Consider the following 144,179-nt stretch of genomic DNA (forward strand, 5'->3'; position numbering starts at 1 on the left):
ATTAAATAAAAACGACTTACGATAAACACTTTTAAAAGAAGCAGCGGAGAAACAATAAATATTAAAACTCAATCAACTCCTAAGAAAAAAATTTAGTTTAAAGAGCGGGAGATATCGTTTTCAAGTAACATTGTAAATACTCGTTTCAAGCCTGACACAACCAAAACATACTCAAACATAGTACGGAAAAGATTAAAGTAGTGAAACATAGTTCAAAAAAAACATAGCAGCGGAAATAAGGTTTAAAGAGAGTCAAGGATAACGCCTATGTATGAAGACACAACGCATCCTAAGGCCAACTCAACATCCTCCACAACATCCTGCTCAACCTGCACATAAGAAAAATAATATGCAGGGCTGAGTACTTGTTGTACTCAATGGGCTCATGCCGAAAACATTTTATATTAGTTATGTCATCCATATCAGTGATCTCGAGTTTTATATGTAGTAAGAAATATCACGAGAACACAAAAACATTTCAAGACTGGCCAGACAATTTATCTCCCCACTTTTCACATCATTCCATCAATCACAATCATCATATCACAGTGCGACGAAAGTGTGGCCACACTATTCGCCCACAAGACCGACCAACTAGCAAGGACGGCTCACGATCCCACCAGTGTACACAGCCTGATAGGGTTTGCCGCCCTACTCAGACCCGAATTCGTTTCACAACACAGCCCTATAGCCTAACGGAGCAAGCTCAGACGAACTAGGCATCATGCAACAGTCTCACAAACAAAAACATGGCATGACATAACAGTTAAACCACCCTTATAACACCACGTAATATTTTAGGAAAATAAAGAGGTTTGAAAAGAAAGCCCACCTCGATTGCTTAACAACACAATTCCAACTTATGCAACTCTCGTTCCTCGAGCTCACGTATACTCAATCACCCTTGCCGACGACAACACAATCAGCTTTCAATAAGCTTATGTTATCATGCATGTCCTATTGTTCCTTTTTATCGTTTCCCTTAAATTACCCATCCCATCATTCATCGACATAAGGAAAAACATGCCATAATATTTCTCAACGTGTCACACATAATCACGTCATAGGATACGTTCCCAAATCATACATGCATCATATAGTTCATCAAACTTAGCAACAAGTGATATATTCACATAACAACAAAACTGGCAGAACTGCGCGGTTGGTTTGTAAAAATCACCAAACATTCATCCGACCTCATATGAAGCTAGAATTTGGTCACAACACATTAGACACGTTCAAGTTCATTCAGTTAAAGTTTCACACTCAAATCATGGCATTTGGTCAGTCAAAACATTTATACAACTCTCTGGTCGGAACATAAAAATTCTGGCAGCATTGCGCAGTTTATTTGAATAATTCACCATAAATTCATACGATGTCCAATGAGGCTGAACTTTTTACACGACTCAGAAGACACTTTATATGTTCATTTAGTTCAAGAATCACATCAAACGGAGGTCATTTGGTCGGTCAAAAAGAATACGAAACTTTCTGGGCGAGAACTCAAGTTTCTGGCAGAAATGCGCAGTCAACTTCAAACATTTAGTAAAATTCCATTTTTGACAAAAAGGGCTTAAATTCACACGAGACACAGAAAACACCTTGAAATTTACTCAGTAAAACTTTCACATCAAAATTTGATCGTTTGATAGGTCATTTACACATCAGAAACTGCTGTTCGAACGTCACAGATTTCAGGCTCACAAATTCGAAATTAGGGTTTCTTCCTCAATCATCCAAATACAATTTTTCATGCTTATAACACAAAATCATGCTCAAAAAGGTTCTCACAATCATGTTTGCACATAAACTCACATCATTCACCGGAGATTCAAATCAAACTTCACATAAACTCAATCAAAATCGCATAATTATCAATGTTCTCATGCAAACACACTTTGCCACCGATTAATTTTGCGATCTATCATTCCTACACTCACTATATGCACGTAGGGTTCAAGAACAAGGATTATATGAAAAGATTGAGGGAAAGTGAATCAAATATACCTTTCTTGATGAAAATGAATCGGTAGAGACAAGAATTGATGCGATTCGTCGGAGACTCTTGAAAATTAACTTCAACGGATGCAAGAACAAGGATTGAATGGATGATTTTTGGAGAGAATGTGTGTGGGAGAGGAGAGGCGTGTGAGAGAGAGAGGGAGAGAGAAGAGTAGCGAAAATTTTGAGGGAATGGGGGCTAGGGTTTAGTTTAGGTGATTATATAGTCCTAGGTTTAATCCCACAAAATTAATTAATTGTGGAGGAATATAATAGTCAACAAATTTTTGGGATGTTACATCCTTCCCCTCTTAACAGAAATTTCGTCCCGAAATTTGATTGTCTCACATAAACAACTCGGGGAACTTTTCTTTCAATTTATCTTCTAACTCCCACGTGGCTTCCTCGGGACCATGGTGTTTCCACAACACCTTCACGGATGCTATTGACTTGTTTCGTAACTCTTGTACCTTCCGATCTAGGATTGCCTCTGGCCTTTCCTCGTAGCTCGTGTCGGGGGTTAGGATCACTTCGTCTTGATGAATCACATGCTTGGGGTCGAACACGTACTTGCGTAACTGTGACACATGGAACACGTTGTGCACGTTCCCAAAGCTGGGAGGTAACGCCAAGCGGTAAGCTACAGGACCTACTTCATCGATAATCTCGTACGGTCCTACAAAACGCGGTTTCAGCTTGCCTTTCACTCCAAACCTCACAACTCCTCTCGTCGGGGATACTTTTAAGAACACTTTGTCACCAACATCGAATTTGATTTCCGTTCGACGCACGTCAGCATACGACTTCTGCCTATCTTGAGCTTCCTTGATCCTTGCGCGGATTTGATGCACAATTTTGGTCATCTCATTTATAACGTCGGATCCTAACATCTTCTCTCGCCAACTTCATCCTAATAGAGTGGGGATTGACACTTCCTGTCATACAAGGCTTCATACGGAGCCATATCGATCGTCGCTTGGTAGCTATTGTTGTAGGCGAATTCAACCAACGGTAGAACAGTTTCATAACTTTCCCCTCGATCTAAGACCACGGCTCGCAGCATATCCTCAAGCAGTTGAATCGTCCTCTCTGATTGTCCGTCTGATTGCGGGCGATAAGCAGTGCTGAAGTTCAGTTGTGTGCCCAATTCACGTTGCAAACTCATCCAAAACTTTGATGTGAACTTCGTATCGCGGTCGGACACAATGGTCTTTGGCACTCCATGCAAACGCACAATCTCATTCACGTAGAGTTTTGCTAATTTGTCCGTGCCATAAGTAATTCGAATTGGTAAAAAGTACGTGCTTTTAGTTAGTCTTTGGCACTCCATGCAAACGCACAATCTCATTAAGTAAATCGCAGTGTTTCCCTTCTGTGACTTTGGCAAACCCGTCACGAAATCCATAGCTAGATGCTCCCACTTCCATTCGGGGATTTCGAGTGGTTGCAACTTCCCATATGGCCGTTGGTGTAAGGCCTTCACTTGTTGGCATGCTAGACATCGTTCCACATATGACGCTACGTCTCCTTTCATTCCATTCCACCAAAAATGTTGCTTCAAATCTCGATACATCTCCGTGCTTCCGGGGTGTGCAGTGTAAGGCGTGTCGTGCGCTTCACTCAAAATCTCATCTTTTAGCGTCTCATCGCTCGACACACACAATCGCCCATCGTACGTCAAAGCATTATCTGCCTCCTCACGGTAATGATCAAGCTTCTCGGCTCTCACCTTCACACGTAATTCTTCCAACTTCTCATCATGTCGTTGGGCTTCTATGAGCTTGGTTCTCAAATCTGGCTCAGTCACTAGCGTCGCTATTCGTCCTTCTACTGGCTCGGGCACTTTTACTATTTCCAATCTCATTCTGTCGAATTCGCGAATCAACGCTTCCTCTTGCGTTAGAAAATAAGCCAATTGAGGTTGGTTCTTCCTACTCAAAGCATCGACTACTACGTTTGCCTTGCCCGGATGATAGTGAATACCACAGTCATAATCTTTCACGATCTCCAACCAACGTCGCTGTCGCATGTTCAGCTCCTTCTGCTCGAAGAAGTACTTGAGACTCTTGTGATCCGTATAGATCTCGCATCTCACTCCATAGAGATGGTGTCTCCAAATTTCTAGTGCATGCACCACTGCTGCTAACTCCAAATCATGAGTCGAAAAATTCAATTCATTCGGTCTCAACTGTCGGGAAGCGTATGCTATCACTTTTCCATCTTGCATTAACACACATCCTAGTCCTACTTTCGACGCATCTGTATAGACGGCGAAGTCCTTGTCGGCTTCGGTACTGCTAGGACTGGTGCTGTAGTCAATTTCTCTTTCAACAGTTGGAAACTCGCCTCGCACTCCGGCGTCCAAACCACTTTGATTCCTTTCTTCAACAGTTGTGTCATGGGTCTCGCGATTTTAGAGAATCCTTCAATGAAACGTCGATAGTATCCCACCAATCCCAAGAAACTGCAGATTTCACTCGGCGTTTTCGGCGATTTCCAATTCTGCACGGCCTCGACCTTTGCTGGGTCTACTTGGATTCCATTTGCCGTCACAATATGACCAAGAAAGTTCACTCGTGTCAACCAAAACTCGCACTTACTAAACTTGGCATAAAGCTTCTCCTTTCGCAACGTTTCTAACACTGTTTGTAGATGACATCCATGTTCCTCCTCGTTCTTCGAGTACACTAAAACATCGTCGATGAAGACTAACATGAACTTGTCGAGATACTCATGGAAAACTCGGTTCATCAAGTCCATGAAGACAGCCGGGGCATTGGTCAGCCCAAATGGCATCACGACGAATTCATAATGGCCATAACTAGTGCGAAAAGCAGTCTTAGGCACATCCTCTCGTCGGACCTTTAGTTGATGATATCCCGACCTCAAGTCCATTTTTGAAAATACGCCCGCTCCTCGAAGTTGGTCAAACAAATCATCAATCCTCGGCAGTAGGTACTTGTTCTTCAAGGTCATCTTGTTGAGCTCACGATAGTCGATGCACATCCTCATCGTTCCATCCTTCTTCTTAACGAACAACACTGGTGCTCCCCACGGTGACACACTGGGTCGAATAAAACCCAAGTCTAACAGCTCTTGCAACTGTATCTTCAACTCGGCCAATTCCTTAGGGGCCATTCGGTATGGCACCTTCGATACTGGCGCAGACCCTGGTTCCAAAACAATAGTGAACTCTAATTGTCTGTCGGGTGGCGGTCCAGATAAAGCTTCGGGAAACACATCGGGAAAATCTCGTACTACTGCCACGTCTTCCACTCTCAAATCCTTCTTTCCCTCTCCGTTCAAGTACACAAGATACGTCGGACGCCCTTTTCTTATCATCGTGGTTGCTTGTAAAGCAGAGATTATGGGGGGTTTCGTCGGTTCATGGAAATTCCATACAAGATAGTCGGCTCTTTGCTAGAGGCTCGAAAAGAAATTTGCCTCTTCTTGCAAGGTTGCATCAAAAACTCAGAATATGTATCAAGAACGTGAACTTTAATCAAACGGTCTTAACTTGGATATGAACCAATTTTGAAATATAACAATTGGTTATGATCATCCCCACGGAGCATGAAAGAACATAAGATAGGTCATGAATATGGGATGAAATCAAATAAATATCAATTCTCATAGTTGGCTACCAAAAAGATAATTAAGTTGTCCGACCAAATTTGATAATGACTTAAAGGGTTGAGGGAAAAGAAATGATCAGTTGCATCAGGATTGAGAAACGTAGGCATTTGTCACAAGGCGGTACTGATCATGGTTCAATGAAGATCATAATATGGATTGATAGAATAACATCTATGGGTTCATAAGTTTGTGAAGGCAACCAAAGTCAAACGAGCTTTTTGAAAAAAAATCAAGTGGATTAAGTTTGTTAAGGCAAGGTATAAATGTAGGCCTTAACTTCGTTTTGTAGAAAGGAAGGTTCTATTATGAAAAAGATACATATAGTGGAACTGAACCAAAAAGAATTTTACTCTGTAAGAAAGAACTTGACACAGACATGGTTACAAAATGAAAAACTGAACAAAAGTTCAAGGAAGAATATCCCATAGAAAAAAAATGTCTATTGAAGGACATAACTGCAAGCAGCTTTAGGAATGAAGTTCAATAGCAAAGGCTCACAAAGTCAAAATATTGTGCGTATAAATAATAAGTCATAGAATACTACAATCAATCCAAGTGTCCAAAGTTATGAAGGCAACACCACTTTCCAAGAACTGAAAGTGAGTTAAGACTCAATGGAGGAAAAGAAATAATATGCATCACTTGCAAGAGGTGAACGAAACCAGTTGTCAAGTAGACAAGGGTCCACAGTTATTTCAAAGGTCCTGAAAAATAACTTCTTAGAATCCAAGGAAGAGCTGTTGATTAAAATAGTTTGTTCTAGCTATTAAAGTCGCACTCCCTCGTTCATCTTTCGCAAGCCAAGACAGGTAACATCGCTCTAAGAACTGTGGATTCCACGCTGGGATTCTTCGTGTCATCGCCACTAATAATGATAGTCGTAATCCACATAATCGAGGATGGTTGCGCCGGCACCAGCATCCCGCTACCCAACGTCACTGCCAAGATCCTCTCGAAGGTGATCGAAGCGTTCCACGCTGAGTTCGTCAAAGAAAATCAAGGAATACTCTTGGACCTCATCATGGTACCTCCTTTTCCCTTTTCATCCCTCTTAATTCTCATTCTCCATATTCATTTCATTTTTGCCCAAATTGAAATTAGCTGGAGTTGCTTTTACCCTCAAACTTAGGTGGTCTTCTTCAGATAATTATATTCATGCTATTTTAGTGTTACAATTGGAGATTTCTGTATAGTCATCTATCTCATTAGATATATGAATTGTTGGCTATTTCTGCCTACTTTCTTTTGTTCATTCAAATGTCATATCAATCTAATAAAATGTGCATAGGAAGTTTAGTTATTAGAATAGTGGATTAAGTCAGTTATGTTGTTACGTGTAGTTTAGAGCATCTCCAATGCCCGGATGTCCCACTCGGACATCCACTAGGACTTCCCAAAAACACCTCCTGCCACGTCACTAGGACTTCCCATCCCACTGCCACGTCACTAGGACTTCCCCTGCACAATCCGCCATTCCCATCGCCTTTCCCACTAGGACTTCCCGCAATAAAAAAAATCACAAATTCACAAATAAAACAATTTACGTTTACGGAAATAAAATTTCAACACGAATACGAACGGGAAAAATTAACAACATCATTAAAAAAAACATACATGATTCGAAAAAAATTACATAGTAATAAAACAAAAAAAATTAATCACATCAACGTCAACCCCTCCGCGTCCAAACCTCTTCGATAATATCGTGCTGATTCAACGAGCCGTATATATAGAGTTTAAAAAAAAATTAATACCGGACGTCCGACCCACGCCACAATGGCGGACTTCCACCCGCCCGTCGCCCGCACGTCCGAGGACATCCGACGTCCTTACGGGACGTCCGTATCCGACTTGCCATGCCACAATGGCGGACGTCCCGGTCGCCCATCGCGGATGTCCGACCGGACGTCCGACATTGGAGATGCTCTTACTATTTATATTTTATACCACATAGTGAGTTATGAATTAAAAGTTTAACCTGGCAAGTGCCGTGGAGAAAAGCGTGGATCCCTTTGTACTACTTCCGGTCACAATAGGAGTAAACATTTAATTCGGTACGGATTTTATGAAATGAAAAAGAAAATAGATTTAAAAAATTAGTGGGGCATGAGTCTCACATTTATATGTAGTACTCCATTCGTCCCCGAAAATTGGTCACTTATTTATTTTTTCGTCAGTCCCTAAAAATTTGTCACCTTTTACTTTTACCATTTTTTGTATTAGATCTCATATTCCACTAACTCATTCTCACTCATTCTCATATGCTACTAACTTTTTTGACTCACTTTCTATTACATTTCTTAAAACTCGTGTCGGGTCAAATGGTGCCAAATTTTAAGGGACAAAAGGAGTATTAATTTTAGAGTAAATGCCAAATGTGAACCTAAACATATAGCGATTTTACGATTTTGGTCCTAAACATTACGTTTTAAATTATTGCATCTTACACATTTAAACTCAGGCCAAACTCAGTCCAATATAGATGGAGCCGTTAAATATTGATTCTGACCCAATTAAGCATTTTGATTAGAATTTTTTATTATTTCGAAAATAATTAAAAATTATTTGGAGCATTGCGCTTAGCCCGATCGGAGAGGAGAGGAGAGGTGTGACTAGAGAGCCGCCGGCGAGGCGGTAGCCGTCGGAGAGGAGCGACACCACTTTGCTGCGCTTCAGCATTACGAAGTGGTATTGGTCCATTTTTTAGTGGAGATGAGAGAAAGAGCAGAGTGATGGTTTGCGGTGGTTTTATGGAGCAGAAAAGGAGGTCATAAAAGTACTGGTTAATGGGGCTGGGTATTCGGGTCTGCACTGACAAGTTAGCATTCTCACTGAGCTGACGATGCAGTTGATGCGCTCCACCCTCGCCACCAGGCTGACGATTCAGTTGCCGAACTAATTCCCCGGCACCGGCGGATCAGTTCGCCCCCTGGCGTCTGCGGGTATGACGAAAAGCTGAGTCTGATTTATTTCCGGATTTCACCATACAGCTCTAGACGATGCCGTTATTGCGACCAACGACGACACCGGCGTTGCGGCGGCGGATTTCAGCTTCTCGATGTCGGATCTGCGGAGGAGGAATGTGGATCTGACTTTGTTCATAGGTAGCGGGAAGGACGCCGTTTTTAGAGGTATGATTTGACTTAATTTCCAGAAAATAGCATCGATTTTGTTCGAATCGTTGATAAATGATCGATCGAAAATCGGAAGGGGGAGAGAATCACTGTGATTGGAGAGAAATCCTTCATATCCTCCTATTCCGTTGATTTCACCCCATGCGGAGATGAATTTAACGATAGTTCTGGCGTCGCCAAGTCAGTGGTGTTGGAGAAACCGATGCAGATTCCTTCGCCGGGGAAACATAGTCACCTGAATCGCGAAAATGTTGATTAATTTCTAACCGAATTCCTCTTCAATCGGAGGAATCCGCTGCAGGACAGCAGAGAACCATTTATTTTCTAATGTTGATTAATTATTTTAAAAATAATTAAAAAAAATTAATTTAAAAGTTTAATCAAAATCAGATTAAAAGTCGTTGACTGTTAATATTTAAAGGCTCCATCCATTTTGGACTGAGTTTGGCCCGAGTTTAAATGTGTGAGATGCAATAATTTAAAACATAATCTTTATGACAAAAATCGTAAAACCACTATATGTTTAGGACCACATTTGACCTTTAGTCTTAATTTTTTAATGAAATGAGTAGAATGCGTTAGTGGAATGTGGGGCATACGGAAAAGTTGACTTTTATTATGGAGTGAAGGTAGTATTGCTTATCGATTCCTTTTATCTATTCTTCTCTTTATTTGAGATCTCCACTTGAATTCTTTGTTATCACCTTTACTCCTTAAAAAATGTGTTATAACTGTTGATAGTCCTCATACTAGTTTAGTTTCTTAGCTACATGAGTAGATTCTTTTTTTGAAATTAGATAGAGTTGTTGGTTCAGCAGGTGCAGGGCAATTCTTGAAGTTGTGTTGATTTATCTTCCTCTATAATTTGTAGGCTGCGAACTACTTAGACATCAAGATCCTTCTCGAGCTCACGTGCCAAACTGTAGCGGATATGATCAAGGGAAAGACTCCTGAGGAAATCCGCAAGACTTTAACATAAAGAACGACTATACCGTTGAGGAGGAAGAGGCAGTTCGTTGTGAGAATGTTTGGGCCTTCGGGGAAATGCCTATGCCCCATGATGTCTATAAGTGGCGGATCTAGCTTATAAGTCTCATCACTACTTCACCCTTATGCATTTACATACTTCAACTAATTTGATATATGTTGTGCGAAAAAATAATTTAAATCAAGAAAGTTATATGCGTTTTAAAGTTGTGTAATATTTTTCGAAAGTTAGTTACAACTAATTTGTTATAAATTGACCTTAAAACCCTTATTGACGGGGCTGATGATATAGGCCCTTGATTTGAATATCTAAGGGCTATTATTTAATTGTAGTTAGCAATTAAGTATTGAGTTTTTTTTTTTTTTTATTAAAATTAACTTCATATATTTATATCATATATATGAAGGAGGAAATTACAAATCAACTCCTATAACAAGGAGGAAAGACAAATTACGCCACCTAGGGTTCGAACTCGAGACCTCCAAGATAGACGCGATATCCAGCACCCTTTACCGCTAGGCCAAGGGGCTTGGATCAATTAAGTATTGAGTTAGCAATTTTGTATTTACAATATTGCATTTTTCGTGCCACATGGCAACACATGATTGGATGTACATTAGCACTTGACAAACACGGATTTTGAATGTTTTTAAGGGCTAAGTTTGACTAGTTTTAAATGTCAATCATGCAAATTATGTTCTTAAATTGCATATATTATACATTTGGTATTTTGAATGTGTTTGTTGATAAATGATAGAATGTAGCAGCCACTGTTCGAGCTCATTCTGCCAACAAGTTTGAAGTCCAATCAGTGCTTACTACATGTCATTCTCTTCGTCTTCGAAAGAGCTTCGCGTGGATACCTTAAACGTCCTTCTCATCTTCTGCCGACGGTGGTTGCTCAGAACGAGAGTCGATCAGAGCACACTGTAAGGCTTTCAGAAACCTTTCATGTCACCATCCATCCCCTTATTTCATGGTTCATACCACGTAAACCGACTGGTCGTTGCTTCCACCCAAGAGTTCCAACTCTCGGACATCAACTCGACTAGTCTCCTTATGCCACCATAGGACGACGCATGGTACCCGCAGACTTCTCGCCACAGGGTTTCGAAATGGGGACGACCTCTCTTAAGGGTTTTCTTTCGTCCCTCTCGTAGTGGCGGTAATCATCTATTGCTTGTCGCATTCTGGCACTATACTGACTGCTCTTAAGCGCGATTCGTTTCGTTTGTGCCATCTACGTGAAAACGAAAGTTTCTTTTTAAAACATATTTTATCTCATTGTTTGTTTGTGATGTTTCCTAAGTTCGTCACGTAGTTCGAAGTTTAATATTATCTTAAGGCTTCATATCTTCACATGTTAATGTCGTGGTATTTTCGCACATATAACACATACTTAGTCATCATACTGATCTTGCTCATGCTCCATATAATCACACCACAACAAATACATAATCAACATACAACATGTGCTTAGATCATCTTGTCAATCGTGTTCATACTCAAGTCCTCAAAAGAAGTGACTGTAATCAAGCTTTCTGGAAAGAAAGGTTTATTGCAGGCTTACCTAAACTTTTTGGTGAAAGAATAATACAAAAAATCAAAGATGATATTAATTCTGAGAATATTCCTTTTGAAAATATAACTTTTGGTCAACTATTTGCTTTTGTTAAGAAAGAAGGTTTAGCCTTATGCATGGAAATAAAGATCCAAAATAAATATAGAAAGGATAAACAAAAAGAGAAAAATGAATTAGGTTGTTTCTGTGAAATGTTTGGAATAGAGAAATTTGAAGCCCCTTCTTCTAAGATCAAAAAGAAAAATAGGAAGTTTAAAAAGGATTCTCAAAAGACTGACAATTATAAAACTTACAGAAACAATTTTAGGCGAACAAAACCTAAAAGAAAATTTAAACCAACAGATAATAAGAATAAAAATGACATAAGATGTTGGTACTGTAAAAAATCAGGTCACACTGAAGACCAATGCTGGAAGAAAAAGAAAAGGAATATTAGGACATTCTATAAACAAATTAATAATCTTTTGAAAGAAAAGGCCCTTTCTAGCTCAGAAAGTGAGTCTGAAGTCGAAGAAATTCAAAATACCTCCGAAGATAGCGACTATCATAGTAGCATAGAACATGAAAAGGATATCTGTAAAAACTGCATTCAAGTAATCTCTAAAGAAAAGAAAGAAGTTATTTTTGATCTTATCCAAGAAATCCCTGATGCGGAAACTAGAGATGAATATCTTATTAAACTCAAAGACTTAATTCTTGAAGAACCATCCACTTCTAAGAAAATTAATATTAATGAACAATTTAGTCTAAATAAGTTATGGGAAAAATATCCTTACCAACGCTTATCCAAGCAAATAACAACAAGAGATCTCCAAAGTGAAATTAATAATCTTAAAAAACAAATTAATAAAGAATTCTTTGAATTAAAAGAAAAAGACTTTGATATCGAGACAAGACTGTCTATTATTGAAAACAATAAAGAAATTAATAATTGGAACAACCCTGATAAGCATCAAGAAACCAATTCTATTAAAGTAATCCAAGAAATTAATTATCAAAAATGGCATGTCAATATTACTCTTGTTATTAATAATTTCAAAACTAGTATAATGGCATTGATCGACTCAGGAGCTGACCATAATATTATTAGAGAAGGGATTGTCCCTACTAAATATTGTGATAAAACCAAAGAGAAACTTTATACGGCCAATAATAACCCCTTAAAAATTAAGTACAAACTCTCCAAAGCACATATTTGTAATAATGGATACTGTTTCATGAATATTTTTACAATTGTTGAGGATATTACTTATAATATGATCCTAGGAACACCCTTCCTAACTCAAATCTATCCCTTTCATGTTAACGACAAAGGTATCACCACTAGGATCCATGGAAGAGAAATTATATTTGAATTCATATCCCCGGTTAAGAAGCAAGAAATCCTTAATCTTCAAAGAAACACAATTTTTAGTCAAATTAATAGTATTGCCCAAAAACAAAGCCAAATAAGATTCTTGAAAGAAGAATTACCTTTCCAAAGAATTGAAGAACAACTCAAAACCCCTAGATATATTTCTAAAATCAAGGAAATAGAAAATAATTTTGTCAAAAGGGTCTATAATGATGTCCCCAATGCCTTTTAAAGCAAAAAATAAAATGAAGGCCGTGAGGTTTATAACGGATTTATGAGAAATCATTGATTTTAATAAAGATATATTAAAATAAAAATATTGAGTAGAGAATGAATATAATAAAATGAAGGATAAAGTGGAAATAACGATATTTCCATTTTAGAAAATGTAATAATTAGAATAAGATATTAAAAATATGCACTATTGTCGAATAAAGGGAGTATATACTCCACCGTCCTATAAAAATATGTGCAATTTCCATTTTCGTCCGTCCCATAAAAAAAGTGTATATACTCCCTCTGTCCCATAAAAATTTATGCACTTTCCATTTTCTTTTGGCCCACAAAATATGTGCATTCCATTTTTGGAAAGTTATCCCAATTATTACCTTCATACATCAACTTATTTACAATTTGTACCACTATTAAACACTACTAATAATATGGATCTCCCTATCCACTAACAATACTTTAATTAACATTTTCCTCCTCTCTATTATTTTACCAATTTTGCATTAATTCCTGTGCCACGTCAATTTGCTCATATTTTTATGGGATGGGGGAGTAACACTTTATTAGATACTGATAATATGGAAATAAATGACAGTTTTGGTTAACAAAGCCTAAAATTAAGGTAGTTAATGCGTGAGGTTATTAGTTACTCATATGTGCACTTCCTAATTTAGTCCATCCCTTAAAAATATGGATAGTTTCCTTTTATGGAAAGTTGTTCCTAACTCAATACCCATATATATCAATTTATTTACAACTTATACAACTATGACGCATCATTACAAATCATTAAACACTAATCCTCCCATGCTTACCAATTATGCATTAATTTCTGTGTTATAATTTCATTAAGTACTTCATTCTTTAAAAAATAAATTAGTTTCATTGATAAACAATGTAGTTTTAATCCAAGATAAATATAACTTCACGGAACACTATATATGTTGCATCTTCTAATAAATTTTTGATGGACAACCTTTTTTAGAAACCTATTCGACCACAATACCTAGGTAAAAGCAGTAAAGTTTTGAACTTTAAATAAACAAACTTCCTCGTCAACTCCCACTCACAAAGAAATCAAGATAAAAAACTTAACCATTACGCCCTACGCCACTCAACCTCTCAACCCCTCTCGAAACCTCAAATAATTGAAGAAACTATAATTGTAACAGATTTCCAACAACTCCTTTAATTGTGACACCTGATAAATTTTTAGAAGTCTGTAAAAAAGAAATTAAAGACTTATTAGAAAAGAAACTAATAAGACCTTCAAATTCCCCTTGGAGCTGTTCAGCTTTTATGTGATGAAACAAGCTGAACTTGAGAGAGGAACACCTAGGCTTGTCATTAATTATAAACCTCTCAATAAAGTTTTGCAGTGAATCAGACATCCAATTCCGAATAAAAGGGATCTCATCAATAGACTTTATAATGCCAAAATATTTTCTATGTTTGATCTCAAATCAGGTTTCTGGCAGATTCAAATAGCCGAAAAAGATAGGTACAAAACTGCCTTTACTGTTCCCTTTGGACATTACGAATGGAATGTAATGCCCTTCGGTCTCAAAAATACTCCTTCAGAATTTCAAAAAATCATGAATGACATTCTAAATCCTTATAGTCAATTTAGCATTGTTTATATAAATGATGTCTTAATCTTTTCCCAGGATCTAGACCAACATATAAAACATTTAGGAATTTTTTTTAAACCATTGAGAAAAATGGATTAGTTATCTCTACACCTAAAATGAAACTCTTCCAAATTAATATTAGGTTTCTAGGTCATGAGATTGACAAAGGAAGTTTCAGACCCATTAGTAGGTCTATATCTTTCACAGATAAATTTTTCGACGAAATCAAAGATAAAACCCAATTACAAAGATTTCTAGGATGTCTGAATTACATTTCAGATTTCTTTCCTAATCTTAGAGAAACTTGTAAGCCTCTATATCAAAGACTTAGGAAAAACCCTTCAAATTGGACAGAAGAACATACTAATGTTGTTAAAACCATAAAGCAACAGATCAAAACTCTCCCTTGCTTAGGTATTCCTAATCCTAAAGCCTTCATGATTGTTGAAACTGATGCTTCAAACATAGGTTATGGAGGAATATTAAAACAGAAATTGGATTCAAAAGAACAATTAATAAGGTATCATTCTGGTATCTGGAATAATGCACAAATAAATTATTCCGTTATTAAAAAAGAAATTTTATCCATAGTTTTATGCATTCAAAAATTCCAAGATGACCTTTATAACAAAAAAATTTTAATTAGAATTGATTGCAAATTTGCAAAAGAAGTCCTTACAAAAGATGTTCAAAATATTGTTTCAAAACAAATATTTGCCAGATGGCAAGCCATTTTATCTGTCTTTGATTTTGAAATTGAGTTTATTAAAGGAGAAAACAATTCTCTACCTGATTTTCTAACTAGAGAATTCTTACAAGGGCACAGTGATGAACTCTAAGACAACAAAGTGTGAAAGACTATGAAGTCTTCTCTTCAAAATCAACTTCAAAAGCCCTGGTTTCATCCTTGACTCCAACAACTCCTCAAAGACCCAATCAAAGACACCTTTCCAATCAAATTGTTCCTAATAGGTTCTCTCCAATTCAAAACATTCCATAAATCCCTTATAATACTGTCCTGACCTCAAACCTTCCAAAACCCACAAATGTCCAAATCCCGAATATGCCTGAAATTCATAAATATATTGCCAAAGATGAACATGAAGATTGTGGAATGACCACTTTCACGGAATTTCCAGCAAATTTCTCTCAAAAAGATTATATCAGAAATCGTTTCCCAAATCCATTTCAACTCTGGGAATCGGATGATTTTCAAAAAGATCAAAAGTATTATGAGTTAATTTTAATTGATTCTGATTCTGTTGAAATAACTCATAATTATAACAAATCCAAAGAGGTGGAATTTTCTAAATGTATTATCAAAAGGATTCACACTCCAACCACCTTTGGTTCCAAAATGAATTCAAAATTTTCCCTATTAACCACCCGACTCAGGGGTATCATTACATAGATTACAAAAATGCTTGGTTTAGAGCCTTTTTGCTCAGACCTTTCAACCATTCTTGGTTTTTCTCATTTCATCATAATTGTGATAAAAATCCTCCAATCTGGTTTATAGATTGGTGGAAAAAGATGGGTTCTTCAATCCAAATTCTTCCCTCCCAGGTCAAGAAAGGATTTGAAGTATTTGCTGAATTTTCAACTCTCAAAAATTACCAAAAATTCATCATATTTCATGCAGAATTTAAAGTTTCTTAGATTATGGCATGAGACTTTAATTTTGAAAAAATGTATCCAGACCCCGTTCCTTTCTCTTTGACAAGAGTTTTTAGAATTAAATGGTGGGGCCGGTTTCAAGAAAATATTGCTTCTGAGACAACAGTCAGACAGTTCCTAACCACAGGAGAAAAGGTGATTTATCAAAGGGACAAAGGAAAAGGAAAAGTTGAAGCATCCAAAGGAATTAATGCTTCAGAACCAAAAGTTGACAATTACATGGATAGTCTCCCTGATAATATCAAAAATGAGTTCTTTGAATACCTTGCTCAAAAGTCTGTCTCCTCAAAATCAAAATCTGATGAGTCTGTCTCTTCTGATCCTATTGGGGGTCAAGACCCCTTTGATTTCTGATGACAGGATTCTTTAGAAAAAAGAGCACCGAAGCATATTCTAGATTTCTCATTGATGAAATCAGAATTCAAACCAATATTGTTGAATCTCTCTATGGAATAGCAAAAAAAGCTCTGGAATTCCATCCGGAAGAAGTAGATTGTCCGTACCTTTTGGAAATAATTGATAGAATTCATCATAGAAACCTTAGAATCAAGCAAATGAAAAGAAATCTCAAAATAATTTTCACTATTACTGCAGCTTGATTGTGATCATCATTCAGGATGCATCCTCTTTCTCATTTTAATTTTGGCAAAGAAATCATAAGATTAGAACAAGCAATCAAAAACGAAGAAGAAAGTCTCCAGGTTTACTATGAAGTAAGTTATCGAAGAAATCACCATTTTGATTATTATTATGATGATGAAGAGTTCAGACATGCTCAGTATATCAAGAGATGCAAGAATAAAATCCTAAGGCTCCACCATATCATGGCAGCATGATATGGTCCATTTTCAAAAGAATGTTCAAAGGTCAAGAATGACGGCCATCTTCTTCAAAAGATACACTACGTTTCCACCAATAATGTAATTTACTGTTTGTAATAGTTGTTTGCCACTGTATAAATCATTGTGGTTTACGTCATTGCTGACGCTTATGTAAATTATTAAGCTCCTATGTAGCCAGGGATGTTGGCTATAAATAAGAGGTTTTCAAAGGAGAGAAGCACCCTGGTCTTTGAGTTTTCGGACCATTGCTCTTCTCCCTCCTTCCCTCTGTAACCTTGAAGTTTAATCCAAAGTTAGTTTTCAAAATCTCTTTTCTTTCAAACTGTTTTCTTACATTATGCAAACTGTTTTCAATATGTCTTTTATACTCCACATGCTGTTAAATAACGGAATAATTTATCATAACATTTTAATCACAAACAATACGGTTCTGACCAATACGTTATTACACAACAAGGCTTTTGCCAATACGCGTTCTAACAACAAGGTTTTAACCAACAAGTTTGGTGATTCAAAGCTATCAAGAAAGATATATTAAAATAAAAATATTGAGTAGAGAATGAATATAATAAAATGAAGGATAAAGTGGAAATAACGATATTTCCATTTTAGAAAATGTAATAATTAGAATAAGATATTAAAAATATGCACTATTGTCGAATAAAGGGAGTATATACTCCACCGTCCTATAAAAATATGTGCAATTTCCATTTTCGTCCGTCCCATAAAAAAAGTGTATATACTCCCTCTGTCCCATAAAAATTTATGCACTTTCCATTTTCTTTTGGCCCACAAAAATATGTGCATTCCATTTTTGGAAAGTTATCCCAATTATTACCTTCATACATCAACTTATTTACAATTTGTACCAATATTAAACACTACTAATAATATGGATCTCCCTATCCACTAACAATACTTTAATTAACATTTTCCTCCTCTCTATTATTTTACCAATTCTGCATTAATTTCTGTGCCACATCAATTTGCTCAAATTTTTATGGGATGGGGGAGTAACACTTTATTAGATACTGATAATATGGAAATAAATGACAGTTTTGGTTAACAAAGCCTAAAATAAAGGTAGTTAATGCGTGAGGTTATTAGTCACTCATATGTGCACTTCTCAATTTAGTCCATCCCTTGAAAATATGGATAGTTTCCTTTTATGGAAAGTTGTTCCTAACTCAATACCCATATATATCAATTTATTTACAACTTATACCACTATGACGCATCATTACAAATCATTAAACACTAATCCTCCCATGCTTACCAATTGTGCATTAATTTCTGTGTTATAATTTCACTGATACTATAAGTACTTCATTCTTTAAAAAATAAATTAGTTTCATTGATAAACAATCCAGTTTTAATCGAAGATAAATATAATTTCACTGAAATACTATATATGTTGCATCTTCCAATAAAATTTTGATGGACAACTTTTTTAGAAACCTATTCGACCACAGTACCTAGGTAAAAGCAGTAAAGTTTTGAACTTTAAATAAACATACTTCCTCGTCAACTCCCACACACAAAGAAATCAAGAGAAAAAACTTAACCATTACCACCTACGCCACTCAACCTCTCAACCCCTCTCGAAACCTCAAATAATTGAAGAAACTATAATTGTAACATATTTCCAACAACTCATTTAATTGTGACACCTGATAAATTTTTACTCCTAAATTTTGTCATATTGTCCCACAAAATTTGTCACTTTTTACTATTTTTATAATCCGGTTGATTGGAATATAATTTTTTTTACCTAATTAAATAGTACTATATGTACTGTCATGACTTTGATTAAATAATTAAATAAATATTATAGGAGTATAATATTTGCTATGTTGGTGATCACGCCAGGCCGTTTATTCTTTAGCCACACACCATTTTCTAAAATAAAATACGTCACTTTGTATTACTCCTATATTTGACATGTCATACAAATTCTCGAGGTTTCAGGAATTGGCGGCGGGATGTCCCACGAAAAAGGTAGACGAATTTGATCGAATTTGTCTTCTGTGTGCTGATATTCTTTGATTTCTTGTCAAGAATTTTCTATTTTTAAAGCAAAAAATAAAATGAAGGCCGTGAGGTTTATAACGGATTTATGAGAAATCATTGATTTTAATAAAGATATATTAAAATAAAAATATTGAGTAGAGAATGAATATAATAAAATAAAGGATAAAGTGGAAATAACGATATTTCCATTTTAGAAAATGTAATAATTAGAATAAGATATTAAAAATATGCACTATTGTCGAATAAAGGGAGTATATACTCCACCGTCCTATAAAAATATGTGCAATTTCCATTTTCGTCCGTCCCATAAAAAAGTGTATATACTCCCTCTGTCCCATAAAAATTTATGCACTTTCCATTTTCTTTTGGCCCACAAAAATATGTGCATTCCATTTTTGGAAAGTTATCCCAATTATTACCTTCATACATCAACTTATTTACAATTTGTACCACTATTAAACACTACTAATAATATGGATCTCCCTATCCACTAACAATATTTTAATTAACATTTTCCTCCTCTCTATTATTTTACCAATTTTGCATTAATTTCTGTGCCACATCAATTTGCTCATATTTTTATGGGATGGGGGAGTAACACTTTATTAGATACTGATAATATGGAAATAAATGACAGTTTTGGTTAGTCACTCATAAGTGCACTTCCCAATTTAGTCCATCCCTTAAAAATATGGATAGTTTCCTTTTATGGAAAGTTGTTCCTAACTCAATACCCATATATATCAATTTATTTACAACTTATACAACTATGACACATCATTACAAATCATTAAACACTAATCCTCCCATGCTTACCAATTATGCATTAATTTCTGTGTTATAATTTCATTAAGTACTTCATTCTTTAAAAAATAAATTAGTTTCATTGATAAACAATGTAGTTTTAATCCAAGATAAATATAACTTCACGGAACACTATATATGTTGCATCTTCTAATAAATTTTTGATGGACAACCTTTTTTAGAAACCTATTCGACCACAATACCTAGGTAAAAGCAGTAAAGTTTTGAACTTTAAATAAACAAACTTCCTCGTCAACTCCCACACACAAAGAAATCAAGATAAAAAACTTAACCATTACGCCCTACGCCACTCAACCTCTCAACCCCTCTCGAAACCTCAAATAATTGAAGAAACTATAATTGTAACAGATTTCCAACAACTCCTTTAATTGTGACACCTAATAAATTTTTACTCCAACGGACCCTTACATTTTGTCATATTGTCCCACAAAATTTGTCACTTTTTACTATTTTTATAATCTGGTTGATTGGAATACAATTTTTTTACCTAATTAAATAGTACTATATGTACTGTCATGACTTTGATTAAATAATTAAATAAATATTATAGGAGTATAATATTTGCTATGTTGGCGATCACGTCAGGCCGTTTATTCTTTAGCCACACACTAATTTCTAAAATAAAATACGTTACTTTGTATTACTCCTATATTTGACATGTCATACAATTTCTTATATAAGTGTGAATATAGATTTTTTCAGATTTACAAATTCATGTATATAGATTTGGTTGCCTACTAGTTCAACAATAATCCTTCAATTTTGTTTTTTTTTTGGCCTAGAAAACTTCCTACTTTGTTATTGAATTCATCAAGTTAAATAAGATGTAAATAAGTAAATAAATTGGTATATATAGATAATGAGTTGGAGAGAATTTTCTATAAACGAAAATGAGATATTTTTATATGTGTCTGGATAAAGAAAAAGGTATCTTTATTTTTATGGGATTGGTGAAATATTAAATATTTTAGTTGAATATATATAAGATGAAAATTAAAAAATTACATATTTGTGTTCTCATTTAGCTTACAAAAAGAAGTATTGTAATGAAGAATAAATGTTCAATTGAACAAATTAAGCTCTTTAGCATAATTCTAATTTTGACTCAAATAAAATGCAAAGTAATAATATATAAGGATAATCTGATCGTCTCAATTTCAAGTATTAAGACAGTTGAATTTATAGGTCTAATAATATCCATTACCGCCATTAAAATGGCTCTGATACCATCTTGTCCCAGATTTATTTTGAAGTTTAGTTTGAACATGAACATTATGATTATAACCTTGTTGTTAGAACACGTATTGGCCGTGGCCGTGTTGTGTAATAACGTATTGGTTAACATCATATTGTTTATGATGGAGTTATTATGAATTATTCTGTTATTGGAAGTCATTTGATTAAGAAAACACAGGTGAAAACACATTTGAAAAGGAAAATACAGATTAAAACTTGTATGAAGATAAATTGCAGTATGAAGATATGAAATTGAAAACTCACTTTGGATTAAAACTTGAAAAGGTAGCAGAGGGAAGGAGGGAGAAGAGCAATGAGTCTGAGATCAGAACTCGGTGTGCTTTTCTACATTCCAGACCTCTTATTTATAGCCAACAACCCTGGCTACATAGGAGTACAGTATCTTACAAATACGTAAGCAGTGACGAAAATCACACTAATTTACATAGTACTATTACAAAAGTCACTATTCACTATTCACTATTCACACGATTTTTACATAACTATAATAGAAAGTAGCCGTCATTCCTGACTTTTGAGAAGCTTTTGAAAATATCTTTTGAAGGATGGCCGTAACTTTTGACATTTGAGAAGAGAGCTTTTGAAGAGGGTGACCCATGAAGCAATTATGCTGCCAATATGATATTGATTAGCCGAATCCTGTTTTTGCAACGTTTGATGTATTGACAACGTCTCCATTCTTCATCATCATAGTAGAAATCCATATGATGACTTCTTTTGAAGCGGTACTTATACATTTCTTCAAGACATCTTTCTTCATTAATAATCGCCGCCTGGAGCCATCTGAGCTCTGATCTAAAATCGAACCGTTGGAAGGGATGCATCGTTCAGGCTGCAGTCATAATGGAGATAATTTTGAGAGTTCTTTTCATCCTTTTGATCCTATTGACTCTATGGAAAATGTCATCAATGGTTTCTCTAATAAAAGGAAAATCCACTTCTTCAGGAGGGGCTTCGAGAACAATTTTTACTATTTCTGAGAGAGAGGTAACCATATCGGTATCAATTTTGATATTGTCAACAAGAAACCTAGAATAGGCTTCAGTATTCTTTCTTCTAAAGTAACCTGTCATCAGAAATCAAAGGGGTCTTGACCCCCAATAGGGTCAGAAGAGACTGATTCTTCAGACCTGGACTTTGAAGAGACAGACTTTTGAGCCAAAAATTCAAAGAAATCCCTTTTGAGATGTTCTGGGAGATTATCCATGAAACTTCCAGGTTTTGATTCTGTTTTGCTGAATTTTTCTGGTTTTTCTGCTTTGTCTTTTCCTTTTTGATCTCTTTGGAAAACCACCTTTTCTCCAGTGGTAAAGAATTTTTTGACAGCCGGTTCAGTTCCAATATGATTTTGAAACCTAGCCCACCATTTGATTCTGAAGACTCTTGTTAAAGAGTAAGGAGAAGGATCCGGATAGATTTTCTCAAAGTTAAAATCCCAAGAAAAGATCCAAGGTACTTTGAACTCAGCATGGAACATGATAAATTTTTGAAAATTTTTGAGGGTAGAGTATTCCGCAAAGGCGTGAAAACCCTTTTGAACTTCAGTAGGAAGAATTTGGATGGAAGATCCTATTTTCCTCCACCAATCAGAAAACCAAATTGGAAATTGTTTCTCACAGTTATGGTGAAAGGACATGAACCAGGAGTGGTTATAATATCTTAATAAGAAAGCTCTGAACCAAGCATTCTTATAGTCGATATAATTATACCCCTGAGCTGGGTGATTGAAGGTTTTGAATTCACTAAGGCCACCAAAGGTGGTTGTGGTATGGACTTTTTTGATAATGCATTTTGAATACTCAATCTCTTTGGATCTGTTGTAATTATGAGTTATTTCCACTGAATCAGAATCAACAAGAATAAACTCATAATACTTTTGGTCCTTTAGGCAATCATCTGATTCCCAGAGTTGGGAAGGATTTGGAAAACGGTTTCTAATGAAATCAGTTTGAGAGAGTTTGGCTGGAAAATCAGTGAAAGGGGTCATCCCACAATCTTCATGCCACTCTTTTGGAAAATATTTGAATTCTTCAGGAGCATTAGGGATTTGAATATTAGCGGCCTTTGGAATATTTGAGGTAAGGACAGTATTATAAGGGATTTCGGGAGTATTTTGAAGTGGGGAAAATCTGTTTGAAATAATTTGATTTGAAAGGTGTCTTTGATTGGGTTTTTGAGGAGTGAGGGGAGCCGAGGATGAAACCAAGGCCTTTGAGGTTTTGTTTGAGGGGAAGATTTCATAATCTTTGACACTTTGTTTCTTGGACATCCTAGAGTCCGTCATTGCGACCTTGTAAAAATTCTTTGGTTAGGAAATCAGGTAGAGAATTATTTTCTCCTTTTATGAACTCAATTTCAAAATCAAAGACAGATAAAATGGCTTGCCATCTGGCAAATATTTGTTTTGAGACAATATTTTGAACATCTTTTGTGAGGACTTCTTTTGCAGATTTGCAATCAATTCTGATTAAAAATCTTTTGTTATAAAGGCCGTCTTGAAATTTTTGAATGCATAAAACTATGGACAAAATTTCTTTTTTGATAACAGAATAATTCATTTGCGCATTATTCCAGATACCAGAATGGTATCTTACCAGTTGCTCTTTTGAATCCAGCTTTTGTTTTAATATCCCCCCATAGCCTATGTTTGAAGCATCTGTTTCAATAATCATGAAGGCTTTTGGATTAGGAATACCTAAACAAGGTAGAGTTTTGACCTGCTGTTTTATGATTTTAACCACATTGGTATGTTCTTCTGTCCAATTTGAAGGATTTTTCCTAAGTCTTTGATAGAGAGGTTTACAAGTCTCCCTAAGGTTGGGAAAGAAATCTGAGATGTAATTTAAACATCCTAAAAATCTTTGTAATTGATTCTTCTCTTTTATCTCATCAGGAAATTTGTCTGTAAAGGATATGGATCTACTGATGGGTCTAAAAGCTCCCTTTTCAATCTCATGACCTAAGAATCTTATATTAGTTTGGAAAAGTTTCATTTTTGGAGTAGAAATAACTAATCCATTTCTTTCAATGGTTCTTAAGAAGATTCCTAAATGTTTTATATGTTGATCAAGATCTTGGGAAAAGATCAAAACATCATCTATGTAGACAATGCTAAATTGACTATGAGGATTTAAGATATCATTCATAATTTTTTGAAATTCCGAAGGAGCATTTTTGAGACCGAAAGGCATTACATTCCATTCGTAATGTCCAAAGGGAACTGTGAAGGCAGTTTTATATCTATCCTTCTCAGCGATTTGAATTTGCCAAAACCCGGATTTAAGATCGAATTTGGAAAAGATTTTTGCATTATAAAGCCTGTTTATCAGATCTCTTTTATTAGGAATTGGATGCCTAATCCATTGTAAAACATTATTGAGAGGCTTATAATTAATAACAAGTCGGGGAGTTCCCCTTTCTAATTCTGCTTGTTTCATGACATAGAAAGCAGAACAGCTCCAAGGAGAATTTGAGGGTCTAATAAGTTTTTTATCAAGTAAGTCTTTAACTTCTTTTTTACACACTTCAAGAAGTTCTTGATTCATTTGAATGGGTCTTGACTTCGTAGGGATTTTACTTTCGTGGAAATCTTCTTCATAAGGTAAATTAATTACATGATGCTTTCTTTCCCAGAAAGCATTGGGGACTTCATTACAAACCCTTTTGATAAAACTATTTTCTATTTCTTTGATTTTTGAAACAAATCTAGGATTTTTGAGTTGTTCTTCAATTTTTTGGAAAGGAATTTCTTCTTTAAGGTAACTTATTTGTTTTTGTTTTTGGGTTATCTTATTGATTTGTTTGAAGATAGAACTTCTTTGAAGGTTAAGGATTTCTTGTTTCAAAATGGGGGAGATGAAATTAAATTTTAATTCTCTTCCTTGGATATTGGTGGTAATGCCACTATCATCAACACTAAAAGGATAGATTTGAGTTAAGAAAGGTGTTCCCAGAATCATATTGTAGGTGATATCTTCAACAATTGTAAAAATATTCCTGAAACAATAACCATTATTGCAGATATGAGCTTTGGAAAGTTTGTATCTGATTCTTAAAGGGTTATTATTGGCTGTGTAAAGTTTCTCTTTTGTTTTGTCACAATATTTAGTAGGAACAACTCCTTCTCTAATAATATTCTGGTCAGCACCCGAATCGACTAACGCCATTATGTTGGTTTTGAAGTTGCCGATAACCAGAGTTACATTAACATGCCATTTTTGATAATTCATCTCTTGGATGACTTTTATGGAATTATTTTCTGAATTCTGTTCCGGATTTTCCCAGTTGTTAACTTCTGTATTATTTTCCATGATAGAAAGTCTTGTTTCTAATTCAAAATCCTTTTCTTTAAGTCTATAAAATTCTTCATTAATTTGTTTTTTAAGATTATTAATTTCACTCTGAAGGTCTTTTGTAGTTATTTGTTTTGATATACTTTGATAAGGATATTTATCCCATAGTTTGTTTAGGCTGAAATCTTCTTTTATATTAACCTTCTTAGAAGTAGATGGCTCTTCAAGAATTAAGTCTTTTAACTTGTTAAGATAATCATCCCTAGTTTCAGTGTCAGGGATTTGGTGAAGGAGATCAAGAATAACTTCCTTCTTTTCTTTGGAAATGGTATTGATGCAAATTTTGCAAATATCTTTTTCATTTTCATTACTACTATGGTAATTACTACTTCCAGAGGTGTTTTGAATTTCTTCAATTTCTGACTCACTTTCAGAATTGGAGGAACTATTTTCTTCTCTTAGAAGGTTATTAATCTGTTTACTTAGTAGTCTAATGTTTTTATTTCTTTTCTTCCAACATCGTTCTTCGGTGTGACCCATCTTTTTGCAATATTCACATTTTATCTTATCCCCGTCCTTTTCTCTAGTTGGTTTGAATTTTCTTTTTGGTCTTGTAAACTTACTTCGTGACGTTCTATAATAATCATGCTTTTGAGTATCTTTCTTGAATTTTCTGATTTTTCTTTTGCTTTTAGACGAAGGAGCCTCAATTTTTTCTATTCCAAACATTTCACAGAAACACCCTAATTCGTTTTTGGCATTTTGTTTGTCCTTCCTATATTTGTTTTGTATTTTTATTTCCATACAAAGGGCTAATCCTTCTTTTTTGATAAAAGCAAATAATTGACCAAAAGTTATATTTTCAAAAGGGATATTTTCAGAATCAATATCATCTTTAAGTTTTTGTATTATTCTTTCACTAAACAATTTGGGTAATCCTGCTATGAATCTTTCTTTCCAAAAGGCTTGATTACAATCATTTCTTTTGAGGACATGAGTTATGAAGACATCTTTATACCATCTGTAATCGGATAAGGAAGGGCATCTTAGGTTATTTAAAACCATAGAGGAGCTATTATATTCTTCCCTAGGGTTTCCGACAAAATACATGGAGATGGTAATAATAAGGAAATCACAAGCATCGCTTGTTTCATGTATTTCACCATCTTGATCTTCGGCATTAACAATATGATTAAGAATTTCTTCCTTGCTTTCTAGGCTTAACGCATTATCCCACCAATTTTTAAGTTGGCCCGTAAAACCATTAGCAAGGAGGACACAAGCTTCTTTTTCAGAAATACCAGCATATCTAAATGCCATTTTTGCCATTCCCATTTCTTGTAAAGTATTGAGAATTTCATATTCAGGTTTTCCATCAATATTCCATTCAGTAATTGAGGTTCCATCATAACTGGACCTATGAAATTGACCTCTTTCTTCATACAGCAGATCTGCTGGCGAAGGCCTACTATAATAAGGTTTATTACTGTTAAATTTTTTCCCTTTGAAAATTTTGTTTATTTTAAGAGGGGAGTTACTAGACTCTTGAAAACATCTTCTAGTCTTTCAACAAAATTATCTTCCTCTTCAGAGGAAGAGTGACTTGACTGTTCAGTACTAGACTCGTGGAAATGTTGAATAACATTCGTAGTTGACTTGCTTGGCCCAGCAAGATTTCCAGAGATCTTGTTAAGAATTTCCTCTGTTTTTGAATTGAAGGAAATATTCTTATTTTTCAAATTATCATTGCTTTTGAAAAAAGGTTTGGAAGTATCGTTAAGGATGCTTTGTTTATTAACAGTAAATAACTTTGATGAAATAGTATCTAGTTGTTCTGCAATGGTACCAAGGATTTGGTTTGAAAAATTACTTTGTTGGATAATTTTTCGGAACTCTCTGTTTTCCTCAGGGTCAGTAACATTAGTTCGTTTGAAAGGGTCAGCAATAATCTCTCCTTTAGCAGTTTGAATTTTCAGAGCTTGAAGAGGGGGATGGACAGCTGAAATAACTATATCTTTTTCAGAAGAATACCATCTTTTCATAAGGCTTGAACCAACTTCTATGGCGGGTTTTTTGAAACAATTATACCATCCTTCCGAGGATAGATGAATTGCTATGAAATCATAAAAAAGGAAATTTGATTTGATCTTTTTCATTTCTCTCATCCATTTCTCTTTTATTTCACTCTTAATTCTATCATTTAATTCATTGAACCATCTTTCTTTTTCTTTGTAGATGGGATTGCTTAATTCCTTCTTAAGATAATCCATGTCAGGTTCAAATTCTTTATTAGTAATTATGACCATGGTACTTCTGGTAGGTGAGTAAGAGTCATCCATGTTTTGTTCCGTAGGGGAATTTGGTCGAGGTATGTGAGTTTTGAAGGTCCAATTTCTTTCAGATGTGCTAGGCATGTCAGAACAGGAGGCTCTACTACTTTCGTAGTTGAAACTCCTATTGTTTCTAAAGGTTGAGAAAGAATTTGTTCTATCAAATTTGACAGTTATAGTGCCATTTGGTTCTTCAATGATCTGAGAAGGTTCCGTTTTTTCTAAGTTTCTAGGAGCCTGAGGTTCCATTATAGTAAACTGGCTTGGGATAGTAATTTCATCCCATTTTAATCTTTTAGGAGTATAGGTTGAGGATTGCTCCGCATCAACCTGAAGAAGGATAGTTTCTCCTTTTGAAAAGGGATTCTTGCTGAATTTGGGATTCAGATTGGACGTCATTAGTCTAAGATAGACCCTAAACATGACAGCAAAGTTTTTACATACATGAAACTTATCCCCTTGAATTTGAACATCAAGGATGAGAGATTCAAGGATCATGGGGTCAGTGAGATCGACAGAGAAATTTGGACAGCAGTTGAAGTAGATGGGACCATTACATATGTTTGTTTGAACCATGGCTAAAATAGAAGTTTTGTAATCAAGCCTTTTGGAAAGAAAGATTCATAGGAGGATTACCCAAATTGTTTAGTGAAAGAGAATTTTCTATAAACGAAAATGAGATATTTTTATATGTGTCTGGATAAAGAAAAAGGTATCTTTATTTTTATGGGATTGGTGAAATATTAAATATTTTAGTTGAATATATATAAGATGAAAATTAAAAAATTACATATTTGTGTTCTCATTTAGCTTACAAAAAGAAGTATTGTAATGAAGAATAAATGTTCAGTTGAACAAATTAAGCTCTTTAGCATAATTCTAATTTTGACTCAAATAAAATGCAAAGTAATAATATATAAATTTAATTACAAAGAAGAATTTAAATTGAAATATATTTATACAAAGTCAAATAAAAAATAGTCCAGATTAAAACCTAATTTTTAAAACATAAATATAATGAGATAGCCATTTATACAAAGTCAAATAAAAAATAGTTCAGATTAAAACTTAATTTTTAAAACATAAATACAATGAGATAGCCATACCACCCAATTTAGAACTCTAATATATATTTTATAAATGCTTCCAAATCATAAAATCGAACACAATTACAAAACAAATAAAGCCCAATTTACATTCCTTAAACTAAAATTTCAATACAAATAAACCCAAATAAGAGTAGTACTCCATAAATTAAAATTGCCTAGAAACCCTAAATTAAATAAAAAATATCCCTCTCCATCTCCCTTCCCAACGGCATCTCCATCTCCATATCTCAATTTGCAGAATTGACTCGTGTTTTCCCCACACCAAGAGTCATAGCCCTCGCAGATTTCACGCCGCCGGCCTGCTTGCCCGGAGAAGAAAGCCGAGGACTTGGCTGTCTCGGAGTTTGGTCCCTGCCGCGGCTGCTACTCGCCAACATCAGACGCCGTCGTCTCCTGCAGCAGGTCGCTGGTCCGGATTCGTGGGCAGCGTCGCGTGGCTGCTGACTCGCGGCCTTGCCGCCGCTGCCAACTGCGCGAACCCGTCGCCGTCCGCCCTCCCATCGTGGGTCTTTTCTCCTTCTTCTCCTTTTTCTTCTCATCTTTCTCCCTAATTGAATTGTAAATTGAATTGAAGTATCGTGATTTGTTTCTGTGTTGGTATATATAGGGTTTTTTTCTAGTTTGGAAGAGTGTCTACATATTTAGGTATTGCTTTTATTAATGACTAGATTCCTAGGTTAATTTATCCATCATGATTTTGTTCACTCTAAGGCTCATTTCCCATGGAGGGCATGCTACATCTAAAATTTCTTTTAGCGGTTATGAACAACTTGTATTTGTTGAACTTGTTGTTATATGTGTATACTCTAGAATATACTTAAATGATGGAAAGAATGTCTTTGGACTCAAATCTGTTCCAAGTTGTTGTCTGTCAAGGCAAGGCAATCATTGTAAACTGTTGGGATGATTTATATATTCATAAACTTGAAGGGAAAGATCATTAATGACTTCATTGTTCCTTTCCTTTTTGGTTATGGTAATTAGTTTTTAATGCCCACAGGTTTGATCCAGCTGAGCAAAGTGGGGACTTATCAAGATCCATGGGCATCCCAACTTTCAATCGGTATTCAAACTTTTATGTACTGAATTACTAATTGTCTATAATCAACACCACTATCCAAACTGATTTGCTATTTTTCCTGAACCCATTATCTCTTAATAATTTATAGATGTGTTAACTTTCTACTAATTTATGTTGTTTTTCTCTCATGGAGAACTATGGCCTTCCTGAAATCCACAAAGATAGACTACAATGCCACGGGCTTATACTGGTGTTGGGAAATGAAGCTTTGGAAATCATAGAATATGCTTTTTCAAAAGATAGGTATGTCCTTGAAATATCTGCTCAGATTTGTTCATTGATGCTTCTGAAAAACGTTGTCCAAAGAACCGAATAGTGTGATAATTTCTGAATATTATTGTGAATCGGTAGTCTTCGAATCACATCTTAATCTAGGAGTTTGACATAGTGAAAGATGCTGATAGACTAGTTTCATGCCTGACGAATAAGGCAATTGTTTTGCTTTTTTTGACATACCTCTTCGGCATTGTTTCCATGAGATCCTCACAATTGTTATCATTTCTAGCAGGTTGTGAAGACTTTTGACTTCAGCATCACTGGTGCCTCTTCAAGATCTTGTAAATATGTCCTGAATACTATGATGCAGGTAACTAATCTGACCTTTTAACTAATAACGCCTAAAATTGAGGTCTGAAGTTGTTATTGCTTTTGTTGCAGACTTTTAAGAACAAGAGGCTTGCTTATGCAGTTAAGGAGAGTACTCTTGATAGTCTCATCATGGAACTATTGCTCCGGCTTTTGGATGATAGTAATCCCCAATGGATGATAGAAGTCAACTTTTAAGAGCTTTGAATGTTCCGATGTTAAAGATTCTGGTAACTATCACTGTAAACTTATAAGGCAAGCATTGCTAGCTTTTCTCCTTTTTTCTTGCCTATATAATTGCCGTTGGGTGGCTGGATTGCACGTGCAGGATAACGTAGAATGTATTTCATCATTTCCTGTGCTTATATATCTGTCAAGACCTGGATCCATCAAGATGGCCATCTCCATCAAATGATCTCTTGAAATCAGAAACCAGAAGTTCTCTGATTTGGTTGTTAAATGTTTGATCATGCTCACAAAGGTATTATATCTTGATCTGTTTTATCTTGTTTTATCTTTTTTTTAATTATGCAGTGTTTTTATCATATTGTGATGTCGTGGATCTTCCTTTTGTATGAATGTTATGTTGCATAGTTTGATGACCACTATTTGCATAGTCTCACATAGTCGATTTGATAGTTATTGTTTTAACTGTTGGAGATCTATGCAGGTGCTTCAGTCTTAGTTCAGTCTGATTCTATACGACACTATGTTCTTTCGGTTTAATGTCTCAATATTTATGCAACTTGTGGATGCTGATCTTCTATGCTATAGTTGTTATTTGACACATGCAGCTCTCAGTCTCTATTTATAATGCAATATGTATAAATTAAATTTTGTTATGACTGAGATCAATATATCTTGCATATTCCATTTGGCGGGTCTGAGCAGGTTAAGGAGCCAAAACCAGAAGCTGTTCCTTAGGCTGTGGTTCAGTACCCACTTAAGAGTGTAGCTGATGGTATGTGTACTCTGCTTAAGTCTTTGTTTGGCATTTGAACAATGTTTCTGGCCAATGCTGTCAACTCCCCATGTAGCCTAGGATCGGGCCAATTTAATGCTGTCACTTACTTTTGCAGAATCTGTCCACCCCTTAGCCTAGCCCAATCCTTGATTAGGTTCTAGGCTTTGCGTTAACTGCAATTTTATGTGCAGCACTGCTCTGGCCCAACCATCTTAAGCTTTAATAAATTGGAGATGGCTTTGTAAATGATACTGCTATTAAACCTTCGTGTTGTTTTACCTTGAGGCTTAGATTTATGGCTGTCTTTTACGAGTCTAAGATATCTTCCCTATCAGCACCTCATGACCTTATCTATCCAGTTGATATATTAAAGCCTTTGGAGAAGTCTGGATTTTAGGAAGCGGTGGTAAGTGCCCTATCTTTGTCCTTTACCTATGAAAAATATTCAAAAAATAATTTCGCGTAGCCTTTTATTCATAATTTTTGTATTTTATTTTCAGAAAGCTTCAAAATGGTGGGAGAGGAAAGAGGCTGTTGCTGAACTAGCCGAACTTGCTTCAACCAAAAAGATTTCTCTTGGAGATTTTTCAGAAAGTTTGTCATACATTAAAGAAGGTATGCTATGGGTTTCCTTGACCACAGGTCCACAACTCAATTAAGGTTTATCTTGACTTTTCGCAGAATATATTGTTGGTGTTAATATCGTGAAAATGTAATTGGTGTTATTTGCACAACATTTTTATTTTTGCAGGTTATCACGAATGTAAAGGTTACTGAAGGAAGGAAAAAAAGGAAAAAAAAAAGAAAAAAACACTGTTGTTGCAGCTGAAGCTATTCAAGCGCTGGGCAACCTTCCTAAGGGCATGAGAACCCTTCCTAAAAAAAAGAAAAAAAAAGAAAAAAAGGAAAGAAAATGAAAAAAAGCTAAAAAAGGAAAAAAAATTGCGGATGCATTTAAATCTATTCAAGCACTGGGAAACTTTGCTGGGGATCCGAGAGCCCATTTTTCAGCCAGTTGTCGCTTCTTATTTGCCTGTAAACCGGTCAGTCCAGAACTTTGTAAATGATACTGTTCATGTTGTTTTACCTTAGAGGCTTAGATTTCTGGTTTTCTTTTACTAGTCTAAGATGTCTTCCCTATCAGCACCTCAGGACCTTGTCGATCCAGTTGATATATTAAAGCCTCCTTAGGAGAAGTCTGGATTTAGGGAAGCGGTGGTAAGTGGCCTATCTCTGTCCTTTACCTATGAAAACTATTCAAAAAATAATTTAATGTAGCCTTTGCATTTTATTTTCAGATAGCTTCAAAATGGCGTGAGAGGAAAGAAGCTGTTGCTGAACTAACCGAACTTGCTTCCACCAAAAAGATTTCTCTTGGAGATTTTTTCAGAAAGTTTATCATGCATTAAAGAAGGTATGCTATGGTTTTTCTTGACCACAAGCCCACAACTCAATTAAGGTTTTTCTTGACTTTTCGCAAAATATATTGTTGGTGCTAATATCGTGAAAATGTAAATGGTGGTGTCTGCACAACATTTTGATTTTTGCAGGTTATCAGGAATGTAAATGTTACTGAAGGAAGGAAAAAAAGGAAAAAACATTGTTGTCGCAGCTGAAGCTATTCAAGCGCTGGGCAACCTTCCTAAGGGCCTGAGAACCCTTCTAAAAAAAAGAGAAAAAAGGAAAAAAAGGAAAAAAAACAGAAAAAAAGTAAAAAAAGGGAAAAAGAGAAAAAAAATAATTGCTACTGCGTATAAAGCTATTCAAGCATTGGGCAACGTTGCTAGGTAATTAGTCTGACCTTTTAACTAATAACGCCTAAAATTTAAGAATCATGTCATGATTTTGATTATTTGGGTGTCAATTGAACCTGAAGTGGTTATTGCTTTTGTCACAGACTTTTCAGAACAAGAGCCTTGCTTATGCGGTTAAGGAGTGTACTCTGATAGTCTCATCAATGAACTGTTTCTCTGGCTTTTGGATGATAGGCTTCCGGAGATGGATGATGAACGTCAAATTTTAACTACTTTGAATGTTCTGATGTTAAAGATTCTGGCCAATGTTGTCAAGTCACCACGTAGCCAAAGGTCGAGGTAATACAGTGCTGTCTTTTACTTTTGTAGAATCTGTCTACCCCTTGCCTAACCCATTCCTTGATTAGGTTCTTGGTTTTGTGGGAACCCAATTTATGTGCATCACTGATTCTGACCAACCATCTTAAGCTTTAATGAATTGAAGCTGCCTTTGTAAATGGTATTGATATTATACCTTCGTGTTGTTTTACCTTAGAGGCTTAGATTTCTGGCTGTCTTTTATGAGTCTAAGATATCTTCCCTATCAGCTCCTCAGGACCTTATCGATCCAGTTGATAAATTAAAGCCTTTGGAGAAGTCTGGATATTGGGAAGTGGTGGTAAGTGTCCTATCTTTGTCTTTTACCTATTAAAAATATTCAAAAAATAATTTATTGTAGGCTTTTATTCATAATTTTTGTATTTTATTTTCAGAAAGCTTCAAAATGGTGGGAGAGGGAAGAGGTTGTTGCTGAACTAGCCGAACTTGCTTCAACCATAAAGATTTCTCTTGGAGATTTTTTCAGAAAGTTTGTCATACATTAAATAAGGTATGCTATGGGTTTTCTTGACCACAAGTCCACAACTCAATTAAGGTTTTTCTTGACTTTTCGCAGAATATATTTTTAGTGATAATATTGTGAAAATGTAATTGGTGTTGGCTGCACAACATTTTGATTTTTGCAGGTAATCACGAATGTAAACGTTACAGATGGAAAAAAAAGAAAAAAAACATTGCTGTTGCAGCTGAAACTATTCAAACGCTGGGCAACCTTGGCATGAGAACCCTTCCTAAAAAAAGAAAAAAAAGAAAAAAGGAAAGAAAATGAAAAAAAGCAAAAAAAGGAAAAAAAATTGCGGATGCATTTAAATCTATTCAAGCACTGGGAAACTTTGCTGGGGATCCGAGAGCCCATTTTTCAGCCAGTTGTCGCTTCTTATTTGCCTGTAAACCGGTCAGTCCAGAACTTTGTAAATGATACTATTCATGTTGTTTTACCTTAGAGGCTTAGATTTCTGGTTTTCTTTTACTAGTCTAAGATGTCTTCCCTATCAGCACCTCAGGACCTTGTCGATCCAGTTGATATATTAAAGCCTCCTTAGGAGAAGTCTGGATTTAGGGAAGCGGTGGTAAGTGGCCTATCTCTGTCCTTTACCTATGAAAACTATTCAAAAAATAATTTAATGTAGCCTTTGCATTTTATTTTCAGATAGCTTCAAAATGGCGTGAGATGAAAGAAGCTGTTGCTGAACTAACCGAACTTGCTTCCACCAAAAAGATTTCTCTTGGAGATTTTTTCAGAAAGTTTATCATGCATTAAAGAAGGTATGCTATGGTTTTTCTTGACCACAAGCCCACAACTCAATTAAGGTTTTTCTTGACTTTTCGCAAAATATATTGTTGGTGCTAATATCGTGAAAATGTAAATGGTGGTGTCTGCACAACATTTTGATTTTTGCAGGTTATCAGGAATGTAAATGTTACTGAAGGAAGGAAAAAAAAGGAAAAAACATTGTTGTCGCAGCTGAAGCTATTCAAGCGCTGGGCAACCTTCCTAAGGGCCTGAGAACCCTTCTAAAAAAAAGAGAAAATGGAAAAAAAGGAAAAAAAAGAAAAAAAGTAAAAAAAGGGAAAAAGAGAAAAAAAATAATTGCTACTGCGTATAAAGCTATTCAAGCATTGGGCAACGTTGCTAGGTAATTAGTCTGACCTTTTAACTAATAACGCCTAAAATTTAAGAATCATGTCATGATTTTGATTATTTGGGTGTCAATTGAACCTGAAGTGGTTATTGCTTTTGTCACAGACTTTTCAGAACAAGAGCCTTGCTTATGCGGTTAAGGAGTGTACTCTGATAGTCTCATCAATGAACTGTTTCTCTGGCTTTTGGATGATAGGCTTCCGGAGATGGATGATGAACGTCAAATTTTAACTACTTTGAATGTTCTGATGTTAAAGATTCTGGCCAATGTTGTCAAGTCACCACGTAGCCAAAGGTCGAGGTAATACAGTGCTGTCTTTTACTTTTGTAGAATCTGTCTACCCCTTGCCTAACCCATTCCTTGATTAGGTTCTAGGTTTTGTGGGAACCCAATTTATGTGCATCACTGATTCTGACCAACCATCTTAAGCTTTAATGAATTGAAGCTGCCTTTGTAAATGGTATTGATATTATACCTTCGTGTTGTTTTACCTTAGAGGCTTAGATTTCTGGCTGTCTTTTATGAGTCTAAGATATCTTCCCTATCAACTCCTCAGGACCTTATCGATCCAGTTGATAAATTAAACCCTTTGGAGAAGTCTGGATATTGGGAAGTGGTGGTAAGTCTCCTATCTTTGTCTTTTACCTATTAAAAATATTCAAAAAATAATTTATTGTAGGCTTTTATTCATAATTTTTGTATTTTATTTTCAGAAAGCTTCAAAATGGTGGGAGAGGGAAGAGGTTGTTGCTGAACTAGCCGAACTTGCTTCAACCATAAAGATTTCTCTTGGAGATTTTTTCAGAAAGTTTGGCATACATTAAATAAGGTATGCTATGGGTTTCCTTGACCACAAGTCCACAACTCAATTAAGGTTTTTCTTAACTTTTCGCGGAATATATTTTTGGTGATAATATTGTGAAAATGTAATTGGTGTTGGCTGCACAACATTTTGATTTTTGCAGGTAATCACGAATGTAAACGTTACAGATGGAAAAAAAAGAAAAAAAACATTGTTGTTGCAGCTGAAACTATTCAAACGCTGGGCAACCTTGGCATGAGAACCCTTCCTAAAAAAAGAAAAAAAAAGAAAAAAGGAAAAAAAGGAAAAAAAAATGAAAAAAATAATTGCTGATGTATTTAAAGCTATTCAAGCACTGGGCAACTGTGCTAGGGATCCGAGAGCCCATTTTTCGCCCAGTTGTTGCTTCTTATTTGCCTGTAAACCGGTTAGTCCAGAACTTTGTAAATGATACTACTATTATTCCTTCGTGTTGTTTTACCTTAGAGGCTTAGATTTCTGGTTTTCTTTTACGAGTCTAAGATGTGTTCCCTATCAGCACCTCAGGACCTTGTCGATCCAGTTGATATATTAAAGCCTCCTTAGGAGAAGTCTGGATTTTGGGAAGCGGTGGTAAGTGGCCTATCTCTGTCCTTTACCTATGAAAACTATTCAAAAAATAATTTAATGTAGCCTTTGCATTTTATTTTCAGAAAGCTTCAAAATGGCATGAGAGGAAAGAAGTTGTCGCTGAACTAAAAGGGAAAAATGATTATTGCTGCTGCATATAAAGCTATTCAAGCATTGGGCAACATTACTAGGTAATTAGTCTGACCTTTTAACTAATAATGCCTAAAATTGAAGTGTCATGTCATGATTTTGATTATTTGGGTGTCAATTAAGCCTGAAGTGGTTATTGCTTTTGTCACAGATTTTTCAGAACAAGAGCCTTGCTTATGCAGTTAAGGAGTGTACTCTGATAGTCTCATCAATGAACTGTTTCTCTGGCTTTTGGATGATAGGCTTCCGGAGATGGATGATGGACGTCAAATTTTAACTGCTTTGAATGTTCTGATGTTAAAAATTCTGGTAACTATCACTGTAAACTTATGAGTGGCAAGCATTCTCCTCTCTTGTGAATATAATTGCTATTGTGTGGCCGGATTGCATGTGCAGGATAACGCAGAATATACGTCATCATTTCCTGTGCCTATAAATCTGTTAAGACCTCTGGATCCATCAAGATGTCCATCTTCAGATCAGAAACCTAAAACCTAAAGTTCTCTGATTTGGTTTTTAAATGTTTGATCATGCTCTAAAGGTATTCTATCTTGTTTTTTTATATAAATTTTTGTTATGTAGTGTTCTTATTCTATTGATGTTGTGATACTGTCATTTTCCAATATGAGCTTGTTCTTCAATACAAATTTACAAGTATTACTCTTTCCAGGAATCTGCAACTCCAAAGAAGGTTGTTAAAGTAACTTAACTGGTGGCATAGATGGACTTCCACGTGAAGATATAAGTGAAAAGGTCACCCCCACTTTGTTAAAAGGCTTATAGAGTTCTGATTGGAAGGTTTGTAATATGGAGTATATGTTTGTTAATCATCAAATTTGGTTATGATTTAAGAGGGCATGCCGTCAATCTGACTTTATCTTCTGTCTAGGTCCACTTGGAATCTATTGAAAATGTAACCAAAATTCTGGAAAAGGTCGCCCAGTTGTTGCTTCTTATTTGCCTGTAAACCGGTTAGTCCAGAACTTTGTAAATGATACTACTATTATACCTTCGTGTTGTTTTACCTTAGAGGCTTAGATTTCTCGTTTTCTTTTACGAGTCTAAGATGTCTTCCCTATCAGCACCTCAGGACCTTATCGATCCAGTTGATATATTAAAGCCTCCTTAGGATAAGTCTGGATTTTGGGAAGCGGTGGTAAGTGGCCTATCTCTGTCCTTTACCTATGAAAAATATTCAAAAAATAATTTAATGTGTTTGCATTTTATTTTCAGAAAGCTTCAAAATGGCATGAGAGGAAAGAAGTTGTTGCTGAACTAACCGAACTTGCTTCCACCAAAAAGATTTCTCTTGGAGATTTTTTCAGAAAGTTTGTCATACATTAAAGAAGGTATGCTATGGTTTTTCTTGACCACAAGCCCACAACTCAATTAAGGTTTTTCTTGACTTTTCACAGAATATATTGTTGGTGATAATATTGTGAAAATGTAATTGGTCTTGTCCGCACAACATTTTGATGTTTGCAGGTTATCACGAATGTAAATGTTACTGAAGGAAGGAAAAAAAAGGAAAAAACATTGTTGTTGCAGCTGAAGCTATTCAAGCGCTGGGCAACCTTCCTAAGGGCATGGGAACCTTCTTTAAAAAAAGAGAAAAAATGAAAAAAAGAAAAAAAAGTAAAAAAAGGGTAAAAGGGAAAAATGATATTGCTGCTGCATATAAAGCTATTTAAGCATTGGGCAACGTTACTAGGTAATTAGTCTGACCTTTTAACTAATAATGCCTAAAATTGAAGTGTCATGTCATGATTTTGATTATTTGGGTGTCAATTGAGCCTGAAGTGGTTATTGCTTTTGTCACAGACTTTTCAGAACAAGAGCCTTCTTATGCAGTTAAGGAGTGTACTCTGATAGTCTCATCAATGAACTGTTTCTCTGGCTTTTGGATGATAGGCTTCCGGAGATGGATGATGGACGTCAAATTTTAACTGCTTTGAATGTTCTGATGTTAAAGATTCTGGTAACTATCACTGTAAACTTATGAGAGGCAAGCATTCTCCTCTCTTGTGAATATAATTGCTATTGTGTGGCCGGATTGCACGTGCAGGATAACGCAGAATATACGTCATCATTTCCTGTGCCTATAAATCTGTTAAGACCTCTGGATCCATCAAGATGTCCGTCTTCAGATCAGAAACCTAAAACCTAAAGTTCTCTGATTTGGTTTTTAAATGTTTGATCATGCTCTAAAGGTATTCTATCTTGTTTTTTTATATAAATTTTAGTTATGTAGTGTTCTTATTCTATTGATGTTGTGATACTGTCATTTTCCAATATGAGCTTGTTCTTCAATACAAATTTACAAGTATTACTCTTTCCAGGAATCTGCAACTCCAAAGAAGGTTGTTAAAGTAACTTAACTGGTGGCATAGATGGACTTCCACGTGAAGATATAAGTGAAAAGGTCACCCCCACTTTGTTAAAAGGCTTATAGAGTTCTGATTGGAAGGTTTGTAATATGGAGTATATGTTTGTTAATCATCAAATTTGGTTATGATTTAAGAGGGCATGCCGTCAATCTGACTTTATCTTCTGTCTAGGTCCACTTGGAATCTATTGAAAATGTAACCAAAATTCTGGAAAAGGTCGCCCAGTTGTTGCTTCTTATTTGCCTGTAAACCGGTTAGTCCAGAACTTTGTAAATGATACTACTATTATACCTTCGTGTTGTTTTACCTTAGAGGCTTAGATTTCTCGTTTTCTTTTACGAGTCTAAGATGTCTTCCCTATCAGCACCTCAGGACCTTATCGATCCAGTTGATATATTAAAGCCTCCTTAGGATAAGTCTGGATTTTGGGAAGCGGTGGTAAGTGGCCTATCTCTGTCCTTTACCTATGAAAAATATTCAAAAAATAATTTAATGTGTTTGCATTTTATTTTCAGAAAGCTTCAAAATGGCATGAGAGGAAAGAAGTTGTTGCTGAACTAACCGAACTTGCTTCCACCAAAAAGATTTCTCTTGGAGATTTTTTCAGAAAGTTTGTCATACATTAAAGAAGGTATGCTATGGTTTTTCTTGACCACAAGCCCACAACTCAATTAAGGTTTTTCTTGACTTTTCACAGAATATATTGTTGGTGATAATATTGTGAAAATGTAATTGGTCTTGTCCGCACAACATTTTGATGTTTGCAGGTTATCACGAATGTAAATGTTACTGAAGGAAGGAAAAAAAAGGAAAAAACATTGTTGTTGCAGCTGAAGCTATTCAAGCGCTGGGCAACCTTCCTAAGGGCATGGGAACCTTCTTTAAAAAAAGAGAAAAAATGAAAAAAAGAAAAAAAAGTAAAAAAAGGGTAAAAGGGAAAAATGATTATTGCTGCTGCATATAAAGCTATTCAAGCATTGGGCAACGTTACTAGGTAATTAGTCTGACCTTTTAACTAATAATGCCTAAAATTGAAGTGTCATGTCATGATTTTGATTATTTGGGTGTCAATTGAGCCTGAAGTGGTTATTGCTTTTGTCACAGACTTTTCAGAACAAGAGCCTTCTTATGCAGTTAAGGAGTGTACTCTGATAGTCTCATCAATGAACTGTTTCTCTGGCTTTTGGATGATAGGCTTCCGGAGATGGATGATGGACGTCAAATTTTAACTGCTTTGAATGTTCTGATGTTAAAGATTCTGGTAACTATCACTGTAAACTTATGAGAGGCAAGCATTCTCCTCTCTTGTGAATATAATTGCTATTGTGTGGCCGGATTGCACGTGCAGGATAACGCAGAATATACGTCATCATTTCCTGTGCCTATAAATCTGTTAAGACCTCTGGATCCATCAAGATGTCCGTCTTCAGATCAGAAACCTAAAACCTAAAGTTCTCTGATTTGGTTTTTAAATGTTTGATCATGCTCTAAAGGTATTCTATCTTGTTTTTTTATATAAATTTTAGTTATGTAGTGTTCTTATTCTATTGATGTTGTGATACTGTCATTTTCCAATATGAGCTTGTTCTTCAATACAAATTTACAAGTATTACTCTTTCCAGGAATCTGCAACTCCAAAGAAGGTTGTTAAAGTAACTTAACTGGTGGCATAGATGGACTTCCACGTGAAGATATAAGTGAAAAGGTCACCCCCACTTTGTTAAAAGGCTTATAGAGTTCTGATTGGAAGGTTTGTAATATGGAGTATATGTTTGTTAATCATCAAATTTGGTTATGATTTAAGAGGGCATGCCGTCAATCTGACTTTATCTTCTGTCTAGGTCCACTTGGAATCTATTGAAAATGTAACCAAAATTCTGGAAAAGGTCGCCCAGTTGTTGCTTCTTATTTGCCTGTAAACCGGTTAGTCCAGAACTTTGTAAATGATACTACTATTATACCTTCGTGTTGTTTTACCTTAGAGGCTTAGATTTCTCGTTTTCTTTTACGAGTCTAAGATGTCTTCCCTATCAGCACCTCAGGACCTTATCGATCCAGTTGATATATTAAAGCCTCCTTAGGATAAGTCTGGATTTTGGGAAGCGGTGGTAAGTGGCCTATCTCTGTCCTTTACCTATGAAAAATATTCAAAAAATAATTTAATGTGTTTGCATTTTATTTTCAGAAAGCTTCAAAATGGCATGAGAGGAAAGAAGTTGTTGCTGAACTAACCGAACTTGCTTCCACCAAAAAGATTTCTCTTGGAGATTTTTTCAGAAAGTTTGTCATACATTAAAGAAGGTATGCTATGGTTTTTCTTGACCACAAGCCCACAACTCAATTAAGGTTTTTCTTGACTTTTCACAGAATATATTGTTGGTGATAATATTGTGAAAATGTAATTGGTCTTGTCCGCACAATATTTTGATGTTTGCAGGTTATCACGAATGTAAATGTTACTGAAGGAAGGAAAAAAAAGGAAAAAACATTGTTGTTGCAGCTGAAGCTATTCAAGCGCTGGGCAACCTTCCTAAGGGCATGGGAACCTTCTTTAAAAAAAGAGAAAAAATGAAAAAAAGAAAAAAAAGTAAAAAAAGGGTAAAAGGGAAAAATGATTATTGCTGCTGCATATAAAGCTATTCAAGCATTGGGCAACGTTACTAGGTAATTAGTCTGACCTTTTAACTAATAATGCCTAAAATTGAAGTGTCATGTCATGATTTTGATTATTTGGGTGTCAATTGAGCCTGAAGTGGTTATTGCTTTTGTCACAGACTTTTCAGAACAAGAGCCTTCTTATGCAGTTAAGGAGTGTACTCTGATAGTCTCATCAATGAACTGTTTCTCTGGCTTTTGGATGATAGGCATCCGGAGATGGATGATGGACGTCAAATTTTAACTGCTTTGAATGTTCTGATGTTAAAGATTCTGGTAACTATCACTGTAAACTTATGAGAGGCAAGCATTCTCCTCTCTTGTGAATATAATTGCTATTGTGTGGCCGGATTGCACGTGCAGGATAACGCAGAATATACGTCATCATTTCCTGTGCCTATAAATCTGTTAAGACCTCTGGATCCATCAAGATGTCCGTCTTCAGATCAGAAACCTAAAACCTAAAGTTCTCTGATTTGGTTTTTAAATGTTTGATCATGCTCTAAAGGTATTCTATCTTGTTTTTTTATATAAATTTTAGTTATGTAGTGTTCTTATTCTATTGATGTTGTGATACTGTCATTTTCCAATATGAGCTTGTTCTTCAATACAAATTTACAAGTATTACTCTTTCCAGGAATCTGCAACTCCAAAGAAGGTTGTTAAAGTAACTTAACTGGTGGCATAGATGGACTTCCAGGTGAAGATATAAGTGAAAAGGTCACCCCCACTTTGTTAAAAGGCTTATAGAGTTCTGATTGGAAGGTTTGTAATATGGAGTATATGTTTGTTAATCATCAAATTTTTTTATGATTTAAGAGGGCATGCCGTCAATCTGACTTTATCTTCTGTCTAGGTCCACTTGGAATCTATTGAAAATGTAACCAAAATTCTGGAAGAGGAGAACTGGAACTGGTACGTTCAGTAGAAAATTTGAAATAACTATCAAATTTTGTATATGGAGTATATTATTATCTACATGATGTGCCCTTTTATCTTTCTTGTTTTAGGAGATCTATTTGGAGCTCTATAAGGGTGTCTACACGACAGTTCTAAAATTTGATAATTGCTACTTTGTCCACAATTGGTGCTGTTCGGACTACAATGGGACATCCAGTTGAGAAGTCAAGCTAGGTACTCTTTTATGCTATAGGTTATAGGTTATTAAGATTCACTTGAGCTTACTAACTGAGATTTACAATCTCAATAATAAAAATGCTTGGGATCGTTTATTAAATCCTGAATTCCTCAAAGCCAATAGTTGTATCTTTAAATCCCAATATTGAAACTCTTCTTTCATGTACATAGCTCCTGTGAAGGCTTGATCATTTACACGAATGTAGCTCGTGCAAGGGATTCTTTCAGATTTTTCAGATGTCTTGAAATGCCTTGGTGACAACAAAAAGCATATGCATGAGTGTACATCGAGTACCTTAGATACTTGGCTTGAGTGTACATCTGGCCAATGTTGTCAAGTCACCACGTAGCCAAAGGTCGAGGTAATACAGTGCTGTCTTTTACTTTTGTAGAATCTGTCTACCCCTTGCCTAACCCATTCCTTGATTAGGTTCTAGGTTTTGTGTGAACCCCAATTTATGTGCATCACTGATTCTGACCAACCATCTTAAGCTTTAATGAATTAAAGCTGCCTTTGTAAATGGTACTGATATTTTACCTTCGTGTTGTTTTACCTTAGAGGCTTAGATTTCTGGCTGTCTTTTATGAGTCTAAGATATCTTCCCTATTAGCTCCTCAGGACCTTATCAATCCAGTTGATATATTAAAAGCCTTTGGAGAAGTCTGGATATTGGGAAGCGGTGGTAAGTGGCCTATCTTTGTCTTTTACCTATTAAAAATATTCAAAAAATAATTTATTGTAAGCTTTTATTCATAATTTTTGTATTTTATTTTCAGAAAGCTTCAAAATGGTGGGAGAGGAAAGAGGTTGTTGTTGAACTAGCCGAACTTGCTTCAACCAAAAAGATTTCTCTTGGAGATTTTTTCAGAAAGTTTGTCATACATTAAAGAAGGTATGCTATGGGTTTCCTTGACCACAAATCCACAACTCAATTAAGGTTTTTCTTGACTTTTCGCAGAATATATTTTTGGTGATAATATTGTGAAAATGTAATTGGTGTTGCCTGCACAACATTTTGATTTTTGCAGGTAATCACGAATGTAAATGTTACAACCTTGGCATGAGAACCCTTCCTAAAAAAAGAAAAAAAAAAAGAAAAAAAAGGAAAAAAAGGAAAAATAATGAAAAAAAAATTGCTGATGTATTTAAAGCTATTCAAGCACTGGGCAACTGTGCTAGGGATCCGAGAGCCCATTTTTCGGCCAGTTGTTGCTTCTTATTTGCCTGTAAACCGGTTAGTCCAGAACTTTGTAAATGATACTACTATTATACCTTGGTGTTGTTTTACCTTAGAGGCTTAGATTTCTCGTTTTCTTTTACGAGTCTAAGATGTCTTCCCTATCAGCACCTCAGGACCTTATCGATCCAGTTGATATATTAAAGCCTCCTTAGGATAAGTCTGGATTTTGGGAAGCGGTGGTAAGTGGCCCTATCTCTGTCCTTTACCTATGAAAAATATTCAAAAAATAATTTAATGTAGCCTTTGCATTTTTTTTTCAAAAGCTTCAAAATGGCATGAGAGGAAAGAAGCTGTTGCTGAACTAACCGAACTTGCTTCTACCAAAAAGATTTCTCTTGGAGATTTTTTCTGAAAGTTTGTCAGTACATTAAAGAAGGTATGCTATGGTTTTTCTTGACCACAAGCCTACAACTCATTAGGTTTTTCTTGACTTTTTGCAGAATATATTGTTGGTGATAATATTGTGAAAATGTAATTGGTGTTATCTGCACAACATTTTGATGTTTGCAGGTTATCACGAATGTAAATGTTACTGAAGGAAGGAAAAAAAAGGATAAAACATTGTTGTTGCAGCTGAAGCTATTCAAGCGCTGGGCAACCTTCCTAATGGCCTGGGAACCCTTCTTAAAAAAAAGAGAAAAGATGAAAAAAAGAAAAAAAAAGTAAAAAAAGGGTAAAAGGGAAAAATGATTATTGCTGCTGCGTATAAAGCTATTCAAGCATTGGGCAACGTTACTAGGTAATTAGTCTGATCTTTTAACTAATAATGCCTAAAATTGAAGTGTCATGTCATGATTTTGATTATTTGGGTGTCAATTGAGCCTGAAGTGGTTATTGCTTTTGTCACAGACTTTTCAGAACAAGAGCCTTGCTTATGCAGTTAAGGAGTGTACTCTGATAGTCTCATCAATGAACTGTTTCTCTGGCTTTTCGATGATAGGCTTCCAGAGATGGATGATGGACGTCAAATTTTAAATGCTTTGAATGTTCTGATGTTAAAGATTCTGGTAACTATCACTGTAAACTTATGAGAGGCAAGCATTCTCCTCTCTTGTGAAATTGCTATTGTGTGGCCGGATTGCACGTGCAGGATAACGCAGAATATACGTCATAATTTCCTGTGCCTATAAATCTGTTAAGACCTCTGGATCCATCAAGATGTCCATCTTCAGATCAGAAACCTAAAACCTAAAGTTCTCTGATTTGGTTTTTAAATGTTTGATCATGCTCTAAAGGTATTATATCTTTTTTTTTTATAAATTTTAGTTATGTAGTGTTCTTATTCTATTGATGTTGTGATACTGTCATTTTTCCAATATGAGCATGTTCTTCAATACAAATTTACAAGTATTACTCTTCGCAGGAATCTGCAACTCCGAAGAAGGTTGTTAAAGTAACTTAACTGGTGGCATAGATGGACTTCCACGTGAAGATATAAGTGAAAAGGTCACCCCCACTTTGTTATAAGGCTTATAGAGTTCTGATTGGAAGGTTTGTAATATGGAGTATATGTTTGTTAATCATCAAATTTGTGTATGATTTAAGAGGGCATGCCGTCAATCTGACTTTATCTTCTGTCTAGGTCCACTTGGAATCTATTGAAAATGTAACCAAAATTCTGGAAGAGGAGAACTGGAACTGGTACGTTCAGTAGAAAATTTGAAATAATTATCAAATTTTGTATATGGAGTATATTATTATCTACATGATGTGCCCTTTTATCTTTCTTGTTTTAGGAGATCTATTTGGAGCTCTATAGGGCGTCTACCCGTCAGTTCTAAAATTTGATAATTGCTACTTTGTCCCCAGTTGGTGCTCTTCAGAGTACAATGGGACCTCCAGTTGAGAAGTCAAGCTAGGTACTCTTTTATACTATAGGTTATAGGTTTATTAAGATTCACTTGCGCTTACTAACTGAGATTTACAATCTCAATAATATAAATGCTTGGGATCGTTTATTAAATCCCGAATTCCTCAAAGCCAATAGCTGTATCTTTAAATCCCAATATTGAAACTCTTCTTTCATGTACATAGCTCCTGTGAAGGCTTGATCATTTATACGAATTTGGCTCGTGCAGGGGATTTTTTCAGATTTTTCAAATGTCTTGAAAAGCCTTGGTGACAACAAAAAGCATATGCATGAGTGTACATTGAGTACCTTAGATACTTAGCTTGAGTGTACATCTGGCCAATGTTGTCAAGTCACCACGTAGCCAAAGGTTGAGGTAATACAGTGCTGTCTTTTACTTTTGTAGAATCTGTCTACCCCTTGCCTAACCCATTCCTTGACTAGGTTCTAGGTTTTGTGTGAACTGCAATTTATGTGCATCACTGATTCTGACCAACCATCTTAAGCTTTAATGAATTGAAGCTGCCTTTGTAAATGGTATTGATATTATACCTTCGTGTTGTTTTACCTTAGAGGCTTAGATTTCTGGCTGTCTTTTATGAGTCTTAAGATATCTTCCGTATCAGCACCTCAGGACCTTATCGATCCAGTTGATATATTAAAGCCTTTGGAGAAGTCTGGATTTTGGGAAGCGGTGGTAAGTGGCCTATCTGTGTCTTTTACCTATTAAAAATATTCAAAAAATAATTTATTGTAGGCTTTTATTCTTAATTTTTGTATTTTATTTTTAGAAAGTTTCAAAATGGTGTGAGAGGAAAGTGGCTGTTGCTGAACTAACCGAACATGCATCCACCAAAAAGAATGCTCCTGCGGATTTTTTCAGAAAGTTATCTAACATTGAAGAAGGTATGCTATAGTTTCCTGGACCAAAAGTCCACAACTCAATCCATGTTATTCATGATTTTATGCAGAACATAGTGTTGGTGTTAATATCGTGACCAAATAATGGGTGTTGCTTGTGTGCAACATTTTTGAATTTTGCAGGTTGTCACAATTGTAAACATTTTTTAAGGAAGAAAAAAAAAAGAAAAAACATTGTTGTTGCAGCTGAAGCTATTCAAGCACTAGGCAATCTTGCTAAGGGCCTGATAACCCTTCCTAAAAAAAGGAAAGAAAAGGATAAAAAAGGAAAAAGGAAAAACAAAAATTGAAGAAAAAAAGGAAAAAAAGGGAAAAAAATAAAAAAAAGGAAAAAAAGGAAAAAAATGTTGTTGCATATAAAGCTATTCAAGCACTAGGCAACTTTGCTAGGGATCCGAGAGCCATTTTTTTGGCCAGTTGTTGCATCTTATTGCCTGTAAACCGGGTTAGTCCAAAACTGTGTTCTATTATTTTTAAATTACAATGTCTATAAAAATGATAATAGATGTGTTTTTGAGTAGTTATTTGACTTTTTCATTCAATGGGCTGATCGTTGATGTATAAATTGAACAAATGTCATCTTTATGTTTTGTTTCCTTTTCTAATTCGGATTGGAATAGATCCGACACCCAACAGCCGTTAGAGTTAACTGTGTAAATAAGAGTTTTGATTTTAGTTTGACATAGTGAAAGATGCTGATAGGGTAGTTTCACGCTTGGCGAATAAGACATTGTTATGCTATTTTTGACATACTTCTTCGGCATTTTTTCCGTGAGGTCCTCACAATTGGTATCTTTTCATGCAGGTTGTGAAGACTTTTGACTTCCACCTCACTGGTGCCTTTCAAGATCCTGTAAATATGTCCTGAATACTATGATATAGGTAATTAGTCTGACGTTTTAAGTAATAATGCCTAAAATCACGGAACTGTTACTCTGGCTTTTGGATGACAGGGTTCCGGAGATGGATGATGGAAGTCAAATTTTAACAGCTTTGAATGTTTTGATGTTAAAGCTTCTGGTAACTGTCACCGTAAACTTATGAGGCAAGCTCGGCTTGTTTTTTCTCCTCTCTTCTTGTGCATATAATTGCTGTTGTGTGGCTGGATTGCACATGCAGGATAACACAGAACATACGTCATCAATTCTTGTGCGTATAAATCTATTAGGACCTCTGGATCCATCAAGACGTCCATCTTCAGCATCAAATGATTCTCTTGCGATTAGAAACCCATAAACCTAAAGTTCTCTTATTTGGTTGTTAAAATCTTTGATCAAGCTCCAAAGGTATTATATCTAGTTTTTTTTCTTAAATTTTAATTATGTAGTGCAACTGTCATTTTTCCCAATATAAGCTTGTTCTTCGATTCAAATTTACAAATATTACTCTTTGCAGGCATCTGCAGCTCCAAAGAAGGTTGTAAAAGTAACTTGTTCTACATCATCTGTGGTGACTGGTGGCATGGATGGACTTCCACGTGAAGATACTGTTTAAAAGATCCCCCCACTTTGTTAAAAGGCTTAGTGAGTTCTGATTGGAAGATTTGTAATATGAAGTTTATGTTTGTTAATCATCAAATATGTTTATGATTTAAGAGGGCATGCCGTCAATCTGACTTTATCTTCTGTCTAGGTCCACTTGGAATCTATTAAAAATGTAACCAAATTCTGGAAGAGGTGAACTGGAACTGGTATGTTCAGTGGAAAATTTGAAATAACTATCAAATTTTGTATATGGAGTATATAATTATCTACATGATGTGCCATCTTATCTTTCTTGTTTTAGGAGATCTATTTGGAGCTCTAAAAGGGCGTCTACACGATAGTAACAAAAATTTGATAATTGCTACTTTGTCCACAACTGGTGCTCTTGGGACCACAATGGGACAGCAGAAATTAAGCTAGGTACTCTCTTATACTATTACTTATAGGTTTATTAAGAGTCACATGCGCTAACTAACTGAGATTTACAATCCCAATATTATAAATGCTTGGGATCATTTATTAAATCCAGAATTCCTCAAAGCCAATAGTTATACCTTTAAATCACAATATTGAAACTCTTCTGTCATGTACATAGCTCTTGTGAAGGCTTGATCATTTACATGAATGTGGCTCATGCAGGGCATTCTTTCAGATGTTTTGAAATGCCTTGGCGACAACAGAAAGCATATGCGTGAGTTTACATTGAGTACCTTAGACACATGGCCTTGTGCTGCCCATCCCAATAAAATGGTCTGTAGTCGATTTGTAAAATAGTGTTTTTCGAACTTCTGCTTTGAGTATCCCTGACCTCATCGTTTGTTGTTGTCTTCTGCTACCATATATTTCAGCTATTCTCTCAGGCTAAAGTAGGCGCAGAGGGGCGCAATTTGATTGGCTATCAAGTTAACTTGCTGGATTAGCTGAGTTTCATGATGCAATCAAGCTAATCGAACCCACTACATCTGCTATTACGGTATTTTGTTATTCAAAGTTGTTATTCTTCAAGTAGCTGTTTGTGCCAACTTTATGTCTCAGGATATTTATTGGTTACCTTTCTAGGATAAATCAACAGATGTTCGTAAAGAGGCTGAAGCATGATTTAATGAAATATTGAGGGTTTGTGGACATGAAACGGTATGAACATCCAAAATTTTTATTACTTTATTGAGGTTTGCTAACTCTTTTAGCTGCTAGATAGCACTAGACCTATCTTATATCTCTCGCCTTACAGGTATCCGAAAATTTGAGAGATATACAAGATTATGCTTTAGCTGATATTAGCAAACGACTGAAGCCATATGGAGCTTTTTATGCTACTTTTCATTAAATCACTCATCTCCTAATAAAAAATTTATATTGTTTTTCTACTTTTTCATATCATTATGTTGATTTTTCTCGTGCCACATATCCATTGCAGAATAATTATGAATCTGGAGAATTTGTTTCGTCAAGCATCACGTTGGAAAGCAGCCTAAAGACAGCAAAACCAAATGGAAATGGCGACCGCGAATCTCAACATGGAAGCAGAAATGCACCTTCAGTATGTTTTTTGTGGTTAATATATTTCTTCTAAACCATAATGTATTTGTTAATTGATGTCCTGTTTATTTAGAGAGTTGTGCCTAACAAGGGATTCAGGCAAGAATCTATCTTGTCTTTTCAAGACATCAACATTCAGTAACAACAAGGTTGGTTCACATTTATTTTTTCGGACAACAAAGTGCAATTATTTTGATTACTCTGGACACAATGATGTAGCTTTAAGGCGGCATAGTAGATTATTGACTTAGTGTTACTCTCGCAGGATGACAGAGAAAGAATTATTGTTCGCAGATTCAAACTAGACGAATTGCGTGTAGAGGAAATTCAAGATCTTGAGGTTTCTGCTCTCTTTTAAGATTTTATTTATTAATTTTATGAGATTAGATTTTCCATACCACAGAGGAGGTCTTCATACAAGTTTTTCAAATTTTTATCAGCTTTTGGGTTTGGGTAAATAGTAGCAGACCATCGGTGTTGACTTGTTTTAGCATTTGTGTGGCTTATGTAATATTTATGTATGTGATGATATGCTACATTCTTTATAGATTTTTAGTAAGGGACTATGCTTACTTCAAAAAGAATGATGTCATGAAATACTTTCGAGAGGATCTGCATCGGAGGCTCTTAAGTGCTGACTTCAAAAATCAAGTTGATGGCATTGAGATGTTGCAAAAGGTTATTTCAACATAAATTCTAGTTTTGATTATGTAACTTGCAATTTTCTTTTACCTTCGATTTGTTTATGATATGCAGGCTCTTCCCCCATGGGAAGGGAGGTGATTGAAGTCTTATATATACTCTTAAAGTGGTTTGTGTTGAGGTTTTGTGAATTCAACACATAATGCTTATTAAAGGTGAATAGGATTTTATTAATTTGTTTGTTTTTTTAGTTAGCATGCCCATGTGCTTGGCTGTGTGAATTTATCAAATGATATTTTTGAAAAAGAAATGAGTGGTTGCATATTTTATGAGTGTTCTCAGGACACTTGTTATTAGGACATTTGTTTATTCAGTTTGTTTCTGGAATTGCTAAAATTACAAATTGTTATTGAGTCTCCAATATCTATCTCTATAATGATGTTACAGCCAGTGAATACATATGTCCTTATAATTCTTATCTATCATATTTAAACTATCTCGTTTCCTTTCTTGACTCTTGATCTTCTGTAACTTTGATAAGTACTTGAATTTCTTCCCGAGCTTTTGGATCTTTGGGAAATGAGGGGCTACACTGTTACAAAAGCAGAGACAACCATCGTTCTTCCTTGCTTGGATGAGAAGGTAACTGATGTGTTAACTGTCTATGTGATATGCTTTTCTCTGTTGTTAAGAGTTTTCTGTCTGTAAGTCTATGGCAAAAGATTCTGGTTGTTTTGAATTGGATTGATTTTTTTTTTCTCAAAATGTAATATCTCAAGCAGTAACCAATGTCTTATTATCTTTGACTGCAGTCTGGACATAACATTGAAAAAGTTCGAGAAAATTGCGGGAACTGATGAAACAAGTCATACAAACATATTCTGCTCCCAAATTATGGTAAAGATATATTTTCTAATGGAATGCTTTTTCAAAAGATTAGGTATGTCCTTGAAATATCTGGTCAGATTTTTTCATTGATGCTTTTCAAAAAAAGTTGTCCAAAGAACCAAATAGTGTGATAGTCTATGAATATTGGTTATGGGGAATCAGTAGTGTTCGAATCACATTTAATCTGTTCAAGACATCTTAACTAGCTAACTGTGTAAATATTTTTTTGGATTTTAGTTAGAAAGTTTGTACAAACTAAGGAAGCAAATAGATTGACCTTTTATTTTAAAGATCTAACAAGACTGCATTGCTAAGTGGTTGATGTTGGTTAGTATTGGATTTTAGTTAGAAAGTTTGTACAAACTAAGGAAGCAAATAGATTGACCTTTTATTTTAAAGATCTAACAAGACTGCATTGCTAAGTGGTTGATGTTGGTTAGTGATGTCTAAAATGTTTAAAAAATTGTGTATCTGTTAAGACCTTTGCATAACCTTTACATTTTGTATGTTCACATGATCTCATATAATTATTTGTTCTTCAAAATTGTATAGTACTGTTCTTATTGCTTGAATTGGAACTTTGTTTATCTATTTTTCTAATTTTTCTTCATAATTTTTCTACTGACAATATCATTTCTACATTATTTGGGCAATTATAGCTATCTTTTGATAAACTTATTTTGTTTTTTTGCCAATATGTTGTTGAAGGGATGAAAGTTGTGTGCCATGAATTGGCTTAAGCAACTGCTGACCCCAAGGGCAGCACAATGGAAGAAATACAGAATGATGCTGATTAACTAGTTTCATGCCCGGTGAATAAGGCAATTATTATTTTGACCTAAAAAACTTATAGCGCCTAAAATTGAAGAGTCATGTCATGATTTTTATTATTTGTGTGTTAATTGAGGTCTGAAGTTGGTATTGCTTTTGTTGCAAACTTTTTAGAACAAGAGGCTTGCTTATGGAGATAAGGAGAGTACTAGTCTCATCTTACACGAAACTGTTGCTATGGCTTTTGGATGATAGGGTTCCACGGATGGATGATGGAACTCAACTTTTGAGAGCTTTTAATGCTCTGATGTTAAAGGTTCTGGTAACTATCACTATAAAACTTATGAGGCAAGCATTGCTAGTTTTTCTCCTCTCTTCTTGTGAATATAATTGTTGTTGTGGGGCGGATTGCAGGTGCAGGATAATGCATAGCATAATTGGTCATTTGTTGTGCTTATAAATCTGTTAAGACCTTTGGATCCATTAAGATGGCCTTCTCCAGCATCAAATGAGTCTCTAGCAATCAGAAACCAGAAATTCTGCGATTTGGTTGTTTAATGTTTGATCAAGCTCACTAATGTATTATATCTTGATCTGTTTTATCTTGTTTATTTTTTCTTTTAATTATGTATTGGTCTTATATTATTGATGTAGTGAATCTTCCTTTTGTAAGAATGTTATGTTGCATAGTTTGACGACATTGTTTTGAAAGCATTTGCATAGTCTTACTTAATTGATTGATAGTTGTTTTAACTTTTGGAGATCTATGTAGGTGCTTCACTCTTAGTTTTTGTATGCCCCCCCCCCCAAATTTATGGTTTTGCATCGTGGGTTCATTGTAGCCCACTTTTTTTGTAAGTCAATTGGTGTCTTTTGATCATTTCATAGATGATCATTTTTCAATATAATTTTATCCTTCCTTTGTATTTCTTGAGGAATTATATTCTGGTTAGTTAATATGCTCCTGTTTATGAAATTGTTTGTTTTTCTATTTTCTGGTTAGTTAATATACTTAAATATTTTATAGATTTAGCAACTTAAGTACATGGTAATGTTCTGTCTTAGTTATTATTTGTCCATTATTTACAAATTTATGGAGTCAAGAAATCTGCTTGTTTTGAATTTTTCTTTTGCTTTCAAGATAAATCTTTATCCATTCCTTTGCCATTGTTTGAAGCGAAATAGTATCTAAGTAGTAGATTAATCCTCATATCATGCCTTTTTATTTTTATTTTTATTTTTCTTGATATTCTCTTTGCTTCATCTGGTGAATATTTATATACTCCTTTATTTATTGGTCTTTTCTAAAAATGCTAGATATTACTATTATATACATGTTGTCTTTGGTTCTTTGATGTTAGAGTATTGCGCTTACTGTGATTCTTTTGTATGAATTGCATTGGTAGATGGGGCTTGCTTTTTGAAAATTGTTATCTTGCTACTATGTTTTTTGTTTCAGCTATTGTGTCTTTAAAGACCAGATTGAATAACAAACGAATTTGGATCCATCTGTTGAGATGCTGATCCTTTTACTGTGTTATTCCTGGCTGGAATGAGAAAAATGTTCAGGTGTTGCATCCAGGAATTAACTGCATCTGGTGAACAGGAATTTACCGTTTTTTGCTTTTCTTGAAGATATAAAGGTATTTCTGCATTAAACCTGCTTTACTACGAGGTAAATTCTTTTTGGTGTAAAACTGTCAGTTTTCCCAATATAAGTTTGTTCTTCAATTCAAATTTACAATATTACTCTTTGCAGGCATCTGCACTCCAAAGAAGGTTGTTAAAGTAACTTATTTTACATCATTTGCGGTGACTGGTGGCATGGATTGTCTTCCATGTGAAGATATCAGTGAAAAGATCACCCCCACTTTCTTTTAGAGAGTTCTGATTGGAAGGTTTGTTATATGGAGTATATGTTTGTTAATCATCAAATCTTTGAATGATTTAAGAGGGCATGCCATCAATCTGACTTTATCTTCTTCTAGGTCCGCTTGGAATCTATTGAAAGTGTGACCAAAATTCTGGAAGAGGTGAACAAACGTGTTCTGCTGGCTGGAACTGGTACGTCAGTCAAAAATTTGAAAAAACTAGTCTCAAATTTTGTATATGGAGTACATAATTATCTACATGACGTGCCCTCTTTCTTTCTTGTTTTAGGAGATCTATTTGGAGCTATAAAGGGCGTCTACACGACACTAACGAAAATTTGATTATTGCTACTTTATCCACAATTGGTGCTCTCTTATACTATTAGTTATTGGTTTATTAAGAGTCTCTTGCGCTAACTAACTGAGATTCACAATACCAATATTATAAATACTTGGGATCATTTAACAAATCCCGAATTCCTCAAAGCCAATAGCTGTACATATGCGTGAGTGGTCATTGAGTACCTTAGATACTTGGCTCTGCTCATCCCAATAAATGGTATGTAGTCAATTTGGAAAATAGTGTTTTTCGACTTCTGTTTTGAGTATTGTTGACCTCATCTTTTGTTGTGTCTACCACTACCATGTATTTCAGCTGTTCTCACAGACGCTAGGATAAATCAGCAAATGTTCGTAAAGCGGCTGAAGCATACTTTAATGTATTGAGGGTTGTGGACAAGAAACGGTATGGACATCCATAATTTTTATTACTTGATCGAGGCTTGCTAACTCTTTTAGCTGCTAGATTGCACCACATCTATTTATATCTCTCCCATTATAGGTATCCAAGAATTTGAGAGATATACAAGGTTCTGCTTTAGCTATTATTGGCAAACAACTGAAGCCATATTGAGCTTTTCAAGGTATTATGCTACTTTCCATTAACTCACTTATCTCTTAATAAAAAATATATAAATTTTTTCACTTTTCCATATCATTTTATTGATTTTCTCGTGTCACATATCCATTGCAGATAATTATGAATCTGGTGGATATGTTTTGTTAAGCATCACGGCAGAAATCATCCTAAAGACAGCAAAACCAAATGGTCATGGTGACCGCGAATCTTGGCATGGAAGTAGAAATGCACCTTCGTATGTTTTATGTGGTTAATATCTTTCTTCTGAACCATAATGTATTTTTTAATTGATGTCCTGTGCATTTAGAGAGTTGGCACCTAACAAGGGATTCATGCAAGAATCCATCTTGTCTGTTCAAGACATCGATATTCAGTCATTAGTTTTGATCAGCAAGGTTGGTACAAATTTATTTTTTAGGGCAATAAGGTGTAAATATTTTGGTAGCTGCAGGCTGCAAACAGTGCCCGTATCTTTTATGCCAAAAAAGTAGATTATTAACTTAGTGTTACTCTCGCAGGGATGACAGGGAAATGATTATTGTTTGCAGATTCAAATTCGAAGAATTGCATATAGAGCACATTCAAGATCTTTCGTTTTGAGGTTTCGTTTCTCTTTTAAGATTTCTTTATTAATTTTGTGGGATTAGCTTTTCTATACCACAGAGGAGGCTTCATACAACTTTTTAGAACTTTTTTCAGCTTTTGGGTTTGGGTAAATTGTTAAGACCATTAGTGTTAGACTTGTTTTGGCATCTGTGTGGCTTATATAATTTTTTTGTATGTGATCATATGTTACATTCTCTATAGATGTTAGTAAGTGACTTTGCTTACTTCTCAAACATTATGATATCAAATTGATGGCATTGAGATGTTGCAGAAGGTTCTTTCAACATAAATTCTAGTTTTGATTGTGTAACTTGAAATTTTCTTTTAACCTACGATTTGTTTATGATATACAGGCTCTTCCTCCATGGGAAGGGAGGTGATTGAAGTCTTAGATATACTCTTAATTTGTGTTAAGGTTTTGTGAATCCAACACATCATGCTTATTAATGGTAAATAGGATTTTATTAATCTGTCTGTTTTTTGTGTCGGCATGCCTGTGTGCTTACTCACTGAATTCACTGAATTAAGAGCGTGCCTGTGTGCTTTGCTCACTGAATTAAAGCTCACTGAATTCACTGAAAGGAAATGAGTGGTAGCATATTTGATGAGTATTCTCAATATTAGAACATTTGTTTATTCTGCTTGTTTGTGGAATTGCAAAATTACAAATTTTTATTGATTCTCCAATATCTAGCTCTCTAATGATGTATAGCCGGTGTTGGATATGCCTGTTCTGATAATCTTATCTATCATATTTAAACTATCTCGTATCCTTTCTTAACTTTTGAGCTTCTGTAACTTAGATAAGGTACTTAAATTTCATCCCGGGCTTCTGGATCTGTTGAAAAATGATGGGCTACACTATGACAGAAGCAGAGGCAACCATCTTTCTTCCTTGCTTGGTTGAGAAGGTAACTGTGTTGGTTAACTGTCTATGTGATATGCTTTTATTTCTTGTTAAGAATTTTCGGGCTATATATGTCTATGGCAAGTGATTCTGGTTGTTTTGAATTGGATTGAATTTCTTTTTTTTTTTACAAAATTTAATATCTCAACCTGTATTCAAAATCTTATTAAGCTAAGGAAGTTGTGGTAAGTTAATGCATAGTTATTACTTTGTTTTGAACATTGTCTTCTCCTGATAATTTTGCAATGTAACTTGGAATGTACCTGATACCCTAGCTCTTAGAGATTAGTATAAGATATAATTTATGTCCAGTCACTCCTGATCTTGTAAATGCATCTAAGCTTATTTTTGCTGACGATGTGTAGGAGAAATTGAAGGAGAAGAAACCTACTTCAATGGAAGGCCCTTACCCAAACCCTTCAAGCAATGCACAAGTCTGGATGCTTGAGTCTAACTGACATAGTTGAAGGTATGATCTACCTTATTTTAGTTAAGAACTGTTGTTTAACCTCTAAATCGAATCATATCATTTCCTTGTGCTTAGAAGTATATTGTTTACTTTCTAGCCTTTTAGTCTGCGCTTTCCCATTTTTAAATTTTTTTATTGTCTTCTATCATGTTTCAGGTCTAAAAGCTGGATAAGAACATTCGTTGTACGAACCATAGTAAAGAACAACATCTTTTTGTACCTTGAGTAACTATGCATCTATTGGCTCAAACAAAGGTAAGCCGAATTAGTTGATTTGTAGTAATTACGGAATATATTTCCATGTAGGTAACTGAAATACTAATAGTGAATTATCTGATAATTTATCAGTCATTTTATGATTCCTTAATGATGGAACTAATTCGGGGCATTGGAATAGATCCGACACCCAACAGCTGTTAGAGTTAACTGTGTAAATAAGAGTTTTGATTTTAGTTTGACATAGTGAAAAGATTTGCGGATAGGGTTAGTTTCACGCTTGGCGATAAGGGACATTGTTATGCTATTTGCATACTTTCGCATTTTTCCGTGAGGTCCTCACCAATTTGGTAATCTTTCATGCAGTTGTGAAGACTTTTTGACTTCCAACCTCACTGGTTGCCTTTCAAGATCCTTAAATATGTCCTGAATACTATGATATAGGTAATACGTCTGGACGTTTTTAAGTATAATGCTAAAAATCACGGACACTGTTACTCTGGCTTTGGGATGACAGGGTTCCGGAGATGGATGATGGAAGTCAAATTTTAACAGCTTTGAATGTTTTGACTGTTAAAGCTTCTGGTAACGTCCACCGTAAACTTATGAGGCAGCTCGGCTTGTTTTTTTCTCCTCTCTTCTTGTGCATATATTGCTGTTGTGTGGCTGGATTGCACATGCAGGATAACCACAGAACATACGTCATCAATTCTTGTGCGTATAAATCTAATTAGGACCTTCTGGATCCATCAAGACGTCCATCTTCAGCATCAAATGATTCTCTTGCGATTAGAAACCCCTAAACCTAAAGTTCTTCTTATTTGGTTTGTTAAAATTCTTTGATCAAGCTCCTAAAGGGTATTATATCTAGTTTTTTTTCTTAAATTTTAATTATGTTAGTGCCTGCAACTGGCCATTTTTCCCAATATATAAGCTTGTTCCTTCGATTCAAATTTACAAATATACTCTTTGCAGGCTTCATCTGCAGCTCCAAAGAAGGTGTAAAAGTAACTTGTTCTACATCATCTGTGGTGACTGGTGGCATGATGGACTTCCACGTGAAGATACTGTTTAAAAGATCCCCCACTTTGTAAAAGGCTTAGTGAGTCTGATTGGAAGATTTGTAATATGAAGTTTATGTTTGTTAATCATTCAAATATGTTTATGATTTAAGAGGGCATGCCGTCAATCTGACTTTATCTTCTGTCTAGGTCCACTTGGAATCTATTAAAAATGTAACCAAATTCTGGAAGAGGTGAACTGGAACTGGTATGTTCAGTGGAAAATTTGAAATAACTATCAAAATTTTTGTATATGGAGTAATATAATTATCTACCATGATGTGCCATCTTATCTTCTTCGTATTTAGGAGATCTATTTGGAGCTCTAAAAAAGGGGCGTCTACACGATATGTAACAAAAATTTGATAATAGCTACTGTTGTCCACAATTGGTGCTCTTGGGACCCACAATGGGACACGCAGAAATTACGCTAGGTACTCTCTTATACTATTACTTATAGGTATTATTAAAGAGTACACATGCGCCTAACTAATGAGATTTACAATCCCAAAGATTATAAATGCTTGCAGGATCATTATTAAATCCAGAAGTCCTCAAAGCCCAATAGTATACCCTTTAAATCACAATATTGAAACTCTTCTGTCATGTACATAGCTTCTTGTGGAAGGCTTGTACATATTACATGAATGTGGCTCATGCAGGGCATTCTTTCAGATGTTTTGAAATGCCTTGGCGACAACAGAAAGCATATGCGTGAGTTTACATTGAGTACCTTAGACACATGGCCTTGTGCTGCCCATCCCAATAAAATGGTCTGTAGTCGATTTGTAAAAATAGTGTTTTTCGAACTTCTGCTTTGAGTATCCCTGACCTCATCGTTTGTTGTTGTCTTCTGCTACCATATATTTCAGCTATTCTCTCAGGCTAAAGTAGGCGCAGAGGGGCGCAATTTGATTGGCTATCAAGTTAACTTGCTGGATTAGATGAGTTTCATGATGCAATCAGCTAGTCGAACCCACTACATCGGCCTATTACGGTATTTTGTTATTCAAAGTTGTTATTCTTCAAGTAGCTGTTTGTGCCAACTTTATGTCTCAGGATATTTATTGGTTACCTTTCTAGGATAAATCAACAGATGTTCGTAAAGAGGCTGAAGCATGATTTAATGAAATATTGAGGGTTTGTGGACATGAACGGTATGAACATCCAAAATTTTATATACTTTATTGAGGTTTGCTAACTCTTTTAGCTGCTAGATAGCACTAGACCTATCTTATATCTCTCGCCTTACAGGTATCCGAAAATTTGAGAGATATACAAGATTATGCTTTAGCTGATATTAGCAAACGACTGAAGCCATATGGAGCTTTTTATGTACTTTTCATTAAATCACTCATCTCCTAATAAAAAATTTATATTGTTTTTTTCTACTTTTTCATATCATTATGTTGATTTTTCTCCGTGCCACATATCCATTGCAGAATAATTATGAATCCTGGAGAATTTGTTTCGTCAAGCATCACGTTGGAAAGCAGCCTAAAGACAGCAAAAACCAAATGGAAATGGCGACCGCGAATCTCAACATGGAAGCAGAAATGCACCTTCAGTATGTTTTTGTGGTTAATATATTTCTTCTAAACCATAATGTATTTGTTAATTGATGTCCTGTTTATTTAGAGAGTTGTGCCTAACAAGGGATTCAGGCAAGAATCTATCTTGTCTTTTCAAGACATCAACATTCAGTAACAACAAGGTTGGTTCACATTTATTTTTTCGGACAACAAAGTGCAATTATTTTGATTACTCTGGACACAATGATGTAGCTTTTAAGGCGGCATAGTAGATTATTGACTTAGTGTTACTCTCGCAGGATGACAGAGAAAGAATTATTGTTCGCAGATTCAAACTAGACGAATTGCGTGTAGAGGAAATTCAAGATCTTGAGGTTTCTGCTCTCTTTTAAGATTTTATTTATTAATTTTATGAGATTAGATTTTCCATACCACAGAGGAGGTCTTCATACAAGTTTTTCAAATTTTTAATCAGCTTTTGGGTTTGGGTAAATAGTAGCAGACCATCGGTGTTGACTTGTTTTAGCATTTGTGTGGCTTATGTAATATTTATGTATGTGATGATATGCTAACATTCTTTATAGATTTTTAGTAAGGGACTATGCTTACTTCAAAAAGAATGATGTCATGAATACTTTCGAGAGGATCTGCATCGGAGGCTCTTAAGTGCTGACTTCAAAAATCAAGTTGATGGCATTGAGATGTTGCAAAAGGTTATTTCAACATAAATTCTAGTTTTGATTATGTAACTTGCAATTTTCTTTTACCTTCGATTTGTTTATGATATGCAGGCTCTTCCCCCATGGGAAGGGAGGTGATTGAAGTCTTATATATACTCTTAAAGTGGTTTGTGTTGAGGTTTGTGAATTCAACACATAATGCTTATTAAAGGTGAATAGGATTTTATTAATTTGTTTGTTTTTTTTAGTAGCATGCCCATGTGCTTGGCTGTGTGAATTTATCAAATGATATTTTGAAAAGAAATGAGTGGTTGCATATTTTATGAGTGTTCTCAGGACACTTGTTATTAGGACATTTGTTTATTCAGTTTGTTTCTGGAATTGCTAAAATTACAAATTGTTATTGAGTCTCCAATATCTATCTCTATAATGATGTTACAGCCAGTGAATACATATGTCCTTATAATTCTTATCTATCATATTTAAACTATCTCGTTTTCCTTTCTTGACTCTTGATCTTCTGTAACTTTGATAAGTACTTGAATTTCTTCCCGAGCTTTTGGATCTTTGGGAAATGAGGGGCTACACTGTTACAAAAGCAGAGACAACCATCGTTCTTCCTTGCTTGGATGAGAAGGTAACTGATGTGTTAACTGTCTATGTGATATGCTTTTCTCTGTTGTTAAGAGTTTTCTGTCTGTAAGTCTATGGCAAAAGATTCTGGTTGTTTTGAATTGGATTGATTTTTTTTTCTCAAAATGTAATATCTCAAGCAGTAACCAATGTCTTATTATCTTTGACTGCAGTCTGGACATAACATTGAAAAAGTTCGAGAAAATTGCGGGAACTGATGAAACAAGTCATACAAACATATTCTGCTCCCAAATTATGGTAAAGATATATTTCTAATGGAATGCTTTTCAAAAGATTAGGTATGTCCTTGAAATATCTGGTCAGATTTTTTCATTGATGCTTTTCAAAAAAGTTGTCCAAGAACCAAATAGTGTGATAGTCTATGAATATTGGTTATGGGGAATCAGTAGTGTTCGAATCACATTTAATCTGTTCAAGACATCTTAACTAGCTAACTGTGTAAATATTTTTTTGGATTTTAGTTAGAAAGTTTGTACAAACTAAGGAAGCAAATAGATTGACCTTTTATTTTAAAGATCTAACAAGACTGCATTGCTAAGTGGTTGATGTTGGTTAGTATTGGATTTTAGTTAGAAAGTTTGTACAAACTAAGGAAGCAAATAGATTGACCTTTTATTTTAAAGATCTAACAAGACTGCATTGCTAAGTGGTTGATGTTGGTTAGTGATGTCTAAAAATGTTTAAAAAATTGTGTATCTGTTAAGACCTTTGCATAACCTTTACATTTTGTATGTTCACATGATCTCATATAATTATTTGTTCTTCAAAATTGTATTAGTACTGTTCTTATTGCTTGAATTGGAACTTTGTTTATCTATTTTTCTAATTTTTCTTCATAATTTTTCTACTGACAATATCATTTCTACATTATTTGGGCAATTATAGCTATCTTTGATAAACTTATTTTGTTTTTTTGCCAATATGTTGTTGAAGGGATGAAAGTTGTGTGCCATGAATTGGCTTAAGCAACTGCTGACCCCAAGGGCAGCACAATGGAAGAAATACAGAATGATGCTGATTAACTAGTTTCATGCCCGGTGAATAAGGCAATTATTATTTTGACCTAAAAAACTTATAGCGCCTAAAATTGAAGAGTCATGTCATGATTTTTATTATTTGTGTGTTAATTGAGGTCTGAAGTTGGTATTGCTTTTGTTGCAAACTTTTTAGAACAAGAGGCTTGCTTATGGAGATAAGGAGAGTACTAGTCTCATCTTACACGAAACTGTTGCTATGGCTTTTGGATGATAGGGTTCCACGGATGGATGATGGAACTCAACTTTTGAGAGCTTTTAATGCTCTGATGTTAAAGGTTCTGGTAACTATCACTATAAAACTTATGAGGCAAGCATTGCTAGTTTTTCTCCTCTCTTCTTGTGAATATAATTGTTGTTGTGGGGCGGATTGCAGGTGCAGGATAATGCATAGCATAATTGGTCATTTGTTGTGCTTATAAATCTGTTAAGACCTTTGGATCCATTAAGATGGCCTTCTCCAGCATCAAATGAGTCTCTAGCAATCAGAAACCAGAAATTCTGCGATTTGGTTGTTTAATGTTTGATCAAGCTCACTAATGTATTATATCTTGATCTGTTTTATCTTGTTTATTTTTTCTTTTAATTATGTATTGGTCTTATATTATTGATGTAGTGAATCTTCCTTTTGTAAGAATGTTATGTTGCATAGTTTGACGACATTGTTTGAAAGCATTTGCATAGTCTTACTTAATTGATTGATAGTTGTTTTAACTTTTGGAGATCTATGTAGGTGCTTCACTCTTAGTTTTTGTATGCCCCCCCCCCCAAATTTATGGTTTTGCATCGTGGGTTCATTGTAGCCCACTTTTTTTGTAAGTCAATTGGTGTCTTTTGATCATTTCATAGATGATCATTTTTCAATATAATTTTATCCTTCCTTTGTATTTCTTGAGGAATTATATTCTGGTTAGTTAATATGCTCCTGTTTATGAAATTGTTTGTTTTTCTATTTTCTGGTTAGTTAATATACTTAAATATTTTATAGATTTAGCAACTTAAGTACATGGTAATGTTCTGTCTTAGTTATTATTTGTCCATTATTTACAAATTTATGGAGTCAAGAAATCTGCTTGTTTTGAATTTTTCTTTTGCTTTCAAGATAAATCTTTATCCATTCCTTTGCCATTGTTTGAAGCGAAATAGTATCTAAGTAGTAGATTAATCCTCATATCATGCCTTTTTATTTTTATTTTTATTTTTCTTGATATTCTCTTTGCTTCATCTGGTGAATATTTATATACTCCTTTATTTATTGGTCTTTTCTAAAAATGCTAGATATTACTATTATATACATGTTGTCTTTGGTTCTTTGATGTTAGAGTATTGCGCTTACTGTGATTCTTTTGTATGAATTGCATTGGTAGATGGGGCTGCTTTTTGAAAATTGTTATCTTGCTACTATGTTTTTTGTTTCAGCTATTGTGTCTTTAAAGACCAGATTGAATAACAAACGAATTTGGATCCATCTGTTGAGATGCTGATCCTTTTACTGTGTTATTCCTGGCTGGAATGAGAAAAATGTTCAGGTGTTGCATCCAGGAATTAACTGCATCTGGTGAACAGGAATTTACCGTTTTTTGCTTTTCTTGAAGATATAAAGGTATTTCTGCATTAAACCTGCTTTACTACGAGGTAAATTCTTTTTGGTGTAAAACTGTCAGTTTTCCCAATATAAGTTTGTTCTTCAATTCAAATTTACAAATATTACTCTTTGCAGGCATCTGCACTCCAAAGAAGGTTGTTAAAGTAACTTATTTTACATCATTTGCGGTGACTGGTGGCATGGATTGTCTTCCATGTGAAGATATCAGTGAAAAGATCACCCCCACTTTCTTTTAGAGAGTTCTGATTGGAAGGTTTGTTATATGGAGTATATGTTTGTTAATCATCAAATCTTTGAATGATTTAAGAGGGCATGCCATCAATCTGACTTTATCTTCTTCTAGGTCCGCTTGGAATCTATTGAAAGTGTGACCAAAATTCTGGAAGAGGTGAACAAACGTGTTCTGCTGGCTGGAACTGGTACGTCAGTCAAAAATTTGAAAAAACTAGTCTCAAATTTTGTATATGGAGTACATAATTATCTACATGACGTGCCCTCTTTTCTTTCTTGTTTTAGGAGATCTATTTGGAGCTATAAAAGGGCGTCTACACGACACTAACGAAAATTTGATTATTGCTACTTTATCCACAATTGGTGCTCTCTTATACTATTAGTTATTGGTTTATTAAGAGTCTCTTGCGCTAACTAACTGAGATTCACAATACCAATATTATAAATACTTGGGATCATTTAACAAATCCCGAATTCCTCAAAGCCAATAGCTGTACATATGCGTGAGTGGTCATTGAGTACCTTAGATACTTGGCTCTGCTCATCCCAATAAAATGGTATGTAGTCAATTTGGAAAATAGTGTTTTTCGACTTCTGTTTTGAGTATTGTTGACCTCATCTTTTGTTGTGTCTACCACTACCATGTATTTCAGCTGTTCTCACAGACGCTAGGATAAATCAGCAAATGTTCGTAAAGCGGCTGAAGCATACTTTAATGTATTGAGGGTTTGTGGACAAGAAACGGTATGGACATCCATAATTTTTATTACTTGATCGAGGCTTGCTAACTCTTTTAGCTGCTAGATTGCACCACATCTATTTTATATCTCTCCCATTATAGGTATCCAAGAATTTGAGAGATATACAAGGTTCTGCTTTAGCTATTATTGGCAAACAACTGAAGCCATATTGAGCTTTTCAAGGTATTATGCTACTTTCCATTAACTCACTTATCTCTTAATAAAAAATATATAAATTTTTTTCACTTTTCCATATCATTTTATTGATTTTTCTCGTGTCACATATCCATTGCAGATAATTATGAATCTGGTGGATATGTTTTGTTAAGCATCACGGCAGAAATCATCCTAAAGACAGCAAAACCAAATGGTCATGGTGACCGCGAATCTTGGCATGGAAGTAGAAATGCACCTTCGTATGTTTTATGTGGTTAATATCTTTCTTCTGAACCATAATGTATTTTTTAATTGATGTCCTGTGCATTTAGAGAGTTGGCACCTAACAAGGGATTCATGCAAGAATCCATCTTGTCTGTTCAAGACATCGATATTCAGTCATTAGTTTTGATCAGCAAGGTTGGTACAAATTTATTTTTTAGGGCAATAAGGTGTAAATATTTTGGTAGCTGCAGGCTGCAAACAGTGCCCGTATCTTTTATGCCAAAAAAGTAGATTATTAACTTAGTGTTACTCTCGCAGGATGACAGGGAAATGATTATTGTTTGCAGATTCAAATTCGAAGAATTGCATATAGAGCACATTCAAGATCTTTCGTTTTGAGGTTTCGTTTCTCTTTTAAGATTTCTTTATTAATTTTGTGGGATTAGCTTTTCTATACCACAGAGGAGGCCTTCATACAACTTTTTAGAACTTTTTTCAGCTTTTGGGTTTGGGTAAATTGTTAGACCATTAGTGTTAGACTTGTTTTGGCATCTGTGTGGCTTATATAATTTTTTTGTATGTGATCATATGTTACATTCTCTATAGATGTTAGTAAGTGACTTTGCTTACTTCTCAAACATTATGATATCAAATTGATGGCATTGAGATGTTGCAGAAGGTTCTTTCAACATAAATTCTAGTTTTGATTGTGTAACTTGAAATTTTCTTTTAACCTACGATTTGTTTATGATATACAGGCTCTTCCTCCATGGGAAGGGAGGTGATTGAAGTCTTAGATATACTCTTAATTTGTGTTAAGGTTTTGTGAATCCAACACATCATGCTTATTAATGGTAAATAGGATTTTATTAATCTGTCTGTTTTTTGTGTCGGCATGCCTGTGTGCTTTACTCACTGAATTCACTGAATTAAGTATGCCTGTGTGCTTTGCTCACTGAATTAAAGCTCACTGAATTCACTGAAAAGGAAATGAGTGGTAGCATATTTGATGAGTATTCTCAATATTAGAACATTTGTTTATTCTGCTTGTTTGTGGAATTGCAAAATTACAAATTTTTATTGATTCTCCAATATCTAGCTCTCTAATGATGTTATAGCCGGTGTATATGCATGTTCTGATAATTCTTATCTATCATATTTAAACTATCTCGTATCCTTTCTTAACTTTTGAGCTTCTGTAACTTAGATAAGGTACTTAAATTTCATCCCGGGCTTCTGGATCTGTTGAAAAATGATGGCTACACTATGACAGAAGCAGAGGCAACCCATCTTTCTTCCTTGCTTGGTTGAGAAGGTAACTGTTGTGTTAACTGTCTATGTGATATGCTTTTATTTCTTGTTAAGAATGTTCGGGCTATATGTCTATGGCAAGTGATTCTGGTTGTTTTGAATTGGATTGAATTTCTTTTTTTTTTTACAAAATTTAATATCTCAACCTGTATTCAAAATCTTATTAAGCTAAGGAAGTTGTGGTAAGTTAATGCATAGTTATTACTTTTGTTTTGAACATTGTCTTTCCTGATAATTTTGCAATGTAACTTGGAATGTACCTGATACCCTAGCTCTTAGAGATTAGTATAAGATATAATTTATGTCCAGTCACTCCCTGATCTTGTAAATGCATCTAAGCTTATTTTTGCTGACGATGTGTAGGAGAAATTGAAGGAGAAGAAACCTACTTCAATGGAGGCCCTTACCCAAACCCTTCAAGCAATGCACAAGTCTGGATGCTTGAGTCTAACTGACATAGTTGAAGGTATGATCTACCTTTATTTTAGTTAAGAACTGTTGTTTAACCTCTAAATCGAATCATATCATTTCCTTGTGCTTAGAAGTATATTGTTTACTTTCTAGCCTTTTAGTCTGCGCTTTCCCATTTTTAAATTTTTTTATTGTCTTCTATCATGTTTCAGGTCTAAAAGCTGGATAAAGAACATTCGTTGTACGAACCATAGTAAAGAACACATCTTTTTTGTACCTTGAGTAACTATGCATCTATTGGCTCAAACAATAGGTAAGCCGAATTAGTTGATTTTGTAGTAATTACGGAATATATTTCCATGTAGGTAACTGAAACTAATAGTCGAATTATCTGATAATTTATCAGTCATTTTATGATTCCCTTAATGATGGAACACCTGATGTGAGGGATGCAGCCAAAGCTTTCTCAGCTTTAGCAGCTAGGCTATTGACAAAGTAACTATTTCAAGATTTTCCATCTACATCTCGCTGGTTTTAATTGCCAATTTAGCTATTATGACATCTTTGTTATTTAAATGGTTTGCATGAGACCATTCGAGAGGTGTCAATAAAAGCTGGATGATGTAAGACAAAAGAAGTTTGGTATCTGATTTTTGTTATAGTTATATATTGTGAATTATAGTAATATTCTATGTTTTTTATAGGAATATGTTTTGACCTTTGCCATTACAATAATCTCAGGTGTGGTTCAATCTTCAAGAGGAGTAATGACCACGGGTAAATTCTCTAATTAACTATTTTTGTGTATTATTGTAGGTGACCACGGGGTAAATTCTCTACTTAACTATTTTTTTGTATTATTGTAGAATGAGCTTATTGTGAAGTACTCTATCTAGATTATGGTATATTTTGTGTGTACATATGTTTGCCGTGCATGTATTTTGTGTATTTGTGTAGTGCAATGTTTTATATTGTGTATGCGCACGCGCGTGTGTGTTTATAGTTTATTGCTTGTATAGTGTGTGTTGTGTAGTGCAACATCTATTTTTTGTGTATATATGTGTAATGTGTGTAGTTTGTGTATATTGTGTAATATGTGCAGTGTGTTTTTTTTCGTACATGTGTATTGTGTGAAGTATGTGTATTTTGTGTGTAATGGGTGCGTTTTGTGTATTTTATGTTTTGTGTGGGTATGTGAGTGTGGTGTGTGTATTTTGTGTTTACCGCTTATATTTTGTTTATAGTGTGTGTTTATATTTTGTGTATAGCTTGTGTAGTGTGTGTATTATTTTGTGCATAGTGTATTATTGTGTGTATAGTGTGTGTTTATATTTTGTGTATAGCTTGTGTAGTGAGTGTATTATTTGTATAGTGTGTTTATATTGTGTGCTTTGTGTGTATATTCTATACATGTGTATTGTGTATTTTGTGTAGCTTTCTATATTTTTTTGTATAATGTCTAGTGGTGTGTTTGGTTTATTGAGTGTGTATAATGTGCGTATTTTGTATATAATATGTGCGGTGTATGTATTTTGTGTATATAATGTATGTGCCTTGCGTATAGTTTGATTAGTCTGTTTGGTTTGTGCATCGTTCCAATGTATTGTCTGCAGAACTGCATTTCCCGTGCATGTATTTTGTATATAGAGTGTCCTGTTTAATTTGTGTGTAGTGATTGTTTGTATTTTGTGGCTTGTTCATTGTTTTACGTAGTGTGTATTTTCTGTATGTTTGCCTATGTGTATATTTTTCGTATTTGTATACTTTGTACATAATGAGAGTCTTTCGTTATATATGTAGTATGTAAGTAGTGTGTTACACATTCAGTATTGTGTGCAGTGCGTATTTTTTTTTGTTCATGGCTGATGCGTGTATTTTGTGTATAGTGTATGTATATAGTGTGTATAATTTGTAGTATATAGTATGTAGTGCGTATAGTTTGATGCGTGTATAATTTTTTTGTGTATTTTTTTTGTTCATGGCTAATGAGTATACTTTGTGTAGTGAGTCTGTTTTGTGTATAGTGTATTTAGTCCATTTGTTTTGTGTATAATGTGTATTTTGTGTATTTTGTGTTTATACTTTTTGTATAGTGTGTATTTTGTGCAATTTTGCGGTGTGTATTATGTGTTGTGTATAATGTGTGTCAAATGCGTGTATTTTTTGTATAATGTGTTTTAAGTGTAATACATGTATATGTGTGTATAGTGTGTTTTTTTGTGGCATATGTACTTTGCGTATTTTGTGTGTGTAGATGTTTGTATTTTGAGTATAATATGTAGTGTGTATTTTCTGTATGCATGCCTAGTGTGTGCATTTTCTGTAAGTAGCGTGTCTTTTGTGTTTAGTGTGTATATTATATGTATTTGGTGTATAGTTTGTTTTGTTTGTTTGTTTTTTTATAGTATATGTATTTGGTGTATAGTATTTGAAGTATTATGTGTTTTGTGTATAAGGTGTGTCAAATGTTTTTTGGTTGACATTTGATTTTGCTGTTATTTTATCATCTGTTGACATTTTCTAACAATCCAGATTATACACATGGTAAGATGTATGTAATTATATTCTTAAATTATTTCGATGATGGCATTATGATTGTACCTTTAATTTATATATGTTGCTCATTCTCTAATTATTGATATCTTGTTATCCATTTTTCTCTTAACTACTGCGGGCGTCGTTAACAGTAAACTTATACAATAATTTTTAATTATTATTTGAACCCTCCAACATAATGTTTCTGCGTCAGCCACTAAGTATGTGCATTAAAAATTGTACTGTATATACTGTGTATAATGTATGTGTTTTGTGTTCATTATATTGAGTCCGTTTGTTTAGTTTATAGTGTGTGCAATGTGTATTTTGTGTTCATACTTTGTGTATAGCGTGTGTACTACGTGCAATGTATGTGCTGTGTGAGTATTTAGTGTGTAGAGCGTGTATTTTGTATATAGTGAGTGTCCAATGCGTATATTGTGTATACTGTGTTTATTGTGTGTGCCATATGCTTATTTTCGGTATGTGTTGTGTGCTAATTTTGTTTATAGAGCGTGTATTTTGTATATAGTGAGTGGCCAATGCTTATATTTTGTGTATAGTGTGTTTATTGTGTGTTATATCTTTATTTTTTGTATATATATATTTGGTGTATAGTGTGATTATTGGAGACATGTAGTGTGTGTATTTGGTGTGCATAGTTTGTATTTTTTGTATGATGTGTTCATTATTTTACGTAGTGTATTTTATGTATGTTAGTACATAGTGTGAGTCTTTTGTTATATATGTTTGTGTAGCTATTTGTATTTGTTTTTATAATGTAAGAAGTGTGTTACACATTCAGTATTGTGTGAAGTGCGTATTTTTTTTGTGCATGGCTGATGTGTGTATGTTGTGTATAGTGTATGTATATAGTGTGTATAATTTGTACTATGTAGTGTGTAGTGAGTCTGTTTTGTATATAGTGTATTTAGTCCGTTTGTTTTGTTTATAATTTATGCAATGTGTATTGTGTGTATTTTGTGTTTATACTTTCTTTATAGTGTAAATTTTGTGCAATTTATTCGGTGTGTATTATGTGTTGTGTGTATAGTGTGTGTCTAATGCGTGTATTTTTTGTATAATGTGTTTTTAAGTGTGTTATGCACATGTATTTTATAATACATGTATATTTGTGTATAGTCTGTGTTTTTTGTAGCATATGTACTGTGCGTATTTTGTGTGGGTAGATGATTGTATTTTGAGTATAATGTGTAGCGTGCATTTTCTGTAAGTAGTGTGTATTTTGTGTTCAGTGTGTATAGTGTGCGTATTTTCTGTATAGTTTGTTTTTTTAGTTTTTTTACAGTATGTGAAGTATAGTGTGGGTATTGTGTGTAAACTATGTGTATAAAGTCTATGTATCTTGTATACAATGTGTAATGCATATTTTGTATATAATGTGTAATTGTAAATATGTGTATATTAGATTTAGGATTTAGAGTAGTAAGTGCAGTGAGTATAGTGTATTTTGTGTATATAGTGTGTGTTTATATTTTGTGTATAGCGTGTGTATTATGTGCAATGTACGCAGTGTGTGCATATGCAGTTTGTGTTCCGTGTTAAGTTATGTGTGTGTATTGTGCTTTTATTTTGTGTATAGCGTGTGTCTAGTGTGTGTATTTTTTTTATAGTTTGGTTAGTGTGTTCTATGGGTATATTTTGTGTACGTATGTATTTTGTGTAGTGTGTGTTGTCTGCTTTTTAGTTTGTTTTCCGTGTTATGTGTGTGTATTGTGCTTTTATTTTGTCTATAGCGTGTGTCTAGTGTGTGTATTTTTTTTATAGTTTGGTTAGTGTGTTCTATGGGTATATTTTCTGTATGTATGTATTTTGTGTTTTGCGTAGTGTGTGTTTTGTGTAGTGTGTGTTTTGTCTAGTGTGTGTATTTTTTTTATAAGTTTATTTGGTCTGTGTATAGTTGCAATGTTCAATGTGTTGTGTGTTTGTAGTGCATGTAGTTTTTTATAGTGTGTGTTTCATTTGTAATTTGTGTGAAGTGCTTGTTTATATTGTGTATAGTGGGTATATTATGTGCAATGTAGTTTATATTGTGTGTATGTGTGTTTTGTGTATATTGTGTGTGCAATGCATGTATTTTGTGTATAATGTGTCTCGTGTGCTATGTGTCCCATATGTAAATGTTCTATATTTGTATACTGTGTATAATGTGTGTGTTTTGTGTTTAGTATATTGAGTCCGTTTGTTTAGTTTATAGTGTGTTCAATGCGTATTTTGTGTTCATACTTTGTGTATAGCGTGTGTATTACGTGCAATGTATGTGTTGTGTGCGTATTATGTGTGTTTGAGCATGTATTTTGTATATAGTGAGTGTCTAATGCGTATATTTTGTGTATACTGTGTTTATTGTGTGTGCCATATGTTTATTTTTGGTATTGGTTATGTGCATATTTTGTTTATAGAGTGTGTGCATATGTATATACTTTGTACATTTAGTCTTTTGTTATATATGTTTGTGTTGCTATTTGTATTAAGCAGTGTGTTACACATTCAATATTGTGTGCTGTGCGTAAATTTTTTTTTGCATGGCTAATGCGTGTATTTTGTGTATAGTGTATGTATATAGTGTGTATAATTTATACTATGTAGTGTGTAGTATGTGCAGTGTATACTGCAAGAAGTGTGTGTATTTTGTGTATACTTTGTGTAGTGAGTGTTTTGTGTATAGTGTATTTAGTCCGTGTGTTTTGTTCATAATTTATGCAATGTGTATTTTGTGTATTTTGTGTCTATAGTGTGTATTTTGTGCAATTTATGCGGTGTGTATTATGTGTTATGTGCATACTGTGTGACTAATGCGTGTATTTTTTGTATAATGTGTTTTAAGTGTGTTATGCATATGTATTTTATAATACATGTATATTTGTGTATAGTGTGTGTGTTTGTAGCATATGTACTGTGCATATTTTTTGTGGGTAGATGTTTGTATTTTGAGTATAATGTGGCGTGTATTTTCTGTATGCCTGCCTAGTGCATGCATTTTCTATAAGTAGTGTGTATATTTTGTGTTTAGTGTGTATAGTGTCCGTATTTTGTCTATAGTTTGTTTTGTTTGTTTGTTTGTTTTTTATAGTATGTGAAGTATATGTGTTTTGAGTATAGCGTGGGTATTGTGTGTAAACTATGTGTATAAAGTCTGTGTATCTTGTATATAGTGTGTAATGCTTATTTTGTTTAGGATTTTGTGTGCATAGTGTGCATAGTGTGTGCAATGTAATTGTGTATAGTGTGTATAGTGTGTGTGCAATATGATTGTGTGTATATAGTGTATTTATATTTTGTGTATGACGTATGTATTATGTGTATATGCAGTTTGTTTTCCTAGTTATGGGTGTGTATTACGTGCATTGTATGTGTTGTGTGCGTATTATGTGTGTAGAGCATGTATTTTGTGTATACTGTGTTTATTGTGTGTGCCATATGTGTGCATATTTTGTTTATAGAGTGTGTGCATATTTATATACTTTGTACATTTAGTCTTTTATCATATATGTTTGTGTTGCTATTTGTATTAAGCAGTGTGTTACACATTCAGTATTGTATGCAGTGTGTATGGTTTTTGCATGGCTAATGCGTGTATTTTGTGTATAGTGTATGTATATAGTGTGTATAATTTGTACTATGTAGTGTGTGGTATGTGCAGTCTGTTTTGTGTATAGTGTATTTAGTCAGTTTGTTTTGTTTTGTTTATAATTTATGCAATGTGTATTGTGTGTATTGTGTTTATACTTTCTGAATAGTGTGTATTTTGTGCAATTTATGCGGTGTGTATTTTGTGTTGTGTGTAAACTGTGTCTTATGCGTGTATTTTTTGTATAATGTGTTTTAAGTGTGTTATGCATATGTATTTTATAATATATGTATATTTGTGTATAGTGTGTTTTTGTAGAATATGTACTGTGCGTATTTTTTGTGTGTAGATGTTTGTATTTTGAGTATAATGTGGCGTGTATTTTCTGTATGCATGCCTAGTGCATGCATTTTCTGTAAGTAGTTTGTGTATTTTGTGTATAGTGTGTATAGTGTGTTTTTGTAGAATATGTACTGTGCGTATTTTTTGTGTGTAGATGTTTGTATTTTGAGTATAATGTGGCGTGTATTTTCTGTATGCATGCCTAGTGCATGCATTTTCTGTAAGTAGTTTGTGTATTTTGTGTATAGTGTGTTTTTGTAGAATATGTACTGTGCGTATTTTTTGTGTGTAGATGTTTGTATTTTGAGTATAATGTGGCGTGTATTTTCTGTATGCATGCCTAGTGCATGCATTTTCTGTAAGTAGTTTGTGTATTTTGTGTATAGTGTGTATAGTGTGCGTATTTTGTTTATAGTTTGTTTTGTTTATTTGTTTTTATTTAGTTTGTGAAGTATATGTGTTTTGAGTATAGCGTGGGTATTGTGTGTAAACTATATGTATAAAGTCTACGTATATTATATATAGTGTGTAATGCATATTTTGTTTAGGATTTAGAGTAGTAAGTGTAGTGTGTGTATAGTGTGTGCACTGTAATTGTATATTGTGTGTGCGCAATGTGATTGTGTATAGTATGTGTAGTGTATGTGTTTTTTTGTGTGTTTTTTGTGTATAAATTTATTTGGTTTGTGTATAGTTGCAATGTTTTATAGTGTGTGTGTTTCATTTGTAATTTGTGGGAAGTGCTTGATTATGTTGTGTATATTGTGTATATTATGTGCAATGTAGTATATATTTTGTGTTGTGTGTATGAGTGTTTGGTGTATATTGTGTGTGCAGTGCATGTATTTTGTGTATAATCTGTCTCGTGTGCTATGTATCTCATATGTAAATGTTCTATATTTGTATACTGTGTATAATGTGTGTGTTTTGTGTTCAGTATATTAAGTCTGTTTGTTTAATTTATAGTGTGTTCAATGTGTATTTTGTGTTCATACATTGTGTATAGCGTTGTATTACGTGCAATGTATGTGTTGTGTGCGTATTATGTTTGTAGAGCATGTATTTTGTATATAGTGAGTATCCAATACGTATATTTTGTGTATACTGTGTTTATTGTGTGCGCCATATGTTTATTTTTGGTATGTGTTGTGTGCATATTTTGTTTATAGAGTCTGTGCATATTTTGTACTTTTTTTATAATGAAAGCAGTGTGTTACACATTCAGTATTGTGTGCAGTGCGTAATTTTTTTTTGCATGGCTAATGCGTGTATTTTGTGTATAGTGTATGTATATAGTGTGTATAATTTGTACTGTGTAGTGTATACTGTGTGTAGTGAGTCTGTTTTGTGTATAGTGTATTTAGTCCGTTTGTTTTGTTTATAATTTATGCAATGTGGATTGTGTGTATTTTTTGTGTTTATACTTTCTGAATAGTGTGTATTATGTGCAATTTATGCTGTGTGTATTATGTGTTGTGTGTATACTGTGTGTCTAATGCGTGTATTTTTTGTATAATGTGTTTTAAGTGTGTTATGCATATGCATTTTATAATATATGTATATTTGTGTATAGTGTGTTTTTGTTGAATATGTATTGTGCATATTTTTTGTGTGTAGTTGTTTGTATTTTGAGTATAATGTGGCGTGTATTTTCTGTATGCATGCCCAGTGCATGCATTTTCTGAAAGTAGTTTGTGTATTTTGTGTATAGTGTACGTATTTTGTTTATAGTTTGGTTATAGTGTGTGCTATGCGTATATTTTCTGTACGTGTGTATTTTGTGTAGTACGTCAGTGTGTGTTTTGTGTAATGTGTGTATTTTGTGCGTTGTCTGCTTTTTCTTGTAAAATGTCTAGGGCGTGTATAACGTGCTTATTTTGTGTATAGTATGTGTAGTGTATGTGTTTTTTGTGTGTGTTTTTTGTGTGTGTTTTTTGTGTATAAATTTATTTGGTTTGTGTATAGTTGCAATGTTTTATAGTGTGTGTGTTTCATTTGTAATTTGTGTGAAGTGCTTGATTATATTGTGTATATTATGTGCAATGTAGTATATATTTTGTGTTGTGTGTATGCGTGTTTGGTGTATATTGTGTGTGCAGTGCATGTATTTTGTGTATAATCTGTCTCGTGTGCTATGTGTCCCATATGTAAATGTTCTATATTTGTATACTTTGTGTATAATGTGTCTGTTTTATGTTCAGTATATTGAGTCCGTTTGTTTAATTTATAGTGTGTTCAATGTGTATTTTGTGTTCATACGTTGTGCATAGCGTTGTATTACGTGCAATGTATGTGTAGTGTGCGTATTATGTGTGTAGAACATGTATTTTGTATATAGTGAGTGTCCAATGCGTATATTTTGTGTATACTGTGTTTATTGTGTGTGCCATATGTTTATTTTTGGTATGTGTTGTGTGCATATGTTGTTTATAGAGTCTGTGCATATTTTGTACTTTTTTTATAATGAAAGCATATGTATTTTATAATATATGTATATTTGTGTATAGTGTGTTTTTGTTGAATATGTACTGTGCGTATTTTTTGTGGGTAGATGTTTGTATTTTGAGTATAATGTGGCATGTATTTTCTGTATGCATGCCTAGTGCATGCATTTTCTGTAAGTAGTTTGTGTATTTTGTGTATAGTGTGTATAGTGTGCGTATTTTGTGTATAGTTTGTATTGTTTGTTTGTTTTTTATAGTATGTGAAGTATATGTTTTTTGAGTATAGCGTGGGTATTGTGTGTAAACTATATGTATAAAGTCTGCGTATATTGTATATAGTGTGTAATGCATATTTTGTTTATACTTTCTGAATAGTGTGTATTTTGTGCAATTTATGCGGTGTGTATTATGAATTGTGTGTATACTGTGTGTCTAATCCGTGTATTTTTTGTATAATGTGTTTTAAGTGTGTAATGCATATGTATTTTATAATATATGTATATTTGTGTATCGTGTGTTTTTGTTGAATATGTACTGTGCGTATTTTTTGTGGGTAGATGTTTGTATTTTGAGTATAATGTGGCATGTATTTTTTGTATGCATGCCTAGTGCATGCATTTTCTGTAAGTTGTTTGTGTATTTTGTGTATAGTGTGTATAGTGTGCGTATTTTGTGTATAGTTTGTATTGTTTGTTTGTTTTTTATAGTATGTGAAGTATATGTGTTTTGAGTATAGCGTGGGTATTGTGTGTAAACTATATGTATAAAGTCTGCGTATATTGTATATAGTGTGTAATGCATATTTTGTTTAGGATTTAGAGTAGTAAGTGCAGTGTGTGTATAGTGTGTGCAATGTAATTGTATATTGTGTGTATATGTGCGTGTGCAATGTTCTTGTGTGTATATGGTGTATTTATATTTTGTGTATAGCGTGTGTACTATGTGTATATGCAGTTTGTTTTCCGTGTTATGTTATGTTATGTTATGTTATGTTATGTTATGTTATGTTATGTGTGTGTATTGTGCTTTTATTTTGTGTATGGCGTGTGTCTAGTGCGTGTATTTTTTTATAGTTTGGTTATAGTGTGTGCTATGCGAATATTTTCTGTACGTGTGTATTTTGTGTAGTACTTCAGTGTGTGTTTTGTGTAGTGTGTGTATTTTGTGTGTTGTCTGCTTTTTCTTGTAAAATGTCTAAGGCGTGTATAACGTGCCTATTTTGTGTATAGTATGTGTAGTGTATGTGTTTTTTGTGTATAAATTTATTTGGTTTGTGTATAGTTGCAATGTTTTATTGTGTGTGTTTCATTTGTAATTTGTGTGAAGTGCTTGATTATGTTGTGTATATTGTGTATATTATGTGCAATGTAGTATATATTTTGTGTTGTGTGTATGTGTGTTTGGTGTATATTGTGTGTGCAGTGCATGTATTTTGTGTATAATGTGTCTCGTGTGCTATGTATCTCATATGTAAATGTTCTATATTTGTATACTTTGTGTATAATGTGTGTGTTTTATGTTCAGTATATTGAGTCCGTTTATTTAATTTATAGTGTGTTCAATGTGTATTTTGTGTTCATACGTTGTGCATAGCGTTGTATTGCGTGCAATGTATGTCTAGTGTGCGTATTACGTGCAAAGTATGTATTGTGTGCGTATTATGTGTGTAGAACATGTATTTTGTATATAGTGAGTGTCCAATGCGTATATTTTGTGTATACTGTGTTTATTGTGTGTGCCATATGTTTATTTTTTGTATGTGTTGTGTGCATATTTTGTTTATAGAGTCTGTGCATATTTTGTACTTTTTTTATAATGAAAGCAGTGTGTTACACATTCAGTATTGTGTGCATTGCGTATTTTTTTTTTGCATGGTAAATGCGTGTATTTTGTGTATAGTGTATGTATATAGTGTGTATAATTTGTACTGTGTAGTGTATACTTTGTGTATACTTTGTGTAGTGAGTCTGTTTTGTGTATAGTGTATTTAGTCTGTTTGTTTTGTTTATAATTTATGCAATGTGTATTGTGTGTATTTTGTGTTTATACTTTCTGAATAGTGTGTATTTTGTGCAATTTATGCGGTGTGTGTATTTTGTGTTTATACTTTCTGAATAATGTGTATTGTGTGTATTGTGTGTATTATGAATTGTGTGTATACTGTGTGTCTAATCTGTGTATTTTTTGTATAATGTGTTTTAAGTGTGTAATGCATATGTATTTTATAATATATGTATATTTTTGTATAGTGTGTTTTTGTTGAATATGTACTGTGCGTATTTTTTGTGGGTAGATGTTTGTATTTTGAGTATAATGTGGCGTGTATTTTCTGTATGCATGCCTAGTGCATGCATTTTCTGTGAGTAGTTTGTGTATTTTGTGTATAGTGCGTATAGTGTGTGTATTTTGTGTATAGTTTGTATTTTTGTTTGTTTTTTATAGTATGTGAAGTATATGTGTTTTGAGTATAGCGTGGGTATTGTGTGTAAACTATATGTATAAAGTCTGCGTATATTGTATATAGTGTGTAATGCAAATTTTGTTTAGGATTTAGAGTAGTAAGTGCAGTGTGTGTATAGTGTGTGCAATGTAATTGTATATTGTGTGTATATGTGTGTGTGCAGTGTGATTGTGTGTATATGGTGTATTTATATTTTGTGTATAGAGTGTGTATTATGTGTGTATGCAGTTTGTTTTCCGTGTTATGTTATGTTATGTTATGTGTGTGTATTGTGCTTTTATTTTGTGTATGGCGTGTGTCTAGTGCGTGTATTTTTTTATAGTTTGGTTATAGTGTGTGCTATGCGTATATTTTCTGTACGTGTGTATTTTGTATAGTGCGTCAGTGTGTGTTTTGTGTAGTTTTTGTATTTTGTGTGTTGTCTGCTTTTTCTTGTAAAATGTCTAGGGCGTGTATAACGTGCCTATTTTGTGTATAGTATGTGTAGTGTATGTGTTTTTTGTGTATAAATTTATTTGGTTTGTGTATAGTTGCAATGTTTTATAGTGTGTGTGTTTCATTTGTAATTTGTGTGAAGTGCTTGATTATATTGTGTATATTGTGTATATTATGTAATGTAGTATATATTTTGTGTTGTGTGTATGTGTGTTTGGTGTATATTTTGTGTGCAGTGCATGTATTTTGTGTGTAATGTGTCTCGTGTGCTATGTGTCCCATATGTAAATGTTCTATATTTGTATACTTTGTGTATAATGTGTGTGTTTTATGTTCAGTATACTGAGTCCGTTTGTTTAATTTATAGTGTGTTCATACGTTGTGTATAGCGTTGTATTACGTGCAATGTATGTATTGTGTGCGTATTATGTGTGTAGAACATGTATTTTGTATATATTGAGTGTCCAATGCGTATATTTTGTGTATACTGTGTTTATTGTGTGTGCCATATGTTTATTTTTGGTATGTGTTGTGTGCATATTTTGTTTATAGAGTCTGTGCATATTTTGTACTTTTTTATAATGAAAGCAGTGTGTTACACATTCAGTATTGTGTGCAGTGCATATTTTTTTTGCATGGCTAATGCGTGTATTTTGTGTATAGTGTATGTATATAGTGTGTATAATTTGTACTGTGTAGTGTATACTTTGTGTAGTGAGTCTGTTTTGTGTATAGTGTATTTAGTCTGTTTGTTTTGTTTATAATTTATGCAATGTGTATTGTGTGTATTTTGTGTTTATACTTTCTGAATAGTGTGTATTTTGTGCAATTTATGCGGTGTGTATTATGAATTGTGTGTATATTGTGTGTCTAATCCGTGTATTTTTTGTATAATGTGTTTTAAGTGTGTTATGCATATGTATTTTATAATATATGTATATTATGTATAGTGTGTTTTTGTTGAATATGTACGGTGCGTATTTTTTGTGTAGATGTTTGTATTTTGAGTATAATGTGGCGTGTATTTTCTGTATGCATGCCTAGTGAATGCATTTTCTGTAAGTAGTTTGTGTATTTTGTGTGTAGTGTGTATAGTGTGCGTATTTTGTTTATAGTTTGTTTTGTTTGTTTGTTTTTTATAGTATGTGAAGTATATGTGTTTTGAGTATAGCGTGGGTATTGTGTGTAAACTATATGTATAAAGTCTGCGTATATTGTATATAGTGTGTAATGCAGATTTTGTTTAGGATTTAGAGTAGTAAGTGCAGTGTGTGTATAGTGTGTGCAATGTAATTGTATATTGTGTGTATGTGTGTGTGCAGTGTGATTGTGTGTATATGGTGTATTTATATTTTGTGTATAGAGTGTGTATTATGTGTGTATGCAGTTTGTTTTCCGTGTTATGTTATGTTATGTTATGTGTGTGTATTGTGCTTTTATTTTGTGTATGGCGTGTGTCTAGTGCGTGTATTTTTTTATAGTTTGGTTATAGTGTGTGCTATGCGTATATTTTCTGTACGTGTGTATTTTGTATAGTGCGTCAGTGTGTGTTTTGTGTAGTTTTTGTATTTTGTGTGTTGTCTGCTTTTTCTTGTAAAATGTCTAGGGCGTGTATAACGTGCCTATTTTGTGTATAGTATGTGTAGTGTATGTGTTTTTTGTGTGTTTTTTGTGTATAAATTTATTTGGTTTGTGTATAGTTGCAATGTTTTATAGTGTGTGTGTTTCATTTGTAATTTGTGTGAAGTGCTTGATTATATTGTGTATATTGTGTATATTATGTAATGTAGTATATATTTTGTGTTGTGTGTATGTGTGTTTGGTGTATATTTTGTGTGCAGTGCATGTATTTTGTGTGTAATGTGTCTCGTGTGCTATGTGTCCCATATGTAAATGTTCTATATTTGTATACTTTGTGTATAATGTGTGTGTTTTATGTTCAGTATACTGAGTCCGTTTGTTTAATTTATAGTGTGTTCATACGTTGTGTATAGCGTTGTATTACGTGCAATGTATGTATTGTGTGCGTATTATGTGTGTAGAACATGTATTTTGTATATATTGAGTGTCCAATGCGTATATTTTGTGTATACTGTGTTTATTGTGTGTGCCATATGTTTATTTTTGGTATGTGTTGTGTGCATATTTTGTTTATAGAGTCTGTGCATATTTTGTACTTTTTTATAATGAAAGCAGTGTGTTACACATTCAGTATTGTGTGCAGTGCGTATTTTTTTTTGCATGGCTAATGCGTGTATTTTGTGTATAGTGTATGTATATAGTGTGTATAATTTGTACTGTGTAGTGTATACTTTGTGTAGTGAGTCTGTTTTGTGTATAGTGTATTTAATCTGTTTGTTTTGTTTATAATTTATGCAATGTGTATTGTGTGTATTTTGTGTTTATACTTTCTGAATAGTGTGTATTTTGTGCAATTTATGCGGTGTGTATTATGAATTGTGTGTACATTGTGTGTCTAATCCGTGTATTTTTTGTATAATGTGTTTTAAGTGTGTTATGCATATGTATTTTATAATATATGTATATTATGTATAGTGTGTTTTTGTTGAATATGTACGGTGCGTATTTTTTGTGTAGATGTTTGTATTTTGAGTATAATGTGGCGTGTATTTTCTGTATGCATGCCTAGTGCATGCATTTTCTGTAAGTAGTTTGTGTATTTTGTGTATAGTGTGTATAGTGTGCGTATTTTGTTTATAGTTTGTTTTGTTTGTTTGTTTTTTATAGTATGTGAAGTATATGTGTTTTGAGTATAGCGTGGGTATTGTGTGTAAACTATATGTATAAAGTCTGCGTATATTGTATATAGTGTGTAATGCATATTTTGTTTAGGATTTAGAGTAGTAAGTGCAGTGTGTGTATAGTGTGTGCAATGTAATTGTATATTGTGTGTATATGTGTGTGTGCAGTGTGATTGTGTGTATATGGTGTATTTATATTTTGTGTATAGAGTGTGTATTATGTGTGTATGCAGTTTGTTTTCCGTGTTATGTTATGTTATGTTATGTGTGTGTATTGTGCTTTTATTTTGTGTATGGCGTGTGTCTAGTGCGTGTATTTTTTTATAGTTTGGTTATAGTGTGTGCTATGCGTATATTTCTGTACGTGTGTATTTTGTATAGTGCGTCAGTGTGTGTTTTGTGTAGTTTTTGTATTTTGTGTGTTGTCTGCTTTTTCTTGTAAAATGTCTAGGGCGTGTATAACGTGCCTATTTTGTGTATAGTATGTGTAGTGTATGTGTTTTTTGTGTGTTTTTTGTGTATAAATTTATTTGGTTTGTGTATAGTTGCAATGTTTTATAGTGTGTGTGTTTCATTTGTAATTTGTGTGAAGTGCTTGATTATATTGTGTATATTGTGTATATTATGTAATGTAGTATATATTTTGTGTTGTGTGTATGTGTGTTTGGTGTATATTTTGTGTGCAGTGCATGTATTTTGTGTGTAATGTGTCTCGTGTGCTATGTGTCCCATATGTAAATGTTCTATGTTTGTATACTTTGTGTATAATGTGTGTGTTTTATGTTCAGTATACTGAGTCCGTTTGTTTAATTTATAGTGTGTTCATACGTTGTGTATAGCGTTGTATTACGTGCAATGTATGTATTGTGTGCGTATTATGTGTGTAGAACATGTATTTTGTATATATTGAGTGTCCAATGCGTATATTTTGTGTATACTGTGTTTATTGTGTGTGCCATATGTTTATTTTTGGTATGTGTTGTGTGCATATTTTGTTTATAGAGTCTGTGCATATTTTGTACTTTTTTATAATGAAAGCAGTGTGTTACACATTCAGTATTGTGTGCAGTGCGTATTTTTTTTTGCATGGCTAATGCGTGTATTTTGTGTATAGTGTATGTATATAGTGTGTATAATTTGTACTGTGCAGTGTATACTTTGTGTAGTGAGTCTGTTTTGTGTATAGTGTATTTAGTCTGTTTGTTTTGTTTATAATTTATGCAATGTGTATTGTGTGTATTTTGTGTTTATACTTTCTGAATAGTGTGTATTTTGTGCAATTTATGCGGTGTGTATTATGAATTGTGTGTATATTGTGTGTCTAATCCGTGTATTTTTTGTATAATGTGTTTTAAGTGTGTTATGCATATGTATTTTATAATATATGTATATTATGTATAGTGTGTTTTTGTTGAATATGTACGGTGCGTATTTTTTGTGTAGATGTTTGTATTTTGAGTATAATGTGGCGTGTATTTTCTGTATGCATGCCTAGTGCATGCATTTTCTGTAAGTAGTTTGTGTATTTTGTGTATAGTGTGTATAGTGTGCGTATTTTGTTTATAGTTTGTTTTGTTTGTTTGTTTTTTATAGTATGTGAAGTATATGTGTTTTGAGTATAGCGTGGGTATTGTGTGTAAACTATATGTATAAAGTCTGCGTATATTGTATATAGTGTGTAATGCATATTTTGTTTAGGATTTAGAGTAGTAAGTGCAGTGTGTGTATAGTGTGTGCAATGTAATTGTATATTGTGTGTATATGTGTGTGTGCAGTGTGATTGTGTGTATATGGTGTATTTATATTTTGTGTATAGAGTGTGTATTATGTGTGTATGCAGTTTGTTTTCCGTGTTATGTTATGTTATGTTATGTGTGTGTATTGTGCTTTTATTTTGTGTATGGCGTGTGTCTAGTGCGTGTATTTTTTTATAGTTTGGTTATAGTGTGTGCTATGCGTATATTTTCTGTACGTGTGTATTTTGTATAGTGCGTCAGTGTGTGTTTTGTGTAGTTTTTGTATTTTGTGTGTTGTCTGCTTTTTCTTGTAAAATGTCTAGGGCGTGTATAACGTGCCTATTTTGTGTATAGTATGTGTAGTGTATGTGTTTTTTGTGTGTTTTTTGTGTATAAATTTATTTGGTTTGTGTATAGTTGCAATGTTTTATAGTGTGTGTGTTTCATTTGTAATTTGTGTGAAGTGCTTGATTATATTGTGTATATTGTGTATATTATGTAATGTAGTATATATTTTGTGTTGTGTGTATGTGTGTTTGGTGTATATTTTGTGTGCAGTGCATGTATTTTGTGTGTAATGTGTCTCGTGTGCTATGTGTCCCATATGTAAATGTTCTATATTTGTATACTTTGTGTATAATGTGTGTGTTTTATGTTCAGTATACTGAGTCCGTTTGTTTAATTTATAGTGTGTTCATACGTTGTGTATAGCGTTGTATTACGTGCAATGTATGTATTGTGTGCGTATTATGTGTGTAGAACATGTATTTTGTATATATTGAGTGTCCAATGCGTATATTTTGTGTATACTGTGTTTATTGTGTGTGCCATATGTTTATTTTTGGTATGTGTTGTGTGCATATTTTGTTTATAGAGTGTGTGCATATTTTGTACTTTTTATAATGAAAGCAGTGTGTTACACATTCAGTATTGTGTGCAGTGCGTATTTTTTTTTGCATGGCTAATGCGTGTATTTTGTGTATAGTGTATGTATATAGTGTGTATAATTTGTACTGTGCAGTGTATACTTTGTGTAGTGAGTCTGTTTTGTGTATAGTGTATTTAGTCTGTTTGTTTTGTTTATAATTTATGCAATGTGTATTGTGTGTATTTTGTGTTTATACTTTCTGAATAGTGTGTATTTTGTGCAATTTATGCGGTGTGTATTATGAATTGTGTGTATATTGTGTGTCTAATCCGTGTATTTTTTGTATAATGTGTTTTAAGTGTGTTATGCATATGTATTTTATAATATATGTATATTATGTATAGTGTGTTTTTGTTGAATATGTACGGTGCGTATTTTTTGTGTAGATGTTTGTATTTTGAGTATAATGTGGCGTGTATTTTCTGTATGCATGCCTAGTGCATGCATTTTCTGTAAGTAGTTTGTGTATTTTGTGTATAGTGTGTATAGTGTGCGTATTTTGTTTATAGTTTGTTTTGTTTGTTTGTTTTTTATAGTATGTGAAGTATATGTGTTTTGAGTATAGCGTGGGTATTGTGTGTAAACTATATGTATAAAGTCTGCGTATATTGTATATAGTGTGTAATGCATATTTTGTTTAGGATTTAGAGTAGTAAGTGCAGTGTGTGTATAGTGTGTGCAATGTAATTGTATATTGTGTGTATATGTGTGTGTGCAGTGTGATTGTGTGTATATGGTGTATTTATATTTTGTGTATAGAGTGTGTATTATGTGTGTATGCAGTTTGTTTTCCGTGTTATGTTATGTTATGTTATGTGTGTGTATTGTGCTTTTATTTTGTGTATGGCGTGTGTCTAGTGCGTGTATTTTTTTATAGTTTGGTTATAGTGTGTGCTATGCGTATATTTTCTGTACGTGTGTATTTTGTATAGTGCGTCAGTGTGTGTTTTGTGTAGTTTTTGTATTTTGTGTGTTGTCTGCTTTTTCTTGTAAAATGTCTAGGGCGTGTATAACGTGCCTATTTTGTGTATAGTATGTGTAGTGTATGTGTTTTTTGTGTGTTTTTTGTGTATAAATTTATTTGGTTTGTGTATAGTTGCAATGTTTTATAGTGTGTGTGTTTCATTTGTAATTTGTGTGAAGTGCTTGATTATATTGTGTATATTGTGTATATTATGTAATGTAGTATATATTTTGTGTTGTGTGTATGTGTGTTTGGTGTATATTTTGTGTGCAGTGCATGTATTTTGTGTGTAATGTGTCTCGTGTGCTATGTGTCCCATATGTAAATGTTCTATATTTGTATACTTTGTGTATAATGTGTGTGTTTTATGTTCAGTATACTGAGTCCGTTTGTTTAATTTATAGTGTGTTCATACGTTGTGTATAGCGTTGTATTACGTGCAATGTATGTATTGTGTGCGTATTATGTGTGTAGAACATGTATTTTGTATATATTGAGTGTCCAATGCGTATATTTTGTGTATACTGTGTTTATTGTGTGTGCCATATGTTTATTTTTGGTATGTGTTGTGTGCATATTTTGTTTATAGAGTCTGTGCATATTTTGTACTTTTTTATAATGAAAGCAGTGTGTTACACATTCAGTATTGTGTGCAGTGCGTATTTTTTTTTGCATGGCTAATGCGTGTATTTTGTGTATAGTGTATGTATATAGTGTGTATAATTTGTACTGTGCAGTGTATACTTTGTGTAGTGAGTCTGTTTTGTGTATAGTGTATTTAGTCTGTTTGTTTTGTTTATAATTTATGCAATGTGTATTGTGTGTATTTTGTGTTTATACTTTCTGAATAGTGTGTATTTTGTGCAATTTATGCGGTGTGTATTATGAATTGTGTGTATATTGTGTGTCTAATCCGTGTATTTTTTGTATAATGTGTTTTAAGTGTGTTATGCATATGTATTTTATAATATATGTATATTATGTATAGTGTGTTTTTGTTGAATATGTACGGTGCGTATTTTTTGTGTAGATGTTTGTATTTTGAGTATAATGTGGCGTGTATTTTCTGTATGCATGCCTAGTGCATGCATTTTCTGTAAGTAGTTTGTGTATTTTGTGTATAGTGTGTATAGTGTGCGTATTTTGTTTATAGTTTGTTTTGTTTGTTTGTTTTTTATAGTATGTGAAGTATATGTGTTTTGAGTATAGCGTGGGTATTGTGTGTAAACTATATGTATAAAGTCTGCGTATATTGTATATAGTGTGTAATGCATATTTTGTTTAGGATTTAGAGTAGTAAGTGCAGTGTGTGTATAGTGTGTGCAATGTAATTGTATATTGGGTGTATATGTGTGTGTGCAGTGTGATTGTGTGTATATGGTGTATTTATATTTTGTGTATAGAGTGTGTATTATGTGTGTATGCAGTTTGTTTTCCGTGTTATGTTATGTGTGTGTATTGTGCTTTTATTTTGTGTATGGCGTGTGTCTAGTGCGTGTATTTTTTTATAGTTTGGTTATAGTGTGTGCTATGCGTATATTTTCTGTACGTGTGTATTTTGTATAGTGCGTCAGTGTGTGTTTTGTGTAGTTTTTGTATTTTGTGTGTTGTCTGCTTTTTCTTGTAAAATGTCTGGGGCGTGTATAACGTGCCTATTTTGTGTATAGTATGTGTAGTGTATGTGTTTTTTGTGTGTGATTTTTGTGTATAAATTTATTTGGTTTGTGTATAGTTGCAATGTTTTATAGTGTGTGTGTTTCATTTGTAATTTGTGTGAAGTGTGTGATTATATTGTGTATATTGTGTATATTATGTGCAATGTAGTATGTATTTTGTGTTGTGTGTATGTGTGTTTGGTGTATATTGTGTGTGCAGTGCATGTATTTTGTGTATACTTTGTGTAGTGAGTCTGTTTTGTATATAGTGTATTTAGTCTGTTTGTTTTGTTTAGTTTCAATTAATCTTTCAATTAATCTTGAAATGATTTAGTCGTTTCATATTTCCCTTCTCTCCTCCCAATATTCGATAATTTCAATTAAATTTCCACAATTTTAGTCATTCCCTATAACTATTAATAGATATAATTACTTAGTTGTTTCCCTATGATATTATAGGTAAAGAAGCTAGAGAGAATAATTAGCGGTGAGAGTCTCTATTCTTCTTCCAAGAATTCAACGGCTATTTTATTTACTTCTCTTATTCTCCTATAAATATAGGTTAATAACTCTCTCCAAGTTCATCTCCTCATTCCTACTCTATCTCGTTCTCGAGTTCTATTCTGATAACTGCATTGCATGATTGATTTAATTGTTGTGAACCTGTGGTGTAACGTGGTGTCCAAACAATTCAATATTGGTTGTTCTCAGATCACTATTCGATTGTTATAGTGGAGGAAACGAGTGTATTGTCGTCGAGTTGCTAACCATGATCTTCACCATCTTTTGGTAAGATTTAGTTTTGTTTTGAATTAGTTGTTTTCAAAATAATACTTAGCTTATTGTTTATAATTGTTCTTTTCATTGTTTCTTCTTATTTTAATTAATCTTATTGTTAATATTTGTTGTAGAAGAGGAACGTGTCTATTGTTGCTGAATCATCGACCACGATCTTCACCATCTTATGTCGGTTAGATTTACTTTTATCGACCACGATCTTCACCATCTTATGTCGGTTAGATTTACTTTTATTATCAGTTAGTTGATTTTTTTTATTAGACCTTGGTTTGTTGTTTACAATTGTTGTTCCAAAATGAAAAGATTTTTGGAAAAACCTAGTAATTCATCTTTTAAAATACCACAACGACGTGAGCTTGTTTTGCCATCTTTAGAGTCAATGGTACAATTTGAAACATAGAAGAAGAGAAAGACGAACAAGAAGCAATTGCAGGATCTCAAACTTCTACTTATGCTAAAAAACCACCAATTAAGATCTAAGACTAGTAAGGTGTGGAATTATTTTGTTTTAAAGGATGATAAAGCAAAGTGCATGATATGCAAAAATGATTTCTCCTTTAAACTTAATAGTGGTACGGGTACTCTAACTAGACATCTAAATAATCAGCACAAAAATTAGGAGGATAATGACTTGTTAGACGATAGTCGATAACAAATTTTAGATGTTTCTAGTGGCACCGTTGCAAATCATGCTTATAAACAAGATGAGGTGAGGGCTGAATTGGCTAAATTGATTATAGGAGCTGAACTCCCCTTTAGTTTGGTTGAAAATCATTATTTGTCAAATTTTGTGAAAAAAGCTCAAGCTTCTTTTAGAAATGTTTCTCGAAACACTTGTTATAAAGATGGTTATAAACTGTGCGAAAATGAAATTATTGGTTTGAAAAATTTGTTTTCTAAATTAACTACGAAAATTTCATTAACTACGGACTTATGGCTTGGGAGACAAGGCTTGCACTATTTATGTGTTACGGCTCATTGGGTAAATGAAAATTTCATGTTAGAAAAAAATAATAGAATTTTCATCACTTGGGCATCCACATGATGGTCTATCTATATATCATGTCTTCTTTGAATTATTGGGAAATAAATGATAAGATCATGTCTATTACATTGGATAATGCTTCAAAAAATGGCAAAGCTATAGACTATTTCAAAAAAATTTGAAGCCAAGTTTTGATGCTAAATTTTTCCATATTCGTTGTGTCATATCTTACATCTTTGCGTATGTGATGGAGATTGTTTGCTTTATATTATATTATCATCGATTAGATTGCAAAAATATAGGAGGATGGTGAAAAATGCAAAAATGAAATTAAAACTTCCTTATATTGATTTAAAAACTAGATGGTCTTCAACTTATAAAATGCTGATGGAAGCAAAACCTTATTCTTCAATAATAATACGTTATTTGGAAGAAGAAAAAAATTCTAGTATTATTGCCATTAGTAAGAAGAATTGGGAGATTGTTGATATATTGATTCCTCTTTTGCAAACATTTAATAATATGACTAATATCATGTCCGGTTGTTACTATCCTACTTCTAATATTATGTTGCGTGATATGGTTAATATTGATAAATTATTTGATGAACATAGAAATATAGAAAATGTGAGAGAAATTATTGCAAAAATGGAGACTAAATGGAGAAATTATTATGAAAGTGTTCCTTTTAGTGCTATTTTTTCTTATTTTTTTATATCCAAGATGCAAAAAGGATGGTTGTGAAGTTTATCTTGAAGAATATTACTTATGTCTTGTGCTATTTTTCTTATATTTTAATATTTTACACATTTTGAATTTAGTATTACTAGTATTATTTACGTCTACACTTAAAAAATAAATAAAATATTGCTATATTAAATAAAATTCCCTAGGTTTACTAAAACCAAACTACAGCTTTGCACTGCTTCTTCTCAATCATAGTCTCTTCCAAACTTCTTCAATTTATCCTCTTTTTCAATTTTCTCATGAAGCTTTTTGTGTTTTCTTCTAATTCTCATCCTCATTTCTCTTCCATTGAGACGAAGCAGCCATAGCGTGGGGTGGAGTTGTTAGGATTGGTATACTCAAAAGCATATTTTCGAGCATTTTGCACGGATAGAATTGCTTGTATACAATAATTCTACAATCCACTTTTAACCCAAGACGAGAAGAAGTAATTTTATCGCATTGGTGTTTGCTTATGCATTTATAAGATGTTTTCAAACATTTAAATGTATAATAAGCAAACAAGTCTAATTCTTCTGCATAGTAGACTAGTCGTGAACGACGTTCACAGATCAGTCCTTTGTGGAAGAGAAATAGAATTTCACAACCTAGATAGGCTTTGGCTACCTATCGTGGAAGGTTGCAGTTTCGGTCCGCATGTTTCCTTTTTTATGAAATAAACGACAATGGTGTGGTATATCACTAAAGGATCAAACAGTTGAGATAAGTCTTTCTTGTTATTTACTGAAAGACGAGGTCTCGGTGATTGTTATTTCTTAATCATTGTTGGCATAATATTGAGCATACGATATTGATTAAGCACTACTTTGATTTATTAAATGGTGCGGATTTTTCACAATCCAAGAATCCTGATATCTTTGGTAGTGGTGATCAATGTCTAGAGGTGCTAGTATTGCAATGAATCGTGTGCTGGGTGAGTCCAGTTTGATAGTATCCTCAAGAGGTGTTTGAATAAGGTTTTTTTATTCAGAAACTCGATTGGTTGGAATTTATTCTAGAATAATAAATAAAGATTTTGAACTAGACAACTCTAGAAAAAAGATATTAATTAATTAAAGTCAAATAGCAGACTTAAATTAATTAATGGATATTTATATCTTAAACAGGGGAAATAATAAATTAAAGAGGTAAAACCCCATTACTCGTAATTTGGGATTGGACGGCCAATCAATATTATTATACTATAGTGGATGATAACAATATTCTGTCTGCCACCGATGACTGTTAGCCAAAGCCGGCTTCTCCCACCTCCGTCGAGCCCGCTCGCCGACGAAGTCTCTGACAGAGAAGGCGTCGCCTTCTTCTCTCCCTTTTTTTTTCGGCGTTGCTCCCTGATGGCTACCGTTCCCGGTGGCTGCATGTCCCTCCTCCGGCGAAAGCGCATCTCCTTCGCCGTCTCTTCGCGATGGCACTAAAGTTTTCGGAGAGCAGCGCTGCTGTACGCGCCGCCTCGGGCCCGCTATCGCTGCTGCCATCGGCCTCTCTTTAAGCTAAGTCACCCTTCCCCTATTCCCCTTTCACCATTTCGTGATTTATTCCGAACTTGAGTTATGGCAGCATTGATTCATTGTAGGGTTTTGACTAAGTTGTTTTCTCAAGTTGTGATCTTGTTGGGGAGAGTTTGCTCTAAATTTGCTTACCACTGGATGTTTATTGCTACTGGACTACTTGTGATGCTAATTTCCTCTACTGATTGTTGAGGCTAATTCTAAGTCCTCTTGAGTTGTTGTTCTCGATTGCCTACTGTGATTGTTCTACTGTGATGCAAGGGAGGGTGTTGAGGGAATTACCTTAGTTTGGATGGCTCCTTTGGTTTATGCGGCTGCCCTCCTTGCTCCTTCCTCTCTTGTTGCGCTTCTTGTGTCTTGTGAATATAGAGAGGTGTGAGGAAGGAGATGGTGGTGGGGCTGGTATTTATAGCCAAACTCCTTGGCATTTTGTGGCTAATTTGGGTTAAAGATTCTCTCTTCTTTTTGATTTTGGGCTTAAAGCTTCACTACTAAATTGGTGTAAGGCATTGGAGAGCTCCAATTTCTATTGAGGCTGCAATGTTGGCTTCCTTTTTGAGTTTTGTGATGCTGTCGTTCATTCCTTATTGGTGATAATTTTGGGGAAGGAAGATCCTTCTCTTGGCTGTTCCTTGAGCCTCGATAAGGGCTCTATCCCTCCATCTCTTTTCGGCTTGTGGCTTGGTTTGCTTACTCTGGGACAGTTTGGCTTTATCCCTAAATGGTGTAAGTTGAAAAGGGACAAAATGTGGCTATCCTCACAGCTGGAAACCGCAGCCCCTTGGCTGCCTATTTCTCCCCTTCCTTAAATGAGCTTGTGTCTCTTTTCTCCCTTCTAATGTAACAAAAATTTTGATACCCTTTTGGTGTAATATTGTAGGTACACTAGCTGCCTCCTTGGAGCTTTATGGAAGCAAGAATCGAGAGGGAGGAGTAAGGAGAATGGGAAAGGGTTCCCTTCTTGTAGCTACTTGGTTCCCATACTAATTTAGCCAACTCCTAGTCTTGCTTAATAGAGTTGGTAGGATGAAAAGTGTCATGTAGGTGTGAGTGTTGTCTCTTTCACTTATGTAATTATGTACTTATAGCATCTCCATTATCCATGTAATTGTATTTCCAAATTTTACTCTTAATAAAAGCATCTCTTACTTTTATCCTTGAATGCATTTCCTTGCAACTTTATTTCCAAGTGTTTCTTCGTCCAAATTTTTTTTATACGCCATAAATCCGTGCACGAAAACTCGGGGTGTTACAATTACAAATCATTAAACACTAATCCTCTCATGCTTACCAATTGTGCATTAATTTCTGTGTCATTGATACTATAAGTACTTCATTCTATAAAAAATAAATTAGTTTCATTGATAAGCAATGCAGTTTTAATCCAAGATAAATATAATTTCACTGAAATACTATTTATGTTGCATCTTCCAATAAAATTTTGATGGACAACTTTTTTTAGAAACCTATTCGACCACAATACCTAGGTAAAAGCAGTAAAGTTTTGACTTTAAATAAACAAACTTCCTCGCCAACTCTCACACACAAAGAAATCAAGATAAAAAACTTAATCATTACCACCTACGCCACTCAGCCTCTCAACCCCTCTCGAAACATCAAATAATTGAAGAAACTATAATTGTAACAGATTTCCAACAACACATTTAATTGTGATACCTGATAAAGTTTTACTCCTACGGACCCTTAAATTTGTCTCTTTTTACTATTTTTATAATCCGGTTGATTGGAATACAATTTTTTTTACCTAATTAAAGAGTACTATATGTACTGTCATGACTTTGATTAAATAATTAAATAAATATTATAGGAGTATAATATTTGCTATGTTGGCGATCACGTCAGGCCGTTTATTCTTTAGCCACACACCATTTTCTAAAATAAAATACGTCACTTTGTATTACTCCTATATTTGACATGTCATACAATTTCTCGAGGTTTCAGGAATTGGCGGCGGGATGTCCCATGAAAAAGGTAGACGAATTTTATCGAATTTGTCTTCTGTGTGCTGATATTCTTTGATTTCTTGTCAAGAATTTTCTATTTTTAAAGCAAAAAAGAAAATGATGGCCGTGAGGTTTATAACGGATTTATGAGAAATCATTGATTTTAATAAAGATATAATAAAATAAAAATATTGAGTAGAGAATGAATATAATAAAATGAAGGATAAAGTGGAAATAACGATATTTCCATTTTAGAAAACGTAATAATTAGAATAAGATATTAAAAATATGCACTATTGTTGAATAAAGGGAGTATATACTCATCCGTCCTATAAAATATGTGCAATTTCCATTTTCGTCCGTCCCATAAAAAAAAGTGTATATACTCCCTCCGTCCCATAAAAATTTATGCACTTTCCATTTTCTTTTGGCCAACAAAAATATGTGCATTCCATTTTTGGAAAGTTATCCCAATTATTACCTTCATACATCAACTTATTTAACTTTGTACCACTATTAAACACTACTAATAATATGGATCTCGCTATCCACTAACAGTACTTTAATTAACATTTTCTTCCTCTCTATTATTTTACCAATTTTGCATTAATTTCTGTGCCACATCAATTTGCTCATATTTGTATGGGATGGGGGAGTAACACTTTATTAGGTACTGATAATATGGAAACAAATGACAGTTTTGGTTAACAAAGCCTAAAATTAAGGTAATCTATGCGTGATGTTATTAGTCACTCATATGTGCACCTCCCAATTTAGTCCATCCCTTAAAAATATGGATAGTGAGGTTTATAACGGATTTATGTGCACTTCCCAATTTAGAAAATGAAGGCCGTGAGGTTTATAACGTATTTATGAGAAATCATTGATTTTAATAAAGATATATTAAAATAAAAATATTGAGTAGAGAATGAATATAATAAAATGAAGGATAAAGTGGAAATAACGATATTTCCATTTTAGAAAACGTAATAATTAGAATAAGATATTAAAAATATGCACTATTGTTGAATAAAGGGAGTATATACTCATCCGTCCTATAAAAATATGTGCAATTTCCATTTTCGTCCGTCCCATAAAAAAATGTATATACTCCCTCTGTCCCATAAAAATTTATGCACTTTCCATTTTCTTTTGGCCAACAAAAATATGTGCATTCCATTTTTGGAAATTATCCCAATTATTACCTTCATACATCAACTTTTTTAACTTTGTACCACTATTAAACACTACTAATAATATGGATCTCGCTATCCACTAACAGTACTTTAATTAACATTTTCTTCCTCTCTATTATTTTACCAATTTTGCATTAATTTCTGTGCCACATCAATTTGCTCATATTTGTATGGGATGGGGGAGTAACACTTTATTAGGTACTAATAATATGGAAATAAATGACAGTTTTGGTTAACAAAGCCTAAAATTAAGGTAATCTATGCATGATGTTATTAGTCACTCATATGTGCACTTCCCAATTTAGTGCATCCCTTAAAAATATGGATAGTTTCCTTTTATGGAAAGTTGTTCCTAACTCAATACCCATATATATCAATTTATTTACAACTTATACCACTATGACGCATCATTACAAATCATTAAACACTAATCCTCCCATGCTTACCAATTGTGCATTAATTTATGTGTTATAATTTCATTGATACTATAAGTACTTCATTCTTTAAAAAATAAATTAGTTTCATTGATAAACAATGCAGTTTTAATCCAAGATAAATATAATTTCATTGAAATACTATATATGTTGAATCTTCCAATAAAAGTTTGATGGACAACTTTTTTTAGAAACCTATTCGACCACAATACCTAGGTAAAAGCAGTAAAGTTTTGAACTTTAAATAAACAAACTTCCTCGTCAACTCCCACACACAAAGAAATCAAGATAAAAAACTTAACCATTACCACCTACGCCACTCAGCCTCTCAATCCCTCTCGAAACCTCAAATAATTGAAGAAACTATAATTGTAATAGATTTCCAACAACTCATTTAATTGTGACACCTGATAAAGTTTTGCTCCTACGGACCCTTAAATTTGTCACTTTTTACTATTTTTATAATTCGGTTGATTGGAATACAATTATTTTTTACCTAACTAAATAGTACTATATGTACGGTCAAGACTTTGATTAAATAATTAAATAAATATTATAGGAGTATAATATTTGCTATGTTGGCGATCACGTCAGGCCGTTTATTCTTTAGCCACACACCATTTTCTAAAATAAAATACGTCACTTTGTATTACTCCTATATTTGACATGTCATACAATTTCTCGAGGTTTCAGGAATTGGCTGCGGGATGTCCCACGAAAAAGGTAGATGAATTTTATCGAATTTGTCTTCTGTGTGTTGATATTCTTTGATTTCTTGTCAAGAATTTTCTATTTTTAAAGCAAAAAAGAAAATGAAGGCCGTGAGGTTTATAACGGATTTATGAGAAATCATTGATTTTAATAAAGATATATTAAAATAAAAATATTGATTAGAGAATGAATATAATAAAATGAAGGATAAAGTGGAAATAACGATATTTCCATTTTAGAAAACGTAATAATTAGAATAAGATATTAAAAATATGCACTATTGTTGAATAAAGGGAGTATATACTCATCCGTCCTATAAAATATTTGCAATTTCCATTTTCGTCCGTCCCATAAAAAAAAGTGTATATACTCCCTCCGTCCCATAAAAATTTATGCACTTTCCATTTTCTTTTGGCCAACAAAAATATGTGCATTCCATTTTTGGAAAGTTATCCCAATTATTACCTTCATACATCAACTTATTTAACTTTGTACCACTATTAAACACTACTAATAATATGGATCTCGCTATCCACTAACAGTACTTTAATTAACATTTTCTTCCTCTCTATTATTTTACCAATTTTGCATTAATTTCTGTGCCACGTCAATTTGCTCATATTTGTATGGGATGGGGGAGTAACACTTTATTAGGTACTGATAATATGGAAATAAATGACAGTTTTGGTTAACAAAGCCTAAAATTAAGGTAATCTATGCGTGATGTTATTAGTCACTCATATGTGCACCTCCCAATTTAGTCCATCCCTTAAAAATATGGATAGTGAGGTTTATAACGGATATATGTGCACTTCCCAATTTAGAAAATGAAGGCCGTGAGGTTTATAACGGATTTATGAGAAATCATTGATTTTAATAAATATATATTAAAATAAAAATATTAAGTAGAGAATGAATATAATAAAATGAAGGATAATGTGGAAATAACAATATTTCCATTTTAGAAAACGTAATAATTAGAATAAGATATTACAAATATGAACTATTGTTGAATAAAGGGAGTATATACTCATCCGTCCTATAAAATATGTGCAATTTCCATTTTCGTCCGTCCCATAAAAAAAGTGTATATACTCCCTCCGTCCCATAAAAATTTATGCACTTTCCATTTTCTTTTGGCCAACAAAAATATGTGCATTTTTCGAAAATTATCCCAATTATTACCTTCATACATCAACTTATTTAACTTTGTACCACTATTAAACACTACTAATAATATGGATCTCGCTATCCACTAACAGTACTTTAATTAACATTTTCTTCCTCTTAATTATTTTACCAATTTTGCATTAATTTCTGTGCCACATCAATTTGCTCATATTTGTATGGGATGGGGGAGTAACACTTTATTAGGTACTGATAATATGGAAATAAATGACAGTTTTGGTTAACAAAGCCTAAAATTAAGGTAATCTATGCGTGATGTTATTAGTCACTCATATGTGCACCTCCCAATTTAGTCCATCCCTTAAAAATATGGATAGTGAGGTTTATAACGGATTTATGTGCACTTCCCAATTTAGAAAATGAAGGCCGTGAGGTTTATAACGTATTTATGAGAAATCATTGATTTTAATAAAGATATATTAAAATAAAAATATTGAGTAGAGAATGAATATAATAAAATGAAGGATAAAGTGGAAATAACGATATTTCCATTTTAGAAAACGTAATAATTAGAATAAGATATTAAAAATATGCACTATTGTTGAATAAAGGGAGTATATACTCATCCGTCCTATAAAAATATGTGCAATTTCCATTTTCGTCCGTCCCATAAAAAAAGTGTATATACTCCCTCCGTCCCATAAAAATTTATGCACTTTCCATTTTCTTTTGGCCAACAAAAATATGTGCATTCCATTTTTGGAATGTTATCCCAATTATTACCTTCATACATCAACTTATTTAACTTTGTACCACTATTAAACACTACTAATAATATGGATCTTGCTATCCACTAACAATACTTTAATTAACATTTTCTTCCTCTCTATTATTTTACCAATTTTGCATTAATTTCTGTGCCACATCAATTTGCTCATATTTGTATGGGATGGGGAAGTAACACTTTATTAGGTACTGATAATATGGAAATAAATAACAGTTTTGGTTAACAAAGCCTAAAATTAAGGTAATCTATGCGTGATGTTATTAGTCGCTCATATGTGCACCTCCCAATTTAGTCCAACCCTTAAAAATATGGATAGTGAGGTTTATAACGGATTTATGTGCACTTCCCAATTTAGAAAATGAAGGCCGTGAGGTTTATAACGTATTTATGAGAAATCATTGATTTTAATAAAGATATATTAAAATAAAAATATTGAGTAGAGAATGAATATAATAAAATGAAGGATAAAGTGGAAATAATGATATTTCCATTTTAGAAAACGTAATAATTAGAATAAGATATTAAAAATATGCACTATTGTTGAATAAAGGGAGTATATACTCATCCGTCCTATAAAAATATGTGCAATTTCCATTTTCGTCCGTCCCATAAAAAAAGTGTATATACTCCCTCCGTCCCATAAAAATTTGTGCACTTTCCATTTTCTTTTGGCCAACAAAAATATGTGCATTCCATTTTTGGAAAGTTATCCCAATTATTACCTTCATACATCAACTTATTTAACTTTGTACCACTATTAAACACTACTAATAATATGGATCTCGCTATCCACTAACAATACTTTAATTAACATTTTCTTCCTCTCTATTGTTTTACCAATTTTGCATTAATTTCTGTGCCACATCAATTTGCTCATATTTGTATGGGATGGGGGAGTAACACTTTATTAGGTACTGATAATATGGAAATAAATGACAGTTTTGGTTAACAAAGCCTAAAATTAAGGTAATCTATGCGTGATGTTATTAGTCACTCATATGTGCACCTCCCAATTTAGTCCATCCCTTAAAAATATGGATAGTGAGGTTTATAACGGATATATGTGCACTTCCCAATTTAGAAAATGAAGGCCGTGAGGTTTATAACGGATTTATGAGAAATCATTGATTTTAATAAAGATATATTAAAATAAAAATATTGAGTAGACAATGAATATAATAAAATGAAGGATAAAGTGGAAATAACGATATTTCCATTTTAGAAAACGTAATAATTAGAATAAGATATTAAAAATATGCACTATTGTGAGTTTAATAAATTTACCAGTTATAATCAAATTGGAAAAGATAAGAGTTATCTTAGGATAAAATTTAGTCTAAGAAACGTTGGAATTCAGGTTTGGCAAGCTTGTAAGACGGTTGGTAAGCCATTTTAGGTGTTCCACGCATAGTGTTCCCCTGCGACCAGTTTCTTTCCTAAACCTACCCCTAAATCTAATCCTTATCTCTCTAATCTGATTATGGCCAGTAAGTTTAGAAATCTTTTAAGATCCAGCTCCAACAATAGAAATGATAAAGATATCGTTTTTAGTAATGAAATATATGTACCTATTGATTATTCAAATTGGACCATCCCAAAAGAGAAAGTAGAAAACTTCTATGATATAGGTATGTTTGACTTCAGAACTGCCTTTTCTGTTAGAACTCATGAAGAACTAGAAGTATTCTTCACAAATCTGAAAGTTTTCCTTTACTTAATTATGACTCTATTAAAAAATATATAAAACAAGGACATAGATATGCCCATTTTGGTCTTGCTCAAATTGCTGTCAAACCCTTAGTTCATATAGGAGTTGACACCCCTATTTATCTCGCCCTAAGAGATAAAAGACTTAAAAAATATCAAACTTCCCTTCTGGCAATGGTCCAAACTAATATTTGTAACGGACCAATATATTTTAATAGTTCTCCAAACTTTTCTGTTGATCTTACAGACCCAATGATTTTAGAATCCCTTGTTCTTGATGTTCAAATACAAGGGGATGAATTTCATAATTGTAAAAATTTTGCTATCATGTTTAGGGTTTACCTTAGACTTATGTCTTCAAACTTAAATCCTAAATTTAGTAAAAATCCTTTTGCAAAAGGAGAAACTATTCTCTTACAAATGGATGCTGAACAATCCACAACATATACTCCTAAACGTCTCAAATGGGATCAAATTACAATCCCTGACCAGTTTATCATAAAAGAACCACAAATTCCCCCAAATATTAGAAAGACTGAACCATCTCAAATTATTGAAGAACCTGATGGCACGGTTACAGTTAAATTCGATAGGACAAATTCTTTCTCAAATTTTAATTACAGTAGAAGTTTTAACTATGAAAATAATAGAGCCTCGTGTTCTGATATTCCAAGTACCTCAGAAAGAAAGTAGACTTTCAAAACCCCTATACCTCAATCAAACCCTATTACTGAAGAAAGTATAGGAGATCCTTATTCCCCTACTAGGAGTACTATGGTCATAACTTATAATAAAGATTTTGAACCTGATATGGAATATTTAAATGACGAATTAAGCTCTCCCTTTTACAAAGAAAAAGAAAGATGGTTTAATAAAATTGATGAAAAAATTAGAAACAAAATAAAAGATGAATGGTTAAAAGAAATGAAAAGGATAAAATCAAACTTTCTTTTTTATGATTTTATAGCAATATACCTTTCTACAGAAGGATGGTATGATTGTTTCAAAAAACCTACCATTGAAGTTAATACTAGTCTCATAAAAAAATGGTGTTTGTCTAATAATAACACTGCTATTTCTGCAGTACACCCTCCTCTAAAATCTTTAAAAATTCAAACTTATAAAGGAGAAATTATTGCTGATACTTTTAAACAAACAAAAGAAACTGATGAAAAGGATTTACAAAGAGTCATTCAACAAAATAACTATTCAAATCAAATTCTTAATACTATTGCAAACCAACTTGACACTTTATCTACTAATAATACTCCATCTACTAGACAAAGTATACTGAATGACAAGTCTAGACCTTATTTCCAAAGTAATGATATTTTAAAAAATAAAAACATTTCTCTTAATTCTAAAACAGAAAATCTTCTTAAAAGAATTACTGAAAAACTTGGTGAGCCAAGCACTTCAAATACTAACGTCATCAGAGAAAATTATGAATCAAATACTGATCAGTCTAGTTATTCTTCCTCTGACCAAGATGATAATTATGTTGAAAAATTTGAAGAAGCCTTTAAAGAAAATAACGACACTCCTTTTAGGATAAATAAAATTTTTAAAGGAAATAAATTTAATAAAAACAAAAATTACTATAATAGACCTTCTCCGGCTGATATGCTTTATGAAGAAAGAGGTCAATTTCATAAGTCTAGTTATGATGGAAATTCTATTACAGAATGGAATATAGATGGAAAATCCGAATATGAAATCATTAATACTTTACAAGAAATGGGAATGGCAAAAATTGCTTATAGATGTAATGGAGTTTCCGAAAAAGAAGCATGTGTCCTCATAGTTAATGGTTTTACAGGCCAATTAAAAAACTGGTGGGATAATGCTTTAAGCCTTGAAAGTAAAGAAGAAATTTTAAATCATAAGGTTAATATTGAAGAACCAGAAGGAGAGATTAAAGAAGCAAGTGATGCTTGTGACTTTCTTGGTGTAACCATTTCGATGTATTTCATAGGAAACCCAAGAGAAGAATACAACAGTTCCTCTATTGTGTTAACCAATCTTAGATGCCCATCATTGTCAGATTACCGTTGGTATAAGGATGTTTTCATAACACAAGTTCTCAAAAGAAATGACTGTAATCAAGCCTTTTGGAAAGAAAGGTTTATTGCAGGATTACCCAAACTCTTTGGTGAAAGAATAATTCAAAAAGTTAAAGATGACATAGATTCTGAAGATATTCCCTTTGATAAAATAACTTTTGGCCAATTATTTGCTTTTATCAAAAAAAGAAGGATTAGCCCTCTGTATGGAAATTAAAATACAGAATAAATACAGAAAAGATAAACAAAAGGCAAAGAATGAATTATGATGTTTTTGTGAAATGTTTGGAATAGGGAAAATTGAAGCCCCTTCCTCTAAGATTAAAAGAAAAGCTAAAAAATTTAAAAAATTTCCACAAAAATCTGAAAATTACAAACCTTACAGAAATAATTTTAGAAGAACAAAACCCAAAAGAAAATTTAAACCAACTCAAGATAAAAATGAAAGCAACATAAAATGTTGGTACTGTAAGAAACCTGGCTCTGATACCATTTTGACCCAGGTTATTAAGATTATTAAGATTTTTAAGATTTTTCGAATTATTAAGATTTTTCGTGAATAGTGAATAGTGAACAGTAACTGTGAACAGTAACTTTGAACAGTAACTCAGTTTTAATTATGATTATTCCGTTATCAGAGTTCATGATATTTGAATCATCAAACTTGTTGGTTAAAACCTTGTTGTTAGAACACTTATTGGCAAAAGCCGTGTTGTGTAATAACGTATTGGTTGAAACCTTATTGTTTGTGATTGAAATATTATGAACTTATTTGTTATATTCAAAAAACAAATGGAAAATATTTCAGGAAATAATTTGAGAAGATTAAAAGTAATCTATAAAGACAAGTATTAAGAAAAGAGTTTAAAAACTCACTTTGGCTTAAAACTTGAAAGGTTTACAGAGGGAATGAGGGAGAAGAGCAATGAGTCTGAGATCAGAACTCGGTGTGCTCAACTTCTTCGCAAACCTCTTATTTATAGCCAACATCCCTGGCTAAATAGGAATACAGTATCTTACAAAAACGTAAGCAGTGACGAAACACACACTAATTTACATATTATTTTATCTAACTATTACAAAAGTACTACATCACTATTTACAAAAGTAGCCACTTTTGTTGACTTTTGAGAAGCTTTTGAAACAACTTTTGAAAGATAGCCGTAACTTTTGACATTTGATGATTTGCTTCACCTTATGCTGCCATGATGAGGTGGAGCCTATTGATTTTATTTTTGCATCTTTTGATATATTGGCAATGTCTCCATTCTTCATCATCGTAATAGTAGTCCATATGTCTACTTCTACGAAATCTGAGTTCATACATTACTTGGAGACTTTCTTCTTCATCTCTGATAGCTTGTTCTAATCTTCTAATTTCATCACCAATGTGAAAGAACCAATAAGGAGGCATTCTGATACAAAAAGATCAGAATTAGGCTGCAGTGATAATATTTATAATTTTGAGAGTTCTCTTCATTCTTTCAATTCTTTGTTTTTGACGCTCAAGGCTTTCAATAATCTCCCTAAGATATGGAAAATCCACTTCTCCTGGAGGGATATCAAGTGTTGTTTTTACATCTTCTAAGAGGGATTCAATCACCAAAATTCCAATTTTGATTTCTTGAATAAGATACTTTGAATAAGCTTCAACACCTTTTCTTCTAAATATTCCTGTCATTAGAAATCAAAGGGGTCTTGACCCCCAATAGGGTCAGAGGAGACTGATTCTTCAGACTTGGATTTTGAGGAGACAGATTTTTGAGCCAAAAATTCAAAGAAATCTTTTTTGATATGTTCTGGAAGATTATCCATAAAACATTCGGGTTTTGATTCTGAGTTGCTGGATTTCTTGGATGTTTCAACTTTGTCCTTTTCTTTCTTTTCTTTTTGGTAAACCACCTTTTCACCAGTGGTAAAGAATTGTTTGACTGCAGGTTCAGCTCCGATATGGTTCTGGAATTTCGCCCACCATTTTACTTTGTATACTCATGTCAAAGAGTAAGGAGTAGGATCCGGGAAAATTTTCTCAAAATTAAAATCCCATGCAAAGATCCAAGGGACTTTGAACTCAGCATGAAACATAATAAATTTTTGAAAACTTTTGAGGGTAGAGAATTCAGCAAAGTATTGAAACCTTTTTGAACATCAGAAGGAAGGATTTGAATTGAAGAACCCATTTTTCTCCACCAGTCAGGGAACCAAATTGGAAATTGTTTTTCACAATTATGATGAAATGTTATGAACCAAGAATGGTTGTAATATCTCAATAAGAAAGCTCTGAACCAGGCATTCTTATAATCGATATAATTATACCCCTGAGCTGGGTGGTTAAGGATTTTGAATTCATTAAGTCCACCAAAAGTGGTTATAGTATGGACTCTTTTGATAATGCATTTTGAATATTCAATTTCTTTGGCTCTGTTGTAAATATGAGTTATTTCCACTGAATCAGAATCCACCAGAATAAACTCATAATACCTTTGGTCTCTTAAAAGATCATTAGATTCCCAAAGTTGGGAGGGATTTGAAAAACGGTTTTTTATAAAATCAATTTGAGATAGTCTGGCAGGATATTCAGAGAAAGGGGTCATCCCACAATCTTCATGCCAATCTTTGGCCAAGTATTTGTTTTCTTCAGGAGTGTTTGGGATTTGAATATTTGCAGGTCTTGGAATATTTGAGGCAAGGACTGTGTTATAAGGAATTTCTGGAATGTTTTGTAGTGGTGAAAATCTATTTGGAATGATTTGATTGAATTTTTGAGGAGTTTTTGGAGCTGAGGATGAAATCAAGGCTTTTGATGTTGGTTTTGAAGGAAAGACTTCATAATCTTTGACACTTTGTTTCTTGGGTGTTCTAGAATCCATCACTGTGACCTTGTAAAAATTCTCTTGTTAGAAAATCAGGTAAAGAATTATTTTCTCGTTTTATGAATTCAATTTCAAAGTCGAAAACAGATAAAATAGCTTGCCATCTGGCAAATATTTGTTTTGACACAATATTTTGAACATCTTTTGTAAGAACTTCTTTTGCAGATTTGCAATCAATTCTTAAGTAAGAATTTTTTATTATAAAGATCATCTTGGAATTTTGAGATACACAAAACAATGGATAAAATTTCTTTTTTGATAACGGAATAATTTATTTGTGGATTATTCCAGATACCAGAATGATATCTTACTAACTGTTCTTTTGAATCAAGTTTTTGCTTTAATATTCCTCCATAGCCTATGTTTGAAGCATCGGTTTCAATAATCATAAAGGCTTCTGGATTAGGGATACCTAAGCAAGGTAGGGTTTTAACTTGTTGTTTTATGGTTTTAATAATATTAGTATGTTCTTCAGTCCAGTTAGAAGGGGTTTTCTTAAGTCTTTGATAAAGAATTTTACAAGTTTCTCTAAGATTAGGAAAGAAGTCAGAGATGTAATTTAAACATCCTAAAAATCTTTGTAATTGGTTTTTATCTTTAATTTCATCAGGGAATTTGTCCGTAAAAGATATTGACCTACTGATGGGTTTGAAGGTTCCTTTTTCAATTTCGTGCCCTAAAAATCTTATGCTGGTTTGGAAAAGTTTCATTTTTGGAGTAGAGATAACTAACCCATTTTTCTCGATGGTTTTTAGGAAGATCTCTAAATGTCTTATGTGTTGGTCAAGATCTTGAGAAAAAATCAAGACATCATCAATATAGACAATATTGAATTGACTATGAGGATTAAGAATGTCATTCATGATTTTTTGGAATTCTGAGGGTGCATTTTTTAATCCAAAGGGCATTACATTCCATTCATAATGTCCAAAAGGGACTGTAAAAGCTGTTTTATATCTATCTTTTTCAGCTATTTGAATTTGCCAGAATCCTGATTTAAGATCAAATTTGGAGAATATTTTGGCATTATAAAGTCTATTGATAAGGTCTCTCTTATTAGGAATTGGGTGCCCTTTTTGTCGAAAAATGTATTTTTGAAAAATGTTTGAAGTCGACTGCGCAATTCTGCCAGTAACATGTGTTCTCGGCCAGAATGTTTCGAAATCTGTTTGACCGACCAAATGACCTCCGATCGATTTGATTCTTGAACTAGATGAAAATTTGGAGTCTCTTCTGAGTCTTGTGAAAATTTCAGCCTTATTGGACATCGTATGAATTTACGGTGAATTTTTCAAATGAACTGCGCAGTGCTGCTAGAATTTTATGTTCCGATCAGAGAGTTGCATAAATGTTTTGACTGACCAAATGAAACGATTTCAGTGTGAAATTTTAACTGGGTGAACTTGAATGTGTCTACTGTGTTGTGACCAAATTTGAGCTTCATATGAGGTCGGATGGATTTTTAGTGATTTTTACAAAACGGTCGCGCAGTTCTGCCAGTTTTATGCCTTAATAAAATAGTGCTTATTTTCAAGATATATGGTGTTATATGATGCATGTATATCTAAGGAGTGTGTTTATTGGTGTGGTTAGGTGTTGCACTTTGAAATATGTTATGGTGTGTTTTTCCCTCTTGTGTTGAACATTGGGTTGGGTAAATTGAGAAAAACGATGAGAGAGGAACGATAGGACATGCATAGAAAAAAATGAGTTTATGGAAGGCTGACTTATGTTGTGATGTTGGCAAGGATTATTGTGTGTACGTGAGCACAAGGAACGAGGGTTGCCTTAAATGGATATTGAATGGTTTAAGCAAACGAGGTGGGCTTTCTGTTAAAGTTACAGTTTTTTTTTACGAAAAGTATATTTATGTGAGCTTTCGAACTAAAATGTTTTTATGAAGGTTTTTAGTTTACTATAAAATGGTTATGAGAATTGTTTTATGTGCTTTCTATTTATTATATGATGTTAAGTGCGAGCTTGCTAATTAACGTGAAGTATTATGAAAAGTGCTATTTGCTTGGTGTTATTATATGATGTTATGTGTTGCTTTACGATTGCTTATGAAGTGTAGCCTGCGTTGATTCTTGAGTTCGGCTTTGACCGATAGAAATGAGTTTTGATCCAAATACGTTTACGACGAAAAAAAAAGAGATGAAGTTTTGAAGTTTTGAAGGTTATATGTGCTTCTTTTGATGAAAGAAAGATGAGTTATGTAAAAAAAAAAAAAACGGTCTTACAGAAAAATAAAGTTGAAAAGGTTATGTCAAGCCATATTTTGTTTTGGAACTATGCCTATCTGACTGCAACGATGAATGAAATGGATTGATGGGTGACCGTGGGAGGTAACCACTTCCCAGGCACTTGAATGTTAAGATATGATGAATGATGAAAGGAACGATGAATGATGAATGGAATGGATTGATGGGTGACCGTGGGAGGTAACCACTTCCCCGGCACTTGAATGGAATGGATTGATGGGTGACCGTGGGAGGTAACCACTTCCCAGGCACTTGAATGTTAAGATATGATGAATGATGAAAGGAAAGATGAATGATGAATGGACTGATGAATGAACAAGAGATAGTGAAATCGGGTTTGTCAGATACGGCATATGTTCCAGGAAAATAGATCGAAAGATCGCTTTTGAAAAAGGAAAAGAAAAATGTTTAGTGTTCTCGGACTTTTCCTAAAATCCCGAGTTCACTCAAAGAGTGGCTTGACAAAATCTATTTTTATAAAATATATTTTGGCACGTGTCCACTGAGTACACCAAGTACTCAGCCCTGCATGTGTTTTCTCTATGTGCAGGTTGAGCGGTGACGAGCGCGGTGGGTGTTGAGCATGAAAGTGAAGAAGATTGTAAATAAAACTTTCTGAATATATTATGTCTTCATACATAATAGTATTCTACTCTCGAATGCTTCCGCCAAGTATTGTTGAGATAATTTTATCTCGAGTTGCTGATTGTTGAAAAGACACTCTGATTTTATTCGAGCTTTTCCCATTTGTTTGGAGCTAAAGTCGAGTTTGCACTCTGTGTATCATACACTCTGATATATATTATTCTTTTAAGCTAATTGAGTCTTTCTTATGAACTGTTATCCTTAAATGCTATTCTTAAATGTTTGTCCCTTGGTCACGATCGCCTCGTTTGTAACACCCCTGGGGTGGGCGGGCGTGACAGAATGGTATCAGAGCAATTTTTCTTTCCGCTCTGGACCCGAGAGTCTTTTTCAGTCTTAGTCTAGATTCGATTCGCTAGACTAAAATAAGGTTAAATTTGGAAGGCTCAACATCCCGCTTCGCCACGCTCAACCAAGAAAGAGGTAATATTTTTTTTTTATTTGAAAATTTTTATGAGAAAGTTTCGGAGAAAGGACGACGAGAAAATTTTTGAGAAGGAAAGAGGAGAAAATTTTATAAGAACGAGGAAGTAGATTCTTTCCATGAGGGATCGATTTCAAGTTGAGAAGAGTAATTGCTGATGTTTAAAAAAAAAAAAGCGAGTTGTGAAGATGAACGATTGATTGTTTGTTTTTACATGAAAGATGAAAGTTGATGTTCAAGTATGTTTTGAGTTTTGAGTCAAAACTTTTGCTTTAAAATTGAAATTAGGATTGTAAATTTTTTAAGGAAAGTGTGAAAGTGTAAAGGAAAATTTTTGTTTCTAAAGTTTTGAATGTAAATGTGAAGTGTGAAAGTGTTTTGCTTTGGGATGTGAAAGTGTTGTGTGTGTTATACTAAGTTGTTGAGATATGAGATGTTAAAATGTGTTGTGAACCTAGAGTGCCTAAGAAATATGTTAGATTGAATGATATCGAATTTAGTTGTTGACAACTGCAATATCACTTTTCCGAGTGATAGGACAAATGGAAATATGTGGTGTGAACTCGAACTTTATCGAATGATTACAAATTCAGTATTGTTTTTCCCTGAATGACAAGAACAAGGAGAATGCGAAAAGACATAGCATATGATAAAGAGTTTAAGAAAAGAAGAACTGCAAATTGAAGAGATGTTCCAAACGAGAAAACGTTCGAGGCAAGAAGAGATGCGAAATGATGTAATCCTACAATGGAGGTAGAGATCATACCTGCGATCTAATAAGATAAATCCGATCTTCGGCCAAAGGTGGCGATGCAACAAAAACGACCATTATAGCATGTTGAGAGCGCGAGAATAACTACAACGTTTTAAAAGAATGACGGTTATCACGTGCAAAGAATATTATGAAGATGCGACTTATGATTAAAATGTTTCTTAAAACGATGTTACCATTTTGGCCTCAGAAAGACGAGCGAGGGAGTGTGACCCTCGTAACTAGAATGAAAATTTTAATCAGCAGTACTTACTTGGATCCTAAGAAATTCTTTCTACATTCTTTCGATTAACAGGGAGCCTTGTCAATTTAAGACCCTGTTTGACTCAAACCTTGCAAGTAATGCTCATTATTTCTTTTTCCTATGTCAAGTCATGACTCATTTTTCAGTTCTTGAAAATTTGTGCTTGTCTTTGTAACTTTGGACATCTTGATTAGTAGTCCTCTTTGATTCATCTTTCGTAAGGAAAATATTTTGACCTTATGAGCTTCTGTCATTGAACTTCGTTCCTAAAGCTGTTTGCAGTTATGACCTTTAGTATGATCACATCTCCCATACATGTTTCTTCAAAGGATGGAATATTCTTTTTGGAACTTTTGTACACCTTTTATTTCGTAACTATGCATGCGGCAAGTTCTTCCTTGCAGAAGTGAAATTCTTTTTGGCTCAGTTTCACTACATATTGTTTCATGCTCAATGATTTTCTTTCTGCAATACCAAGTTAAGGCTATTGTGTCTCTTTTTCCTTAACGTGGTTGATCTAGCCGATCTTCCTAAAAAGTTCACTTCACGTTGGTTGCAATCCTATGAATCCATTGATGTGACATCATTATTCAATAACATGATGTCATCGAACCATGATCAGTGCTACCTCATGACATTTGTCTATGCTTCTAAATCCTCCCACGATTGACCATCTCGTGTCATGACATGTTTGAACCATCATTCATTGATGCCGAAATTTTACAAATTTGATTTGACAATTGAAATATCTTATTTTGCAGTCTACTATGGAATTTGAGACTTAATTCAGTTTCATCCTGTTTTCAAGATCTACCTCATATTCCTTCGAGCTCTCATCAGAAGTAAAGTTTCAAGCTTTATGAGTTCATCTGAAACCTTAATTCCCAGAATGAACATGATAAGTTCAATGGAACTTAGACCTTGCTTTATTTTTATTTTTCTTCAAACCAATTTTTGCAAGTTGATGATGCGATCTAAAAGAGTCGAGCTAGAAATGTTGTTCTTGTTTTCTTGAATAATTCTGCAGCCGTTCTGATTAAGACACTTTCAACAGTGTTGCTACGATTTTGAAATCAGTTCATATCCAAGTAAGACTGCTTGATCAATTTTCGAGTTCTTGATACTAGGCTTGGAGGAAAGGGTGAGGTTGAGCTTTTCGAATGACGTAAGCAAATTTCGGGACGAAATTTTTGTTAAGATGGGTAGATTGTAACACCCCGACTTTTTCTACCTTTTTATTGAGTTCTTGAAAGGACTGTCGTTTGTGCACTTGAAAATTTTTTCGACCTTGTTTCTTTTGTCGAGAGAAGTATTTCACTTTTGAGGCCAAACAATTATTCTTCCTAGCCCAATTTGAAACCCAATTGTTACGAGCCCAAAATGATACCTACACGAAAGAATAGACCACGTATCAAATACACTTTCGACAACAAATCGAGACGAAAAGTTGGATAAGAACCGCGTCACATCAGGCACGTTTTCCAAGTGGATAAGAACCACGTCACATCAGGCACGTTTTTCAACGCCGCATTAATTACGCGTCACATCGAAACGAAAAGACGTGAATTTTTGTCTTTTATGAAAATATTTTCTATAAATACAACCTCCTTTCATTTCATTTCATTTCTTTTCTTTCGCAATCGAGAATCCGAGAGAGAGAAGAGAGAGGAGAAGCCGATGGCGGCGGATCCGCGACGGCGGATTCGTGGCAGCGGCGGCAGCAGTGAAGGGAGAGGGACGAATCGTGTCAACGTTTGTTTCTACCGTTCGTTTTCTTGATTCAAGAAGGTATAACTAAGATTTCCTTCTCATCTCCTTCATTGAAACTTTATTCTTGAATCCTACATGCATATAGAGGGTGTAGGAATCATAGATCGCAAAGTTAATCGGTGGGAAAGTGAGTTTGCTTGAGAACTTTGATAGTTATGCTATTGTTGATTAAGTTGTGTGAAGTTTGATTTGAATCCTTGGTAAATGATCTAAGTTTATGTGCAAACATGTTAAGAGAGTCTTATCAAGCATGATTGTGTGTTATAAGCATGAGAAAATTTTGTTTGGATGATTGTGGAAGAAACTCAAATTTCGAAATTTTGAGTATGAAATTTGTGGTGTTCGGACAGTGGATTCCGACGTGTATTTTACTGACCAAACGGTCGAATTTTGATACGAAAATTTTACTGAGTAAATTTCAAGGTGATTTCTGTGTCTCGTATAAATTTCAGCCCTTTTTGTCGAAAAATATATTTTTGAAAAATGTTTGAAGTCGACTGCGCAATTCTGCCAGTAACATGTGTTCTCGGCCAGAATGTTTCGAAACCTGTTTGACCGACCAAATGACCTCCGATCGATTTGATTCTTGAACTAGATGAAAATTTGGAGTGTCTTCTGAGTCTTGTGAAAATTTCAGCCTTATTGGACATCGTATGAATTTACGGTGAATTTTTCAAATGAACTGCGCAGTGCTGCTAGAATTTTATGTTCCGATCAGAGAGTTGCATAAATGTTTTGACTGACCAAATGAAACGATTTCAGTGTGAAATTTTAACTGGGTGAACTTGAATGTGTCTACTGTGTTGTGACCAAATTTGAGCTTCATATGAGGTCGGATGGATTTTTAGTGATTTTTACAAAACGGTCGCGCAGTTCTGCCAGTTTTATGCCTTAATAAAATAGTGCTTATTTTCAAGATATATGGTGTTATATGATGCATGTATATCTAAGGAGTGTGTTTATTGGTGTGGTTAGGTGTTGCACTTTGAAATATGTTATGGTGTGTTTTTTCCCTCTTGTGTTGAACATTGGGTTGGGTAAATTGAGAAAAACGATGAGAGAGGAACGATAGGACATGCATAGAAAAAAATGAGTTTATGGAAGGCTGACTTATGTTGTGATGTTGGCAAGGATTATTGTGTGTACGTGAGCACAAGGAACGAGGGTTGCCTTAAATGGATATTGAATGGTTTAAGCAAACGAGGTGGGCTTTCTGTTAAAGTTACAGTTTTTTTTTACGAAAAGTATATTTATGTGAGCTTTCGAACTAAAATGTTTTTATGAAGGTTTTTAGTTTACTATAAAGTGGTTATGAGAATTGTTTTATGTGCTTTCTATTTATTATATGATGTTAAGTGCGAGCTTGCTAATTAACGTGAAGTATTATGAAAAGTGCTATTTGCTTGGTGTTATTATATGATGTTATGTGTTGCTTTACGATTGCTTATGAAGTGTAGCCTGCGTTGATTCTTGAGTTCGGCTTTGACCGATAGAAATGAGTTTTGATCCAAATACGTTTACGACGAAAAAAAAAGAGATGAAGTTTTGAAGTTTTGAAGGTTATATGTGCTTCTTTTGATGAAAGAAAGATGAGTTATGTAAAAAAAAAAAAAAACGGTCTTACAGAAAAATAAAGTTGAAAAGGTTATGTCAAGCCATATTTTGTTTTGGAACTATGCCTATCTGACTGCAACGATGAATGAAATGGATTGATGGGTGACCGTGGGAGGTAACCACTTCCCAGGCACTTGAATGTTAAGATATGATGAATGATGAAAGGAACGATGAATGATGAATGGAATGGATTGATGGGTGACCGTGGGAGGTAACCACTTCCCCGGCACTTGAATGGAATGGATTGATGGGTGACCGTGGGAGGTAACCACTTCCCAGGCACTTGAATGTTAAGATATGATGAATGATGAAAGGAAAGATGAATGATGAATGGACTGATGAATGAACAAGAGATAGTGAAATCGGGTTTGTCAGATACGGCATATGTTCCAGGAAAATAGATCGAAAGATCGCTTTTGAAAAAGGAAAAGAAAAATGTTTAGTGTTCTCGGACTTTTCCTAAAATCCCGAGTTCACTCAAAGAGTGGCTTGACAAAATCTATTTTTATAAAATATATTTTGGCACGTGTCCACTGAGTACACCAAGTACTCAGCCCTGCATGTGTTTTCTCTATGTGCAGGTTGAGCGGTGACGAGCGCGGTGGGTGTTGAGCATGAAAGTGAAGAAGATTGTAAATAAAACTTTCTGAATATATTATGTCTTCATACATAATAGTATTCTACTCTCGAATGCTTCCGCCAAGTATTGTTGAGATAATTTTATCTCGAGTTGCTGATTGTTGAAAAGACACTCTGATTTTATTCGAGCTTTTCCCATTTGTTTGGAGCTAAAGTCGAGTTTGCACTCTGTGTATCATACACTCTGATATATATTATTCTTTTAAGCTAATTGAGTCTTTCTTATGAACTGTTATCCTTAAATGCTATTCTTAAATGTTTGTCCCTTGGTCACGATCGCCTCGTTTGTAACACCCCTGGGGTGGGCGGGCGTGACAATTGTAACACCTTATTGAGAGGTTTATAATTAATGACTAACCTAGGAGTTTCTCTTTCTAATTCAGCTTGTTTCATAACATAAAAGGTTGAACGGCTCCAAGGAGAATTTGAAGGTCTTATAAGTTTTTTATCTAATAAGTCTTTAATTTCTTTTTTACAAACTTCTAATAGTTCGTGATTCATTTGAATAGGCCTTGATTTTGTAGGAATTTTTTCTTCACAAAAATCTTTTTCATATGGTAATTCAACTACATGATGCTTTCTTTCCCAAAATGCATTAGGAACATCATTACAGACTCTTTTAATAAAATTATTTTCTTTTAATTCATAAAATTCCTTATTAATTTGTTTTTTAAGATTATTAATTTCTCTTTGAAGGTCTCTTGTTGTTATTTGCTTAGAAATACTTTGATAAGGATATTTATCCCATAATGGATATTTCTAAGCAAATAACAACAAGAGACCTTCAAAGAGAAATTAATAATATTAAAAAACAAATTAATAAGGAATTTTATGAATTAAAAGAAAATAATTTTATTAAAAGAGTCTGTAATGATGTTCCTAATGCATTTTGGGAAAGAAAGCATCATGTAGTTGAATTACCATATGAAAAAGATTTTTGTGAAGAAAAAATTCCTACAAAATCAAGGCCTATTCAAATGAATCACGAACTATTAGAAGTTTGTAAAAAAGAAATTAAAGACTTATTAGATAAAAAACTTATAAGACCTTCAAATTCTCCTTGGAGCCGTTCAGCCTTTTATGTTATGAAACAAGCTGAATTAGAAAGAGGAACTCCTAGGTTAGTCATTAATTATAAACCTCTCAATAAGGTGTTACAATGGATTAGGCACCCAATTCCTAATAAGAGAGACCTTATCAATAGACTTTATAATGCCAAAATATTCTCCAAATTTGATCTTAAATCAGGATTCTGGCAAATTCAAATAGCTGAAAAAGATAGATATAAAACAGCTTTTACAGTCCCTTTTGGACATTATGAATGGAATGTAATGCCCTTTGGATTAAAAAATGCACCCTCAGAATTCCAAAAAATCATGAATGACATTCTTAATCCTCATAGTCAATTCAATATTGTCTATATTGATGATGTCTTGATTTTTTCTCAAGATCTTGACCAACACATAAGACATTTAGAGATCTTCCTAAAAACCATCGAGAAAAATGGGTTAGTTATCTCTACTCCAAAAATGAAACTTTTCCAAACCAGCATAAGATTTTTAGGGCACGAAATTGAAAAAGGAACCTTCAAACCCATCAGTAGGTCAATATCTTTTACGGACAAATTCCCTGATGAAATTAAAGATAAAAACCAATTACAAAGATTTTTAGGATGTTTAAATTACATCTCTGACTTCTTTCCTAATCTTAGAGAAACTTGTAAAATTCTTTATCAAAGACTTAAGAAAACCCCTTCTAACTGGACTGAAGAACATACTAATATTATTAAAACCATAAAACAACAAGTTAAAACCCTACCCTGCTTAGGTATCCCTAATCCAGAAGTCTTTATGATTATTGAAACCGATGCTTCAAACATAGGCTATGGAGGAATATTAAAGCAAAAACTTGATTCAAAAGAACAGTTAGTAAGATATCATTCTGGTATCTGGAATAATGCACAAATAAATTATTCCGTTATCAAAAAAGAAATTTTATCCATTGTTTTGTGTATCTCAAAATTCCAAGATGATCTTTATAATAAAAAAATCTTACTTAGAATTGATTGCAAATCTGCAAAAGAAGTTCTTACAAAAGATGTTCAAAATATTGTGTCAAAACAAATATTTGCCAGATGGCAAGCTATTTTATCTGTTTTCGACTTTGAAATTGAATTCATAAAAGGAGAAAATAATTCTTTACCTGATTTTCTAACAAGAGAATTTTTACAAGGTCACAGTGATGGATTCTAGAACACCCAAGAAACAAAGTGTCAAAGATTATGAAGTCTTTCCTTCAAAACCAACATCAAAAGCCTTGATTTCATCCTCAGCTCCAAAAACTCCTCAAAAATTCAATCAAATCATTCCAAATAGATTTTCACCACTACAAAACATTCCAGAAATTCCTTATAACACAGTCCTTGCCTCAAATATTCCAAGACCTGCAAATATTCAAATCCCAAACACTCCTGAAGAAAACAAATACTTGGCCAAAGATTGGCATGAAGATTGTGGGATGACCCCTTTCTCTGAATATCCTGCCAGACTATCTCAAATTGATTTTATAAAAAACCGTTTTTCAAATCCCTCCCAACTTTGGGAATCTAATGATCTTTTAAGAGACCAAAGGTATTATGAGTTTATTCTGGTGGATTCTGATTCAGTGGAAATAACTCATATTTACAACAGAGCCAAAGAAATTGAATATTCAAAATGCATTATCAAAAGAGTCCATACTATAACCACTTTTGGTGGACTTAATGAATTCAAAATCCTTAACCACCCAGCTCAGGGGTATAATTATATCGATTATAAGAATGCCTGGTTCAGAGCTTTCTTATTGAGATATTACAACCATTCTTGGTTCATAACATTTCATCATAATTGTGAAAAACAATTTCCAATTTGGTTCCCTGACTGGTGGAGAAAAATGGGTTCTTCAATTCAAATCCTTCCTTCTGATGTTCAAAAAGGTTTCAATACTTTTGCTGAATTCTCTACCCTCAAAAGTTTTCAAAAATTTATTATGTTTCATGCTGAGTTCAAAGTCCCTTGGATCTTTGCATGGGATTTTAATTTTGAGAAAATTTTCCCGGATCCTACTCCTTACTCTTTCACAAGAGTATACAAAGTAAAATGGTGGGCGAAATTCCAGAACCATATCGGAGCTGAACCTGCAGTCAAACAATTCTTTACCACTGGTGAAAAGGTGGTTTACCAAAAAGAAAAGAAAGAAAAGGACAAAGTTGAAACATCCAAGAAATCCAGCAACTCAGAATCAAAACCCGAATGTTTTATGGATAATCTTCCAGAACATATCAAAAAAGATTTCTTTGAATTTTTGGCTCAAAAGTTACTGTTCACTATTCACTATTCACGAAAAATCTTAATAATTCGAAAAATCTTAATATTTGAGTGGCGTAGGTGGTAATGGTTAAGTTTTTTATCTTGATTTCTTTGTGTGTGGGAATTGACGAGGAAGTTTGTTTATTTAAAGTTCAAAACTTTACTGCTTTTATCTAGGTATTGTGGTCGAATAGGTTTCTAAAAAAAGTTGTCCATCAAAATTTTATTGGAAGATGCAACATATATAGTATTTCAGTGAAATTATATTTATCTTGGATTAAAACTGCATTGTTTATCAATGAAACTAATTTATTTTTTAAAGAATGAAGTACTTATAGTATCAATGAAATTATAACACATAAATTAATGCACAATTGGTAAGCATGGGAGGATTAGTGTTTAATGATTTGTAATGATGCGTCATAGTGGTATAAGTTGTAAATAAATTGATATATATGGGTATTGAGTTAGGAACAACTTTCCATAAAAGGAAACTATCCATATTTTTAAGGGATGGACTAAATTGGGAAGTGCACATATGAGTGACTAATAACCTCACGCATTAATTACCTTAATTTTAGGTTTTTGTTAACCAAAACTGTCATTTATTTCCATATTATCAGTATCTAATAAAGTGTTGCTCCCCCATCCCATAAAAATATGAGCAAATTGATGTGGCACAGAAATTAATGCAAAATTGGTAAAATAATAGAGGGGAGGAAAATGTTAATTAAAGTACTATTAGTGGATAGTAAGATCCATATTATTAGTAGTGTTTAATAGTGGTACAAATTGTAAATAAGTTGATGTATGAAGGTAATAATTGGGATAACTTTCCAAAAATGGAATGCACAAATTTTTGTGGGCCTAAAGAAAATGGAAAGTGCATAAATTTTTATGGGACTGAGGGAGTATATACACTTTTTTTTATGGGAAGGACGAAAATGGAAATTGCACATATTTTTATAATACGGAGGAGTATATACTCCCTTTATTCAACAATAGTGCATATTTTTAATATCTTATTCTAATTTTACATTTTCTAAAATGGAAATATAGTTATTTCCACTTTATCCTTCATTTTATTATATTTATTCTGTACTCAATATTTTATTTTAATATATCTTTATTAAAATCAATGATTTCTCGTAAATCCGTTATAAACCTCACGGCCTTCATTTTCTTTTTTGCTTTAAAAATAGAAAATTCTTGACAAGAAATCAAAGAATATCAGCACACAGAAGACAAATTCGATAAAATTCGTCTACCTTTTTCGTGGGACATCCCGCCGCCAATTCCTGAAACCTCGAGAAATTGTATGACATGTCAAATATAGGAGTAATACAAAGTGACGTATTTATTTTAGAAAATGGTGTGTGGTTAAAGAATAAACGGCCTGACATGATCGCCAACATAGCAAATATTATACTCCTATAATATTTATTTAATTATTTAATCAAAGTCATGACAGTACATATAGTACTATTTAATTAGGTAAAAAAAAATTGTATTCCAATCAACCGGATTATAAAAATAGTAAAAAGTGACAAATTTAAGGGTCCTTAGGAGTAAAACTTTATCAGGTGTCACAATTAAATGAGTTGTTGGAAATCTGTTACAATTATAGTTTCTTCAATTATTTGAGTGGCGTAGGTGGTAATGGTTAAGTTTTTTATCTTGATTTCTTTGTGTGTGGGAATTGACGAGGAAGTTTGTTTATTTAAAGTTCAAAACTTTACTGCTTTTATCTAGGTATTGTGGTCGAATAGGTTTCTAAAAAAAGTTGTCCATCAAAATTTTATTGGAAGATGCAACATATATAGTATTTCAGTGAAATTATATTTATCTTGGATTAAAACTGCATTGTTTATCAATGAAACTAATTTATTTTTTAAAGAATGAAGTACTTATAGTATCAATGAAATTATAACACATAAATTAATGCACAATTGGTAAGCATGGGAGGATTAGTGTTTAATGATTTGTAATGATGCGTCATAGTGGTATAAGTTGTAAATAAATTGATATATATGGGTATTGAGTTAGGAACAACTTTCCATAAAAGGAAACTATCCATATTTTTAAGGGATGGACTAAATTGGGAAGTGCACATATGAGTGACTAATAACCTCACGCATTAATTACCTTAATTTTAGGTTTTGTTAACCAAAACTGTCATTTATTTCCATATTATCAGTATCTGATAAAGTGTTACTCCCCCATCCCATAAAAATATGAGCAAATTGATGTGGCACAGAAATTAATGCAAAATTGGTAAATTAATAGAGGGGAGGAAAATGTTAATTAAAGTACTATTAGTGGATAGTGAGATCCATATTATTAGTAGTGTTTAATAGTGGTACAAATTGTAAATAAGTTGATGTATGAAGGTAATAATTGGGATAACTTTCCAAAATGGAATGCACAAATTTTTGTGGGCCTAAAGAAAATGGAAAGTGCATAAATTTTTATGGGACTGAGGGAGTATATACACTTTTTTTTATGGGAAGGACGAAAATGGAAATTGCACATATTTTTATAATACGGAGGAGTATATACTCCCTTTATTCAACAATAGTGCATATTTTTAATATCTTATTCTAATTTTACATTTTCTAAAATGGAAATATAGTTATTTCCACTTTATCCTTCATTTTATTATATTTATTCTGTACTCAATATTTTATTTTAATATATCTTTATTAAAATCAATGATTTCTCGTAAATCCGTTATAAACCTCACGGCCTTCATTTTCTTTTTTGCTTTAAAAATAGAAAATTCTTGACAAGAAATCAAAGAATATCAGCACACAGAAGACAAATTCGATAAAATTCGTCTACCTTTTTCGTGGGACATCCCGCCGCCAATTCCTGAAACCTCGAGAAATTGTATGACATGTCAAATATAGGAGTAATACAAAGTGACGTATTTTATTTTAGAAAATGGTGTGTGGTTAAAGAATAAACGGCCTGACATGATCGCCAACATAGCAAATATTATACTCCTATAATATTTATTTAATTATTTAATCAAAGTCATGACAGTACATATAGTACTATTTAATTAGGTAAAAAAAAATTGTATTCCAATCAACCGGATTATAAAAATAGTAAAAAGTGACAAATTTAAGGGTCCTTAGGAGTAAAACTTTATCAGGTGTCACAATTAAATGAGTTGTTGGAAATCTGTTACAATTATAGTTTCTTCAATTATTTGAGTGGCGTAGGTGGTAATGGTTAAGTTTTTTATCTTGATTTCTTTGTGTGTGGGAATTGACGAGGAAGTTTGTTTATTTAAAGTTCAAAACTTTACTGCTTTTATCTAGGTATTGTGGTCGAATAGGTTTCTAAAAAAAGTTGTCCATCAAAATTTTATTGGAAGATGCAACATATATAGTATTTCAGTGAAATTATATTTATCTTGGATTAAAACTGCATTGTTTATCAATGAAACTAATTTATTTTTTAAAGAATGAAGTACTTATAGTATCAATGAAATTATAACACATAAATTAATGCACAATTGGTAAGCATGGGAGGATTAGTGTTTAATGATTTGTAATGATGCGTCATAGTGGTATAAGTTGTAAATAAATTGATATATATGGGTATTGAGTTAGGAACAACTTTCCATAAAAGGAAACTATCCATATTTTTAAGGGATGGACTAAATTGGGAAGTGCACATATGAGTGACTAATAACCTCACGCATTAATTACCTTAATTTTAGGTTTTGTTAACCAAAACTGTCATTTATTTCCATATTATCAGTATCTGATAAAGTGTTACTCCCCCATCCCATAAAAATATGAGCAAATTGATGTGGCACAGAAATTAATGCAAAATTGGTAAATTAATAGAGGGGAGGAAAATGTTAATTAAAGTACTATTAGTGGATAGTGAGATCCATATTATTAGTAGTGTTTAATAGTGGTACAAATTGTAAATAAGTTGATGTATGAAGGTAATAATTGGGATAACTTTCCAAAAATGGAATGCACAAATTTTTGTGGGCCTAAAGAAAATGGAAAGTGCATAAATTTTTATGGGACTGAGGGAGTATATACACTTTTTTTTATGGGAAGGACGAAAATGGAAATTGCACATATTTTTATAATACGGAGGAGTATATACTCCCTTTATTCAACAATAGTGCATATTTTCAATATGTTATTCTAATTATTACATTTTCTAAAATGGAAATATAGTTATTTCCACTTTATCCTTCATTTTATTATATTTATTATGTACTCAATATTTTATTTTAACATATCTTTATTAAAATCAATGATTTCTCGTAAATCCGTTATAAACCTCACGGCCTTCATTTTCTTTTTTGCTTTAAAAATAGAAAATTCTTGACATGAAATCAAAGAATATCAGCACACAGAAGACAAATTCGATAAAATTCGTCTACCTTTTTCGTGGGACATCCCGCCGCCAATTCCTGAAACCTCGAGAAATTGTATGATATGTCAAATATAGAAGTAATACAAAGTGACGTATTTTATTTTAGAAAATGGTGTGTGGCTAAAGAATAAACGGCCTGACGTGATCGCCAACATAGCAAATATTATACTCCTATAATATTTATTTAATTATTTAATCAAAGTCATGATAGTACAGATAGTACTATTTAATTAGGTAAAAAAAAGTTGTATTCCAATCAACCGGATTATAAAAATAGTAAAATGTGACAAATTTAAGGGTCCTTAGGAGTAAAACTTTATCAGGTGTCACAATTAAATGAGTTGTTGGAAATCTGTTACATTTATAGTTTCTTCAATTATTTGAGTTTTCGAGAAGGGTTATGAGGCTGAGTGGCGTAGGTGGTAATGGTTAAGTTTTTTATCTTGATTTCTTTGTGTGTGGGAGTTGACGAGGAAGTTTGTTTATTTAAAGTTCAAAACTTTACTGCTTTTACCTAGGTATTGTGGTCGAATAGGTTTCTAAAAAAAGTTGTCCATCAAAATTTTATTGGAAGATGCAACATATATAGTATTTCAATGAAATTATATTTATCTTGGATTAAAACTGCATTGTTTATCAATGAAACTAATTTATTTTTTAAAGAATGAAGTACTTATAGTATCAATGAAATTATAACACATAAATTAATGCACAATTGGTAAGCACGGGAGGACTAGTGTTTAATGATTGGTAATGATGCGTTATAGTGGTATAAGTTGTAAATAAATTTATATATATGGGTATTGAGTTAGGAACAACTTTCCATAAAAGGAAACTATCCATATTTTTAAGGGATGCACTAAATTGGGAGGTGCACATATGAGTGACTAATAACATCACGCATAGATTACCTTAATTTTAGGCTTTGTTAACCAAAACTGTCATTTATTTCCATATTATCAGTACCTAATAAAGTGTTACTCCCCCATCCCATACAAATATGAACAAATTGATGTGGCACAGAAATTAATGCAAAATTGGTAAAATAATAGAGAGGAAGAAAATGTTAATTAAAGTACTGTTAGTGGATAGCGAGATCCATATTATTAGTAGTGTTTAATAGTGGTACAAAGTTAAATAAGTTGATGTATGAAGGTAATAATTGGGATAATTTTCGAAAAATGGAATGCACATATTTTTGTTGGCCAAAAGAAAATGGAAAGTGCATAAATTTTTATGGGACGGAGGGAGTATATACACTTATTTTTATGGGACGGACGAAAATGGAAATTGCACATATTTTATAGGACGGATGAGTATATACTCCCTTTATTCAACAATAGTGCATATTTGTAATATCTTATTCTAATTATTACGTTTTCTAAAATGGAAATATCGTTATTTCCACTTTATCCTTCATTTTATTACAATCATTCTCTACTCAATATTTTTATTTTAATATATCTTTATTAAAATCAATGATTTCTCATAAATCCGTTATAAACCTCACGGCCTTCATTTTTTAAATTGGGAAGTGCACATATATCCGTTATAAACCTCACTATCCATATTTTTAAGGGATGGACTAAATTGGGAGGTGCACATATTAGTGACTAATAACATCACGCATAGATTACCTTAATTTTAGGCTTTGTTAACCAAAACTGTCATTTATTTCCATATTATCAGTACCTAATAAAGTGTTACTCCCCCATCCCATACAAATATGAGCAAATTGAGGTGGCACAGAAATTAATGCAAAATTGGTAAAATAATAGAGAGGAAGAAAATGTTAATTAAAGTACTGTTAGTGGATAGCGAGATCCATATTATTAGTAGTGTTTAATAGTGGTACAAAGTTAAATAAGTTGATGTATGAAGGTAATAATTGGGATAACTTTCCAAAAATGGAATGCACATATTTTCGTTGGCCAAAAGAAAATGGAAAGTGCATAAATTTTTATGGGACGGAGGGAGTATATACATTTTTTAATGGGACGGACGAAAATGGAAATTGCACATATTTTTATAGGACGGATGAGTATATACTCCCTTTATTCAACAATAGTGCATATTTTTAATATCTTATTCTAATTATTACGTTTTCTAAAATGGAAATATCGTTATTTCCACTTTATCCTTCATTTTATTATATTCATTCTCTACTCAACATTTTTATTTTAATATATCTTTATTAAAATCAATGATTTCTCATAAATACGTTATAAACCTCACGGCCTTCATTTTCTAAATTGGGAAGTGCACATAAATCCGTTATAAACCTCACTATCCATATTTTTAAGGGATGGACTAAATTGGGAGGTGCACATATTAGTGACTAATAACATCACGCATAGATTACCTTAATTTTAGGCTTTGTTAACCAAAACTGTCATTTATTTCCATATTATCAGTACCTAATAAAGTGTTACTCCCCAATCCCATACAAATATGAGCAAATTGATGTGGCACAGAAATTAATGCAAAATTGGTAAAATAATAGAGAAGAAGAAAATGTTAATTAAAGTACTGTTAGTGGATAGTGAGATCCATATTATTAGTAGTGTTTAATAGTGGTACAAAGTTAAATAAGTTGATGTATGAAGGTAATAATTGGGATAATTTTCGAAAAATGGAATGCACATACTTTTGTTGGCCAAAAGAAAATGGAAAGTGCATAAATTTTTATGGGACGGAGGGAGTATATACACTTTTTTTTATGGGACGGACGAAAATGGAAATTGCACATATTTTATAGGACGGATGAGTATATACTCCCTTTATTCAACAATAGTGCATATTTGTAATATCTTATTCTAATTATTACGTTTTCTAAAATGGAAATATCGTTATTTCTACTTTATCCTTCATTTTATTATAATCATTCTCTACTCAATATTTTTATTTTAATATATCTTTATTAAAATCAATGGTTTCTCATAAATCCGTTATAAACCTCACGGCCTTCATTTTTTAAATTGGGAAGTGCACATTATCCGTTAATAACCCACTATCCATATTTTTAAACAGGGATGGACTAAATTGGGAGGTGGACATTATGAGTGACTAATAATCATCACGCATAGATTATACCTTATTTTAGGCTTTGTTAACCAAAACTGTCATTTATTTCCATATTAATCAGTAACCTAATAAAGGTGTTAACTTCCCCATCCCATACAAAATGAGCAAATTGACGTGGCACAGAAATTATGTCAAATTGTAAATAATAGAGAGGAAGAAAATGTTAATTAAAGTACTGTTATAGATAGCGAGATCCATATTATTAGTAGTGTTTAAATAGTGGTACAAAGTTAAATAATTGATGTATGAAGGTAATATTGGGATAACTTTCCAAAAATGGAATCACATATTTTTTGTTGGCTATCAATAGACTTTATAATGCCAAGATATTCTCCAAATTTGATCTTAAATCAGGATTCTGGCAAATTCAAATAGCTGAAAAAGATAGATATAAAACAGCTTTTACGGTCCCTTTTGGACATTATGAATGGAATGTAATGCCCTTTGGATTAAAAAATGCACCCTCAGAATTCCAAAAAATCATGAATGACATTCTTAATCCTCATAGTCAATTCAATATTGTCTATATTGATGATGTCTTGATTTTTTCTCAAGATCTTGACCAACACATAAGACATTTAGAGATCTTCCTAAAAACCATCGAGAAAAATGGGTTAGTTATCTCTACTCCAAAAATGAAACTTTTCCAAACCAGCATAAGATTTTTAGGGCACGAAATTGAAAAAGGAACCTTCAAACCCATCAGTAGGTCAATATCTTTTACGGACAAATTCCCTGATGAAATTAAAGATAAAAACCAATTACAAAGATTTTTAGGATGTTTAAATTACATCTCTGACTTTTTTCCTAATCTTAGAGAAACTTGTAAAATTCTTTATCAAAGACTTAAGAAAACCCCTTCTAACTGGACTGAAGAACATACTAATATTATTAAAACCATAAAACAACAAGTTAAAACCCTACCCTGCTTAGGTATCCCTAATCCAGAAGTCTTTATGATTATTGAAACCGATGCTTCAAACATAGGCTATGGAGGAATATTAAAGCAAAAACTTGATTCAAAAGAACAGTTAGTAAGATATCATTCTGGTATCTGGAATAATGCACAAATAAATTATTCCGTTATCAAAAAAGAAATTTTATCCATTGTTTTGTGTATCTCAAAATTCCAAGATGATCTTTATAATAAAAAAATCTTACTTAGAATTGATTGCAAATCTGCAAAAGAAGTTCTTACAAAAGATGTTCAAAATATTGTGTCAAAACAAATATTTGCCAGATGGCAAGCTATTTTATCTGTTTTCGACTTTGAAATTGAATTCATAAAAGGAGAAAATAATTCTTTACCTGATTTTCTAACAAGAGAATTTTTACAAGGTCACAGTGATGGATTCTAGAACACCCAAGAAACAAAGTGTCAAAGATTATGAAGTCTTTCCTTCAAAACCAACATCAAAAGCCTTGATTTCATCCTCAGCTCCAAAAACTCCTCAAAAATTCAATCAAATCATTCCAAATAGATTTTCACCACTACAAAACATTCCAGAAATTCCTTATAACACAGTCCTTGCCTCAAATATTCCAAGACCTGCAAATATTCAAATCCCAAACACTCCTGAAGAGAAAACAAATACTTGGCCAAAGATTGGCATGAAGATTGTGGGATGACCCCTTTCTCTGAATATCCTGCCAGACTATCTCAAATTGATTTTATAAAAACCGTTTTTCAAATCCCTCCCAACTTTGGGAATCTAATGATCTTTTAAGAGACCAAAGGTATTATGAGTTTATTCTGGTGGATTCTGATTCAGTGGAAATAACTCATATTACAACAGAGCCAAAGAAATTGAATATTCAAAATGCATTATCAAAAGAGTCCATACTATAACCACTTTTGGTGGACTTAATGAATTCAAAATCCTTAACCACCCAGCTCAGGGGTATAATTATATCGATTATAAGAATGCCTGGTTCAGAGCTTTCTTATTGAGATATTACAACCATTCTTGGTTCATAACATTTCATCATAATTGTGAAAAACAATTTCCAATTTGGTTCCCTGACTGGTGGAGAAAAATGGGTTCTTCAATTCAAATCCTTCCTTCTGATGTTCAAAAAGGTTTCAATACTTTTGCTGAATTCTCTACCCTCAAAAGTTTTCAAAAATTTATTATGTTTCATGCTGAGTTCAAAGTCCCTTGGATCTTTGCATGGGATTTTAATTTTGAGAAAATTTTCCCGGATCCTACTCCTTACTCTTTCACAAGAGTATACAAAGTAAAATGGTGGGCGAAATTCCAGAACCATATCGGAGCTGAACCTGCAGTCAAACAATTCTTTACCACTGGTGAAAAGGTGGTTTACCAAAAAGAAAAGAAAGAAAAGGACAAAGTTGAAACATCCAAGAAATCCAGCAACTCAGAATCAAAACCCGAATGTTTTATGGATAATCTTCCAGAACATATCAAAAAGATTTCTTTGAATTTTTGGCTCAAAAGTTACTGTTCACTATTCACTATTCACGAAAAATCTTAATAATTCGAAAAATCTTAATATTTGAGTGGCGTAGGTGGTAATGGTTAAGTTTTTTATCTTGATTTCTTTGTGTGTGGGAATTGACGAGGAAGTTTGTTTATTTAAAGTTCAAAACTTTACTGCTTTTATCTAGGTATTGTGGTCGAATAGGTTTCTAAAAAAAGTTGTCCATCAAAATTTTATTGGAAGATGCAACATATATAGTATTTCAGTGAAATTATATTTATCTTGGATTAAAACTGCATTGTTTATCAATGAAACTAATTTATTTTTAAAGAATGAAGTACTTATAGTATCAATGAAATTATAACACATAAATTAATGCACAATGGTAATTGGCATGGGAGGATTAGTGTTTAATGATTTGTAATGATGCGTCATAGTGGTATAAGTTGTAAATAAATTGATATATATGGGTATTGAGTTAGGAACAACTTTCCATAAAAGGAAACTATCCATATTTTTAAGGGATGGACTAAATTGGGAAGTGCTTTATGAGTGACTAATAACCTCACGCATTAATTACCTTAATTTTAGGTTTTTGTTAACCAAAACTGTCATTTATTTCCATATTATCAGTATCTAATAAAGTGTTGCTCCCCCATCCATAAAAATATGAGCAAATTGATGTGGCACAGAAATTAATGCAAAATTGGTAAAATAATAGAGGGGAGGAAAATGTTAATTAAAGTACTATTAGTGGATAGTAAGATCCATATTATTAGTAGTGTTTAATAGTGGTACAAATTGTAAATAAGTTGATGTATGAAGGTAATAATTGGGATAACTTTCCAAAAATGGAATGCACAAATTTTTGTGGGCCTAAAGAAAATGGAAAGTGCATAAATTTTTATGGGACTGAGGGAGTATATACACTTTTTTTTATGGGAAGGACGAAAATGGAAATTGCACATATTTTATAATACGGAGGAGTATATACTCCCTTTATTCAACAATAGTGCATATTTTTAATATCTTATTCTAATTTTACATTTTCTAAAATGGAAATATAGTTATTTCCACTTTATCCTTCATTTTATTATATTTATTCTGTACTCAATATTTTATTTTAATATATCTTTATTAAAATCAATGATTTCTCGTAAATCCGTTATAAACCTCACGGCCTTCATTTTCTTTTTTGCTTTAAAAATAGAAAATTCTTGACAAGAAATCAAAGAATATCAGCACACAGAAGACAAATTCGAAAATTCGTCTACCTTTTTCGTGGGACATCCCGCCGCCAATTCCTGAAACCTCGAGAAATTGTATGACATGTCAAATATAGGAGTAATACAAAGTGACGTATTTTATTTTAGAAAATGGTGTGTGGTTAAAGAATAAACGGCCTGACATGATCGCCAACATAGCAAATATTATACTCCTATAATATTTATTTAATTATTTAATCAAAGTCATGACAGTACATATAGTACTATTTAATTAGGTAAAAAAAAATTGTATTCCAATCAACCGGATTATAAAAATAGTAAAAAGTGACAAATTTAAGGGTCCTTAGGAGTAAAACTTTATCAGGTGTCACAATTAAATGAGTTGTTGGAAATCTGTTACAATTATAGTTTCTTCAATTATTTGAGTGGCGTAGGTGGTAATGGTTAAGTTTTTTATCTTGATTTCTTTGTGTGTGGGAATTGACGAGGAAGTTTGTTTATTTAAAGTTCAAAACTTTACTGCTTTTATCTAGGTATTGTGGTCGAATAGGTTTCTAAAAAAAGTTGTCCATCAAAATTTTATTGGAAGATGCAACATATATAGTATTTCAGTGAAATTATATTTATCTTGGATTAAAACTGCATTGTTTATCAATGAAACTAATTTATTTTTTAAAGAATGAAGTACTTATAGTATCAATGAAATTATAACACATAAATTAATGCACAATTGGTAAGCATGGGAGGATTAGTGTTTAATGATTTGTAATGATGCGTCATAGTGGTATAAGTTGTAAATAAATTGATATATATGGGTATTGAGTTAGGAACAACTTTCCATAAAAGGAAACTATCCATATTTTTAAGGGATGGACTAAATTGGGAAGTGCACATATGAGTGACTAATAACCTCACGCATTAATTACCTTAATTTTAGGTTTTGTTAACCAAAACTGTCATTTATTTCCATATTATCAGTATCTGATAAAGTGTTACTCCCCCATCCCATAAAAATATGAGCAAATTGATGTGGCACAGAAATTAATGCAAAATTGGTAAATAATAGAGGGGAGGAAAATGTTAATTAAAGTACTATTAGTGGATAGTGAGATCCATATTATTAGTAGTGTTTAATAGTGGTACAAATTGTAAATAAGTTGATGTATGAAGGTAATAATTGGGATAACTTTCCAAAAATGGAATGCACAAATTTTTGTGGGCCTAAAGAAAATGGAAAGTGCATAAATTTTTATGGGACTGAGGGAGTATATACACTTTTTTTTATGGGAAGGACGAAAATGGAAATTGCACATATTTTTATAATACGGAGGAGTATATACTCCCTTTATTCAACAATAGTGCATATTTTCAATATGTTATTCTAATTATTACATTTTCTAAAATGGAAATATAGTTATTTCCACTTTATCCTTCATTTTATTATATTTATTATGTACTCAATATTTTATTTTAACATATCTTTATTAAAATCAATGATTTCTCGTAAATCCGTTATAAACCTCACGGCCTTCATTTTCTTTTTTGCTTTAAAAATAGAAAATTCTTGACATGAAATCAAAGAATATCAGCACACAGAAGACAAATTCGATAAAATTCGTCTACCTTTTTCGTGGGACATCCCGCCGCCAATTCCTGAAACCTCGAGAATTGTATGATATGTCAAATATAGAAGTAATACAAAGTGACGTATTTTATTTTAGAAAATGGTGTGTGGCTAAAGAATAAACGGCCTGACGTGATCGCCAACATAGCAAATATTATACTCCTATAATATTTATTTAATTATTTAATCAAAGTCATGATAGTACAGATAGTACTATTTAATTAGGTAAAAAAAAGTTGTATTCCAATCAACCGGATTATAAAAATAGTAAAATGTGACAAATTTAAGGGTCCTTAGGAGTAAAAACTTTATCAGGTGTCACAATTAAATGAGTTGTTGGAAATCTGTTACATTTATAGTTTCTTCAATTATTTGAGTTTTCGAGAAGGGTTATGAGGCTGAGTGGCGTAGGTGGTAATGTTAAGTTTTTATCTTGATTTCTTTGTGTGTGGGAGTTGACGAGGAAGTTTGTTTATTTAAAGTTCAAAACTTTACTGCTTTTACCTAGGTATTGTGGTCGAATAGGTTTCTAAAAAAGTTGTCCATCAAAATTTTATTGGAAGATGCAACATATATAGTATTTCAATGAAATTATATTTATCTTGGATTAAAACTGCATTGTTTATCAATGAAACTAATTTATTTTTTAAAGAATGAAGTACTTATAGTATCAATGAAATTATAACACATAAATTAATGCACAATTGGTAAGCACGGGAGGACTAGTGTTTAATGATTGGTAATGATGCGTTATAGTGGTATAAGTTGTAAATAAATTTATATATATGGGTATTGAGTTAGGAACAACTTTCCATAAAAGGAAACTATCCATATTTTTAAGGGATGCACTAAATTGGAAGTGCACATATGAGTGGCTAATAACATCACGCATAGATTACCTTAATTTTAGGCTTTGTTAACCAAAACTGTCATTTATTTCCATATTATCAGTACCTAATAAAGTGTTACTCCCCCATCCCATACAAATATGAACAAATTGATGTGGCACAGAAATTAATGCAAAATTGGTAAAATAATAGAGAGGAAGAAAATGTTAATTAAAGTACTGTTAGTGGATAGCGAGATCCATATTATTAGTAGTGTTTAATAGTGGTACAAAGTTAAATAAGTTGATGTATGAAGGTAATAATTGGGATAATTTTCGAAAAATGGAATGCACATATTTTTGTTGGCCAAAAGAAAATGGAAAGTGCATAAATTTTTATGGGACGGAGGGAGTATATACACTTTTTTTTATGGGACGGACGAAAATGGAAATTGCACATATTTTATAGAACGGATGAGTATATACTCCCTTTATTCAACAATAGTGCATATTTGTAATATCTTATTCTAATTATTACGTTTTCTAAAATGGAAATATCGTTATTTCCACTTTATCCTTCATTTTATTATAATCATTCTCTACTCAATATTTTTATTTTAATATATCTTTATTAAAATCAATGATTTCTCATAAATCCGTTATAAACCTCACGGCGTTCATTTTTTAAATTGGGAAGTGCACATATATCCGTTATAAACCTCACTATCCATATTTTTAAGGGATGGACTAAATTGGGAGGTGCACATATGAGTGACTAATAACATCACGCATAGATTACCTTAATTTTAGGCTTTTTAACCAAAACTGTCATTTATTTCCATATTATCAGTACCTAATAAAGTGTTACTCCCCCATCCCATACAAATATGAGCAAATTGATGTGGCACAGAAATTAATGCAAAATTGGTAAAATAATAGAGAGGAAGAAAATGTTAATTAAAGTATTGTTAGTGGATAGCGAGATCCATATTATTAGTAGTGTTTAATAGTGGTACAAAGTTAAATAAGTTGATGTATGAAGGTAATAATTGGGATAACTTTCCAAAAATGGAATGCACATATTTTTGTTGGCCAAAAGAAAATGGAAAGTGCATAAATTTTTATGGGACGGAGGGAGTATATACATTTTTTTATGGGACGGACGAAAATGAAAATTGCACATATTTTTATAGGACGGATGAGTATATACTCCCTTTATTCAACAATAGTGCATATTTTTAATATCTTATTCTAATTATTACGTTTTCTAAAATGGAAATATCGTTATTTCCACTTTATCCTTCATTTATTATATTCATTCTCTACTCAACATTTTTATTTTAATATATCTTTATTAAAATCAATGATTTCTCATAAATACGTTATAAACCTCACGGCCTTCATTTTCTAAATTGGGAAGTGCACATAAATCCGTTATAAACCTCACTATCCATATTTTAAGGGATGGACTAAATTGGGAGGTGCACATATTAGTGACTAATAACATCACGCATAGATTACCTTAATTTTAGGCTTTGTTAACCAAAACTGTCATTTATTTCCATATTATCAGTACCTAATAAAGTGTTACTCCCCAATCCCATACAAATATGAGCAAATTGATGTGGCACAGAAATTAATGCAAAATTGGTAAAATAATAGAGAAGAAGAAAATGTTAATTAAAGTACTGTTAGTGGATAGTGAGATCCATATTATTAGTAGTGTTTAATAGTGGTACAAAGTTAAATAAGTTGATGTATGAAGGTAATAATTGGGATAATTTTCGAAAAATGGAATGCACATACTTTTGTTGGCCAAAAGAAAATGGAAAGTGCATAAATTTTTATGGGACGGAGGGAGTATATACACTTTTTTTTATGGGACGGACGAAAATGGAAATTGCACATATTTTATAGGACGGATGAGTATATACTCCCTTTATTCAACAATAGTGCATATTTGTAATATCTTATTCTAATTATTACGTTTTCTAAATGGAAATATCGTTATTTCTACTTTATCCTTCATTTTATTATAATCATTCTCTACTCAATATTTTTATTTTAATATATCTTTATTAAAATCAATGGTTTCTCATAAATCCGTTATAAACCTCACGGCCTTCATTTTTTAAATTGGGAAGTGCACATATATCCGTTATAAACCTCACTATCCATATTTTTAAGGGATGGACTAAATTGGGAGGTGCACATATGAGTGACTAATAACATCACGCATAGATTACCTTAATTTTAGGCTTTGTTAACCAAAACTGTCATTTATTTCCATATTATCAGTACCTAATAAAGTGTTACTCCCCCATCCCATACAAATATGAGCAAATTGACGTGGCACAGAAATTAATGCAAAATTGGTAAAATAATAGAGAGGAAGAAAATGTTAATTAAAGTACTGTTAGTAGATAGCGAGATCCATATTATTAGTAGTGTTTAATAGTGGTACAAAGTTAAATAAGTTGATGTATGAAGGTAATAATTGGGATAACTTTCCAAAAATGGAATGCACATATTTTTGTTGGCCAAAAGAAAATGGAAAGTGCATAAATTTTTATGGGACGGAGGGAGTATGTACATTTTTTTATGGGACGGACAAAAATGGAAATTGCACATATTTTTATAGGACGGATGTGTATATACTCCCTTTATTCAACAATAGTGCATATTTTTAATATCTTATTCTAATTATTACGTTTTCTAAAATGGAAATATCGTTATTTCCACTTTATCCTTCATTTTATTATATTCATTCTCTACTCAACATTTTTATTTTAATATATCTTTATTAAAATCAATGATTTCTCATAAATACGTTATAAACCTCACGGCCTTCATTTTCTAAATTGGGAAGTGCACATAAATCCGTTATAAACCTCACTATCAATATTTTTAAGGGATGGACTAAATTGGGAGGTGCACATATTAGTGACTAATAACATCACGCATAGATTACCTTAATTTTAGGCTTTGTTAACCAAAACTGTCATTTATTTCCATATTATCAGTACCTAATAAAGTGTTACTCCCCCATCCCATACAAATATGAGCAAATTGATGTGGCACAGAAATTAACGCAAAATTGGTAAAATAATAGAGAGGAAGAAAATGTTAATTAAAGTACTGTTAGTGGATAGCGAGATCCATATTATTAGTAGTGTTTAATAGTGGTACAAAGTTAAATAAGTTGATGTATGAAGGTAATAATTGGGATAATTTTCGAAAAATGGAATGCACATATTTTTGTTGGCCAAAAGAAAATGGAAAGTGCATAAATTTTTATGGGACGGAGGGAGTATATACACTTTTTTTTATGGGACGGACGAAAATGGAAATTGCACATATTTTATAGGACGGATGAGTATATACTCCCTTTATTCAACAATAGTGCATATTTGTAATATCTTATTCTAATTATTACGTTTTCTAAATGGAAATATCTTTATTTCCACTTTATCCTTCATTTTATTATAATCATTCTCTACTCAATATTTTTATTTTAATATATCTTTATTAAAATCAATGATTTCTCATAAATCCGTTATAAACCTCACGGACTTCATTTTTTAAATTGGGAAGTGCACATAAATCCGTTATAAACCTCACTATCCATATTTTTAAGGGATGGACTAAATTGGGAGGTGCACATATTAGTGACTAATAACATCACGCATAGATTACCTTAATTTTAGGCTTTGTTAACCAAAACTGTCATTTATTTCCATATTATCAGTACCTAATAAAGTGTTACTCCCCCATCCCATACAAATATGAGCAAATTGATGTGGCACAGAAATTAATGCAAAATTGGTAAAATAATAGAGAGGAAGGAAATGTTAATTAAAGTACTGTTAGTGGATAGCGAGATCCATATTATTAGTAGTGTTTAATAGTGGTACAAAGTTAAATAAGTTGATGTATGAAGGTAATAATTGGGATAACTTTCCAAAAATGGAATGCACATATTTTTGTTGGCCAAAAGAAAATGGAAAGTAAATAAATTTTTATGGGACGGAGGGAGTATATACACTTTTTTTTATGGGACGGACGAAAATGGAAATTGCACATATTTTATAGGACGGATGAGTATATACTCCCTTTATTCAACAATAGTGCATATTTTTAATATTTTATTCTAATTATTACGTTTTCTAAAATGGAAATATCGTTATTTCCACTTTATCCTTCATTTTATTATATTCATTATCTACTCAATATTTTTATTTTAATATATCTTTATTAAAATCAATGATTTCTCATAAATCCGTTATAAACCTCACGGCCTTCATTTTCTAAATTGGGAAGTGCACATATATCCGTTATAAACCTCACTATCCATATTTTTAAGGGATGGACTAAATTGGGAGGTGCACATATGAGTGACTAATAACATCACGCATAGATTACCTTAATTTTAGGCTTTGTTAACCAAAACTGTCATTTATTTCCATATTATCAGTACCTAATAAAGTGTTACTCCCCCATCCCATACAAATATGAGCAAATTGACGTGGCACAGAAATTAATGCAAAATTGGTAAAATAATAGAGAGGAAGAAAATGTTAATTAAAGTACTGTTAGTGGATAGCGAGATCCATATTATTAGTAGTGTTTAATAGTGGTACAAAGTTAAATAAGTTGATGTATGAAGGTAATAATTGGGATAACTTTCCAAAAATGGAATGCACATATTTTGTTGGCCAAAAGAAAATGGAAAGTGCATAAATTTTTATGGGACGGAGGGAGTATATACACTTTTTTTATGGGACGGACGAAAATGGAAATTGCACATATTTTATAGGACGGATGAGTATATACTCCCTTTATTCAACAATAGTGCATATTTTTAATATCTTATTCTAATTATTACGTTTTCTAAAATGGAAATATCGTTATTTACACTTTATCCTTCATTTTATTATATTCATTATCTACTCAATATTTTTATTTTAATATATCTTTATTAAAATCAATGATTTCTCATAAATCCGTTATAAACCTCACGGCCTTCATTTTCTAAATTGGGAAGTGCACATATATCCGTTATAAACCTCACTATCCATATTTTTAAGGGATGGACTAAATTGGGAGGTGCACATATGAGTGACTAATAACATCACGCATAGATTACCTTAATTTTAGGCTTTGTTAACCAAAACTGTCATTTATTTCCATATTATCAGTACCTAATAAAGTGTTACTCCCCCATCCCATGCAAATATGAGCAAATTGACGTGGCACAGAAATTAATGCAAAATTGGTAAAATAATAGAGAGGAAGAAAATGTTAATTAAAGTACTGTTAGTGGATAGCGAGATCCATATTATTAGTAGTGTTTAATAGTGGTACAAAGTTAAATAAGTTGATGTATGAAGGTAATAATTGGGATAACTTTCCAAAAATGGAATGCACATATTTTTGTTGGCCAAAGAAAATGGAAAGTGCATAAATTTTTATGGGACGGAGGGAGTATATACATTTTTTTATGGGACGGACGAAAATGGAAATTGCACATATTTTATAGGACGGATGAGTATATACTCCCTTTATTCAACAATAGTGCATATTTTTAATATCTTATTCTAATTATTACGTTTTCTAAAATGGAAATATCGTTATTTCCACTTATCCTTCATTTTATTATATTCATTCTCTACTCAACATTTTTATTTTAATATATCTTTATTAAAATCAATGATTTCTCATAAATACGTTATAAACCTCACGGCCTTCATTTTCTAAATTGGGAAGTGCACATAAATCCGTTATAAACCTCACTATCCATATTTTTAAGGGATGGACTAAATTGGGAGGTGCACATATTAGTGACTAATAACATCACGCATAGATTACCTTAATTTTAGGCTTTGTTAACCAAAACTGTCATTTATTTCCATATTATCAGTACCTAATAAAGTGTTACTCCCCCATCCCATACAAATATGAGCAAATTGACGTGGCACAGAAATTAATGCAAAATTGGTAAAATAATAGAGAGGAAGAAAATGTTAATTAAAGTACTTTTAGTGGATAGCGAGATCCATATTATTAGTAGTGTTTAATAGTGGTACAAAGTTAAATAAGTTGATGTATGAAGGTAATAATTGGGATAACTTTCCAAAAATGGAATGCACATATTTTTGTTGGCCAAAAGAAAATGGAAAGTGCATAAATTTTTATGGGACGGAGGGAGTATATACATTTTTTTATGGGACGGACGAAAATGGAAATTGCACATATTTTTATAGGACGGATGAGTATATACTCCCTTTATTCAACAATAGTGCATATTTTTAATATCTTATTCTAATTATTACGTTTTCTAAAATGGAAATATCGTTATTTCCACTTTATCCTTCATTTTATTATATTCATTCTCTACTCAACATTTTTATTTTAATATATCTTTATTAAAATCAATGATTTCTCATAAATACGTTATAAACCTCACGGCCTTCATTTTCTAAATTGGGAAGTGCACATAAATCCGTTATAAACCTCACTATCCATATTTTTAAGGGATGGACTAAATTGGGAGGTGCACATATTAGTGACTAATAACATCACGCATAGATTACCTTAATTTTAGGCTTTGTTAACCAAAACTGTCATTTATTTCCATATTATCAGTACCTAATAAAGTGTTACTCCCCCATCCCATACAAATATGAGCAAATTGACGTGGCACAGAAATTAATGCAAAATTGGTAAAATAATAGAGAGGAAGAAAATGTTAATTAAAGTACTGTTAGTGGATAGCGAGATCCATATTATTAGTAGTGTTTAATAGTGGTACAAAGTTAAATAAGTTGATGTATGAAGGTAATAATTGGGATAATTTTCGAAAAATGGAATGCACATATTTTTGTTGGCCAAAAGAAAATGGAAAGTGCATAAATTTTTATGGGACGGAGGGAGTATATACACTTTTTTTTATGGGACGGACGAAAATGGAAATTACACATATTTTATAGGACGGATGAGTATATACTCCCTTTATTCAACAATAGTGCATATTTGTAATATCTTATTCTAATTATTACGTTTTCTAAAATGGAAATATCGTTATTTCCACTTTATCCTTCATTTTATTATATTCATTCTCTACTCAACATTTTTATTTTAATATATCTTTATTAAAATCAATGATTTCTCATAAATACGTTATAAACCTCACGGCCTTCATTTTCTAAATTGGGAAGTGCACATAAATCCGTTATAAACCTCACTATCCATATTTTTAAGGGATGGACTAAATTGGGAGGTGCACATATTAGTGACTAATAACATCACGCATAGATTACCTTAATTTTGGGCTTTGTTAACCAAAACTGTCATTTATTTCCATATTATCAGTACCTAATAAAGTGTTACTCCCCCATCCCATACAAATATGAGCAAATTGACGTGGCACAGAAATTAATGCAAAATTGGTAAAATAATAGAGAGGAAGGAAATGTTAATTAAAGTACTGTTAGTGGATAGCGAGATCCATATTATTAGTAGTGTTTAATAGTGGTACAAAGTTAAATAAGTTGATGTATGAAGGTAATAATTGGGATAACTTTCCAAAAATGGAATGCACATATTTTTGTTGGCCAAAAGAAAATGGAAAGTAAATAAATTTTTATGGGACGGAGGGAGTATATACACTTTTTTTATGGGACGGACGAAAATGGAAATTGCACATATTTTATAGGACGGATGAGTATATACTCCCTTTATTCAACAATAGTGCATATTTTTAATATTTTATTCTAATTATTACGTTTTCTAAAATGGAAATATCGTTATTTCCACTTTATCCTTCATTTTATTATATTCATTATCTACTCAATATTTTTATTTTAATATATCTTTATTAAAATCAATGATTTCTCATAAATCCGTTATAAACCTCACGGCCTTCATTTTCTAAATTGGGAAGTGCACATATATCCGTTATAAACCTCACTATCCATATTTTTAAGGGATGGACTAAATTGGGAGGTGCACATATGAGTGACTAATAACATCACGCATAGATTACCTTAATTTTAGGCTTTGTTAACCAAAACTGTCATTTATTTCCATATTATCAGTACCTAATAAAGTGTTACTCCCCCATCCCATACAAATATGAGCAAATTGACGTGGCACAGAAATTAATGCAAAATTGGTAAAATAATAGAGAGGAAGAAAATGTTAATTAAAGTACTGTTAGTGGATAGCGAGATCCATATTATTAGTAGTTTTAATAGTGGTACAAAGTTAAATAAGTTGATGTATGAAGGTAATAATTGGGATAACTTTCCAAAAATGGAATGCACATATTTTTGTTGGCCAAAAGAAAATGGAAAGTGCATAAATTTTTATGGGACGGAGGGAGTATATACACTTTTTTTATGGGACGGACGAAAATGGAAATTGCACATATTTTATAGGACGGATGAGTATATACTCCCTTTATTCAACAATAGTGCATATTTTTAATATCTTATTCTAATTATTACGTTTTCTAAAATGGAAATATCGTTATTTACACTTTATCCTTCATTTTATTATATTCATTATCTACTCAATATTTTATTTTAATATATCTTTATTAAAATCAATGATTTCTCATAAATCCGTTATAAACCTCACGGCCTTCATTTTCTAAATTGGGAAGTGCACATATATCCGTTATAAACCTCACTATCCATATTTTTAAGGGATGGACTAAATTGGGAGGTGCACATATGAGTGACTAATAACATCACGCATAGATTACCTTAATTTTAGGCTTTGTTAACCAAAACTGTCCTTTATTTTCATATTATCAGTACCTAATAAAGTGTTACTCCCCCATCCCATACAAATATGAGCAAATTGATGTGGCACAGAAATTAATGCAAAATTGGTAAAATAATAGAGAGGAAGAAAATGTTAATTAAAGTACTGTTAGTGGATAGCGAGATCCATATTATTAGTAGTGTTTAATAGTGGTACAAAGTTAAATAAGTTGATGTATGAAGGTAATAATTGGGATAACTTTCCAAAAATGGAATGCACATATTTTTGTTGGCCAAAAGAAAATGGAAAGTGCATAAATTTTTATGGGACGGAGGGAGTATATACACTTTTTTTTATGGGACGGACGAAAATGGAAATTGCACATATTTTATAGGACGGATGAGTATATACTCCCTTTATTCAACAATAGTGCATATTTTTAATATCTTATTCTAATTATTACGTTTTCTAAAATGGAAATATCGTTATTTCCACTTTATCCTTCATTTTATTATATTCATTGTCTACTCAATATTTTTATTTTAATATATCTTTATTAAAATCAATGATTTCTCATAAATCCGTTATAAACCTCACGGCCTTCATTTTCTAAATTGGGAAGTGCACATATATCCGTTATAAACCTCACTATCCATATTTTTAAGGGATGGACTAAATTGGGAGGTGCACATATGAGTGACTAATAACATCACGCATAGATTACCTTAATTTTAGGCTTTGTTAACCAAAAATATCATTTATTTCCTTATTATCAGTACCTAATAAAGTGTTACTCCCCCATCCCATACAAATATGAGCAAATTGATGTGGCACAGAAATTAATGCAAAATTGGTAAAATAATAGAGAGGAAGAAAATGTTAATTAAAGTATTGTTAGTGGATAGCGAGTTCCATATTATTAGTAGTGTTAAATAGTGGTACAAAGTTAAATAAGTTGATGTATGAAGGTAATAATTGGGATAACTTTCCAAAAATGGAATGCACATATTTTTGTTGGCCAAAAGAAAATGGAAAGTGCATAAACAATAGTGCATATTTTTAATATCTTATTCTAATTATTACGTTTTCTAAAATGGAAATATCGTTATTTCCACTTTATCCTTCATTTTATTATATTCATTGTCTACTCAATATTTTTATTTTAATATATCTTTATTAAAATCAATGATTTCTCATAAATCCGTTATAAACCTCACGGCCTTCATTTTCTAAATTGGGAAGTGCACATATATCCGTTATAAACCTCACTATCCATATTTTTAAGGGATGGACTAAATTGGGAGGTGCACATATGAGTGACTAATAACATCACGCATAGATTACCTTAATTTTAGGCTTTGTTAACCAAAACTGTCCTTTATTTTCATATTATCAGTACCTAATAAAGTGTTACTCCCCCATCCCATACAAATATGAGCAAATTGATGTGGCACAGAAATTAATGCAAAATTGGTAAAATAATAGAGAGGAAGAAAATGTTAATTAAAGTATTGTTAGTGGATAGCGAGTTCCATATTATTAGTAGTGTTAAATAGTGGTACAAAGTTAAATAAGTTGATGTATGAAGGTAATAATTGGGATAACTTTCCAAAAATGGAATGCACATATTTTTGTTGGCCAAAAGAAAATGGAAAGTGCATAAACAATAGTGCATATTTTTAATATCTTATTCTAATTATTACGTTTTCTAAAATGGAAATATCGTTATTTCCACTTTATCCTTCATTTTAATATATTCATTGTCTACTCAATATTTTTATTTTAATATATCTTTATTAAAATCAATGATTTCTCATAAATCCGTTATAAACCTCACGGCCTTCATTTTCTAAATTGGGAAGTGCACATATATCCGTTATAAACCTCACTATCCATATTTTTAAGGGATGGACTAAATTGGGAGGTGCACATATGAGTGACTAATAACATCACGCATAAATTACCTTAATTTTAGGCTTTGTTAACCAAAACTGTCATTTATTTCCATATTATCAGTACCTAATAAAGTGTTACTCCCCCATCCCATACAAATATGAGCAAATTGATGTGGCACAGAAATTAATGCAAAATTGGTAAAATAATAGAGAGGAAGAAAATGTTAATTAAAGTACTGTTAGTGGATAGCGAGATCCATATTATTAGTAGTGTTTAATAGTGGTACAAAGTTAAATAAGTTGATGTATGAAGGTAATAATTGGGATAACTTTCCAAAAATGGAATGCACATATTTTTGTTGGCCAAAAGAAAATGGAAAGTGCATAAACAATAGTGTATATTTTTAATATCTTATTCTAATTATTACGTTTTCTAAAATGGAAATATCGTTATTTCCACTTTATCCTTCATTTTATTATATTCATTATCTACTCAATATTTTTATTTTAATATATCTTTATTAAAATCAATGATTTCTCATAAATCCGTTATAAACCTCACGGCCTTCATTTTCTAAATTGGGAAGTGCACATATATCCGTTATAAACCTCACTATCCATATTTTTAAGGGATGGACTAAATTGGGAGGTGCACATATGAGTGACTAATAACATCACGCATAGATTACCTTAATTTTAGGCTTTGTTAACCAAAACTGTCATTTATTTCCATATTATCAGTACCTAATAAAGTGTTACTCCCCCATCCCATACAAATATGAGCAAATTGACATGGCACAGAAATTAATGCAAAATTTGTAAAATAATAGAGAGGAAGAAAATGTTAATTAAAGTACTGTTAGTGGATAGCGAGATCCATATTATTAGTAGTGTTTAATAGTGGTACAAAGTTAAATAAGTTGATGTATGAAGGTAATAATTGGGATAACTTTCCAAAAATGGAATGCACATATTTTTGTTGGCCAAAAGAAAATGGAAAGTGCATAAACAATAGTGCATATTTTTAATATCTTATTCTAATTATTACGTTTTCTAAAATGGAAATATCGTTATTTCCACTTTATCCTTCATTTTATTATATTCATTGTCTACTCAATATTTTTATTTTAATATATCTTTATTAAAATCAATGATTTCTCATAAATCCGTTATAAACCTCACGGCCTTCATTTTCTAAATTGGGAAGTGCACATATATCCGTTATAAACCTCACTATCCATATTTTTAAGGGATGGACTAAATTAGGAGGTGCACATATGAGTGACTAATAACATCACGCATAAATTACCTTAATTTTAGGCTTTGTTAACCAAAACTGTCATTTATTTCCATATTATCAGTACCTAATAAAGTGTTACTCCCCCATCCCATACAAATATGAGCAAATTGATGTGGCACAGAAATTAATGCAAAATTGGTAAAATAATAGAGAGGAAGAAAATGTTAATTAAAGTACTGTTAGTGGATAGCGAGATCCATATTATTAGTAGTGTTTAATAGTGGTACAAAGTTAAATAAGTTGATGTATGAAGGTAATAATTGGGATAACTTTCCAAAAATGGAATGCACGTATTTTGTTGGCCAAAAGAAAATGGAAAGTGCATAAACAATAGTGTATATTTTTAATATCTTATTCTAATTATTTCATTTTCTAAAATGGAAATATCGTTATTTCCACTTTATCCTTCATTTTATTATATTCATTGTCTACTCAATATTTTTATTTTAATATATCTTTATTAAAATCAATGATTTCTCATAAATCCGTTATAAACCTCACGGCCTTCATTTTCTAAATTGGGAAGTGCACATATATCCGTTATAAACCTCACTATCCATATTTTTAAGGGATGGACTAAATTGGGAGGTGCACATATGAGTGACTAATAACATCACGCATAGATTACCTTAATTTTAGGCTTTGTTAACCAAAACTGTCATTTATTTCCATATTATCAGTACCTAATAAAGTGTTACTCCCCCATCCCATACAAATATGAGCAAATTGACATGGCACAGAAATTAATGCAAAATTTGTAAAATAATAGAGAGGAAGAAAATGTTAATTAAAGTACTGTTAGTGGATAGCGAGATCCATATTATTAGTAGTGTTTAATAGTGGTACAAAGTTAAATAAGTTGATGTATGAAGGTAATAAATTGGATAACTTTCCAAAAATGGAATGCACATATTTTTGTTGGCCAAAAGAAAATGGAAAGTGCATAAACAATAGTGCATATTTTTAATATCTTATTCTAATTATTACGTTTTCTAAAATGGAAATATCGTTATTTCCACTTTATCCTTCATTTTATTATATTCATTGTCTACTCAATATTTTTATTTTAATATATCTTTATTAAAATCAATGATTTCTCATAAATCCGTTATAAACCTCACGGCCTTCATTTTCTAAATTGGGAAGTGCACATATATCCGTTATAAACCTCACTATCCATATTTTTAAGGGATGGACTAAATTGGGAGGTGCACATATGAGTGACTAATAATATCACGCATAGATTACCTTAATTTTAGGCTTTGTTATCCAAAACTGTCATTTATTTCCATATTATCAGTACCTAATAAAGTGTTACTCCCCCATCCCATACAAATATGAGCAAATTGATGTGGCACAGAAATTAATGCAAAATTGGTAAAATAATTGAGAGGTAGAAAATGTTAATTAAAGTACTGTTAGTGGATAGCGAGATCCATATTATTAGTAGTGTTTAATAGTGGTACAAAGTTAAATAAGTTGATGTATGAAGGTAATAATTGGGATAATTTTTGAAAAATGCACATATTTTTGTTGGCCAAAAGAAAATGGAAAGTGCATAAATTTTTATGGGACGGAGGGAGTATATACACTTTTTTTTATGGGACGGACGAAAATGGAAATTGCACATATTTTATAGGACGGATGAGTATATACTCCCTTTATTCAACAATAGTGCATATTTTTAATATCTTATTCTAATTATTACGTTTTCTAAAATGGAAATATCGTTATTTCCACTTTATCCTTCATTTTATTATATTCATTATCTACTCAATATTTTTATTTTAGTATATCTTTATTAAAATCAATGATTTCTCATAAATCCGTTATAAACCTCACGGCCTTCATTTTCTAAATTGGGAAGTGCACATATATCCGTTATAAACCTCACTATCCATATTTTTAAGGGATGGACTAAATTGAGAGGTGCACATATGAGTGAATAATAACATCACGCATAGATTACCTTAATTTTAGGCTTTGTTAACCAAAACTGTCATTTATTTCCATATTATCAGTACCTAATAAAGTGTTACTCCCCCATCCCATACAAATATGAGCAAATTGATGTGGCACAGAAATTAATGCAAAATTGGTAAAATAATAGAGAGGAAGAAAATGTTAATTAAAGTATTGTTAGTGGATAGCAAGATCCATATTATTAGTAGTGTTTAATAGTGGTACAAAGTTAAATAAGTTGATGTATGAAGGTAATAATTGGGATAACTTTCCAAAAATGGAATGCACATATTTTTATTGGCCAAAAGAAAATGGAAAGTGCATAAATTTTTATGGGACGGAGGGAGTATATACAATTTTTTTTATGGGACGGACGAAAATGGAAATTGCACATATTTTATAGGACGGATGAGTATATACTCCCTTTATTCAACAATAGTGCATATTTTTAATATCTTATTATAATTATTACGTTTTCTAAAATGGAAATATCGTTATTTCCACTTTATCCTTCCTTTTATTATATTCATTGTCTACTCAATATTTTTATTTTAATATATCTTTATTAAAATCAATGATTTCTCATAAATCCGTTATAAACCTCACGGCCTTCATTTTCTAAATTGGGAAGTGCACATATATCCGTTATAAACCTCACTATCCATATTTTTAAGGGATGGACTAAATTGGGAGGTGCACATATGAGTGACTAATAACATCACGCATAGATTACCTTAATTTTAGGCTTTGTTAACCAAAACTATCATTTATTTCCATATTATCAGTACCTAATAAAGTGTTACTCCCCCATCCCATACAAATATGAGCAAATTGATGTGGCACAGAAATTAATGCAAAATTGGTAAAATAATAGAGAGGAAGAAAATGTTAATTAAAGTATTGTTAGTGGATAGCGAGTTCCATATTATTAGTAGTGTTTAATAGTGGTACAAAGTTAAATAAGTTGATGTATGAAGGTAATAATTGGGATAACTTTCCAAAAATGGAATGCACATATTTTTGTTGGCCAAAAGAAAATGGAAAGTGCATAAATTTTTATGGGACGGAGGGAGTATATACACTTCTTTTATGGGACGGACAAAATGGAAATTGCACATATTTTTATAGGACGGATGAG

The 144,179-nt window shown here is 32.9% G+C and overlaps 4 long non-coding RNA genes and 1 pseudogene across 62 annotated transcripts; all 5 read left to right on the forward strand.

The window, feature by feature from the left end:
• The first annotated feature begins 6,511 nt into the window (after nt 1-6,511).
• On the forward strand, nt 6,512-9,857 carry LOC121745888 (annotated as a pseudogene).
• A 19,212-nt stretch (nt 9,858-29,069) lies between these two features.
• LOC121744040 lies at nt 29,070-53,109 on the forward strand. 50 transcript variants are annotated; one of them, XR_006038421.1, is made up of 90 exons: nt 29,071-29,425; nt 29,924-29,986; nt 30,138-30,247; nt 30,513-30,590; nt 30,662-30,819; nt 30,918-31,070; nt 31,481-31,550; nt 31,889-31,959; nt 32,054-32,168; nt 32,305-32,596; nt 32,698-32,771; nt 32,852-32,967; nt 33,104-33,340; nt 33,451-33,646; nt 33,715-33,806; nt 33,895-33,965; nt 34,060-34,175; nt 34,312-34,580; nt 34,682-34,755; nt 34,836-34,951; nt 35,088-35,322; nt 35,433-35,628; nt 35,697-35,788; nt 35,885-35,947; nt 36,042-36,157; nt 36,294-36,557; nt 36,669-36,742; nt 36,823-36,930; nt 37,041-37,198; nt 37,286-37,430; nt 37,560-37,687; nt 37,779-37,860; nt 37,972-38,045; nt 38,123-38,238; nt 38,375-38,600; nt 38,711-38,867; nt 38,955-39,099; nt 39,229-39,356; nt 39,448-39,529; nt 39,641-39,714; nt 39,792-39,907; nt 40,044-40,270; nt 40,381-40,537; nt 40,625-40,769; nt 40,899-41,026; nt 41,118-41,199; nt 41,311-41,384; nt 41,462-41,577; nt 41,714-41,940; nt 42,051-42,207; nt 42,295-42,439; nt 42,569-42,696; nt 42,788-42,846; nt 42,942-43,065; nt 43,240-43,430; nt 43,499-43,591; nt 43,680-43,751; nt 43,846-43,961; nt 44,098-44,303; nt 44,415-44,488; nt 44,573-44,685; nt 44,820-45,048; nt 45,159-45,544; nt 45,673-45,800; nt 45,892-45,950; nt 46,046-46,168; nt 46,388-46,534; nt 46,603-46,695; nt 46,785-46,855; nt 46,950-47,064; nt 47,203-47,524; nt 47,885-47,961; nt 48,033-48,099; nt 48,199-48,365; nt 48,475-48,602; nt 48,712-48,769; nt 48,865-48,983; nt 49,203-49,313; nt 49,412-49,536; nt 49,623-49,697; nt 49,981-50,103; nt 50,176-50,251; nt 50,368-50,442; nt 50,651-50,780; nt 50,859-50,959; nt 51,286-51,386; nt 51,557-51,641; nt 52,341-52,444; nt 52,578-52,725; nt 52,818-53,109. It is a non-coding gene; the product is annotated as an uncharacterized LOC121744040 (long non-coding RNA). The 50 variants fall into 50 exon arrangements; XR_006038423.1 differs by lacking the exon at nt 47,203-47,524 and having other exon boundaries at nt 45,159-45,316; nt 45,400-45,544; XR_006038450.1 differs by lacking the exon at nt 47,203-47,524 and having other exon boundaries at nt 32,676-32,771; nt 32,832-32,967.
• Nucleotides 53,110-53,850: 741 nt separating this feature from the next.
• On the forward strand, nt 53,851-54,582 carry LOC121744220. Its single transcript, XR_006038514.1, has 4 exons — nt 53,851-54,078; nt 54,163-54,301; nt 54,392-54,467; nt 54,564-54,582. It is a non-coding gene; the product is annotated as an uncharacterized LOC121744220 (long non-coding RNA).
• A 424-nt stretch (nt 54,583-55,006) lies between these two features.
• On the forward strand, nt 55,007-55,698 carry LOC121744092. The gene is made up of 4 exons (XR_006038473.1): nt 55,007-55,019; nt 55,116-55,197; nt 55,308-55,428; nt 55,501-55,698. It is a non-coding gene; the product is annotated as an uncharacterized LOC121744092 (long non-coding RNA).
• A 4,241-nt stretch (nt 55,699-59,939) lies between these two features.
• LOC121744355 lies at nt 59,940-89,891 on the forward strand. Of its 10 annotated transcripts, none has more exons than XR_006038571.1 (24): nt 59,940-60,019; nt 60,091-60,166; nt 60,284-60,358; nt 60,569-60,697; nt 60,776-60,875; nt 61,201-61,301; nt 61,471-61,555; nt 62,252-62,355; nt 62,489-62,636; nt 62,729-63,987; nt 64,073-64,211; nt 64,302-64,377; nt 64,475-64,746; nt 64,843-64,933; nt 65,031-65,112; nt 65,225-65,345; nt 65,418-65,505; nt 65,629-65,710; nt 66,518-66,625; nt 66,985-67,087; nt 67,245-67,345; nt 67,774-67,809; nt 87,598-87,675; nt 87,798-89,891. It is a non-coding gene; the product is annotated as an uncharacterized LOC121744355 (long non-coding RNA). The 10 variants fall into 10 exon arrangements; XR_006038572.1 differs by having other exon boundaries at nt 66,523-66,625; XR_006038575.1 differs by having other exon boundaries at nt 62,489-62,630.
• Nucleotides 89,892-144,179: the final 54,288 nt, after the last annotated feature.

This window comes from Salvia splendens, chromosome 8 (genome assembly GCF_004379255.2).
Source record: "Salvia splendens isolate huo1 chromosome 8, SspV2, whole genome shotgun sequence".
NCBI lineage: Eukaryota > Viridiplantae > Streptophyta > Magnoliopsida > Lamiales > Lamiaceae > Salvia > Salvia splendens.